At 36.0% G+C, this 121,896-nt stretch overlaps 1 long non-coding RNA gene across 4 annotated transcripts; it reads left to right on the plus strand.

Annotated features, from left to right (window-relative positions):
* Positions 1 to 25,965: 25,965 nt before the first annotated feature.
* On the plus strand, positions 25,966 to 121,130 carry LOC123524661 (uncharacterized). Of its 4 annotated transcripts, XR_008370237.1 has the most exons (12): positions 25,966 to 26,677; positions 39,218 to 39,296; positions 43,246 to 43,317; positions 44,521 to 44,719; positions 62,453 to 62,593; positions 66,351 to 66,930; positions 77,486 to 77,604; positions 87,614 to 87,785; positions 89,878 to 89,996; positions 115,153 to 115,297; positions 116,184 to 116,308; positions 120,875 to 121,130. It is a non-coding gene; the product is annotated as an uncharacterized LOC123524661 (long non-coding RNA). The 4 variants fall into 4 exon arrangements; XR_008370239.1 differs by lacking the exons at positions 116,184 to 116,308; positions 120,875 to 121,130 and adding an exon at positions 86,121 to 86,223 and having other exon boundaries at positions 115,153 to 116,160; XR_008370238.1 differs by lacking the exons at positions 44,521 to 44,719; positions 116,184 to 116,308; positions 120,875 to 121,130 and having other exon boundaries at positions 115,153 to 116,156.
* Positions 121,131 to 121,896: the final 766 nt, after the last annotated feature.

The following is a 121,896-nucleotide window of genomic DNA, read 5'->3' on the forward strand; positions in this document are numbered from 1 at the left end:
TGGTACTCTTTCAATTTCATATGTTAGAGATTGTTGCCATGAATGCCAAACAGTTGAGCAATATTCCAATTATGGATGAACATATGTTTTATATGGAGTTTCTTAATTTGTACATTTAATATTTTGTTTGATCATTTCTTTTCATGTATTTTAGGGTTTTGTTTGCCTTGTTTGTGATCTCACACTGCTGATTCGCCTAAATATTAAGCATTTTTATGCCCCCGAAGGGAGGCATATAGTTTTTGAACCGTCTGTCGGTCTGTCAGTCTGTCTGTCAGTCTGTCGGTCTGTCAGTCTGTCAGTCTGTCCGCAATTTTCGTGTCCGGTCCATATCTTTGTCATCGATGGATGGATTTTCAAATAACTTGGCATGAATATGTACCACAGTAAGACGACGTGTCGCGCGCAAGACCCAGGTCCGTAGCTCAAAGGTCAAGGTCACACTTAGACATTAAAGGATAGTGCATTGATGGGCGTGTCCGGTCCATATCTTTGTCATCGATGGATGGATTTTCAAATAACTTGGCATGAATGTGTACCACAGTAAGACGACGTGTCGCGCGCAAGACCCAGGTCCGTAGCTCAAAGGTCAAGGTCACACTTAGACATTAAAGGATAGTGCATTGATGGGCGTGTCCGTCCATATCTTTGTCATCCATGGATGGATTTTCAAATAACTTGGCATGAATGTGTACCACAGTAAGACGAAGTGTCGCGCGCAAGACCCAGGTCCGTAGCTCAAAGGTCAAGGTCACACTTAGACATTAAAGGATAGTGCATTGATGGGCGTGTCCGGTCCATATCTTTGTCATCGATGGATGGATTTTCAAATAACTTGGCATGAATGTGTACCACAGTAAGACGACGTGTCGCACACAAGACCCAGGTCCGTAGCTCAAAGGGTCAAGGTCACACTTAGACGTTAAAGGTCATTTTTCATGATAGTGCATTGATGGGCGTGTCCGGTCCATATCTTTGTCATTCATGCATGGATTTTAAAATAACTACGCATGAATGTGTGACACAGTAAGACGACGTGTCAAAGGTCCTAAACTCTAACATCGGCCATAACTATATATTCATTCAAAGTGCCATCGGGGGCATGTGTCATCCCATGGAGACAGCTCTTGTTATAGCTTAAATTCATGGATATGTAGCTTATAGCGAAAAGCAATGTTTTATTATTTCTTTTTGTCGAGCCCGCTTGCGGAAGCGAAGACATAGTTGTCCAAATGGCTGTTCGGTGTATGTGCGTGCATGTGTCAGTCCGTATTTGTTTGTCCGGACCATAACTTTGACATGCATGGAGCAATCTCATTTATATTTGGCATGAATGTGAACCTCAGTGAGACGGAGTGTCATGCGCAAACCGCAGGTTCCTATCTCAAAGGTCAAGGTCACACTTGGAGGTCAAAGGTTAAATTCAATAATGACTTTGTCCTGAATATTTCTTCTTCATGCATGGAGGGATTTTGATGTAACTTGGCACAAATGTTCACAACCATGTTACGGAGTGTCATGCGCAAGAACCAAGACCCTAGGTCTAAGGTCAAGGTCACGCTTAGAGGTCAAAGATCAGATACAAGAATGACTTTGTCTGGAGCATTTCTTTTTTATGCATGGAAGGATTTTGATGTAACTTGACACAATTGTTCACCATCATGAGACGGAGTGTCATGTGCAAGAAGCTAGAATTACTTCCCTTTGTTTTTACTATAAATAGCATTTTTTGTAACTTTTTTTATTACTGGTCGTAGGGAAAAAACAAGACCACTTTTCTGTAGTACAATATGCATGTTACATCCAATTTTGAGGTGTATTTTGACCTATCTCTACTGGTAAGGATTTTTGTGTGGACTTAGATTTTTTTAAAGATTTACTTCCCTTTGTTGTTACTATAAATAACTTATATAGTAACTTTTTGCAGTCATTTTTTATTTGGCATAAATGTTTGCCTCAGTGAGACAGGGTGTCATGTGCAACTCCTAGTCTTTTTGACAGCTGGCGGGCTCGACATCTTGCCCGTGGGCATCTAGTTTATATACCCTAATCACTTCACATTATCAGAATAAACTCCATTGACCGAGTCTTTTTCCAAAGCTCTAATTTATGGAGGTACTGCTAGAGACTCTCACAATCATGCATGATATTTATAGTGAAATAAACTACTTTATCATCAACAACGAGTCTTACGGTGCTTTTAAGTAAGTCTGGCAGGTGACTGATCTGTTAAGAAAAGGCAAGGCCTAAGGACATACCCTTGGGGTACCCCTGATACCACAGGTGGTATATCTGATTGAAGACCTTTTGTATTTAAAGGAAAGATTTAATCCACATGGATGTTTTTCTACCTAACTGAAATAGCTTGTAGACCAAACGATTGTGATCGACTTTGTCAAACGCTTTGCTAAAGTCCATAACTATTAGATCTGTCTATTTACTAGCTTCAAGGTAATCAAAAATTCTCCTAATATTGTCAATAATTGCTGTGAAACATCGCTCCCTCAAGCATCGATGACTCGAGCACCCAGGCTTGCTTGAGCAATTCATGTGGTCCCGGCCGATTTCCTTCTATTTTCTATCTGAAATTACCATGGCTGGGTCGAGCATCGATAACTCGATCACTCGAGGATGACACCTGGTCCCTGAATATTAATTTACTCTTTGTTGCTTTTGGCAAACTGGAGCAGAGGTCAAAATTTTTCACACCTTTGGCAGTCAGAATGTATCAGTTAATTTAAAATTTTCGCCCGCTTTTTATTGATGAAAAGTTGAAGAAAAGTGTTAATGATCAAACATTGATCAATTACTGTTTGTTTTAGATTAAAGCAAGGATGTAATTACTTATAACATCTTTTCTGTGGGATCAAGAAGATAATTATGAGATCTAAATATTTTAATTAGCAGCTGTTTGTATGCAAATTAAGGAAATAATGTAGCGTTTTCATTAAATTGAGACGATAATTATTATATGTTCTTTTTGATAAATAAAAAAGAAAGCTTTACATGTGCCATTTACAAATTACATGTTCGGAAACAATAGGTAACGTTTGTAATACGTTTTTTTAAATTATTATGACGCATCACCGTTTCCTCTGCAAATGGTTTTGATGACAATTGTTGTATTTTATTCGTATGTTGATCAATGTTTGGGTGACTCGAAACTATGGATAACTCGAGAATTTTGCTCATCCCCTTCCGACCTCACTGTAGTTTCAGTCATATCAACCGAAATATGAAAGAAAAGGTAAACATATTACATGATATTCAAACCATGCATGATGTGAACTTCTATAGATGACTGTTTGTGTGCAACTGAAAATTTAAGAAAAGTAAAGAAATCGGTTGAAAATATATCCATTGAATGACTTCAGAACAATGTAATACAAAACTGCCGTATGAATAGCCACCTGCGGTTTATTTCACTATTCATACGGGACCTAGCTAGACTGGTCTCAGTCCTTACATTTGCCAGTCATAGTCTCTTTTCATATTTTATGTTAAATTACTTCCCATCATAGTTATAACATGGTTACCTTTTCTTGCTGCCGAATGTAAAGTCTGATAATACAGCCAGATATTCAACAGGGAGCAATCTATAAACAGGGAGCTATCTATAAATAAAAGATACCTGACAAGGAAATACATTAGTATATAAAAAACTTATTATCAGACTAGTAGCTAGTCTATACGGGACCGTACGATTAGCCACATCCTTTAGCGTAGTTACGGACGTATCCGAATGATGGCGGTTGTGTCATTGAAACTGAAAGTAACATTTTTTATATCCGTCTCCATCGGTAGAATCTATCAATTTACAAGTAAATTTATCCAGCCATCTCTTCTAGAACCGACGTTTTATGCGTTGCTGTAGAAAAATGACCTTATTACATTCGCTACATAATCTTATCTGGCCAGTATTATAACTTTAAAAATTCTGAACTAAACTCTTTTCTTACATACTGTTCAGACAAGCGATGGTTTGTTTATGTTTTTAGCTCACAAGCTCAGGTGAGTTTTTGTGATTGCTTGATGTCCGGCATCTGTCGTCTGTCTGTCTGTCTATCGTCTGTCTGTCAACATTTAGCTTGTTTATGCGATGGAGGCTGTATTTTTCAACTGATCTTCATGAAATTTTGTCAGAATGATTGCCTTGATAAAATCTAGGCCAAGTTCGAAATGGGTCATCTGGGGTCAAAAACTAGGTCACTAGGTCAAACCAAAGAAAAACCTTGTGTATGCGATAGAGGCTGTAGTTTTCAATTGATCTTCTTGAATTTTGGTCAGAATGATTACTTTGATAAAATATAGGCCAAGTTCAAAAATGGGTCATCTGGGGTCAAAAAGTAGGTCAAATCAAAGAAAAACCTTTTGTATGCAATAGAGGCTGTATTTTTCAATTGATCTTCATGAAATTTGGTCGGAATGATTGCCTTGATGAAATCTAGGTCGAGTTTGAATATGGGTCATCTGAGGTCAAAAACTAGGTCACTAGGTCAAATTATAGAAAAATCTTGTGTATGAGATAGAGACTGTATTTTTCAATTGATTTTCATGAAATTTGGTCAGAATGATTGCCCTGATGAAATCTAGGTTGAGCTTGAAGTTAGGCCATCTAGGATCAAAAAGTAGGTCACTAGGTCAAATCAAAGAAAAACCTAGTGTATGCGATAGAGGTTGTATTTTTCAGTTGATCTTCATGAATTTTGGTCAGAATGATTGCCATGATGGAATGTAGGTCAAGTTTGAATATGGGTCATCTGGGATCATAAACAAGGTCACTAGGTCAAATCAAAGAAAAACCTTTTGTATGCGATAGAGGCTGCATTTTTCAATAGATCTTCAAAAAATTATGTCAGAATGATTGCCTTGATGAAATCTAGGTCGAATTTTAATATGGGTCATCTGAGGTCAAAAAGTAGGTCACTAGGTCAAATCAAAGAAAAACCTTGTGTATGCGATAGAGACTGTATTTTTATGCCCCCGGCATCTACTGATGCGGGAGGCATATAGTGATTGTCCTATCTGTCCGTCCATTCGTTCGTTCATCCGTCCTTTCAAGGTTAACCAAATGGGACCGTTTCGTCTAGCATCAGTACCTCTTACTAGAATGACTTGATACTAATGCAGATGTAACCTGTGACCATTCCTCATCTTCAGACATCACCTGACCTCAGTTTGACCTTGACTTTGAACTTGACCTCGTTTTGGACTTAGTTTGCTTTGTGTCGACAAGGATGCCACCGGGGGCATCAAGCGTTTATTGAACGCAGCTTCTTGTTCAAGTGGTCTTCATGAAATTTGGTCAGAATGATTGCCTTGATGAAATCTAGGTCAGGTTTGAATATTGGTCGTCTGGGGTCAAAAAGTTGGTCACTAGGTCAAATCAAAGAAAAACCTTGTGTATGCGATAGAGACTGTATATTTCAATTGATCTTCATGAAATTTGGTCAGAATGATTGACTTGATAAAATCTAGGTTGAGCTTGAATATGGGTCATCTGAGGTTAAAAACTAGGTCACTAGGACATATCTAAGAAAATACTTGTTTAAACTCAAGAGACCACATTTTTGGTCCAATCTTAATGAAAATTGGCTAGAATATTTGTTTCCAAGAAATCACTAGGTCAAGCATGTTTACACTGTTATGGTATGTTTCTCAGGTGAGCGGCCTAGAGCCATATCTTGGCCCTCTTGTTTATGTAGTCTGCATTATAAAGCATTCTGGATTTTATCTGCTTTTGTACACTGATAATTACTTCGGAACTTAAGTTTTGATATTTTCTTTAATTTTATGTTTGATACTCAAATTTTCTGTTTACTGTAGATTTCAAGTAAATTTTTGATGCATGCTTGCTCTATCTTCATTATTACAAATCAGAATTGATTCAAACTTAAAATAGTTGTTCTGCATCATCACCCACATTATATGACACAAGAAGTATAACTCTGGCAGAAATTCCATAAATTGTGTCCCTTTTATTCAAAGAAATTCTAGTAATATTTTGATGCTCTTTCACTCTTATATCTCTGTTATCATCATCCACATCAGGATATCAGTCACACCCGTGATAGCTCTAGTTTCCTCAGATTCAGTGTACTTCATTATGATCAAGAAAATGCTGTCTCCTCAAAGTTTGTAGGAATCTGTACTTTGTGTGCTTCCTAATGAGTGGGGTTTGCAGGAATATCTCCCGTGAGCCTGTTATTGTATATGCTACTATTAGCTGAATAATTTATAAACTTGATAGTGCTCTTGCTTTTAGTGAAAAAACCATAAACAATTAGACAAGGCTCAATAGTACAGTAAGAGTGTACAGCAATTTGATACATTGAAAGCAAGGAATATTTTATTTATGTTGATATATGACTAAAGTTGACACTTCAGTGCATTTTCTATTTAAATATTTTGAGAAAATATTGATTGGCTTTTCACCTTAAATGTGAATTTTTTGGTGGGAGAGTGCTTTTCTAGGAGTTTCCTTTGACCTCATGTCTGTCTGTCTGGATAGCCATTATCTGTGCGTCTGTCCATATTTGTGTTATATCTAAAAATCATTTGACCTAAAGTCATCAAGCATTATATGTTTGCTATTCAGCATGTGAAGCTAAGTACCTAGGGTTTTCGTTGGGACTTCTTTCTGCCAGACCAGACTTAGCGCCATTAACAAAGTAAAAAATATGCTTAAGGACCTAAAATTTTGAGTTACACAAAATATTATCTCAAAAAGTATTTGACCAAGGGTTATGAAACATAGGATTGTTTTTTCAGCATGTGAAGTTATGCACCTGGGGTTTTCATTGGGATTTCACTCAGTCAGACCTGAGTCATGGCCTTGGAATTTGTAAAAAAATGCACGAAGGACCTTAAAGTTTGTGTAACATATTTCTCAAATATATTTGACCTGGAGTAATTAAACCATATAGAAGTATTTTTAGCTTGTGAAGTTGTTCAACTGCTGTTTTTGGCGGGAATTTCAGTCAGCAGAACCAGAGTTATGGCCCTTGACTTAGTCAAAAATATGCCTAAAAGGTCTTTAGGTTTGTGTCAGGCCTATCTCAAAAAGTATTTGACCTAGCGTCATGGAATTTTATATGAATGTTGTTCTGCATAAGAAGTTGTGCTCCTAACATTTGGTATTTACATTCTCCCCCTTCCCAAACAACCAACAAATATTTCACTCTTTCAGTTTCTTTGATCTTGCATTTCTTGATGATATAGTATCTTGACCATCCAACCCCTGCTTCTCACACCAGTGACTTGCACTAACACCTTATTTAACTTGTCTTGCATTGTGAACAAATAACATAAGATCTAGACTAGCTCCTAGACTAAGATATATTTCTGAAAAAATGATATATCTTTTAAAATTGTGAATGTAGCCAGTCTGTATCCTATGTCCAAAATCATATGATAATATTACAGCCAGTTCTCTACGAAAATCTCTTAAATAGACAGGCATTTTGTCTCTATCGCATAAAATAAGAGAAAAATTACGAAAGTTGAAATTTTGTGACAAATTCTTTATTATCAGTCTAGTGGCTAGTCTACATAAGACCGTACAGTGAATGTAAGTGTCAGCACACACATCTAGTTTTTCTGTTCAATTTAATTGATTTTTTTTCAGAAACGCAGGTGGACGTTTCAAGGTTCATATAACTCTCTTGCTTCCAATTAAAACTTAGTCAATGTTTTCAAGCATCATAAACCCTTGCATTAAAACATAAAATCATTAAAGCAGAATTTCTTATCTTGAGATTATCACTTCAAAGCATTCTCATATTGTAGGGATTTAATTTGCTAATAGAAATCAATTGTCAAGGGAGTAGAGAGTGTTCAATTTACATAAATGTGACTAATATAAAGCTATCATGATGGACCATCCATTCTGATTATCGTGGACTCTCATTTCAAGAAGCAACCGACCGGAAATTAAAAAAATATTAATAGGGCCCAATTAATCATGAGATGCTTCTTTACCCCTCTTTAATGACACTGTCACATGTAAAGCTTACACTATGGCTGCCTTCGCTCAATAATCGTGTTTGTTTTGCAGATAAATTTAAGTGCCAATTTTAATGCCAACTGAGCCAAAATGGGATGATGTCATGCCACGGAAAAGTGGAAAAGTCCAGGAGAAAAAAAAAACGAAAGGCGAAAAAATGGGTTTTTATTGATCAATAATTTGGTCTGGCATTTGTTTTAGGTCTCGTGTGACATATAATGAAAGTTGATAAGAAATTTTCATTACAAATGAATTGCTTTGATAAAAAAATAATGAATATTAAAGAAATTTTATAATTAAGATAATGAAAGATTTTTCAGTGACAAGAGTACTTTCTCTGAAAGTAATTAAATTTGTAAGATTAAAAGAATACATCAACATTCATTAAAGTACATGTACATAGAAGTTAATATTTAAATTATTTACCTATAATTTTGTTTTTGGCTACATCTGTTTTTACTTACAATCCTGTTTTGTATAAGTACAGTAAAATCTGTGTTGTTTTATATGAACTTTGGTATGCACTTGTGCTGAAATATTCTTTAGTTTAATTGTTTCAATGAGGAGATTTTTTGTTGTTGATTCTTTGATTTATTTAAATATGGTTTCAACATTACATTTCTTGTATTGACAGAATGATAATATCACATTACTTAGCTATGCTGATTCTGAGAGAGAAAATCTCCTTAGAATTAATTAAGGTACTTTGAAATCAAATGTCAGCAGTTTTCACAGTGTAAATAAGAGTTCTGACTAGCAGAATTTTTCATTACTTTTTTGAAATGTATCATCCAGTAGTCCACATACTTTCAAGTACAGGACTTTACAGCACCATTGGCTTATAATATTAAACCTGTAAATAAAATATGAACTCTGTACTTAGTAAAGGTATAATTTTGACTAATCTGTGTTAGTCATTTTGCTGGTAAGATACAAGTTCTAAGCAATTTCCTGTTCATAACCCATTACCAAATAATTTTATTTTTGTAGACTCAGCAGACTCACTGACCTCCCCAGACTCACTTGCCTCACCTGACTCTCTGATGTCACCAGACTTGCTGCACTCACTGAAAACACTGGACTCGCCAGACTCACTAGCCTCACCTGACTTGCTGGTCTCACTGGACTCGCTTAAAACACTGGACTCGCCAGACTCACTAGCCTCACCTGACTCTGATGTCACCAGACTCACTGGACTCGCTTAAAACACCGGACTCGCCAGACTCACTAGCCTCACCTGACTGATGTCACCAGACTCACTGGACTCGCTAAAAACACCGGACTCCCCAGACTCGCTAGCCTCACCTGACTGATGTCACCAGACTCACTGGACTCGCTTAAAACACCGGACTCCCCAGACTCACTAGCCTCACCTGACTCTGATGTCACCAGACTCACTGGACTCGCTTAAAACACCGGACTCCCCAGACTCGCTAGCCTCACCTGACTGATGTCACCAGACTCACTGGACTCGCTTAAAACACCGGACTCCCCAGACTCACTAGCCTCACCTGACTGATGTCACCAGACTCACTGGACTTGCTTAAAACACCGGACTCCCCAGACTCGCTAGCCTCACCTGACTGATGTCACCAGACTCACTGGACTCGCTTAAAACACCGGACTCCCCAGACTCGCTAGCCTCACCTGACTGATGTCACCAGACTCACTGGACTCGCTTAAAACACCGGACTCCCCAGACTCGCTAGCCTCACCTGACTGATGTCACCAGACTCACTGGACTCCCTAAAAACACCGGACTCCCCAGACTCGCTAGCCTCACCTGACTGATGTCACCAGACTCACTGGACTTGCTTAAAACACCAGACACACTAGCCTCACCTGATTCGCTGGAGTCACCAGATACACTGGACTCGCCAGACTCACTAGCCTCACCTGACTCATTGAAGTCACTGGACTCATTAGCCTCACCTGACTCACTGGACTCGTCAGACTGGCCAGACTCACTAGGCTCACCGGAAACGCTGGACTTAACGGTCTTACCAAACTGGCAAAACTCACTAGAATCTCAAGTTCATTATGAGCAGTTTTCTCTTTTGATCAATGATTAGTAATCTGTAGTTGGCTTCAGGGACAATTGTCACATCAGATGTAATACATCTGTATAATGTTTTTTTTTTTTTTTAGGCAGTGTAATTCAATTAATGTAATTAGTTCTCATTTCATAAATGATCAAATGCTGGGGTATTAATGAGGATTTTGAAATTGATTATTGGAAATGCTATTGGGTTTCTGGAATTCTATACGCAGGTGATATAGTGCCATATTTGCCGACTGAATGACTTTGAGTGGTTTTAATCCATATTCAACTTTAGAGCATCACTCGAAGAGCTTTTCAGACATCGTCTTCCTAATATGGTATAATTGGAGTAAAAGGTCACAAATGCCAGCTCAGCATTAATTCTCTAAGCCCGCAGGCATGATCGGTCATTAAGGCCGCATATGAAGAGGGTGACTCACGATTTATCTCGAACAGCCCGCTGTGATGCGCCATCTTTATATGGGTAGCCCTGAAATCCAATCTTCGCAAACCCATTTTCTGAGGAAATTGAATGACATTGTCAACAATAGCTGCTATGGAAACCATATTATCAGATGAACAATTTCTCCAATTAAGAATGGCAGGATTCACTTAAATCACTGAAGAGTTTTCTTTCCAGGAACAATTTCTTCCTTTTTTGATGCAACTATCTGTTAATTAATGTTAACGGCATAATGCATGCAACGTCCCCAGAGTAGGGATTCCCCTCTGATAAATTAACAGAAATAAGGGCTGTAAGTGGGGTGGCTTATTGGCTTAAATTCAGAGCGAACATAGAACAGGCAGCTGAAGAATTCTCAGGGATATTAGGAATAATTATGAAAAATACGCACAAGAAATATTTCCTCTGGGATATTAAGACATGCTCTCTTCTCGACAAATATGTTATTTCTTTATTGTCATAGTGTTTGACTGAGACATGCTGCAAGTATTTAATCAAAAGTCTCAGTTGGGACAGAATATGCAAATGTTGTTGTTTTTTTAATTTCTACCCTCGAAAGTTCACATGTTTAATATTTTTCATTTTCCTTATTTAAATTGATAAGACAGGATCTTAGTAAGAATCTTGATAGATTGGACTTGGAAGAGGGGCAAAAATTGCTTACATAAGTTATTTCAAAGGGGCACACCCAGATTTATACCAGATGAAATACAGGGAAACACCATGCACTCCTGCATGGATAGTTCAAACACCCAGGCTCACTTGAGATATTTATGTAGTCCTGCCTATTTATTCCCTCGCATTTATGTTGGGGGCATGTAGTGTTGCTGCTGTTCGTATGTACTTCTGTATGTCCTGAAATCTTGTGAGTCGACCACCACCCACACTATTAGCTTGATTTGCTTCAAACTTTCATAGATGAACAAGCTTGATGTACAGATGACCATACAGGAAGGGATTTTTTCTGTGACAATTTTTACTGCAGTTATGGCCCTTTGATAGTTATAGAGAAAAATCTTGTGTGTCCAACTCCTCCCACACTGATAGCCTGATTTGCTTTAAACATTCACAGATGAACAAGCTTGATGTACAGATGACCATAAAAGAAGACATTTTTTCTTTGACTATTTCTACTGTAGTTATGGCCCTTCGATAGTTTTGCTATATAGAATATAGAGAAATATCTTGTGTGTCCAATTCCTCCAATAATATTAGCCTGATTTGCTTCAAACTTCCACAGATGAACAAGCCTGGTGTGCAGATGACCATAAAGGAAGAAACCTTTCGTATGACTATTTATACCACAGTTCTGGCCCTTTGATAATTTTGCATATAGAATATAGAGAAAAACCTCAAACACAATAATTGAAAGGGTATGCTTGAAACTCGAGGACCTTCATGTGAAGATGATCATAAATAATGGACTTTTCTCTGCGGCCATTCTTACTAGGTAGTCCATAGTGAAGAAATTCAGTGTGTTCAACTCTTCAAACACTTTTTGAAGGGATTGCATTCAAAGTTGCTCAGATGCTCAACTGTAAATGAATACAATTTGCTTCAGATGTTTAGTCAAAGTTTCTTTCATGTGAAGATGGTTTGTACTAAAAACATTGCTATTTAGAGGATGGCACATTATGTGGAGGCATCCTAGCTTGTCCAGTGGACACGATTCAGTTTCCTTATATTTTCTATGTTTTTATCACGGAACTTCACTCATCCCTTTGTGACTATGAGCGAAGGATGTTTTACTGTAAAAATAAATTTCATTGGTTGCAAATAAAAACTAATTATTTAGGATAATATTTATGTCAGTTGAGCAAATCGATATAAACATTTTTAAAATTTTTTACGTTAAGCCTGCTGGCGGCAAGTGATTCTGCCTTTGCGACCAGTGCAGACCAAGTTCAGCCTACATGATGTCCCTTTGAATAATAAATGGTATTGCTCAAATTGAATGATGGACCAGTCCATTTTAGAAATTTAGCAGGCTGAAGGTTTATATGAATTAGCCAATTACTTGTCAAGAAAAAAAACAACATTTTATTTACTGACAAATTATTGTCAGCTCAACCGTAACAGTTATCAAATAATTTCGCTTGTTTCTATTGATCTGTGCAGCTGACATGTTTTTGGAAATGCTTATTATTTATTGAAAACTATGCACATTAAAAACATATTTTGCATTATTTTCCTTTTATGTATTTTATTGTATGAGTAAGTGTGTTTAAAGCCCTTAGATGTTATAATGAAAATAACAACAGTAGCAACACGAACAATACTGTAAGATCATTGTAGTTCATGGAAACAGTAATTGTTGGAGATGTTACATTGTGGATTTCACCTTTTGAAGATGTATTGAGTGTGAATCTTATTTGTTTGTTGGGATTTAGTTTCGTGGATTGATCCAACCATAAAATTCACAAAAATAAGTCCCATACAAATATTAATGATTTTGCCATTGTCTGTTTATATATTATCCCTTACCCTACTAAATTTCTATAATGGACTTGTCCATCTTTCAAATTGGACAGTACCATTGATTGTTGAAAGGGATGATACCAAAATGATAATAACTGAATTATTATTATTATTATTATTATATACCACATTTATATAGCACTCTTTTCATATAAAAATACGTTCAAAAGTGCTTTACATAAAAACATTTATATAATGTTCAATAAAAAAAATGGGAATTGAACTATTATAGAAGAAATTAAAATTACATTACGGTAATAAGATACCAAGCATTTTAAATTGGAAGGTAGGCCGATCAAAACATGAAACAAAAGTACAATATCATAAAACATTAACTGACCTATCAAAGACACAGGTCAGAGCAGAATAGAACAGAAGATATCTTACATTTTGAACAGACAGAATTAAACAGTATGATGTCTGCGAAATGCATCACAGCATGCAAAACCGACCCGGATGATTGGGTCAATCGCTACCTAAACGGCCCGGAAAACATCCATGATACATCCCACAGAAAAAAAAAAAAAAAAAAAAAACACCGCCAACATTATTCTGTCACACTGGAGTTCTTAATTAAAGTAATTAATTGGCCGGCAAAGTACCTACATTATAAATCAGGTAATCAGTGAGATGTTAGTTGCCAAAGAATTGTATGAAATAATGCGTCTTTAGCGCTTTTTTGAAACTTTGCACGGTCTTGCACTCTCTTATGCCAGATGGGAGGGCATTCCATAACCTCGCAGCAGCTGTCTGAAAGCTCCTGTCACCAAATCGTATTGTTCGACATTTGGGCACCACTAGTTTTAATGCATTATTCTGCGATCTCAGATTTCTGGATGGTGTATATATTTCTAGCATGTTCGCTACATAAGCTGGTGATTGATCTTTGAGTGCCTTATATGTATGTGTTATAATTTTGTATTCTACCCTACATTGCACAGGAAGCCAATGGAGTTCACGCAGAACAGGCGTTATATGGTCGTATCTGGATGTTCTGGTTACGATTCTAGCTGCCGTGTTTTGGACATATTGCAGTTTGTTCATTGACCGTTTCGGAATTCCATATAGAAGAGAGTTGCAATAATCCAAACGTGATGTAACAAGAGAGTTGATTAGAGATTTGGTTGCGTTTGCGGTTATATATTGTCTGATGTGACTAATTTGCCGCAACTGTGCATAGGAATTCCTACACACACTATTCACATGTTGCTCCATCCTCATGTTCGAATCCAGGAAAGCACCGAGGTTCCTGACACTGCCTGATTGTTTGATTTCAGAGCCGTCCACTTTCACAGATATGTTTGAAACAGATTGTGTCTTGTGTTCAGATGAAAATATGATTAATTCTGTTTTTTCAGCATTGAGTTTCAACATGTTATTATTCATCCAACTTACTATATCCTTTAAACAACTTTCAACGCGATGAATGGTCTCCTCAATAGACATTTTATTTATTGGTTTGAATGATTGATATAACTGCGAATCGTCCGCATAGAAATGATTGTTCAGTCCGTGCTTTCTGCAGATAGCTCCGACTGGTTTTGTGTACATTGTGTAGTTCTTTGGCCCCAGGACAGACCCTTGGGGTACACTGTACTTCATTAGCACTGGTTGTGATAGCTCGCCATCTATGCATACGGTTTGGTAGCGGTCACTAAGGTATGACATCATCCATGCGAGTGGCTTGCCTGTAACACCAAAGTGACGTTCAAGGCGATGAATCAACGTCCCGTGGTCAATAGTGTCAAATGCTGCAGAGAGATCAAGCATCACAAGAATAGTCACATTGTTCTTATCCAACGATTGAAGAATGTCATTTTGAACTTTTAATAGGGCGGTTTCGGTTGAGTGGAATTTTTTATAAGCAGATTGATTAACTTCATGAAGTTCGTTGTTCCTCAGATGATTTTCAATTCGAACATCTACCACTTTTTCTAAGATTTTAGACAGAAACGGCAAGTTTGACACAGGTCTATAGTTTTTTAGGACATTAGAATCTAGGCTTGGCTTTTTTAGAAGAGGTCTTATTCGTGAATGTTTGAACGCTTTGGGCACATACGCAGCATCTAGAGATGCATTCATAATTGTTGTTATCACTGGTGTTAGTTCGTCAAGACATTCTTTTAATAACCATGTTGGGATAGGATCTAGTTCGCATGATTTGTTCGCTGACTTTTTGATAATTGATTTCACTTCGTCTTCTGAGGCTTGAGTAAACTCTACATAATTGACACCTGTGTATTCAGTTTCTATGAATGGCGAACAATGCAGATCATGATCAGATTGCACGGATGTGCAGGCTGATCATGAACATGTCCAGCATGGTAAGGGTTAAATAGCTTGTAGAAATAGTAAGGCAGTAATTGCAACACATCTTGCACAAATGAAATGAGATGGAATCTGTTTACAAAAATATCCAGAGCATTAAATTACAGTGATCTAACCAAGGTGAAATGTTAAGAAACTGATTTGACCATTAAGTAATGTAAATAATTGGCTACAGATAATTGGCTACATAATTTAATGCAGCGGTCAATCAATTATCCAGTCATTCTCTATTCTCTAGTTGAAGGGTCTGTGTCTGGTCAGCTGATTTAATTTTTGGTAAATTTCAAAAAGGGTCAGGGTGTCGAGCCAAATGCTTATGCAACTTTTGATCTACCAAAATTACAGCCTAGTATTTTGTCTGTATATAAAATACCTGATGAATGTAGAAATGACTTGTAACTGAACTCTGTGGTTTTATGGGTGTTTACTCGATAAATCAGCTTTAAAACTTCAAAAAGAGTATTCATTTACATTAATTATTCAGCTACTGAAATATGTAAAATATTGACTACAGTTTGTCAGGTCTGTCTTATAAACATCAATTGAGAGTCTTGTTTTTTGTTTTAAATTGTTTTAAAGCTACTCACCTAACAGATTCAGATTACTCAAGTATCAAATTCATGGTCAGATATAAAAGGAGAGAAATTATTAAAAGCTGGTATTTAAATTTATGATATAAAAAAAAAAACAGTGTCATTTTTTCATATCAAGAATATCTCCGAGTACAAAAGACAAAATAAAACAAATATGAAAAAAAAAAATTGAGAAAATCTTATTTTAGTCATTTGTTTAAAGGGATTATAGTTGAGAAAAAATGAAAATGGCCCAGACAATTAACTGTAGCTTATGAATGGAAGTAAATTATGAGTACTTGGAATTTCGATGAATTAAAAATGACAAAAATAATCCGAAACATTTCAAGATACTTGAGTATAAAGTAGAATTTATGTAATTTCCATCATCAAGAGCTTTTAAACCATGGCTATGAGTTATTTCCCTTTGACTGTAAGTACTTTGCCATTGCATTCAGATTCTTGATTTCGGCAGATTTTAACATGATATTGTAAGTCTAAAACATAATTACAATGGAGCATTTGAAACATTTTAATCAAGACAAGCATAGGAAAAGTGTACGAATGCAAAATAATGAATTAGAAAATTTCTTCTGCAGTGTTTTTTTATACAGTCTGGAGTCTTCCTCAATTTGAAACAGATGTCCTTAGTGCAAAAAAGAAGTTACGCAACACTGTTTTTCAGCCCATTATCATATACAGCAATGATAAGATCGAGCTTAAATTAAATGTCTGTACTTGATATTGTAAATGTAAATATTTTGCTATTTCAGCAGTCTATTTTTTTTCTTTCTGCACGATTCAAAAAATATAAACATTTTAGAATGCAGTGTCTGTCTTCTGTTATGTAATTCGCGTTCACGGAACAGAGCTTGCCGATTGTTGTGCATTATCTCACAGAGATTTCAATCAGCTAAATATCTGAGTGATTTCGACAATTATGCTGCAGTTATGCATTTTCGTCATCATTTTGTTTACTTGACAAGATCTAAACAGTTTATGATCCATGCTAAAATGAATGTAAATATTTCATTGAAAAGATTGTCTTGATTTTGAGCAGATTTTTTTTAGGTAAGAACAAAATATCACAGAATTTTTCATAAGACAAATTTATGAAGTATCTGACCCCACTGTAAATTGAACATGCAAGTATAAGTATAGGTTATAAGTTGAATACAGCAGTTTTAAGATATTAATTTTGAGCGAGCGTTACCGTCTTACAGTTAGCCCAGGCGGAGTCTATTAAATCGTAACATTTAACAAATAAATTGAATACATACAGTTGATGTGACAACTGTATGAGAACTAGAATGGCCAGATTTGAATGAAATGGAGCAATTCCGTTGGCAGAGCAGCTTGGGCAAACTGTAACAGTAAATATACATGTAGTTTTGTATAAATTAAAAGGAAGCTTCTCTATCAAGATTATATGAAAAATGATCAAGTTTCTTGATTCATGGATAAATACAGATCTTTTGTAAGTTTCTGTCTCTAAGCCTGTATCAAGTGTAGATCATGATCAGCCTGCACATCCATGCAGTCTGATCATGATCTGCACTGTTCGCTATTCAGTCATATCTTTTTGGTAAGCACCCCTTTTAACAGTTATATTGGTACTGTCTAAATTGAAAGATGGACAAGTTCATTATAGAAATGTAGCAGGGTAAGGGTTAACATGATGACTTGCCGTATATTGCTAGAGGCTTAAAACTTCTAGCCGCCATAGCAGTAATTTGTGGTGCTATGCCATTAGTGCTTATAAATAAAATTATAAGAGTTATTTAAGTTTATACAATTAAATGAATCAGTATATTACCAACTGTCTTTCTGTCTGCTTACAAAGAATGGTAGCTTGTTCTGTTATATCATTTAAATTGCCCATAATTTCCATGAAAATTAATTTTTAGATATTTAAAGAATTTATATTGGTCATTTGAAATTTATTCCAGTCATAAAAGTTGTCCAGGACAGACAATCAGTCTTGTGAAGAAAAAATTGTTAAAAGTTTCAACATGATTAGGATCAGTTATTATCAGATCATGTAATTCTTAATAAATTTAACTTAGATTATAGCCTTTCAAGAATGGTTTAATGTCAGATCTTAAGATATTTTAACAAACATATTTATTTCCAGACTTTGCCGTCACATTTGTTATGCTGCAATGATAGACATTAGGTTCTGTGAGTGACATTGTCTTGACCACAGTCACGTTCTTGCTTGTATCGCTGAAAGATATTTTGCATGTACCAGTGACAGACATTGTCCTGCACCAGTCAGCAGTCACATTCTTACTTGTACCAGTGACAGACACAGTCAGTGGACATGCAATGCCCTGGGTCAGTCAGCCTGCACCAGGGACAGACAATGCCCTGGGTCAGTCAAGCCTGTACCAGGGACAAGGAATGCCCTGGCTCAGTCAGCCTGTAACTGGGACAGACAATACCCTGCACCAGTCAGCCTGTACCAAGGACAGACAAAGCCCTGGGTTAGTCAGCCTGTACCAGGGACAGACAAAGCCCTGGGTCAGTCAGCCTGTACCAGGAGCAGACAAAGCCCTGGGCTAGTCAGCCTGTACCAAGGACAGACAAAGCCCTGGGTTAGTCAGCCTGTACCAGGGACAGACAAAGCCCTGGGTTAGTCAGCCTGTGCCAGGGACAGACAAAGCCCTGGGTTAGTCGCCAGTCAGCCTGTACCAAGGACAGACAAAGCCCTGGGTTAGTCAGCCTGTACCAAGGACAGACAAAGCCCTGGGTTAGTCAGCCTGTACCAATGACAGACAAAGTCAGCCTGTAGCAGGGACAGACAATGCCCTGGGTCAGTCAGTCTGTATGAGGGACAGACAAAGCCCTGGGTCAGTCAGCCTGTACCAGGGATAGACAATGCCTTGGGTCAGTCAGCCTGTACCAGGGACAGACAATGCCCTGGGTCAGTCAGTCTATATGAGGGACAGACAATGCCCAGGGTCAGTCAGCAGTCACATTCTTGCCTGGACTAGTCAGCAGACACTTTCTCATCCAAATTAGTGATGAACATTTTCCTGGACCTGTCAGCAGTCACATTCTTGCTTATATCAGTCACAGACATTGTCCTAGACCTGTCAGCAGTCATATTCTTGCCTGTACCCATCACATACATTGTTCTGGACATGTCAGTAGTCATGCTTTTCCCTGTACCTGTGACATGCATTGACATGGACATGTCAGCGGTCATATTCTTGCCTGTACCCATGACAAACATTGTCCTGGACCTTTCAGCAGTCACATTCTTGCTTGTACCAGTAACAGGTGTTGTCCTGGACCTGTCATCAGACACATTCTTGCCTGTACTAGTGCTGGCCATATAGTAGTCATATACTTACCTGTTTAAGCGATACACATTGACATGAACATTCTTGATTGTTTCAGTGCCAGACATTGTCTTTGATCTGACAGCAGTCATATTCTTGCCTGTACAAATGATGTACATTGTTCTGGACCTGTCAGAAGTCACATTCTTGCCTACACCAAGGACATGCATTGTCCTGGACCTATCAGCAGTCACATTCTTGCCTGTACCAATGACAGACATTGTCCCGGATCTGTCAGAAGTCATATTCTTGCCTATACCAATGACGTACATTGTCCTGGACCTGTCAGAAGTCACATTCTTGCCTATACCAATGACATGCATTGTCCTGGACCTATCAGCAGTCACATTCTTGCCTGTTCCAATGACGTGCATTGTCCTGGACCTGTCAGCAGTTACATTCTTGCCTGTACCAATGACAGACATTGTCCTGGATCTGTCAGAAGTCACATTCTTGCCTATACCAATGACATGCATTGTCCTGGACCTATCAGCAGTCACATTCTTGCCTGTACCAATGACAGACATTGTCATGGATCTGTCAGAAGTCATATATTTGCCTGTACAAATGACAGACATTGTCCTGGACCTGTCAGCAGTCATATTCTTGCCTATACCAATGACATGCATTGTCTTGGACCTATCAGCAGTTACATGCTTGCCTGTACCAATGACTTGCATTGTCCTGGACCTATCAGCAGTCATATTCTTGCCTGTTCCAATGACAGACATTGTTCTGGACCTGTCTGAAGTCATATTCTTGCCTGTTCCAATGACTTGCATTGTCCTGGGCCTGTCAGCAGTCTTATTCCTGCTTATACCAATGACATGCCCTGTCCAGGACCTATCAGCAGTCGTATTCTTGCCTGTACCAATGACAGACATTGCCCTGGACCTGTCAGCAGTCATATTCTTGCCTATACCTATGACATGCATTGTCCTGGACCTATCAGTAGTCATATTCTTGCCTATACCTATGACAGACATTGCCCTGGACCTGTCCGCAGTCATATTCTTGCCTATACCTATGACAGACATTGCCCTGGACCTGTCAGCAATCATATTCTTGCCTATACCTATGACAGACATTGCCCTGGACCTATCAGCAGTCATATTCTTGCCTGTTCCAATGACAGACATTGTTCTGGACCTGTCTGAAGTCATATTCTTGCCTGTTCCAATGACTTGCATTGTCCTGGACCTGTCAGCAGTCTTATTCCTGCTTATACCAATGACATGCCCTGTCCAGGACCTATCAGCAGTCATATTCTTACCTGTACCAATGACAGACATTGCCCTGGACCTGTCAGCAGTCATATTCTTGCCTATACCTATGACAGACATTGCCCTGGACCTGTCAGCAGTCATATTCTTGCCTATACCTATGACAGACATTGTCCTGGACCTGTCAGCAGTCATATTCTTGCCTATACCTATGACAGACATTGCCCTGGACCTGTCAGCAGTCATATTCTTGCCTATACCTATGACAGACATTGCCCTGGACCTGTCAGCAGTCATATTCTTGCCTATACCTATGACATGCATTGTCCTGGACCTGTCAGCAGTCATTTTCTTGCCTGTACCAATGACATACATTGTCCTGGACCAGTCAGCAATCATATTCTTGCCTATACCAATGACATACAGTGTCCTGGGCTTGTCAGAAGTCATATTCTTGCCTATACCAATGACATAATTATGTTGTCCTGGACCTGTCAGCAGTCATATTCTTGCCTATACCAATGACATATGTTATTCTGGACCTGTTAGAAGTCATATTCTTGCCTGTACAAATGACACCTGTCAGGAGTCATATTCTTGCCTGTACCAATGACACCTGTCAGCAGTCATATTCTTGCCTGTACAAATGGCACCTGTCAGGAGTCATATTCTTGCCTGTACCAATGACACCTGTCAGCAGTCATATTCTTGCCTGTACCAATGACACCTGTCAGCAGTCATATTCTTGCCTGTACAAATGACACCTGTCAGCAGTCATATTCTTGCCTGTACAAATGACACCTGTCAGGAGTCATATTCTTGCCTGTACCAATGACACCTGTCAGGAGTCATATTCTTGCCTGTACCAATGACACCTGTCAGGAGTCATATTCTTGCTTGTACCAGTGACATGTTATTCTGGACCTGTTAGAAGTCATATTCTTGCCTGTACCAATGACACCTGTCAGGAGTCATATTCTTGCCTGTACCAATGACATACATTGCCCTGGACCTGTCAGGAGTCATATTCTTGCCTGTACCAATGATACGTTGCCCTGGACCTGTCAGCAGTCATATTCTTGGCTGTACCAATGACATACGTTGTCCTGGACATGTCAGCAGTCATATTCTTGCCTGTACCAATGACATACCTTGTCCTGGACCTGTCAGCAGTCATATTCTTGCCTGTACCAATGACATACGTTGTCCTGGACATGTCAGGAGTCATATTCTTGCCTGTATCAATGACATAGTTACGTTGTCCTGGACATGTCAGGAGTCATATTCTTGCCTGTACCAATGACATACGTTTTCCTGGACCTGTCAGAAGTCATATTCTTGCCTATACCAATGACATACATTGTCCTGGGCCTGTCAAAAGTCTTTACTCCTGCCTGTAACAGTGGCTGACAATTTCCTTGGCCAGACAGCAGTGTTTATTTGACTGACATTATCCAAATTCATTTTGCAGTCCCATTGCCCGTAATCTGAAACTCCAAAACTGGAACCCCTGAAAGCTAGAAAATCTTCACAGCTGAATAAGTGTGGGGCCTCTTTTATTTCATTAGAAAAATACATCTGTAATCATTTAGGGGTTTTATTTTGCATCTGCCCTGATTATTCTGTATCAGTTGAATTTAGGTATCACTTACAAAACTCATTTCAGGATCACTTTTTCAGCTTGATATCTACAATATAATTGGAATTAACTTGATATGGAATTAGATGTCTCTTTACCAGTATAAATGTGAAAATTTGTATAAGGGGAGATAACAGTTTTTATATTACATCCTGATATAAACAAAAATTGATTTTTGAGATATTTGATTGATGATTTATTTTAAAAATCCAGAAAAAGACTTGAATAGTTAAGTAAAACTGATTAAATATCGTAACAGTTGGTGGTTTCAGTTGGAGATTTCATGTAACACATGTTATATACGACATGCTTGAAGCCCTTAAACTTTTTTATATTCTTCGTTCGCAATTTTAAACTCGTAAGTGTGTGTAGTTTTTATCAAACTTATTTAATTCTTGCTAGTAACATCAGGCGTAGGTCAAAGCTATTGAATAGTGAGGGGCACGCGACATTAAATATGTTGCGTACTGAGATATTGTTTCCAGTTTTGTTGAAAAGAATACATTTGAATAAGTAACAGATATTTTGACTGCATGGCTTCTAATCCGTCTTTTGATATGCTGATAATTTTCACGGGGCTTTTGTATGTAAAGACGCACTTGAAAATTTTATTTTCACTGACGACATTACATCTATAGAAGCCCCTGAACAAAGTGATTTGTTTGACGCATGTTCTAATGCTGCGGTCCTAATCTTTAAGAATATTGAATTAGAAATATCACTTAAACTCATTAAATATCCATCGTGCAAATGTATTTTGTATTCCTTAACCCCTGATTTCTATAAAGGTACAATTTGACATTGTAGTAGCGGTAAGAACAGTACTAAGGAGGTATTAAAGTACTTTTTTTGGGGAGACTGAAACTAAACTTAAAACCCTTTTCATTACAGTCTAATAAGAGTAAGTTTTAATTCAGTGTTTGATTACAGTAAAAACATTATAAAAAAAAACATGCTCGATAGTAGTCTCAAAAAGCTTTCGACTCCATCCTGTTTCTAATTTCAAATTTTTTTTAATCATGGATTTGCAAATACGGAGTGAATATTTAGTGGTTAAACTAAAAAAGTCTTTTGACACAGGTTCAGTATATTGCTAGAAATGAAAGTAGTGGTTGTTCTGGACAGGTGGCCTCTGTTTACAAATGGTATTAAGCACCTAATGTTTGACTGTACATTGTATAATGATTTATGTGGTGATGTTAGGGGACTTGTACAGGTTTTCGTAAATTAATGAGGAAGATTTATACAAGTGAGAACACATGTACCAAGGTTTATTTTCCACATCATCAACTTTTAACAGCAGGGGGCTAGGAGTTTTTCAGGAATTTTTAGCATTTTGTTACCAGAGCAATCCATTTTACATCTGCCTTATGAAATGGCACATAGTTTTGTGTAGATTTCACCATCATGTGTCAGCTGTTCTAGTCTTTCAGGGCAGGTAAATGGCCCATAACCTTGAAAGTAATTGTCCTCAGTGATAGAATCAGTTTTATTTTTTAAACCTGATGCATTGCCCAAAGCAAAACCAAATTGGATAATGGTGATATTAGCATTTGCCCCTCCAGTGGAAATATTAGGATAAAGTTTTGCGCTTTGCCCTTCCTTGCATCTTTTTTGCCCCTTTTTCACCATCATGCCCCACACAAATCCCAGCACACACATGCACACACACAACTTCCATCTTTAATAATTATTAAAGTACAGTCAAACTTCGTTAACTCTAACGCGGATAATTCGTACACCACCCTTCTCTTGAACTCGTTGTCGGGTCCCTGGAAAAATCCCTGTATAATGAATTTTGTTCGATAACACGAACAACCGAACACTCAAACAAATTTTGCTGGTCCCGTTGAGTTCGAGTTAACGAAGTTCGACTGTACATGTATTTGGACTGCTGTTATATAATAGGCAACAGGCAATTAAAATCTTTGAGACCTTAATTAGTGTTAACGATCTTATCTTCTTAACATTTAAGTTGGCAGGGTATCTGCATAGGTCTGTCAAACATTATTTCATTTACTGATTTATTCTGTATGAAATGTTCTTTTAGTGGAAAAGGGAGAAATGCCAGTTTAAACTGTTGTTGCAGCAAGATTTATTTTAATTTCTTGAAAATTATCTAGGTTTGTTCACATCATATTTTTTAGTGCTTTGTATAAACACAAATGAATGCCCCAGGGAGGCTGCCTGAGGCAAAATGGTGCATTTATTAAGGGGCCGAGTTTCAACAATTTTTAAAACATTTTTTTTTAATGATTAGAGCTGTACATAAAACTTCCGCTGATTGAATTTCTACATTAATATTAACATAAAATTCACTTACGACTTAAAAAATGGTGTGGATATGTTGGGGACTGTTTAATAGTGGGGGACGAGGGGGAAGCATTTATACTAGAAAAAAGAAAAGTTTACTTCTGTTAGGGACAGCAGAGATTTTAAATTTTCAAATATCATTAGTGCTCTTAAATAGAATAATTCACTACAAATGTATCTTAATATGAGCCGTGCCATGGGAAAACCAACATAGTGGCTTTGCGACCAGCATGGATCCAGACCAGCCTGCGCATCCGCGCAGTCTGGTCAGGATCCATGCTGTTCGCTAACAGTTTCCCCAATTCCAATAGGCTTTAAAAGCGAACAGCATGGAGCCTGACCAGACTGCGCGGATGCGCAGGCTGGTCTGGATCCATGCTGGTCGCAAACCCACTATGTTGGTTTTCCCATGGCACGGCTCATATCTTAATAGTTTATTCCAAAACTAACTCCTGTTTAAAGATACAGAAAAGCTGACATTTATAAAACTTGCTAAAGAGTTTCTAGCTGCCTAAATGATGGCATTTCTTGAAGAAAGCTCATTAATCAAAAAGTGTCATTTTCCCTGGAATTTAAATACCAAATTACACACTTCTCCAAATATTGGTCTTTGAATTCTGTCTTTGAATGAAGATGTTTATGTTATTAATTAGCAAGGTCTGTCTCCAGAACTGAAGTCTGGCATCATGTCATATTTGGTGTTTAATAACAGCAAATTCTGTAAGCTTCTTGGCTATCAATCATGATTATAAAGTACTATTTCATAGGGGAATAATTGACGACTTTAATTTTCGAAAATGGGGCTGGAATAGTAATGCTGTGCTAGTTTTAAGTTAAGTTATGATAAAATTACTTGGTGCTGTGGCAACTTTTGCTTAGATGTTGTGTGTATTGTCTTTAACTTTTTAAAAAATCTTGTGTGTTTTGTTGTTTATTTCAGAAACAGAAGGACTTCTTCTCAGATACAGAATATATGAATGGAGAGGCACACAGGGAAGTAGAGAACAGAAAGTCAATAGGAATAGACTGATGGTGTTAGCTGTATAGTAAATGTCAAGATAGATTTTCTGAAGAACATGTTTTTCCTTTACTCGATGACTTATGATTTGTATTTCTTTATCGCTTGAATAGATACCAGTCATATGTCAAGTCACCATTTTAGAAAATCTTGTCTTGGCATTTACTGTATGACTGACACCTACTAATACTATCACTCAGTTTTACTTCCTACACTGTGTGCACAATTTTTAGGCAAAAATCAAAAGCCTGAAGGTCCACATTCAGAAGCCTGAAATCTCTTTTTCCAGTTGAAGAGGGAAATTCTGGCAGTAAAATGCCTGAAATCAGTACCAGTCCTAAAATGGCTTGTGTTTTCATTTCTGAAATAACAACGAAACCTACAAGACCCAAAGTAATCAAAAGTAGAGGCCTTTACAGGAGAAAGTGTCATTAGTTATCTGATATCAGTTGCAGGTAGCGCATGTAAAATTAATAAATGCCATTTTTGCACCATTTCTAGACTTTTTATGCCCCCCCCCCCCCCCCCCCCTGGCATATTAGTTTTCAACTGTCCATCCATCGTTAGTTCATCACGTTAACTTTGCATGAAGGCATTTTACTCGCAAACCACTGCACCCAGGACCTTCAAACTTCACATGCTGATAGTACTTATTGAGTACACGACCCCTACTGACTTTGGGTTCACCAGGTCAAAAGTCAAGGTCACAGGGGACAATGTTAACTTTTTGTATGAAGGCACTTTACTCGCGAACCACTGCACCCAGGAACTTCCAACTTCACATGCTGATAGTACTTATTGAGTACACGACCCCTACTGACTTTGGGGTCACCAGGTCAGAGGTCAAGGCGCTACGGGGGGTGGGGGGGGGGGGGAGGCATTTGTCACCATTAGCGACAGCTCTTGTTAACTTTTAAATTATTATTATGTTCTTATGCAACTATGAACATGCCAATTGTATATACTTGTAAATGTTTGTGCAGACGGTATTGAATATTGGTCTTTGACCAAATATGTCTATCCACAATAAATAAAGTCATTATTATTATTATTATTAAAATACCCACAATCCCACACCACCATTCTGTTGCAGTGATTAGACTGAAAGACTGCAATAATAAAGAAATACCAATAAAACAGATTTCTGATAATTTACTGCATTGCTTTAATAGTTATTGCAAATTATTTATGATATGATTTCATTACTTTCAGTGCAAAAAGCAAGATTTTTCCTGCAATAAAAAACACAGGTAAGCAGCTACAGGGTAATAGGTTTAATTAGAGGTATATTACTGGGGCTGATTGCTTCCTGATAGAACTGTGATACCTGCTAATGGCTGCACATACCTGCTCTATTTAATTGTCTTCATTAAAGAAGGCATCATTTTTACATTTATGGGTAGAAGAAATTTTTTTTATTTCCGTAATACCAAATGGAATCATTTCAGCAAGTTAATGTTGTGGTATGCACATAAGCAGGGTTGCTAAGAATTTTTAAATTAGATGTTATTCTAAGAATGTTTTGTAGTGAATTACAATGTTGATCAGTGCATATTAAGTTTTGAAATTGAGTGGGAGTAGAGGAAGCAAATATTTTTTTAAGATTTGGTACATGTAAGGCATTCATTTTCCATGCCTGGCTTTTAGCTTGTCTCAACTTGAGGTCTGGTATACTGTCCATTGCATAGTTTTTATGGCCCTGCACTGACATTTCTACTTAAACATTTACACCAGACTTGGTCTGTAATGGCCCAGCATAGACCTCTGTAAAGTTTATAAAAATGGTTCCACTAGACAGAGCTAAAAATAGAAAGAAAACTTAATTTTATAGAACTTCTTCTTGTGAACCACTTAATTGATTAAGTTCACCAAACTCAATCTGTAAGGTCTTTGTATCTCATATTATTTAAACAACTTATGAACCACTTGATGGATCTTCACCAAATATGGTCCAAAGTATCCTTGCAAGGTCTTCTCTCAACTGATTCCAGATGGTGTTGCTTGACATCTTTTTAGCCAGAGCTAAAATAGAAAAACTTTTAAACAACTTCTCAAGAACTGCATAGTGTGACTGGCAAACTGGGTTTGTTCTAAAGATTTGACTTGGGGACCCATTTATGGGCCACCAGAGTTAAAAAATAGAAAAAATCTCTAAACAACTCGTGAACTGCTAGATGTATCTTCACCACACTTGGTCTGTAGCATCCTTGTATATATCTCTCACAAGTTTGTCCAGATGGTTCTGCCTGATCCCTATAAGGCATGCCAGAGCTGAAAACAGAACATTTGAGCTGTGCCATGAGAAAACCAACATAATGGCTTTGTGACCAGCATAGATCCAGACCGCGCAGTCTGGTCAGGATCCATGCTGTTCGCTTTCAAAGCCTTTTGCAATTAGAGAAACCGTTAGCGAACAGCATGGATCCTGACCAGACTGTGCGGATGCGCAGGCTGGTCTGGATCCATGCTGGTCACAAAGCCACTATGTTGGTTTTTTCATGGCACGGCTCATTTATAGAACTTCTTCTCATGAACTACCAGATGGAACTTCATGAAATTTGGTCTGTAGCATCCTTGTATGGACTTATCTTGTGTTTGTTCAAAAGATTCTCCTTGACCCCTTTATGGGCCACCATAGCTGAAAATAGAAAAAAAAGTTTAAATTCATGATTATCAACAACTTTATGGATCTTCACCAAATGTGGTCTGAAGCAGCCATGGATTGACCTCCTCCTATTTATTCACGTAGTGCATGCCACTTGAATTCACTTAGGTAGATTGGGGCTTGGTGGATATTCACCAGTCTTGGTCTGTATTCTTTCTCAAGATTGAGATTGCTGCATTTAGGAGCTGCAAGAGCTAAAGTAAGAGAAAAATTATAAATGACTTTACCTGGTGAACTGCTGGATAAATATTCACTGAACTTTGTCAGCAGTAAGGTCAAAAGGTTTAGTTTAGATGAGCTCCCTGGCCCTCTTGTCAGACAGAAGTTTGAACTAGTAGAAATTTAAAAAAATAGAATTAGGTTATAAGTAATTTCACTACATAGCATGAATATTGTTGAAAATGTTTTGGGTTTTTTTGCACAAAAAAAAATTTAAAAGATGAAATATTAATATCATGAATGCATGAATTGGTTTTATGCAGATTAGTGTGTAATAATCAAACTCTATTTTTACCCCCCTATGCTGATGACTGTAACAGTCTTAACAAATTAGTCAAAATTGTGTCAGCATTTGTAGTATATTTAATCAGCGTTATATCTAATCTAGTACTAAACCAATCAGTCATTTTCCAAGCATTGACTGTTATGAGAATGTACCAGTCGGATGATATCAACTTCGGTGACTACATCGCTGAGGTCAGCATGTGTCATTCAAGGAAAAACGCGACTAAATTAAGAAAACTGTCAATCATACTTAATTGAATTGTATTCTTTTCACCTAAAGCTATTGATGAATTCTTTAGTCATGTTGTTAGAGATAATTGGGATTTGAATCAATATTGACACTGTCCCCTCCCCATCGCATTCGCTGTACGATCGATCAAATATGTGCTTTTTTAGCCCTGTAAATTATTTTTACGAGCCTGCCAGATTCAAACCTAGTATGTTTTCATGTATTGTAAGTAATTATTTCCCATCTTTAATAATTGGCATCGATGAAAATGTACAAGTGTGTATTTTCAACGTGTTATTTTGGCAATATTGGACGGAACGTTCTTTTATGCCCACTATTAGTTGACAAAGTAATGATTTCTAACATTCACATAAATTTAATGGAGAAAACAGTTTAGTGATTTGGTAATATTATTTTCCATTGAATGAGTAAAAGTAATAATTATTTGGACTTTAAAATGATAATGCAAAATTTTATATTTAATTAAGTGCCAGATTTGTGTATCGTATTTCTTTTTTTCTTTTTTTGCAACAAAATTATCTTCACTTAATTTAATTGCTGTATTATTTATTTCCGAAAATAAATTTATTATGTCCCTTTTCAGCATAATGTTTTAGAAAACTTGCATGCTTGATAAAATAGGGCCGAGGATCAACAGCATTATTGAGCAAGTTCCAAAAAAGGAAATGGCAAAAAAGTAACTATAAATTTTGCATGACATTTATCAATAAATTAACTAAATGCTTACTACTTAATAGCTTTCAAAGTCTTTTTTTTTAGTATTACAAGTATTAACTTTCAACCCAAAAAACTTTCTCGAAGTTATACTTTCAAAATCAAAATGCAAAGTGCACACTTCAGGAGTATCTAGTTTCTTAGGATATTTTGTAAAAAGTTTGCCATTTGAAAAGCATTTGTCATTAATTTCTTCAAATAGTTAATTAGACATCATTTTACCGTTATGGCGAAATTTCCGATATTAAGTTTTTTCAGCTCTTGTAGCTGCAGCTTTGCGTAATAATGACTTCTATTATGTAGCGGTGAAGTGTCGTTGGTAATAAAAAAGCACAGATGTGTCATTAAAGTATTGCCTTTCAGGGGGACTTCCAGATTTTGAGCCCTCTACACGGTATCGTATTCAGCTGGCGATCAAATGACGGGTAATTTCGTTTCCTGATCCTCGTGATTTATTTCTGTAATCATTGCAATATGAATTGTATGGCATCAAAAGTGTGCAGTTCAATATAAAAATATTCATTACACAAAATGATATTCTACAAATTAATATCTGCCACATTTACTTCGTTTTCGCAGAGTATTATTTAACTGATCGATAGAAAACATGGTGTTTAAAGGCTGTTTAAATAAGTCACAGCACTAAGAGGGCATATGGCACTGCTAGACATGATAAATTCTTTATTGCAACTAAATGTCATAAAATTTTGGGCTAGATGTCATAAAAAAATCTGCTAAAGGTCACAACAGCTCGACCATTAGAAGTCCAAAAGAATTTCACTATACGTCTTGATAAAAATTCTGCTAAAGGTTATTATATTTTCAGGTAAACATCGTAAACTTAATTAACCCTAACCTGCATTTCTTTAATGAACTTGTCCATCTTTCAATTTGAACAGTACCATTAACTGTTAAAAGGGGTGCTAATACCAAAAACATACTGACAGAATGGCGAACAGTGCAGACCATGATCAGCCAGCACGGATGTGCAGGCTGATCTTTGTCTGCACTGGTTGCAAAGGCGAATCACTTGCTGCCAGCAAGGATAATAATCTTACTGGATAAAACTGTTCTTCAAAAAGAATCGAGTATAATAACTGCTTTTGCTCAATTTGCATATGCATTTGAAACAAAAATTAAGAACATAAACAATCGTGTTTATAAAAGAGGCTTAGCGGAAAATTTTATTACATTTATTAACTTATTATTTTAGAATGTAGAGCATAATCTTTTAAAATGTTTAGCAGACAGGTGTTCATGACATTTAGCAGAAATTTTTGTGACATTTAGTTGTTTGATAACATAGAGTGAGAAGTTTTACAGCCTTAAGGGGCGTTTGACGTATAGCAGAGTTTATAACATTTAGCGATGCTACAAGGGCATATGAATTTTGTCTTGGAATTAATTTTGCCTTTCTCAGGATCAGTTATGTTTTTCTTATATACATTTTCCCTTTGTTTTAGAGGCATTACTTTGTTAACATACCAGTGTTCATGAACCCACCTCTTCTTAATGATTGACCCTTGCCCAAAATCATTCATGCTGTCACAATTTATTAAGAAAAAGCATGTCTATACCTGCACTTTGAGCTTTTTTTTTTTACAAGTTGTTTGAAATGAGCATTGTCCATGCATTGTCAACTATGTCCATTAAGCAGTTTATGAGAAGGCTTGGACCTACATAGGTCAAATTTTATAGGGTGATTATATATATGTTGCTAGATGACCTCTGTTACTTTTTTAAATCAGTAGGTCAGGGTCACAGTGACCTTGAGACAAAAACTGGTTTTTGATCGACATCATATTTCAAAACCATATTACCTGGGGTCAGGAGGTCAAGGTCACTAAATTGTTACAGAATCTATTACTCAAGAACTCTTGGGCCTGTGGCTATCAAACCTCATAATTATCCTTATTGTCTATGGTCAGGAAGCCAATAAGACAAAGTTCAATGTCAAAGCATACATCAGACAAAAAATTATACTCCCACATGTCTCCTATAGGTAATTCTGTTCCTCTGGTTTTACAAACAGTTCTTGTTTAACATTGCAACAAAAAGCTGTAGGGTCAGAGAGGTGAGGTAAAAGCATGTTTAATGTTAAAGTCAAAAAAGAAACTGAGTGGAGGAAAATGCTGAATGCTGAACTTTTTTTTTTCTTTTCAAAAAAGAACAGCGGTAGTTTTATTAATCTTTTGAATATGAAATGCTGTGTAAGAGATAACACAGAAATGAATGTTATTAAAACTGTTTGACATTTACATTACAAATTTTCTCTCCAGGCGCGGTAAGAAACTACTTGGCAAAATGCTGTGAACTTTTAATTTGAAAACATAAGATGTAGTTAATATCAACATAAAGAATTATTTGTATGAGATGTCTACATACTTTGGCTCATAGTATGAAAGTGAAGAATTTGTCTAGATTTTTTGGCATCTTATACTTGTCAGTTCAAACATGTTCCCCTATTTTTCTTTGGTATGATAGTGTTTTGATCACTGGACCTGGAACACATAAATTTGATTGTCTGCCTCCTCAATTAGTCTCTATTTCAATTTTTTACATCCTTTTTAAGGATGCATGGTACCTTTTTCATGAAGTAAGAAATAGGAAGAAGGAATACTTGCTTATAAAGGAGTAAAAACTTAAGGCTTAAGCCCTCTACAGACGGTAGGTTTTTGTTGTACAACACTAATTATCTAAAAGATGTACAATTTTGAAATTGTACATTTTTCACATACAGACAGTATTCCATTCTCATAAAAATCACAGAGATTTACCTAGTAAACATAGTGCATCAGGTACTGAAAAAAATGTAACTATTAATAATAAAAATAATATTCACCTTTTTATGTTCCATAAATTTGATTACGTATGACACAAATGAGTCACGCCATGAGAAAACCAACATAGTGGCTTTGCGACCAGCATGGATGCAGACCAGCCTGTGCATCCGTGCAGTCTGGTCATGATCAATGATGTTTGCTTTCAAACTCTATTACAATTAGAGAAACCGTTAGGGAACAGCATGGACCAGACTCGGAAACGCACTATGTTGGTTTTCTCATGGCGCGGCTCAAATCATTTAACTTTTCAGTGTCATCCTTTTTCTATTATGCATCAGAAGCCATTTTATATTAAGATTTGTGTTTATTTTTTGGGCAATTGTTTCTGGAATTTCATTCACTTGCCTCTTATCAACTAATTATTTACCAATTTGTTGCTTGTCAACGTGGGTGGTACGTAAGGCAAAACTTACAAAATAGAACATGTCCTAATCTGTAAGTCAAGACTTAAGATTTACGAAATCAAGGAATAGCATCGTACACACGGTAATATTTGGCTGTACATCTTGAATTTAATTGGTGTTGTACAACAAAAACTTACCGTCTGTAGAGGGCTTTACATTACCTCTTTCCCCAGCTGCGGGCACAGGGCCTTCACCAGCGTTCTCTGTCAGGTAGATTGGCATCAGTCGTTAGTGTCCTTTAAAAAATAAATATCTCTGCCATTAAATCCTCTCAAATAGCACTTTCTGAATAAAATTACAATACCTCTTATTTCTGTTGAGATGAGCCTAGAGAGAAAAGGGTTTTCTTAGAAATGATCAAGTGTCATTATGAAGAAAAAAACAAAACTTTATTACAGATTACTTGATCTCAACAGACTTTGTAAGTCTATCTGTCAGGCTGATGTAGTTGCTTTGACATTGGGTTCTATGTTGCAAGAGGTCATTTGTGGAGACTTGCATGACTAAATACAGTAAAACCCCGACTCAAGGTCCCTAGGGGTTGAGCAAAATGCTGTAGTTATCAGGGTTTCGAGCCATCTAAAACATAGAAAATAATTATATGGAAAGCAGGGTCACATATATAATTCGCTTCAGTGAACTGAGCCCACCATTTTTGCTGGAGCAAGTGATGTTTTACTGAACTAAATATTAAAACTGTTGTTGAATAGCTAATTTTCAGATTTTATGACAAGTTTTTAATGTTTTCTGTCTTCCTGCTTTCATTTTTTCTACATAAATAGAATTATTAATATATAACAGTAATTTTCTTTCCTATGTGCAATTTTCAATCTTATAAAGAGGAGATAAGTATGACTTTGATTTAATTATATGACAGCGAATACCTATAATTTTGTAAAACATAAAAATATTTTTCTAGCTCATATTTTTTTAATAATACCTTACAGTTTGATAATTGCTAAATAAATGACATATTTACAGTCTTTTTGGTGTTAAATTTCATATTTTCTAAGACATTGATATATTTGCCTATTTTACCTAAGCCTTAATTGATAGAAATTAAAACATTTTTGCACATTCTTTATTCATTCCTGCAACTGCAGGTGTTGTTGAAGAATTCCAGCCCTAGAATTATCAGAAAATGTTTGTTTTTCAGACTTTGATTATTCAGTCATTATTTGATAGTGCTAGTTTTGATAGAGGAGATCCTATCTCAGTACTTTGCCAGTGGGCCAAGTTTCTCGTGCAGAAGAAGTCACATGTCAGACCAACACCTACAGGCAAGGCAGCTGTTGGGGATGCTGGGATTTTTTTTATATTTTGATTGCTGACATAATGTAGGAAGGAAAATCAATGTCTCTTCATTAATTTTTATGCCCATCAAAATTGAAGGTAGGGTAGGGTTGGGTGGCGGGAGTGCATTTGGATTTGCCCTTACCCATACGTCTGTGCATCCAAAGTATTTGACTTAGAGTCATCAAACATCACAGGATTGTAACTCAGTATATGAAGATGTGCATCTGGTGTTCACACAGGCAGACCAGAGTTATGGCCCTTGACTTAGTAAAAAATATTGGTACACTGACTTGAGTGAGGGCACCAGCGTGCTATGGACACACTTCTAGTTCAGTTCAAAATTATATGAAAGATTCATCTATTTTACATTAAACTTTATGTTGTAAAGGCTGTACCTTGGTAATGTAGTTAATTGATGTTGGTTACAACTCTGCCAGTTATAATATTGATTTCTGACAGCTATTGATCAGAATTTGCTTTTTATACAGATGTTTGAAAATAATGGTTTAAGAAACATTATTCATTGTGGAAAATGTGCTCATTTACAAAATATGGTGAATGTTATATGGTGAGGAACACATGGGAGTTAGAAAATGGTTTAGCTCACCTGAGCATATAAGTGCTTAGAGGGTGAGCTGTTGTGATCACTCACTGTTTGTTGTTGGCCATCAGTAGTTTTACTGTTAACATGTAAGAGACCTTATATTTGAGAAATCTTGTTAAAATTACACAGAATGTGTTTGGTCACAAGGTTTCAGACAAGTTCAGTAATGGGCAGGATTGCTCTGATATTATCAGAGTTACAGCCCTTGAATTAGTAAGATTTTTTGTCACATTTTATATCATTGGCATATTCCATGGCACATAATCATGAAATGTACAGAAAATGTATACAGCTACAAAATTTAGGACAAGTTTAATAATGGGCCATATTGCTTCAGTAACACGAGAGTTATGACCCTTGAATTAGTGAAAATTGCTTTTTTTCATTACTTAAATTTGCCAACACTCAAGAGGCCACATTTTCTACCAGGTCCTGATCTTCATGAAACCTAGTCAGAATGTCATGTAATAAAACACTTTTTGAAAGGCTTGATGGTCAATAGTCGAAACTGTTGCCTGTTGAGTGGCAGGCCGTTCAATAAATGTATGATATTACCTAGTAAAATAACTACTGCCTCGTGCAAACTTGTTGTATAGCAAACAAACTTCGTGGAAAGTGATTGGAATATGATTATTAATTTACAGAAGATAGACCAGTTCATTTAATAGCCGTCCAATAATTAGGTATGTCAGACACTGAACAAAAACTAGGTAATGTCCCAAATGTTTCTGGAAATACAGTATATCACAGGTGTGTTATATATCGTATTTGGTGCATGTCCCGTCTGGTGCCGCATGTTGCTGCAGGTTAACATCTTCTCTAACCTGCTATCATTGGCAATGTTCTGTAACGTTCAAAATTGCTTGTCTGGGGTGGCTGTTACATAATCAAAAATTGTTAAAGAATAAATGGGCCTGGTAAAACATTGCAGATTGTTATAGACCATATGGTGAACTGGAGTTCTTGTTTAATGTTCGCCTCTGTTTACAGGTATAAAAACATGGAAAATCATTCTCCCATGCATTTTACAGAAAAAAAACTGGCTTTCAAACTGTGCTAGTTTTCTCATGAAAGGCTATAACAAGTGTGGTTTTGGTGATTGCTGACAGGAAAAAATGTATTAATTTGCAGATAATTTTTGGATTTATGACTTTACTTGTTTGATAATTAATTGTCAGGAATAACCAGTGTCAAGTATTCTCCGGCTGTTTTTCAGTGGCCTGGTAGTCAAACAACAGTCAGATAGGTCATACTGGGCTTTTCTGAAGAAAAAAAAAAAGTATTTAATTTATAAAAAGTTAAAACAATGTCACTTGGTCATTTAAAATTAGAATCACTTGTTATAGCTACTGAAATATGCAGCGCACTTCTTACACCACGTCCATGTACTGCATTGCTCATGTTGGTGGGTAGGTTGGTACATCGGTGGACCAAATTGGTTTTCAGACAATCACTGATGAGCCATTGGGCTTACATAACTATGTCAGCCTTCTTAAGATGATTACCTGTGATCAGTAGATGGCCCTTTTTGTACTTTGCATCAGTACATCAAAGGTGAAGGTCTGCATTATTGAGTCTTTAAATGATTTCCAATCGATATTTGGAGATTACCTTGGCCTTGACCTTTTACCTACTGGAGGGCAGAGGTCAATGTCAAGCAACCAATTGAGGTAGCCTTTAATTTCTAAACATGCAATGTATATAAATAATCTGCTGTGATAAGACAGTAATTGATAGTTTTTTGAAATTGCTTGATTGAAGATAAGGCATGTTCGACTGTTAACTGTAACGTCTGTAGACAATTTATTAAAACAAATGGCACAAACTATCAAAGGCAGCATTTTGGCATGTTAGGACATATATTACAAAGTCAATTATTCTGCATACAACCATAGCAATTTGTGTCTTGCATAATTTCAAAATAAATATTTTTTTCTGATTTATTAGACTAGAGTTATCTCCCTTTATCAATTTTAAGCAGGTATTTGGTAGATGCACATGTTCTACTGTTTCATAAGTGAGATAAAATTGACAACATAAATAATAAAAACAGTAGGGAGTTAATAAATAGGTTGAAATAATCTGAAATCTGGATCAAATGTGTGGGAAAAAGTTGCTAGATGGTTCCTGAAGGTTTTTGGAGTTAATGCCCTTTGATCATTATGATGAAAGGAAATAAAATACACATAATTTTGACAGTTAAGAAGATGTTCCCTTCTCTCTTTTTGAAATGTATTTGTGCACTGTGTCATGAAAAATCAGAAATAGGTCTGAGATGGTTAGAAGAATACTATTGGCAGACATACTGATGTAACTTTCAACAGCAACCATTGCCTTCGTAAGGTAATCACAATTTTGTCTCACCATTTCGTGCGAGATATCTCTTTGAGTTTCTTGTTCCTTAGTATTCCATCACCTCTGCTGCACAGTACCCCTCAGCCCCCACACACTGCCACACTGGCATGCGTCATAAAATGTTAACACCATTCTTGTTATGAAAGAGTCGCTCTTCAGTCAGAAACGAAAGGCAAATACCAAATTTTCATTTGTTCATTTGAGGCTGTCATAACTTGATCATTGATTCAGTGACTTATGACAGTTTTCTCATCAGCCCTTGTATTGTCAGTTTGGTTTTAAATTAGGTCCCTTACTGCAAAATTGGGCACTAGTCACAGAAGCTTATAAACAGTTTCAAATAAAAATTGTATAACATCAAGAAATGATTCAACCTCTATTTTAATTAACTAAATTTAGCCACCAGAATTGCTGGTAATTGGGTCACTCCAGGATATTGATGAGGTTGTACCATAACCACCTTTTTAAATCCCTTGATCAAATCAGGCTAATTGGTGGAAAATATGTCATTGGGATATTTACAGATATTGCTAACAGCTTCTTCATATGTCATTGGGATAATCAAAGATATTGTTAACAGTTTCTTGTGACTGCTGTAGAAAATATTTACCTTTGAAAGCTAATTAACCACATTGGCTTATAGTAGAGATCTCAAGTTTGTGGGAAGGGCCAGCCAGCTAAACCTATATTTTCCCTTCCCCTTATTGACAATAGACATCACATGGAATCTTTATCAGTGCATCTTCATGCTCTCTCAGATTGGCAGTTTTTCCTTGATCTACTGTTATTTCTGCGGAATCAGTTTTTTGTGTCAAAAGTGGGGGTTCCAAAGCATAATGCTGACCGCCTCCCACACTCATAAAATTATGTGTGGCGGGGTGGAGGTCAACGCAACAGCATAGAATGAAGAATGTTTGGTATACTAGACAAAAAGACAATTCAGAGAGTTTCATTCAGAAGATTCTTTTCACATTTGGCACAGAGATAGTTAACACATGCTTACACATTTCATGATAGCATGTCAGGTATTACATGTTTATGAAACCACTAATTACTCAAACTTGACAGAAAGAAATTGTTTTATCTTGTGTCAAACAACCACGGCATGGTTCATTGTATCTTGAGTTCAGATGTACAGGTATGTATTATATAAATATATACTGTGGTGAAATTTTCACCATTTTTTTCTAGAAAGGTAGAAATCTATTCCAACTGAATTGTCTCTCTTTGTCAGAAAAATTATGATATTGCAATTGAATTTTTCTATCGTATGAAATGAATGTGACAGTTCTTCTCATGTCATTTAAGAAGTGAAATTTTTTTTTCGGTGTTCATGTGAAATGAACGAAGAATAGGATCGGTAAATCCATGAATCACCACGATTCATGTTTAATTTGCTGATCCTATTCTTTCGTTCATTTCTCATGAATACCGAAAAAGGTTTCATTTCTTATATTTACATTATATTTCCTTTCCATTTGCAAACAAGATTAGAGTATAAATTGCACACATTTTGTTGCATTTAACATTAAAATCAGCTTCCTGGCCATTCTGTTCACAAGACGGAACAACTGCGATGTCATCTAAGGAACGTTCTCCCTGACTATACGCGGACGTCATCAAGACAGCAGACTGTTATCTCCAAGCAGCGTTGACGTAACATTCGCGCCTTTCCTTTTGCTGTTCATATGAAATGAACATCACAATTTTCAAATTTGGAAAAGAATAGGGCGAATGTAAATATTTTGCATGTTGCAACAGAAATACAGTGAAACATGTATTAAGCAGCCATTCAAGGTAACCACAGTCTGGCTGCTTAAGACAAGTTGATGTTTGAACAAAAAGTCAATTTTGGAAGTATGCTGATTGGCAGCTTAAGGCAAGTAGTTGCTTAATGCAGATGGCCGCTAAAGCAGGTTCAACTGTAAAATAAATTAGTATAAACTAAACTAAATTAAAAGTGTTTTTTCATAGAATTTTTTACAAGAGATTTAAGCACAAACTCCAAAAGGACAGTTGTGTAACAGGGAAACTTGTTTAAAATGAAATCACTCAGAACCATTTATTTTTTGGAGAAAGCTAATATCACCATTCCAACAGTAGGAGAGCCAATCTTTCATGATAAAATCTGTTGATTTTTTCCTATCTTTTACAGATACACAAATGGGAGTCATGCTCACCTTTGCAGATAAAACAAGATAAGATATAACCTGGAAAATCTGTGAGAAAAAAAAGTGAGTGTATTATGATTCATAACAAATAAAAAGATATGATCTAATTCTTGAAAAAAGATGAGAGAAGTTTCCGGATATATTTACATTGCAGATTGCAGTGTTGTATTAGGAATCAACCGCAACAGAATTTTACCTGCTGGACCACCAAGAGTTGATGTTCAGATGGATTATTAGGCGATTAAAGTGAAATTAATTTTGTGCTGTAAAATCAACTAACTCTACACCCTGTTGTGTTAGAGAATTTCAGTTACATTCCATTCTGGTATTGTCCACTAAGCTTCTTGACGTTTAGCTTCTATGACTCAGGTGCATAGCGGTGTCAAAACAACTGACTTCCTTCTTATTTGTTTTATTTAAATGAGGAACTCCATACACTAGTCTCTTTTAAAATGTAAAAACATGCTAGGGTTGGGGGACTGTTTTTCAGCTCAGATTCATAACCATGTTCTCCTTGCTCTCAGTTTATTATAACTTTTCATTACAAATTGGGTCTGGCAGAAAAGCTCCGCATACTGTAACCAAATTTAATCCTAAGTCAGACTCTGTTTCCATGCGTAGCTCAACATGGAGAGCTGCTATGAGTCTCTCCAGAGATACAGTGGCTGATTACTGTCAACTTCGTCTGTTTGTTCTGTCGTCTTTTCGGAGCAGAAAGAAAACATTTTCATCGCATTATGTTTTTTGTTCTGTTGTCTTAAAGTAAAGTTTTTTGTTTAACGTGGGTAGTCAACGAAAGTCCCCACCTGGAAATGATGGAACAACTTATTTCCAGCCGAGCCTATGGCAGGTGTCATATTTACCTCCCCAGCATCCAGTCTAGGCTGATACTGCTGGAAACAGTACCAATTTAAGTAAATCGTCCAGCACTGAACACTAGTCGGGACATTAGCCATGACCGGGAATCGAACCTGGATCGCTGGCTTGTAGGCCAACCTGTTAACCACTGTGCCACTGACTCCCTGATCAGTTTTGCCTGTGAAAAGACAACAATTTAGCATGCTGTTATTGTCACTAGAAACGCAAAAGAACGAAATGATGATAGTTACTACATGCCGTTTAAGCTTATTAAATCTGTTATATTTCCCATGTTTCGTCCATTGTGGCCCTGAATTGTCATGTTATTGCGGGCAAAAAAGATGACAGAACGAAAAGACAACATTGGCAGAAATGAGCCACCATACAGACAAGAGGGTTGCAGTTTAATTCTTAGTTGTATCACATCCAACTGAACAGAAATTGGTGGGGATTTTCACTGAGCAATCATCAACCAGTTTCACCAGATGCAATTTTCAAATCAGTCATAATTAAGTTTGTTGTCATTAACCGTTTTTAAGTACATAAGCACTAAAATAATAAAGAGATCCAAAGAAACATTACAAAATGTCATTTACATCCTCCTCAGCAAAAGTACCTCATTTTAATTTTTTATTAGTAAACATGCAGTGCCTTTTCATTAAACAAGTCTCTGGTTCCTAGCTGCTATTTTTGCAGGAAATTAATAGCAGCTCTCTTGAACTATCATCTATCAGAATAAAGCTGATATAAAGTAGCTTTCGAGATATTTACAATACCTTCCAGGTGTATGCCTAATTGCTGACCTAGCTAATTTTGTAGAAGCTGATTTTCCGTGAAGAAATCAAGATAGTTTCATTAGCTGGAATTCCTCCTGAGACATGTTTTATTGTGTTTTATTGGTTGACTCCCATAATTTGTGTTAGGAAGGTATGCATGGACTTCGCAAAAGTACACCCATGGAATCCTGAATGGAAATACAAAAAATACTGACTTGTTCCAGTTTAATTACTTTCAGAATGAATGAATTTCAAGAAGTATATATTTCTTGTTCACATTTGGCATATTTACTCCCATTTGGCATAAATACTCTACAGAATGTAGGGATCACTTTTTATACGCCCGTTTGAAAAACGGGGCGTATTATGGGGACGCCCCTGGCGGGCGGGCGGGCGGGCGGGTGGGTGGGTGGGTGGGCGGCGTCCACAGACTTTGTCCGGAGCATATCTTCTACATGCATGAAGGGATTTTGATGAAACTTGGCACAGTTGTTCACCATCATGAGACGGAGTGTCATGCGCAAGAACCAGGTCCCTAGGTCTAAGGTCAAGGTCACACTTAGAGGTCAAAGGTCAAATTCAAGAATGTCTTTGTCCGGAGCATATCTTCTTCATGCATAGAGGGATTTTGATGAAAGTTGGCACAATTGTTCATCATCATGAGAAGGAGTGTCATGCGCAAGAACCAGGTCCCTAGGTCTAAGGTCAAGGTCACACTTAGAGGTCAAAGGATACAAGAATGAAAACCTTGTCCGGAGCATGTCTTCTTCATGCATTGAGGGATTTTGATATAACTTGGCACAAATGTTCACCACCACGAGACGTAGTGTCATGCGCAAGAACCAGGTCCCTAGGTCTAAGGTCAAGGTCACACTTGGAGGCCAAAGGTCAGATACAAGAATGATTTTGTCCGAAGCATTTCTTCATGCATGGAGGGATTTTGATGTAACTTGACACAATTATACACCATCATGAGACGAAGTGTCATGCGCAGTTCCCTTCTTTAGAATTACTTCCCTTTGTTGTTACTATAAATAGCTTATATTGTAACTTTTTCATTACTAGTCGTAGCGAAAAATCAAGACCACTTTTCTGTAGTACAACATGCATGCTACATCCAATTTTGAGGTGTATTTTGACCAGTCTCTACCTGGTAAAGATTTTTATGAGGATTTACAATTTTTTTTTTTTTTTTTTTTTTTTTTTTTTTTTTTTTTTTTTTAAGATTAACTCCCCTTAGTTGTTACTATAAATAACTTATATTGTAACTTTTTTATAATAGACCGTAGGGAAAAACCAAGACCACTTTTCTGTGGTACAACATAGATGTTACTTTCCAATTTTAGGTGTATTTTAAGGTATCTCTACCTGGTAAGGAGTTTTTTTGTGGACTTAGAAAAACAAAACACTTACAGTTATTACTATACAACCACAAAATCAAAATTCCATTTGCATATACAGGTGCTAGAGTAAAGAAATTTGCTGTGACGGGCGTATATTGTGACATTCTTGCACCATCTTACCATCAATGATTGTTTTATATCAGTCAAAGTATTGTCAAAATATCTCAAGGCATCTGAGAGAAACTGGAGAGTTAAATTTGAGTTTCTAATCTTAACATAAACCTTAAAACCAGTATCAAAGAGCACTGATATCCTGATATTTTCACCAGGAATAGGAAAAAATAGAAAGATTAAAGTACTGCTCTTCAGAACTGGTAAATACAAGTAAACAACTATTCAGAACTAGTAAATGCAAGTAAATAACTCTTCAGGACAGTGATAAGTGCAGGTAAACAACTGTTCAGAATTTGTAAATGCAGATAAACAACTTCAGGACTGGTATATGCAAGTAAAAAACTTCAAGATTGGTAAATGCAAGTAAACAACTTTTCAGAAGTGGCAAATGCAAGTTAACATTTCTTAAGGATTGGTAAATGCAAGTAAACAACTCTTCAGGACTGGTAAGTGCAAATAAACAACTCTTCAGGACTGGTAAATGCAAAACTCTTCAGGACTGGCTAATGCAAGTAAACAACCCTTCAGAACTGGTAAATGGATGCAAGTAAACAACTCTTCAGGACTGGTAAATGCAAGTAAATAACTCTTCAGGACTGGTAAGTGCAAGTAAACAACTCTTCAGAACTGGTAAATGCAAATAAACAACTCCAGGACTGGTAAAAGCAAGTAAACAACTGAATCCAGCCGCTCAACAGGTTTACAGATAAAATTTACTGATGATTACAGACTTATCTCAGAATAACATAAAAACAAAAAAATAGGTAATATAATGGAGGGGAACCACTATTTCCTATATATCCTGTCATTGCCATGTTTTATAACTTTCCTGTAAGTTTTATTTACTTTCTGTTCTTCCAGGTGCCTCTTTGATACATCTGCAAATCCAGGATATACAGGTGAAAGCTGTTTATGAGCAATTAAGCAATATAGGTAGGTGTTTTAATAGATTTTCAGCTTTTTTGCAATTTTTTATAGGCAAAATTATGATAGAAGAGGATTAAAAAAGGCATGTGTACATCCAACTGAATGGTTTAAAGCTGGTGAAAAAAGTGTTACCCTGGATATAGAAGCAACAAAACCTTGACATTTCCAACCTTAAGGTCAGAAAGGTTTTGTTTTATTGGGAAAAAAAAGAGTGATCATGCACATATTTTGTGCAGGGCAAGTTTGATTGCATTAGCACCGTTTCATACAGGCAGCAAGTACGTTAAGGATTGCATTAACAGTGCAACTATTTCATTCTGTCAGCAAGTACCTTTTAGATTGCATCAATGCCATTACATTACAGTCTGCAAGTATATTTCAGGGAAGTTTGATTTCCTTTCAGTGAATTAACTCAAAAAATTGGCCATAACATTATAAAAAGAAAGCAAGGAAAAGTTGGGGGAGTGGGGGGGGGGGGACATTTTCATGGGCTAAATTTTAGACTTTTGTCAAGGAAATTTCCTGCAGTATTATTGTCTCAAAAATTTGTGATTATTATGCTATATGTACCTTATGTTCTTCATTTAAGTGAACTCAAATTTTTTTAAAAATCTTTAGATATTTGCAATTAAAAACGAATAACAGTAATTACTTGGATTGGTATGACAGCTGAGGAGAAGAAGGATGCTGACAAAATAAGTTGTCAGTCCTGGTACAGGCTGGCAGCTCACCAGCAACTTAGTTAGGCTCGAACCTTTGACCTTCCATTCCTGAGGCAAAAAATCTGATGTATAAGGAAGCAACTTCAGTAAATTTGTACTTCGGTGACATTATGTGAAAGTAGAAGTTCCTTTTTCACATGTATGATGAACAGGTTGTTTAGTCTGGTTGTCCTCAAAAGTTGATATTTCATCAATGTGGTGGTAAATTAATTCAGTAAGGTTGGTGGTCTGAACAATCTTCCTTAATTAATTATTTCTTAGGTTGACATTGGGTGGTATTTTAGTTGTGAAAATGAATGTATTTATAACCTTGGAAATATTATATATTTCAAACAGATTGATGGCCATAAAATTGTTTTGCTTTGATAAATTTTAAATTGATGGTGATTTGTTTTCCTAAGCTTTAAGAAACATTTAAGCTCTCTCATTTTTTTCCAAAACAGAAAAAAAAAATCAGTTTTTAAGCTTATGGTTTCTTGTTTCATAGGATCAGAAGAAGACCATCTTGCAGAGGCTAGTTGAGGCCTTTTTCCATGCAGCATAAAATTTTGCAGAGGCTCCTGCCATAGTTGCTGAGATCACTCCGGCTTCAGATCACTTACACCTCACAGCTGCTGCGAGTTTTGTAGCCTGGGGATCAAATTCTGTCATGCCAGGAAGCCATCCAGCTCAGTGGTTCTAGTCAGGTACTGATATAATATTTAAATGGCACGTGAGGAAGCCATCCAGCTTGGTTGTTCTAACCAGGTACTGAAATAATATTTCATTGGCATGTGAGGGCGTCATACAGCTGTTTGGTTCGTAGCTATGTTTATATGGTAACTGCTGGAAAAGGATACCAAGTGTGCCATTAAAATCGATGGTTTCCTCAAAAGCCATTAAAATATTATTTTACTACCTAGTTAGAACCATCAGAAATGATTGCTTCCTCTAAAACCATTTAAGTATCTGATTAGAACCACCAAGCTGGGCGTCTTTCCCACATGCCATTAAAATATTATTTCAGTAACTGGTTAGAACAACCAAGCAGGATGGCTTCCTCACATGCCATTAAATTCTATTTTGGTGTCCTTTTCCAGCAGTTACCATATAAACATAGCTGTCAGTAAGACTTAAAATGATTCTTGCTCTACTTTTGAAACCTGTAAATCATTTTCTTGGAGATTTCAGGCTCAAAAAATGTTTTATTTTATTACCAAATCTAAATGGTATAATATTTAATACACATTTCACCATTATGTGAAATTGTGATGAAACAGGACATATTTTCTGTAATTTACAAGTTTTAAAAAATTCTGTTGCCATTTGAAATATTTTATGACCCAATAAAACGGTGTTTGCATGTGGCAGATATGCATTCATTTGATAGTTTAATGGCAGGTTATGCTGTGTTGTACATCTTTATTGCCCTTGGCAGAGGTCTTGCCAATTACGTAATTATATTGATAGATGCCAATTCCGCCATTTGATCACTGTAATGATGGGCTAAATTGTGCTAAAATTTATGATCAGTCATGGCATTCTGGCAGCTCTTGAAACACATTTGAGCCATGCCATGAGAAAACCAACATAGTGGCTTTGCGACCAGCATGGATCCAGACCAGCCTGCGCATCCGCGCAGTCTGGTCAGGATCCATGCTGTTCGCTTTCAAAGCCTATTGCAATTAGAGAAACCGTTAGCAAACAGCATGGATCCTGACCAGACTGCGCAGATGTGCAGGCTGGTCTGGATCCATGCTGGTCGCAAAGCCACTATGTTGGTTTTCTCATGGCGCGACTCATTTTATATTTGAATACCAACATGCAATGCTGTAATTGATATACCATTTGGCATTTTGTCTGTATATGACTTAAACTTCCCGGCTGATGTCTTGAACAAGAAGTATGTGAGAACATGTATATTTTTGAGTTTCTGATGATTTGACAACTGGTTTTCTTTTGCTAATGATGTGATATTAGAAGATCTCTCTTGCTTGTAATTTTGAGCAGATGTGGCACTTATTTGTAAATTAATGATGTAGAGCTATTCAAGTTCAGCTGAGCAGCATTTAGTCAGTCTACCTTATATATAAATTTCAGTTTTATGTTTTCTCTTGTATATGTGAATTGGAGCTGAGTGGTAGTATGTCATTTGCCTTGTATATACATAAGAGCTGATGTTGGACTTCGTCCACCTCTCTTGCTGAGCTGAAATATAAGAGCTGATGTGGCACTTGGTCCATCTACCTTTTATGTAAATTGTAAGTGAGTGGCACTCTGTCCAACTCTATGTAAATTGGAGATGTGTGGTACATTGTTATAGGTGGAATTAATATGTGTGGCGCCCCTAAAATGTAAACTAGCTGATGAGACTGATTAGATATTTTTCATGTATGTGAATTGTAGCTCATGACATTTAGTCCATCTCCCTCTTATGTAAATTTTAGCTGCTGTGACACTTGGTCCATCTCCCTCATATGTAAATTGTAGCTGATGTGACACTTGGTCCATTTCCCTCAAAGGTAAATTGTAGCTGATGTGACACTTGGACCATTTCCCTCATACATAAATTGTAGCTGATGTGACACTTAGTCCATCTTCCTCATATGTAAATTGTAGCTGATGTGACACTTGGTCCATCTCCCTCTTATGTAAATTTTAGCTGCTGTGACACTTGGTCCATCTCCCTCATATGTAAGTTGTAGCTAGTGTGACACTTGGTCAAACTCCCTCATATGTAAATTGTAGCTGATGTGACACTTAGTCCATCTCCCTCAAATGTAAATTGTAGCTGATGTGACACTTAGTCCATCTCCTTCAAATGTAAATTGTAGCTGATGTGACACTTGGTCCATCTCCCTCAAATGTAAATTGTAGCTGATGTGACACTTAGTCCATCTCCCTCAAATGTAAATTGTAGCTGATGTGACACTTAGTCCATCTTCCTCATATGTAAATTGTAGCTGATGTGACACTAGGTCCATTTGCCTCATATCTAAATTGTACCTGTTGTGACACTTTGTCCATCTCCCTCATATGTAAATTGTAGCTGATGTGACACTTGGTCAGCCTGCCTTATATGTAAATTGTAGCTGATGTGACACTTGATCCATCTCTCTCGTGTGTTAATTGTAGCTGATGTGACACTTGGTCCATCACCCTCATATGTAAATTGTAGCTAGTGTGACACTTGGTCCATCTCCCTCATATGTAAACTTCAGCTAATGTGGCACTCCGTCTGTTTCCCTCATATGTAAATTTTAGCTCATGTGACACTAGGTCCATCTCCCTCATATGTAAATTGTAGCTGATGTGACACTCGGTCCATCTCCCTCAAATGTAAATTGTAGCTCACGTAACACTAGGTCCATCTCGCTCATAGTAAATTGTAGCTGATGTGCCACTAGGTCCATTTGCCTCATATCTAAATTGTAGCTGTTGTGACACTTTGTCCATCTCCCTCATATGTAAATTGTAGCTCATGTAACACAAGGTCCATCTCCCACATATGTAAATTGTAGATCGTGTAACACTAGGTCCATCTCCCACATATGTAAATTGTAGATCATGTAACACTTGGTCATCTCCATCAAGTATGAAATGTAGATGATGAGGCAGATAGTCAATATTTCTCTTGTAATGTAAATTGTAGTTCATGGCACTTAGTCTATCTCCTTCATATGTAAATTGTAGCTGATTTTTCTCCTTCAAATGCAGATAGCCCCACCCCCCACCCCCACCCCCTTCCCTGGGGGAAACATATTGTTTTTGCCCTGGCCGTCTGTCAAACTTTATTTCCAGTCAATAACTGGAGAACCATATGACCTAGAACATTCAAACTATAGGGTGGCAGGGCTTATGGAGTAGACGACCCCTATTGTTTTTGGGATCACTTCATCAAAGGTCAAGGTCACAGGGGCCTGAACATGTTAAACCATTTCCTATCAATAACTTAAAAACCACTTGACCCAGAATGTTGAAACTTCAAAGGATGATTGGACATGCAGAGTAGATGACCCCTATAGATTTTGGGGTCACTCTGTTAAAGGTCAAGGTCACAGGGGCCTGAACATGGAAAACTATTTCCGATCAATATCTTGAGAACCACTTGACCCAGAATGTTGAAACATCATAGGATGATTGGACATGCACAGTAGATGACCCCTATTGATTTTTGGGGGTCACTCTATTAAAGACCAAGGTCACAGGGGCCTGAACATGGAAAACCATTTCCGATCAATAACTTGAGAACCACTTGACCCAGAATGTTGAAACTTCATAGGATGATTGGACATGCATAGTAGATTACCCCATTTGATATTGGGGTCACTCTTTTAAAGGTCAAGGTCACAGGGGCCTGAACATGGAAAACCATTTCCAATCAGTAACTCGAGAACTGTTTGACCCAGAATGTTGAAACTTCATAGGATGATTGGACATGCAGAGATTACCCCATTTGATTTTGGGGTAACTCTGTTAAAGGTCAAGGTTGCAGCGGTTAGAACATGGAAATCTATTTCGGGTCAATAACTTGAGAACCATTTGACCTAGAACCTTCAAACTTTATAGAGTGATAGGACTTACAGAGTAGATGACCCCTATTGTTTTTTGGGTCACTCCATCAAAAGTCAATGTTACAGGAGGCTGAATATAGAAAACTCTTTCCAATTAATAACTTGAGAACGACTAGACTCGGAGTGTTGAAACTTCATAGGATGATTAGACATGCAGAGTAGATGACCTCTACTAATTTTGGGGTCACTCAATTAAAGGTCAATGTCACAGTGGCCTGAACCTGGAAAACCATTTCCAATTCATAATTTGAGAACCACTAGGCCCAAAATAATGAAACTTAGTGGGATGATTGGACATGTAGATGATCCCTATTGCAGGCAACCATCAGTGTCTGTTTGACTTTTGCTCCTGTCCCCTATTGATTTCTTGCCTATATGACTTTGCATTGGGGGAGACATGTGCTTTTCTACAAAAGCGTTTTTTAGTTTCTCTTGTATGTAAATTGTTCCTGATGTGACACTTGGTCCATCTTCTCTGTATGGAAGTTCAAGCTGATGTGGCATTTATCTTGCTCACTTGTATTTAAACACCACCCCACTAGTATGTACATAGGAGCTGATGCACCTCTTTATCAATCCCTTTTGTATGTAAGTACCATTCCCCTTGCATGTGAATTCTACCTTATGTCTTTAATAGTCCATAATTTATTTCAGTATTATCTTTTGTGTTTTCTAGTAGTAATCTAGTAGTTTAATGTGACATGTAGTATCTTTTGTTCCCTCTGATATAACATATGACTATTATTTCTTGTATATGAATGCCCATCTTTTATTGTTCATTTGGTATAGCACTTAGCCAATATCATCAGGTTTTACTCTTAGCCTGCCCTATGTGATCCATGCATGTTGTGCACATTTTGACACATTTCTAATTAGGATAGGCAATAGGAGACACTGGTTTATTCTGATTCTGGGATGGCACACCCATATGTTTTCTAAAACTGAATTTGGTAGGAAATAGTACTGTGGTACATGACTTTTGAGACCTGCACTCTGATAGTATATTTGAACTTTCTCTAGCAATTCAATATTTTTAAAAAGCATGTATAACATAGCTTTAGTCATAATATTCAGTCAGTTCAGATGTTTGAAGGTTACTTGTGAAAAACATTGATGTGGCAATATCCTTTTCTTATTTGACTTTTACAAGATAAAATGAAGCCATATTTTTTGATTGTGCGGATAGATACAGGAGCCGCCTACAAAACACAATATTTAAAGCTGTTTGAAATGTGTCTGCACTTAGTGCTTTTGCGCGGAAACTCGATAAATACTCCGTTAGTGAGAAGGAAGGACATGTGCTTAGTATTTATTTCATATATGTGCATGAATCACATGAACATGTCGTGGATTTACTGCCTATCCCTCCGTCCTAATTATTTTATTATGAAAAAAACGTTACATATGCATGATTCTTAAACGGGAGGAAAAACATAATTATTTTCTCTTTTCTAGGGAAATTATTATTTTATGATAGATGTGGTACATAAATTGTTAGAGGATGGTAGTTTTTATGTCGATTTTTTTATTTGAAGTGTATGCAAATGTTATATTTAAATAATAAATTATATCTGTTTTAGCTTTACATCACAAAAACCTCAAAAAAATAGTCAAAAGGACTAGTACAAAGGGATAAGATGACTAATTAGGGCACCTGATCAAAAGGTTTTATGATTGCATATAGGTAATCCTTTGATTTCTTTGCCGTAGCGACATTAAAAAAGCATAGAATGCTATCACTCCAAAATCGTCATGGAAATTGAATTCTAACAAGTGTGAAATCACCCCGAAACCACATCAAAAACATGACTATGCTTTATTATCGGGAGCAAATTTGCAAGCAATTTTAATCTTTTGAAATGTAATTGTGTCAACTGAAGTAAATCAAATTTTTATCTAGTTTTAACCCGCTATGTCACTGCTGAGTTTAATAATTGTTTATTAACATTTTCATATAGTTTTCTTTTGCAAATTTTTGAAAGATGATACGGGCCTTCAATAAAGGCTTTGCCTATTAAAACCCATGTGATCAGTAGTCTATTAAGATAAGTTGATAATGCTGTAATAACATAAACTGTTTCTGAAGTGTATTTCATCAAAGAGTTTGTGTTTTATGACACCTTTTCTTGATCATGTTCTAAACTGAAATAAAGCTGATTTAATAGACTAAAACACAAGTATCAAAGACATTGTGAACTTTTATATATTCTCCAAAATATTTTAGAGTACAAATGTTAATAAATGTGAATGTAAACCTTCTTTTTGATGTTGTGTAGGTGTACGTTTTATAGGTGTGCTTAACAGTATTTAGACCATTACCAGACAAAATTAGGGTTTTGGAGTTCAATGAAATATTCAAATGAATAAATTACTATTAGTATTATGTCATTGTCACTTCTTTGTCAGTTTTTGGACCTGAAAGTAACTTCTGTTCAACACCCCTCTGAAGAGCAAACACTCTTTTTTAAGGTAGTTGACCTGCAATAATAATCAGCAGTTTCAGTGCAAAGACAAATTCGCCTACTTCATTGCAGCATTCTTGGATTGTTACTGTAACCTTAAGGTGGTTGTCATTATGTGTGCACTACCTTAAGGTGATTGTCATTATGGGTGTACTACCTGAAGGTAATTACTATTATGGGTGTACTACCTTAAGGTGATTGCTCTTATGAGTGTACTACCTTAAGGTGATGGTCATTATATGTGTACTACCTTAAAGAGAATTCTACAGTTTTTTTCCTTTCATAGAATTTTTTTAAATTCACATATATGATAGGAAAATTTGTGCTGAAAACAATGAACAAATAAAAACAATAGGTCACCAGGCTTGTTTTTGTGGAAAATTGTTTTGAACACACCCACTATTGCAGAAACTGCCAGCGAGTTTTCAACATTTTCATAATTTTCTGCTTTTTAATTAATAAATACCAACCAAAATATACATCAAGACAGCACAATACTGTTTTTTCTTTTTACAGATTTTATTATATACTTATTTAATATCATAGTCATATTTGTAATACTCTATCCTTACAATAATGGGTACAAATGAAAAAAAAATATTGTTTCATATTTAATTTTGTGAGCTTTTTTTCAATGAAAAATACCCATAGTTAAGAATATTTTTTTAAATTTTGAAAAAAGTCTTTCATAGAAATTTTTCCTGTTTTTCTTGTGTATAGATAATTGTATTGTGAGCATAAAAATGGCTAAAAAAGTATGTGTCACCAGGCTAAATTTTATGTTAAGACCGCTAGAATACAACACCTGTTCGGACGGAAATGGCGCGAACCTGGCCAAATTGATTACATGTATGTCTGCTAAAAGTTAAAAAAAGCTTTGAAAATTCGTAATTTTTTCTATAATTGAATACTAAATAATCTGAAAGGTGATATTGTCTTACCAGTACTAAGTAAATTATCTTACATTATATGAACAACACTGTCTTTATACTAAAATGTGATGTGAAAACACAACCACAAAAATAACAAGATACCTGTCAGGCATGATACTTGTCAATACAACATAAACTGGTATCAACATTTGATTACTGATAAAACTTATCAAAAATGTTATTTCATTCAAGATTCCTCATATTTAAGATTGTCTGTAACATGATTTCAAAAAATGTTGACTTCAGTTCAGTTTCCATAGAAAGTGTCAGCTGCGCAGAAAGATGCGCATAAAAAATATAGGAATTCCCTTTAAGGTGATGGTCATTTTGTGTGTAATACAGTAAGGTGATGGTCATTATGGGTGTATGACAATAAGGTGATGGTCATTATCGGTGTACTACCTTGAGGTGATTGTCAATATGAGTGTACTACCTTAAGGTGATTGCTATTATGGATGTACTACCTTAAGATGATTGTCATTATGGGTGTATTTCCTTCAGGTGATTGTCATTATGAGTGTACTGCATTAAGGTGATTTTCATTATTGGTGTAGTACCTTAAGGTGATTGTTATTATGGGTGTACTACCTTAAGGTGATGGTCATTTTGTGTGTATGACAATAAGGTGATTGTCATTGTCAGTGTACTAACTTGAGGTGATTGTCATTATGAGTGTACTTTCTGAAGGTGATTGTCATTATGAGTGTACTACCTTCAGGTGATTGTCATTATAGGTGTACTACCTTAAGATGATTGTCATTGTGGGTATACTACCTTAAGATGATTGTCATTATATTTGTATTACCTTAAGGTGATTGTCATTATGGGTGAACTACCTTAAGGTGCTTGTCATTATGGGTGTACAACCTTAAGGTGATGGTCATTATGGGTGTATTATCTTAAGGTGCTTGTCATTATGGGTGTACAACCTTAAGGTGATGGTCATTATGGAAGTACTACCTTAAGGTGATGGTCGTTTTGTGTGTATTACAATAAGGTGATTGTCATTATCTGTTTACTACCTTCATGTGATTGTCATTATGAGTGTACTACCTTCAGGTGGTTGCTATTATGGATGTACTACCTTCAGGTGATTGTCATTATGGGTGTAATTCCGTAAGGTGATTGTTATTATGGGTGTACTACCTTAAGGTGATGGTCATTTTGTGTGTATGACAATAAGGTGATGGTCATTGTCGGTGTACTAACTTGAGGTGATTGTCATTATGAGTGTACTTCCTGAAGGTGATTGTCATTATGGGTGTAATTCCTGAAGGTGATTGTCATTATGAGTGTACTACCTTCAGGTGATTGTCATTATAGGTGTACTACCTTAAGATGATTGTCATTGTGGGTATACTACCTTAAGATGATTGTCATTATATTTGTATTACCTTAAGGTGATTGTCATTATGGGTGAACTACCTTAAGGTGCTTGTCATTATGGGTGTACAACCTTTAGGTGATGGTCATTATGGGTGTATTACCTCAAGGTGCTTGTCATTATGGGTGTACAACTTTAAGGTGATGGTCATTATGGAAGTACTACCTTAAGGTGATGGTCATTTTGTGTGTATTACAATAAGGTGATTGTCATTATCTGTTTACTACCTTCAGGTGATTGTCATTATGAGGTACTACCTTCAGGTGATTGCTATTATGGATGTACTACCTTAAGGTGATTGTCATTATGGGTGTAATTCCTTAAGGTGATTGTCATTATGAGTGTACTGAATTAAGGTGATTTTCATTATGGGTGTACCACCTTAAGGTGATTGCTATTATGGGTGTACTACATTAAGGTGATTGTCGTTATGGATGTACTACCTTAAGGTGATTGTCAGTATGATTGTACTACTTGTAGATGATTGTCATTATGGTTGTACTGTGTTAAGGTGATTGTCATTATAGGTGTACTACCTTAAGGTGATTGTCATTATATTTGTATTACCTTAAGGTGATTGTCATTATGGGTGTACTACCTTAAGGTGATGGTCATTATGGGTGTACAACCTTAAGGTGATGGTTATTATATGTGTACTACCTTAAGGTGATTGTCATTATGGAAGTACTACCTTAAGGTGATGGTCATTTTGTGTGTATTACAATAAGGTGATTGTCATTATGAGTGTACTACCTTGAGGTGATTGTCATTATGAGTGTACTACCTTAAGGTGATTGCTATTATGGATGAACTACCTTAAGCTGATTATTATTATGGGTGTAATTCCTTAGGGTGATTGTCATTATGAGCGTACTGAATTAAGGTGATTTTCATTATGGGTGTACTACCTTAAGGTGATTGCTATTATGGGTGCACTACTTTAAGGTGATTATCATTATGGATGTACTACATTAAGGTGATTGTCATTATATTTGTATTACCTTAAGGTGATTGTCATTATGGAAGTACTACCTTAAGGTGATGTTCATTTTGTGTGTATTACAATAAAGTGATTGTCATTATGAGTGTACTACCTTGAGGTGGTTGTCATTATGAGTGTACTACCTTAAGGTGATTGTCATTATGGGTGTAATTCCTTAAGGTGAATGTCATTATGAGTGTACTGAATTAAGGTGATTTTATTATGGATGTACTACATTAAGGTGATTGCTATTATGGGTGTACTACCTTAAGGTGATTGTCATTATGGATGTACTACCTTAAGGTGATTGTCAGTATGATTGTACTACCTTTATGTGATTGTCACTATGGTTGTACTCTGTTAAAGTGATTGTCATTATAGGTGTACTACCTTAAGGTGATTGTCACTATGGGTGTATTACCTTAAGGTGATTGTCATTATGGTTGTACTACCTTAAGGTGATTGTCATTATGGGTGCACTACCTTAAGGTTATTGTCAGTTTGAGTGTACTACCTTAAAGAGTTTGTCATTATGGGTGTGCTACGTTAAGGTGATTTTCATTATGGGTGTCGACCTTAAGGTGATTGTCATTAAGGGTGTACTTCCTTAAGGTGATTGTTATTATGGGTGCACTACCTTAAGGTTATTGTCAGTTTGAGTGTACTACCTTAAAGTGTTTGTCTTTATGGGTTTGCTACGTTTAGGTGATTTTAATTATGGGCGTTCTACCTTAAGGTGATTGTCATTAAGGGTGCACTTCCTTAAGGTGATTTTCTTTATGGGTGTTCTACCTTAAGGTGATTTTCATTATAGGTGTACTTCCTTGAGGTGATTATTGTTATGGGTGTATTACCTTAAAGTGATTGTCATTATAGGTGTATTACCTTCAGGTGATTGTCATTATAGGTGTACTTCCTCAAGGTGATTGTCATTATGGGTGTATTACCTTCAGGTGATTGTCATTATGGGTAATTACCTTAAAGTGATTGTCATTATGTGTGTACTACCTTTAAGTGATTGTCATAATGGGTGTACAACCTTAAGGTGATGGTCATTATATGGGTACTACCTTAAGGTGATTTTCATTATGGCTAACTACCTTAAAGTGATTGTCATTATGTGTGTACTACCTTAAGGTGATTGTCATTATGGGTGTACTACCTTAAGGTGATTGTCATTATTGGTGTACAACCTTAAGGTGATTGTCATTATGTGTGTACTACCTTAAGGTGATTGTCATTATGGGTGTACTACCTTAAGGTGATTGTCATTATGTGTGTACTACCTTAAGGTGATTGTCATTATGGGTGTACTACCTTAAGGTGATTGTCATGGGTGACTACCTTAAGGTGGTTGTCATTATGGGTGTACTACCTTAAAGTGATTGCCATTATGGGTGTACCTGAGTCAAACCTGTCTATAAAGACCACCCTTTGGCATGCCAAAATGTGGCCTTTAATGAGAGGTGGTCTTTATTCACAGGTTCAAAACACTGTAAATGTTAAAATGGGAAGCAAAACATGTGGTCTTTGGAGCCAGGTGGTTTCTGTTCAGAGGTGGTCTTTAACACAGGTATGTACACTGTACATTAAAGTGATTGTCATTATTGGTGTACTACCTTAAGGTGTTATCATTATATCTGTAGCACCTTAAGGTGATTGTTAGTATAGGTGTACAATCTTATTTTATTTACAATAGATATTTCTGTGCCATTTGTAAGTAAATGTTCTTCTAAAGAGCAATGACCTCTGAGCAAGAAACACATTTGAGCCGTGCCATGGAAAAACCAACATAGTGGCTTTGCGACCAGCATGGATCCAGACCAGCCTGCGCATCCGCGCAGTCTGGTCAGGATCCATGCTGTTCGCTAACAGTTTCTCCAATTCCAATAGGCTTTAAAAAAGAACAGCATGGAGCCTGACCAGACTGCGCGGATGCGCAGGCTGGTCTGGATCCATGCTGGTCGCACACCCACTATGTTGGTTTTGTCATGGCACGGCTCATTTTAAGTTACCTTCCAAATGGTGTATTCCCTAAACAGATTGCCCTTTTTAAGAGAATTTCTTATGGAATCATTGTTCAAAGTTGGTGTGAAGTTTTAATGTTTAGAATTTGTCAGAGCTCATAAAATATACATCTTATTCTGAAATTAAGAGAAGGTGATATAATGGGCACACACCCACTTTTCACCATAAATCTTAGATTTGTCAGCAAAATTTCAGAATTTTTAATGAATACCCCCTACCTCCTATTGCAATGTAAGGAACATTTTTTATGTTTGAAGTAGTGATACATGTTAATGTTTGGAATTAGAAACATATGTTGTTATAACTGTCCCAGCATTACATGAAGTACAGTAGAACGTTTTGAGCACAATTAATTTACTGTTAGAATGTTGTAAATGATTTCGGGAGAAAATATTTGAATGAAAGTATTCCTTGATGCATAATTAGGGAGAAAAGTGGGTTGGCACCAGATGCACTTGAATGGAGGATATTTGGGCCCAGTCATGGGGGGACCCCTTGATGATGAGGAAATACTATTACCACCCAGGAAGCAACTTGTAATTCAATAGAGATTGCTTAGTTTGAAATGATAAGACCAATCTTCGAACAGGAAATCTAGAAGACCAATTTCTATAGTTTTAGAATATGATATATTATTCAGGTTGACTTTTATATAAGTTACAGTAAACAGTATGACCTACAGTACAGGATATGATTGACAAGGTAACTGGTATATGGTGTGATGAAAATCTGATCAATTTATGATAAAAAAGCAAATGTAGGGTATGGAGGGACTGTGAATGATATTATATAGGATACAGTTGCCCAGTTTGCTTATGATGAGCCATCTAGACTCTTAACCTGAACATGATATTCCTGCCATTGAGTCATCTAGCTCGAATGTTAGGTATTTTGAGCCATACAATCATTATGTATAATATGATGAGCTATTGGCCTATATAAAACTATGTAACTTATAAAGTATGTGAAACTATGTGGCTCACATGTAGCTATATCAGCTATTAGGCCTAAAGATAAGATATTTCGAATGGTCTAGGGGCCTCTGTGGCTGAGTGGTTAAGATCACTGACTTCAAATCACCTGCCCCTCATTGATGTGGGTTCGGGCCTCACTCTGGGCATTGAATTCTTCAAGCGAAGAAGCCATCCAGCTGGCTTACGGAAGGTCCATTGTTTTACCCAGGTGCCTGCTTGTGATGAAATAACGCACGGAGGTGTACCTGGGGTCTTCCTCCACCATCATAGCTGGAAAGTCCCCAGATGACCTGTAATTGTGTTGGTGCAATGTTAAACCCATCAGAAACAAAACAAAATTTCTAGCCTTTGCAGGACATTATAAGCCACCTAGCAAATGTTAAGGATATGATGAAGTATCTAGTCTTTGTGTAAGTGCATCTAGCTGATGTTTAATGATGTGATATGCGATCTTGCCAGTTCGCAGGATATGATGTACCATCTAGACATTTTGCAGGATATGATGTACCATCGAGACAGTTTGCAACCATCGAGACAGTTTGCAGGATATGATGTAACATCTAGTAGACAGTTTGCAGAATATCATGTACCATCTAGTAGACAGTTTGCAGGATATGATGTACCATCGAGACAGTTTGCAGGATATGATGTACCATCGAGACAGTTTGCAACCATCGAGACAGTTTGCAGGATATGATGTAACATCTAGTAGACAGTTTGCAGAATATCATGTAACATCTAGTAGACAGTTTGCAGGATATGATGTACCATCTAGTAGACAGTTTGCAGGATATGATGTAACATCTAGACAGTTTGCAGGATATGATGTACCATCGAGACAGTTTGCAACCATCGAGACAGTTTGCAGGATATGATGTACCATCTAGACAGTTTGCAGGATATGATGTACCATCGAGACAGTTTGCAACCATCGAGACAGTTTGCAGGATATGATGTAACATCTAGTAGACAGTTTGCAGAATATCATGTACCATCTAGTAGACAGTTTGCAGGATATGATGTAACATCTAGTAGACAGTTTGCAGGATATGATGTACCATCTAGACAGTTTGCGGGATATAATGTACCATCGAGACAGTTTGCAGGATATGATGTAACATCTAGACAGTTTGCAGGATATGATGTAACACCTAGTAGACAGTTTGCAGGATATGATGTAACATCTAGACAGTTTGCAGGATATGATGTAACATCTAGACAGTTTGCAGGATATGATGTACCATCTAGACAGTTTGCGGGATATAATGTACCATCGAGACAGTTTGCAGGATATGATGTAACATCTAGACAGTTTGCAGGATATGATGTACCATCGAGACAGTTTGCAGGATATGATGTAACATCTAGTAGACAGTTTGCAGGATATGATGTAACATCTAGTAGACAGTTTGCAGGATATGATGTACCATCTAGTAGACAGTTTGCAGGATATGATGTACCATCTAGTAGACAGTTTGCAGGATATGATGTACCATCTAGACAGTTTGCAGGATATGATGTACCATCGAGACAGTTTGCAGGATATGATGTACCATCTAGTAGACAGTTTGCAGGATATGATGTAACATCTAGTAGACAGTTTGCAGAATATCATGTACCATCTAGTAGACAGTTTGCACGATATGATGTAACATCTAGACAGTTTGCAGAATATCATGTACCATCTAGTAGACAGTTTGCAGAATATCATGTACCATCTAGTAGACAGTTTGCAGGATATGATGTAACATCTAGTAGACAGTTTGCAGGATACTATGTATCATCTAGGCATTTTGCAGGATATGATGTACCACCTAGACTGCTTGCAGGATATGATGAAGTACCTAGACTGCTTGCAGGATATGATGTCACCTAGACTGCTTGCAGGATATGATGTCATCTAGACTGCTTGCAGGATATGATGAGCCACCTAGACTGCTTGTAGGATATGATGACTGATCTAGCCTGTTTGATAACCTATTATTAGTCATATTTTGCAGATTATGAGCAGTCTGGCATTTTGTGGTGTGAAGGCAGGTGTTTGTAAGTATGCTAAAAGCTTTCATATTATAAATATGAAGTACAACTCAACATTTTATGATAGATCATAGCTGTCTTAATATAAGTTTGTGACAGAAAAACCAGTCCTGCCTAATTTTAGATAAGTTCAATTTTGTCAAGCTTGCGGTGTTCATAAGTCTGTTTGTTACCTGGTTTTAGCTTATTATGTGACGAAAGGCAAAATGCTATTGCTATAATACATCCCTTGTCAGTACTGCCTGTAGACACCTTGTAAATTATTCTTAGCAAACTCGTATCTCAGTTATTACATGTCACTACTGGATGAATTTTCACAGAAGCCTTCTCCATGATAATACTAATTGAATGACATAGGTGACAATTTTTGTTATCGATTTGATGAAATTATGCCCCGTTTTGTCCTTAGCCATTTTTTCTTTCAACACGATTCTGTTTGCGATTGCCAAGAAGTTAGTTTCTCAGTAACTACACTTCACAACTAAATGAGGCTTCACATACTTCACAGACTGCCAACCAAAAGCAAATAAAAATTCATATTTTTTACTTCCAGTGTATAGTGTTTCTTGATGTTTTCTCTTGTTTTATGTTTCAAAATATACCTTCCAGCCACCTCCCCACATTACACCTCAACCATTTTATTTCTTTACTTTGGTGTAACTGTATTGTGTTTTTCAATATTGTTTCTTCCTCAACACAGTCCCCATCCACCATGCATTGCACCCACTTTCAGATGGTGCTCTGAAGTTTTTCAGCTTTGTTGTCAGCTGACACTTCTTGTCGTTAATTTCTGACTGCATATAGAATATTCAGGCAAAGTGTTTATAAAAATTTAATGTTTGATATTTGCATGAGGTCAGATAGTTGTATTATTTTTAATAACCTGCATATGAGCCGTGTCATGAGAAAACCAACATAGTGGCTTTGTGACCAGCATGGATCCAGTCCAGCGCTCCATGCTGTTCGCTTTTAAAGCCTATTGGAATTGGAGAAACTGTTAGTGAACAGCATGGATCCTGACCAGACTGCGCGGATGCGCAGGCTGGTCTGGATCCATGCTGGTCGCAAAGCCACTATGTTGGTTATCTCATGGCGCGGCTCATATATTCTTTCAGCTTTATTTACACCAGCTACACATATTAGAGATAACAAGTATATTAAATTGTAAATAAACTTATATAGCGCACATCAAACTAAAATATTGGCACCATTCTGGAAATTTAGGTGTCTAAGTGATTTTAATGGGCAATAAAAGTATCTATACTTAACATTAATTGCAGAGTTGCAGACTTAAAAAGTAGAAAACACTGACTGAACTTGGATGAAATCAAAGGTAGCACAAATGAATCTTGATTTTTTCAAAAAATGAAAAAAATGTGGATAAAAGTGGTAAAATTTATGAAGTCAAGTTCATTTAGAATAGGTGTGTTTGATTAGATACCTCAATTTCACCCAGTACATAGATTTGTCCTCGGTGTGCACTTGTTTCAGACAGGTTAGCTGTGTGTGCGTCATTTTGGTACAACTCTGGGACATGCCTATATTAGCCTGATGGAAACTTTAGGGCACATTTCGGAGTACAAATCACATGGTCAGGATATCTCGGTGTGGTATAAATCAGGCACACCTAATTTCTTCTAATAATTTTCATTTTGTTGTGAGAATTGGTCAGTGTTAGGGATCAGAACTCTAAAATTATCCAGTCATAGAAAAAAGAACAACATCAGGCAAAATATTTGGAAAGAGACTGACCCACAAGTAACAAAAAACATCCCTCGAAAAAGATTATTGGACATGTAACTCAGTGGAGGGAGCCTGTTTGCTGTCAACCAACGACCTAGTGACATTTGGAAGATGATAGATACAATCACCTTTGTTAGTTAACCCCTTCTAAATTTACCTCATTACCTCCTAATACAGCAGTATGTTCACCCTATTAATTTGATTGTTTTTGTTATGGACACGAACACCAGCAAGTGCATTTGCATTCAGCTGCTCTTCATTAAAATTCCTTGTGGTTATCTAGTTATTTTTATTACCATCATTTCAAATTTATTGATTAATATGTACCATAACAGAATCAATGTAACAGTTTGCCCTCTGTGATGTAGTGGAAAAAGATTAAAATTGGAATTTCAGAAATCAGAAGTTTGAAAAACATAATTATGCTGATACTTTCTACAAGAGAGAAAAAGTATTATAATATTATGTCCAGCCAAATAAATGATATCTAATACATTTTTGTCAGTGTAGGATTTTGAAATTTCATAATTAAATCTTCAAGTAGTTGTGAACTTGTTTTATTTGAATTGAAAGTGTGGGGGGATGGCTATGTTTGAATCATTTAATCCGTCTCATTTTTTTAACAATCAAGGCAGTTTAACTTTGACTCTAAGAAAGGAAATTTTATGTAATTTAATGTATCTTGAAATATGGTAACACCAGGAAATCAAGAAAAGAAGACCCATAACTCTTTTTCATGAATATTTATGAGTAGTTTCCCTTTCTGTTCTTAAATTTTCACACAGCAATAACTAACCCTTAATCATGCTGGACACGATTGGTTCTGCCTTTGCGACCAGCATAGATCCATGATCAGCCTGCACATCCATGCAGTCTGATCATGATCTGCACTGTTCGCCATTTAGTCAGTATCTTTTTGGTAATTTTCTAACAGTTAATGGTACTGTCCAAATTGAAATATGGACATTGAGTTAATTATAGAAATTTAGCAGGGTAAGGGCTATATAAGCATGCACAAGTTTCTTTAGATTCTTGACATCTTTTCCAAATATGATGGTAGGAATTAATATGTTTCGATGTTGTAAGGAAACACTTTCTCACACTTTGTTGCATAAACAAACCTAAACTTTAATGCTGATGAAAGAAGCAAGTGAAACACATTCCAAAAGTTTATTGAAGAAAATGCAAGGGATGCATGGCAGAATGCAGTTTTAGGGTCCATTAAGTTAATGTTATGATTACGGTGCTGATAACCTTTGGTAGTTATTTCAGACAAGTCTGAGACAATTTTGATGATCAAAACCGTGGTTATTGTACATTTCAGACTGTTTGTCCCATTTTGAGTAGAAGGCAAAGGCTGTGTCAAATACTTGATCATCTGAGGATGTCACACATTTGAAGAGACACGATCAACATGGCAGATTTAGTGCCACCATTTGGTGAAATGGCAAACTGTACCACTCTGGTAAGATGGTTTCTCTCTCAAGCTCCAACATCAGTATAATCAAGTTTCAGACAATGTCAGAATAGTGTCACACTTATGATTAGAGAAAAGGGCTTTGTTGCATTATAGAGAAGTTGACAGTATCACATTGAAATGATTTAATACATTTTTGAGAAAATGAGTTAGGAATGTTGACAGTCATGAAAAACCACATAGTGGTATGACCACATGGATCCAGACCAGATGGCAGATGCTGTTCCTAACATTCCATTCAATAGCTTTAAAAGCACAGCATGGAGCTGACAGACTGCGATGGCAGTGTCTGGATCATGTGCAAACCTATTTGTTTTCAGGGCAGCTCAATTATTTTGAGATGCATGGAGATGAGTGATAATGTAACATTTATATTGACAAAATTTGACTGAGGTTACATCTTAAAGCTAAAGTGGGAAGGCTGATGTCACATATGAGGTGAGAAAGACGGGTAATGTCACATATAAGATTAAACTGAGGTATGATATAAGATATAAAATAAGGAAAAAGGGTGACATTATCCCCTTATGATGTAATTTCTCATCCGGAGATACCAAAGGAGATCAATTAACCCTTACCTTGCTCTATTTCTATAATGAACTTGTCCACCTTTCAATTTGGACAGTACAATTAGCTGTTTAAAGGGGTTCTTACCTAAAAGATACTGACTGAATAGCAAACATTGCAGATCATGATCAGACTGCACGCATGTGCAGACAGGTCATTATCTACACTGGTCGCAAAGGCAGAATCAGTCATGTCCAGCATGATAAGGGTTAAAACTTCTTGTCACAATTGAAGAAACAGAATTTCAAAGTTATGTCACTTCAAGATCGTGAAGTCATACACAAGTAGAAAATATCTAACAGGAGTTGGCATCCTGTTACTACTTGAAATCATTTTTGAAATGTTTTAAATACAAGGGGTCAGAGTGGTGTTGCATATATCAGTGTTAATGTCATACCTCATTTGAGTTAGTGACTGATATTAAACAGATGGTTATCTGATAATTTGACAAGCTCATTGAAATATGAACCCCTACCTGCCTAATCAGCCGCACTAGACCTTATCTTCTCATCTGGGACATGGAAAATGCATTATCACGCATTACATGCTTCCTTCCTGCCTCAGATGTATATTTGATTACTGTTTCATTTAAGGTGCAGGGTGAATATTAATTTTATCAAAAGTTAGATTAATACAATTCTTTTTAGACATGTTTACTGGAAAAAAAGAAAGATTTAGCACCGCAGACGTCTAGGTTAGGAGCCTTTTTCCCAGCTAAAAAACATAAAGGGTTAATTTCTTTTGAGAGAGAAGTTGTTTTTTTATTCCTGCAAATGAATTATAAGGCGTGAAATGAGGTCTGTAATAGGGCTATCTGGAGCAGGCATTGGGACAAGCAAATTTGCTCAAGTTGTGTGAGGTCCCCAGAGAAAAGTGCAATGTTGTTTGATGTTGTTTATTTCTTTAAACTAAATTTGGGTAGCTTGTGTTCTCCTGTTAAAATGTATTTGATTGATAGCTTGCATATTGGAACAATTGAGAAATTAGTATCTCATTGCAGTATTATGTAAAGAGTTTATTTTGCTAGCAGGTGAAGGGGGAGGGGTGGGGAATAGTGCTTGGAAAATGGCTTGAAAAAATGTTTTGCTAGCAGATGATGGGGGTTGGGTGAATAGTGCTTGGCAAAATATTTTGTTAGCGGATGAAAGGGGTTGGGTGAATAGTGCTTGGCAAAATATTTTGTTAGCGGATGAAAGGGGTTGGGTGAATAGTGCTTGGCAAAATATTTTGTTAGCGGATGAAAGGGGTTAGGTGAATAGTGCTTGGCAAAATATTTTGTTAGCAGATGAAAGGGGTTGGGTGAATAGTGCTTGGTAAATGGCACAGAAAATATTTTGCTATTGAATGAAAGGCAAGGAATGAACATTGCTTGGAAAATGGCAAGGAGAAATATTTTGCTAGCGGACGAGGAGGGGAGGGGGAAAATTGTGCATGGAAAGTGGCAGGGAAAAATATGATTTTTGAATTACCCATTGTGTCTTAATTATTAGTGTTTCCATGTAATTTGCTGGAAAAGATTGTGAATGTCACTGTCTTGTGATTGGAACGGTTCAGAATCAGTGTAATTACTGCTAAATGGAATTGTGGGTTTCAATAAATTTGTAAGAGAAGGGAAAATTGCAGTGTCATTATAGCAGATTTTCCTTCAGATCCTCAATTGTTACATCTGCTACCTCAGAGAGAAATTTGTATGCTGTATAAATGTAATTAAAGTGGTTTTCACCTGAGCCACTTAGATGCAACTTTCTGAGAACCTTATGAAAAGCTATTCTGTTACTAATCATTTAGGATGAAATGGCAGTTGAGCAGTTTTGTATAAACATGGTTTCAAAGTTGTAGATACGAGAGTGTAAACGAGCTACAGACAGACAAACAAACAAACAAACATCCATCAAAATACCCTACCTTTACAAGGCTTCAGTATCGTATCATTTCAAGTCTAGCTACGCACCTGACATAGATGCTGACCATGCTGATTCTACAAAAATTTCAACGTAGCAAATTAAATCAAAATATATATGAAAATGTTAAGGTATGAAATTATACAGTCATAATTTGCCTGAAATGTACAAGTCTGAAATATTCCTTCAGTTCTAGAACTAATGCAGAGCTGCAGTATTCTTTCTTATAAGCAGTTCGCATAATGATTGCAGTATTATGTTGCAGTCCTGAAATGGACAGCAATAACTGCTTGGCTTTGAACTGCGTTGTAAGCTTTTTTCTTGAATTTTCGGACCCTGTTTTTCATAGGAGATAACGCCAGAAGTTATTCAAATTTTGCTTAATTATGTCCCTTTTCTTCTGGACAGATATATTGCTAAGAAAGTTAAAGTGAAAAAAAACAAACCAAAAAACAAGTAAGGGACAATATTTTAAACATCAGACTAACTTGAACATGTCCATTTTATATCTGCAAGCACATAAATAAGAAAATCATCTGAGTCCATATTTTCATGATCTCCCAGCTCTGAAGGATCACTAGTCTGTTTTATCAGTGTTTTATCATTCATTTGATTATTTTGTTTACAGTGTGATCAGAGATATTGACAGTTTCTGAGATTTGATGCTTCTAGTGTTTCTCTCAATACAAATGGTTGTAATTAACTGATTAACTTCCAATCACCTACAGATATCCATTAGTACTTCAAAGTCCCTGGTGAACTCTCACCAAAGTTCCCTATTTTGTGATCAAAGGGCCACACAGCCTAAGAAGTGCTGTTAAGCATGTTTAATAATCTGATAAGGGAACATTTTCAGTGAATAAGGATCGTATTCTGCTAATAAGAAGGGATTACAAAATTAAATGGGAATGCATTTTAAAGGATTTTGTGGAGCCCTACTTCTCAATAAGAAAGCTGTACTCTCCATAAGCTAATTTCTCCAATTACCTGTTCATTGATTAAGTAGTTTTTTTCATGCATGATGGAACTCATGAACTCTATTAAATATTATTCAGCTATGTTAATTATGATGCCTTGTTTTTGAGAAATAATTGTACTGTTTCTGTAAAAATCTCAAAATTTTCCGCCACTCGGCTTCCCTATTTGTTTTCATTGCTGATAATGTTGGTGGTAATTTATCTATTCAGCATGTAATATTCAAAGAGAAAATGCATGATGTTGTAAATTTTAGAGATACAGTATTGATTTGTATCATTTTGTAACTTTGTTCTCTTTAGAAATCATTTCAGAGAAGATGGATATTCACTTTATTTGTTGAGGAAGAAAGAAGTTAAGAAGAAAAATAGAAGCCTTTTAACTTTGGAAAAAGTAGGCAAGTAGAGAGCTATTCTAAAGTTCTGAATTATGACTGTCCCTCAATGTATCCACATGCTAAAAGCTAGCCTGTCCGCTTAGCTTGATAGGGAGAATGCAGATCTGTGGATCACAAGGTCATGAGTTCGATTCCCTGGCAAGGTGTAAGTTCTCCATGAGGATTTGATAAAAGACATTTTGTCTGAAGTCATTTCGTCATTCACCTCTGATTCATGTGGAGAAGTTGACAATTACTTGCTGAGAACAGGTTTGTACTGATACAGAATCCTACAACACTAATTAGGTTTACTAAAATATTGTTGAAAAATGGCGCTAAACTCAAAAACAAAGCAAATATGCTAAAAGTTACATTTGCGCTCAAAAGTTTTTTTTTACCTTTTTCAGAAAATGCGAGTCGGTAAGACATACTCAGACTGTTCACGCTTTGCATTTTCCAGGTGACATTTTATCTACGGATTGCCATTGCATCAGAGATTCTGTAAGGTATGGTTTCAAACTGCATCTAGGTGTATCCACCTGCTGTTAAAAGGACTTTATTTCACTTGACCGTATATTAATTAACAAGAATTAATTGTAGTTCAAGACTTTATAATATTTCGAAATTTAAAATAATATGACTGTCTTTTTGTGAGTCAGAAAGGTCACTTGTACAATAAGCAGACTTCTGAATGTTAAGAAAGTTACAGGTTTTTAACCTTTGATCTTTGATAAGGATTTTCTTTAATAATTTCATAATATTTATGAAGAAACAACTGTCCAACAGTGCCCACTTGTATTTCAACTGGTTTCCCACCTGAGCGGCTGTAGATTTATGATACTTGTCTAGAGTATACACTGACATTTCTCACTTCTGAGATACCTGGATAATCTTGTTACCCCTCATGTAATTACTATAATTGTTCCGGATTATCATGGCTTATCAGTTATCCACACAAAATGATGGGCTATGAAATTGAAGGGATGAAAGTCAGCTTGCTGCAGTTTATCACTGGCACACGCAAATATTGAAAATGTGTCAGTTCACTCTCTTTTTGATTACGTTGATGTACCTTGATTAAATGCAGTGATAAAAGATTAAGTGTTATAAGAGTTGGGTTTAAACTTCTGAAATATGATAAGTCCTTATCAAATTTAGATGTCTTGGATACATGAAGAAAACCAGTTGTACACTGCAACTGAATTAAAATATTGCAAGTAGCAGTGTCTTCCAAAATCGACCTCAAGGAATTCTAATTTAGATGTCTTTGATACATGAAGAAAACCAGTTGTACATTGCAACTGAATTGTAATACTGCAAGTAGCAGTATCTTCCAAACCCTGCCTGAAGAATTTGCTCTAATTTCACATTCCAGGAAAAGGAAGTTATCATTTACTTGTCACAAACTAAGACCTTGAAAAAAGCAGTAAACTGAATATTTAGCTCACTTGCTCAAGGTGAGCTTTTGGGAGGACACTTTGTCTGTCCTCAATCTTTATCACATTTGTTTTCTTAATCAGAACATTGTTGAGAAGTAAGAGAATATTTTATACACCAAGCAGGTTGTATAATACAATAGGGCTGGTCATCCATCTGTCCTTTTGCAGTTTAGTTTCTGCTCAGTAACTTTAGAATGTATTGACCAATGATCCTGACAAACCTTATAGGCACATTGCTCTTTGGCAGCCAATGACCCATTTTGGTTTTGTGGTCAGTGGGTCAAAGTTTCAAGGTCACTTTTCCGCCTCTGCCTCCCCCCATCCCACAACACTCAACCTCTGTATGCCCCAACCCCTCCTTCTTACCACCTGTAAGTATTTTTTGATCTGTCTCCATTAAACATACATTGCCATTTTACAGGTATTACCTACCCCTTTTCTAAAATCTGCTTCATCATTGATAAAAATTGAGATAATTTTTCTTTAATACCAAGTTATATCTATATCAGATCATATTCATAAATAATTACTTCACATGCTGTCATTATCCCAGGTTGGTATAATTATAACTTATTGCATATAACCTGTCAAAACCTTTCTGATCAGTGATAAACCAGCTAACCAGAAAGAATTCACCTCGCCTTCTTTAAGACTGACATACCACAACATATAATATTATTTCATTTCTCACACATAAAATATAACTATTAAAGGATTAATGATAAAAAAATGAATCCTAGTCATTCCCACGGTTATACAAGAAAATCTAGCTTAGTCTACTTTTTCTTGAAAACTTAAAGGTTATATCTGTCCCCTCAGATCTAGATATGACTAGAGAAATGATTATATCTCCGCGATAAAGGTGAGCGCTAAACTGCTCTTGAAAGCGTACTAAAAGAAATCAAAATTACCGTGGAAATGAAAAAAACTCATAAGCCTATTGGGCTGTTAGCAATAATCATTAGACAGGTTGCTGAGCGTTTATCAATCAATTCAATTACATATTCCATGGGAAAATGTTTAAAATGTGTATTTTCTTCCGCAAAATGAGCCACACCATGAGAAAACCAACATAGTGCATTTGTGCCCAGCATGGATCCTGACCAGCCTGAGGGGCCTCCGTGGCCGAGTGGTTAGAGTCGTTGACTTCAAACCATTTGCCCCTCATCGATGTGGGTTTGAAACCTCATTTGGGGCGTAGAATTCTTCACGTGAGGAAGCCATCCAGCTGGCTTACGGAAGGTCGGTAGTTCTACCCAGGTGCCCACTCGTGATGAAAGTATGCACGGAGGGGCACCTGGGGTCTTCCTCCACCATTAAAGCTGGAAAGTCGCCATATGACCTAAAATTGTGTCGGTACGACGTTAAACCCAACAAAATAAATAAATAAATGACCAGCCTGCGCATGCGCACAGTCTGGTCAGGATCCATGCTGTTTGCTTTCAAAGCCTATTGCAATTAGAGAAACTGTTAGGGGATAGCATGGATCCTGACCAGACTGTGCAGATGTGCAGGCTGGTCTGGATCCATGCTGGTTGCAAATGCACTATGTTGGTTTTCTCATGGTGCACCTCAAATATTGCACTTCGTTATTCAGCAGGGTATGAAAGTGTATGACACTTATCCTAAATAGCTAGCAGACAGACAAATGGATATTAATAATAGTGCATTAAGGTTATCCAAAAAAAATAAATGGAAAAAAGTTCTTAAGAAAGTATTGTTTCTAGAGCAGAATTTGCAGTATTTATAGACATTTGGCAGTTTTTCATAAAATGTTATAGATTGTCTCAAGTGTGGGGTGGTGCTCTTCTTGAAATTTAAAGCAAAAAAAAAGCAGATAGGTTACAGTTTTCTGAGAAGATCAATGTTAATTTGTAGCACTCTGCAACATCAGTTAACTCTTCCTATGCAAAAAGGAAAGAAATATAAGCCTATCAAAAGAAAGCAGAGATTCAGACAAACTGCAAATAATAAACAGTTGAAAATGCTTTGGTTATAAATTTGGTACTTGGAATGTCTGTTTACTTGCTAGCACAAATGCAAATTATAGTTATAATGAGTTATGTGCCCTTTATTTATAAAAAAATGCCATATTTCACAATTTTTGTCAAGGTCGCTTGCTGTTAGCTCGAATTGGTCGCCACTTTTGGCGGTTCGGTGTATGTGCATCTGTCCGTCCAATTTTTTCTGGACCATAACTTTGACATGCATGGACCAATCTTGTTTATATTTGGCAGGAATGTTTACCTGAATGAGAAGGCATGTCATGCGCAAACCCCATGTTCCTATCTCAAAGGTCAAGGTCACAGTTGGAGGTCAAAGGTCAAATTGAAGTTTGTCTAGAGCATTTTCTTCTTCATGCATGGTGGGATTTTGATGTAACTTGGCATGAATGTGCACCATTATGAGACAGAGTGTCATGCACAAGAACCAGGTCCCTAGATCTAAGGTCAGGGTCACTCTTGACAGCTGGCTGCTTGACATTCTGCCCGTGGGCATACTTGTTTGCCTTAGCGTATTGTATACTTTACCAATCCTTTAATATTTATGTAAAGAAAGAACATTTATTAAAATGATACTTCTGTCAAATTTGACTAAAGTCCCAGTTGGGCCAGAGTTTAATGACCTTGATTTATAAAACTTAGTGTATTTCAACATTTAAGTGCTCTAGCACAGCATAAATTCACACGCATACCTTTAGTGCTCTAGCACCATAACATGCATTCCTATAATAAAACTTGGAGCACATTGGATTGTGACACATTGGATTATGGGCCAAATAAGACTGCTTATTTCAGAGTAATGTGCCCTTGAAATGGCAAATATTGCACTACATTATTACCTATCCCCTGTTTGACCCTGTTTCTTTTCTGAGATTGTAAGCAGAGTGGCCAGAAATTATTGTTGTGTGTTTATCAGAAAAGTTAAATGGAAATTGATCTATCAAAAAACTAAAACATGGCTGCCATGTGACAGGGTCATTTTTCCATATTTTTATGATGGTATCCCCAGAGATATTGTATATGGTATCAGTCAAATATTCTGCAAAACACTCAGGTGAGCAGATACAAGACCATCATGACCAGTCTTATTTTAAAGGAAACTCTAAGTAAACATTTAATGAAACACAAGCACCTTGAAAATAATAAGCTTGTTTAATAACATATTCTAGAAAGAGTTTCTGAGGGAGAAAAAAAATTGCCATGTTTACAGACACCAGGTGCCTCAAAATTTTACCTAAGTCTGTGAGAAAAAACATGAAGAAAAAACACCTCATGAACATGATTCATGATGTATATATTATCATGATGGATAAAAGATATACAGAAAATACTCCTGCAGGTAGAGTTTCCCTTTCCCAGAGTTGCTGGCTTCTGTAAATCTACCGATGTTAATAAACACGGACAGGTGTCACTCGGAGGGTGGGGGTCTGCTCTATGTTGTTTCATGCCATCTTTACAACTATAAATACCTCTACTAATTAAATACATGTTATTGCTAGCATATTTATATTAAGGCCATTATTTTTATTTACCTTCGTGATTAACTGTTTTCTTTTGAAAAGCTTTTATTTCATGGATTTGGGAGCGTCGTATTATTATTTTTATGACAATAAAATGTGTTTTTCTTAGATGCTTTTTTGCCAGGAGTTTAGATCTGTTGTCAGTTTGTAAGCTTGCATGATGTGGTATAAATACAGATCAACTTCAGTTACAGTCGACTCCCATCCTAGGAAATGATGTTTTATTTATTTTATGTTTTTCGGTGGTTTATCGAAATATAACGGTGAATTATATCCTGATAAACTCACTGGCCACTCAGTGAAAATTATCAAATCTGATACCCAGATTAATGTCAAAAAGTTTACCGAGCGTACTGAAAGCCGGAAACAATATGACGATGACGTCTTTAAAATGACGTCATCTTTGCGATGCTTCCTGATAAAATTTCCCGCAAATTTCGACATTTTATTGAAATAAACACAACAAAAGTAGAGTTTTAGACATAAAATAAACAGAAAAATTGTTGGTATCGATGTAATATCACGGTAATTTCACTCATGAACACCAAAATTTGTTATTTTCACTCGTGGCTGCGCCACTCGTGAAAATATCACTTCTGGTGCCCACTCGGTGAAATTATAACGTGACCAACAATTATCCTCTATATAATTTCTGATGGGGATTAATTTAAACTACATAAGTTGACATTTTTACACAATGATACAGAGGACATTGAGAAGAAAAGTGATAATGCAGGAACCATAACTTTTCCTTCTGTCTATATAGATTAATCCCCCTTCATTATTTGGTCAGCTCCTTTCTAGTACATTACACAATTTCTTCAACTGCAATAGGTTGTTAGAGAATAAATATGCATTGAAAATGTTTTGATGTGGTGGTGTAGTTCTGCTTTTATTCGACCCTTTGATAAATAATTTAAACAAATATAACTGATTGTTGTTGCTGTTGTTGGCTCACTGGAGTATGATGTGCTCATAGTGAGTTTTTAGGATCGTTGGGCTTGTGCCATCCATTCCGTCATCTTCCACAGTTGGTTTGTTTGTTCTCTAGCATCCTCATTTCTGAAGTACTCGTATTCAAACTGTATATATTTCCATAACTCTTGGTCAAATTTGACTATGAGCTACTACCATTAGGTCAAGAGTTATTGCCCTTGATTTGTGATAATAATTCTATAGTACCTGATATTCACCAATACATATCACAGTTTCACTGCATGATCATCTGCAAGACTGATTCATCAGAGTAGTAGGTTATGTGCCCATGTTTTATCCCCCCCCCCCCCCCCCCAAAAAAAAAGTTTACTCTCCAGCATTTTTATTTCTTCGCCGATCATATTCTTTCACATTTGTATAGACAGAATGTGAATTCCTATAAAAAAAACTTGTTAGGTTGTATTATAAACTAGATGTGTCAGATTTATCAAGAGTTATGTGCCCTTGATTAAGTAAATATTGTTCAGTCTTGTGATCTTTGTCAAGTTAAGACTATTGGTATAGTATTTAAGATTAGAAATAATTGCCTATTGGGCTACTGTAACATATATACACACCAGACTTGGTATGTGAATTGATATCTGAATGCTTGAATATGGTATATTGATGGTTGATATCTCTGTGACCTTGACCTCATCATGAAAAGCTACAGTACTTTAGATGAGAGATATAGGGCAATGACATGGTTATTTTGAATGTTGGGGGCCTCTCTGAATTTCTTGTGAAATCAGTCAGTTTTCAGTGTCATAGTTTATATTCTTTATTATCGATAAATCTTCAATGTATGTCATGATCCTCTTATGTTATAGCATTTATTTTGTTTGACCACTTTTATCAGCAAATAAAACTATTAAAACACAAGATGAAGATTTTAATCAAAAGTGGCTTCTTAGTGTTGCCTGTATTGACAGCTGGTCTTTAAAGTAGACATTAATGAATTATACCTCTAATTCACTGATAAGATTTCAATAGTTTTCTTATCAATTCAAACACATATGGATTCCAAAGTGGTTCTAGAGATTGTTGATAAATCTAAAGGCCTTGCTGAAATAAACAACATAAAACAATTACAAATTAGTTATGTTGAAGAGCCCATATTGGAATCTAACAAGTACAGAAAGGCAGGGGTTAAGGATGTTATTGGTTAATGTATTATTCGCAGCCTTTTTTTCGTGCTCCAATGTCTGGTTTTTCAAGAGCGCTGATTTGAAATAAAAACAAGGTCCTTCATGATGCAATCAAAGACATATTGTCTGAAGTGTTATTATTAGAAGTGTATAGCAGATACTTAATGCTTGTTATTGAACTGTTCGACTACTTATCAAGTGGTAGTTGGATGATCCGAGACTATGGCTTAAGTGTGCTAGAGAGGGTAAGCGAAGTAGCAAGGGTCGAATTACGTCTATATAGTGTCAGATTAGAGGCTGAATTATGTCTTTATATTCTCACATTTTATAGAAACATGTCTAGTTGGTACATATTATATGGCTTGCAGACATAACCAAACATGGTGGTGAAGGTTATATAGTAATCAGTTTGTATAAAGTGGAGATCTTTTTCTGTATTATGGGGTAAGTGGGGTGAATAAATTGAAAGCTTGTAAAAGTCAGACTTTAAATTTTATTTTGTAACCCTGCACATTTGTTGCATCTTTAGCAAATTATCTCTGTCTGGTCCTAATGAAAAAACATTCTATTTAATTTATTTCACTTCTAGAGACTGCATTTAAGCAGTTTTTTGGCTTATGATGTAATAAAATACTGGTGTTTATCATAATTATGATAACACTGTTCTTGTTATAATTTTCCAATTTACATAACTAAATGTTTTTTCCTGCAATATAATGTGTCTATAAGCATATTTTTCAATTACCAATGTCTGAGAGAATCTGTTTCCTAGACATCCAAGTATGTTTTCAGAACCTGACTTTGTTCCATAAACTTTCAAATTGCAGAACTGTCGTCTGCAGCAAGTTTTTTTTTCTGGAAGTCGGTTTACTGGTACAGATTGTTTGATGCAACATTTAAACAAATTTTGTTGTGTTTGCAAAAATCACGAAGGTAACAAAACTGAAATTTATAAAAAGCAGAGAATATTGAAGTATAATTGAATTTTGGGTCGGCTTTGTCAAAAGCTCTGCATGCTTGGTAGTAACAGTTTTTGATGTCATTTTTATCAAACTTTGTTAGAATGTAATACTTCTCAAAGCAAAATATTAAGTTTAGTGAAATTTAGATGGTCTAAGGGGTATGAGTAATGGGTTTCTGAAAAAATCAGTTTACTTTTTCACAACATCAAATTCAGGGCCTCTGTGGCCAAGCGATTAAGGTTGCCTTCAAATCGTGAGCCTCGCTTGAGGTGAAGAATACTTAATGTGAGGGAGCCATCCAGCTGGCTTACAGAAGGCCAGTAGTTCTACACAAGACAATGTCAGTCTGTAATGAAATAATGCCATCAAAAGCTGGAAAGTGTCCTTATGACCTATAATTGTGTCAGCGGGCGTAACGTTAAACCCAACAAACAAAACAATCCCATAGTAGCTCAGCTGCTTAGAGAGTGCATATCTATGGTTCACAGGGTTGAGAGTTCCGATCCCGAGCAAGGTGTACGTTCTGTATGGCTATTTGATAAAAGACATACTGTCTGGAATCTTTCATCCTGTGCTGCTGATTCATCTGGAGAAATTGGCTGCGTTACTTGCAGAGAACAGTTTAGTATTGTACTTGTGTACTGGTATACTATAGAATCCAGTAATACCCATCTGAGGTTACTAACTAGCTCATCTTTGCAAAACTGAAATAGTGTTGAAAAACAGTGCTAAACCCCTAAAATAGCAAATAATCCCATAATTATGTCCTTGGATAAAAATAGAATAACCTGTCCTTAAAATTAGTATCATACTCAGCTAGGAAAGATTTTGTCTGGTTTGTGATCACCCTTCGTCCGTCGTCAGTCCATGCGTCCGTCAACAATTTCTTGTCTGCACGATAGTGGTTTCATTTATTTATGATTTTATTTTAACCAAACTTGCACACAACTTGTATCACCATAAGATCTCGGTTCCTTTCTTGAACTGGCCAGATCCCATTATAGGTTCCAGAGTTATGGCCCCTGAAAGGGCCAAAATCAGCTATTTTGACCTTGTCTGCACAATAGCAGCTTTATTTATGATTTGATTTTTACCAAACTGGCACACAACTTGTATCACCATAAGGTCTTGGTTCCTTTCTTGAACTGGCCAGATTCCATTATGGGTTCCAGAGTTATGGCCCCTGAATGGGCCAGAATTAGCTGTTTGACCTTGTCTGTACAATAGCAGCTTCATTTATGATTTTATTTTAACCAAACTTGCACACAACTTGTATCGCTATAAGATCTTGGTTCCTTTCTTGAACTGGCTAGATTCCTTTATGGGTTCCAGAGTTATGGCCCCTGAATGGGCCAGAATTAGCTATTTTGACCTTTTCTGCACAATAGCAGCTTCATTTATGATTTAAATTTAATCAAACTTGCACAAAACTTGTGTTACCATAAGATCTCAGTTCCTTTTTTGAACCGGCCAGATCCCCTATTGGGTTCCAGAGTTATGGCCCCTGAAAGGACCAAAATTAGCTATTTTGACCTTGTCTGCACAATAGCAACTTCATTTATGATTTGATTTTAACCAAACTTGCACACAACTTGTATCACCACAAGATCTTGGTTCCTTTCTTGAACTGGCCAGATTCCATCATGGGTTCCAGAGTTATGGCCCCTTAAAGGTCCAAAATTGGCTATTTTGGCTTTTACAGCCATATAGAGACTTCATTTATGGTTTTATTTGATACAAACTTCCAAAATATCTTCAACAACAATAAATCCTGGATTCCATGACAAATCAGATCCAGTCGTAGTTTCCAGAGTTATTTTATATCTGATTACCTCCCCTGATTGTAGTCAAAATGGATTTATATCAGTAAGTACTTATAGGACTTATTTGAAATTTCATTATTGTCATTAGTTGGACCGAGCCAATAAGGGTAGATAACTATGGACTGATTTTATGTCAAATTACCTCCCTTTATTTCAAATTAAAATGGGTATATTTCCGTAACTAATGAAGATACTGATCTGAAATTTCATTTATGTCAACAGATTTATTTGGCAGATCCTTCTTTTGTTCACTTACAATAATTTTCTTTTGATTACTTCCCTTTTACGTTACTATAAATAGCTTATTTTTAGTAACATTTTTATTATTGGCCGTAGGGAAAACCCGAGACCACTTTTCTATGGTACAACATGGATGGTACCTCCAATTTTTAGGTGTATTTTGACATATCTGTACCATGTAAGAATTTTGTTTTTCTGTTTGGTTAAATTTCTTACTTTGTTGTTCCTGTCCTTTGGACTTAGATATTTTTTCTGAGGACCTTCTTGCCCTCAAGTGCAATGATAACAGGTGAGCGATATAGGGCCATCATGGCCCTCTTGTTTTTCTGTTGCATTCAGGTCATCAAGGACTTATTGTTTGAATCCTATTATTACGTCCTTTAAAACAGAATAACATGTTCAGAATCAGCAAGAAAATGCTTAAATTTGTCTTTTTTCTGTTGCATTTAAGCTACCAAGAACACTATATCCTAACATTTCAGTAAATGTAAATAAAGTAAAGCAGTGTGTTCCAGATTTCTGCTACAGTGTTCCTCAGATAACCTTTGGATTGAAATCCAATCTACTAAGATGTAGCTTGGTAAACAGTCTCAACAAGGAAATAAGCATGTAATACCATGTTCAGACTACGTTTTTAATCCTACATTAACTTAGGTTTATTTTTTAAACTCGTTTGCGTCCACACTATATGTGGTGTAAAACGTGAATTTTGTAAAGGTCAAGTGGTTTCTGTAATGATAATTATCCTCATGGTTCTTCAACAAGACACTTTGTGGTGACCCTGCTTTTAACTTATTTCGAGGAAATAAAATTTTAATATAACATGAATCGGAATAAGCTTGGTGATAATTTTTTTTCACCTCTGCAGATAATATGGATAAGTACATTGTAATAAAGAAGCTGTTGTCCAATTTTTATACTGAGATGACTAACAACTTTTCCATCTTTCAGTATTAAAAGGGGTGCGTACTTAAAAGATACTGACTGAATGGCTAACAGTGCACAGATGTGCAGGCTGATCATGATCTACACTGGTCGCAAAGGCAGAGTTTAAAGTCGTGTCCAGCATGGTAAGGGCTGAAGTTTGTACCATTCTTTTGCAATGAACAGGAATATTAAAGGCCAATGATGAATAATTAGTATTGTACATAACAGAATGATAATTTCATCTTAACCTTTACCATGCTAAATTTCTAGAATGGACTGGTCCAGCATTCAATTCGGGCAGTACTATTTATTATTTGAAGGGGTGTTCTCTGAAAATTTACTGACTGAATAGCAAACAGTGCAGACCATGATCAGCCTGCATGGAAGTGGAGGCTGATCATGGTCTACACTGATCGCAGAGGCAGAAATACTTGCGGCCAGAAGGCTGTAGGTTAAATGTATAAAATTTTACTTTGTTTAGTTCATACCTACAGCTTTTGCTGTATACATGTTGTGCCTTTCCAGCATTGTGGAAAACTCGAGGATGTATTTACTATGAATTGCTAAAATTTCTTTTTGCATGATAAATGTAAATCATGTACAGATTTAACAGAAACTTGCCATGAATATGGCATATTCTACAACAAAAGCTGTGCGAAGTTTCAGCAATATAAATTTATAATGAAGAATGTTACAGCAATATAAATTTTTACAGGTTTAAAGTCTTAAGTTTAAATTGCAGGCCGTAAATGTTGATGAATTCGGGCCCAGGATAATAGGATAAGGGTTTGGGTGTCTTAAACTGCAACTTAAACGTTTTGACAGATTCTAATGAAATTTTACACAAAGATTAAATATAATGAGAAGGTGAATCATGCCCAAGTCAGGCCATACCTCCAAGGTCAAGGGCACGCAGTTTAGGGTTAGAAGAAACATAATATGTTTGGCAATATAAATACCATGTTATTATATATATTATATTACAATACCTATGTTGATTTAACATGCAAAAACAATAATTAAAAACTGCACTTTATGTCTTATTAATTCTGTGTTAGGTTTGCCAGTCTTGGAATATGAGGGGAGGGATAGGGGAGCAGGGGATGGGGCATAACTGTGCTTCACAAACACATTTCTTGTTGTTTGTTAAGAAAATGCCAAGGCATTGAAGTGCCTCAGCAGCTACTTAGCCAATATCTTTAGTATTGATATTTTTGTGGCAATTCAGCATATTTTGTTACCCTGAAAGTAGCCATAATAACCACCATGCCACATTCTGTTGAAATTCCATATTTCGTTTGTTTGAGATCAATTTTGTAATTCTAACTAAGTAAAGTTTACAACATTATAATTAGTGACTCTTTAATCACTAGTGTATGCATTCATTCTAGCATAAAACTGCTGTTCTTGTCACTTTTCATGGGCGTTTTAACAAGAGAGAAAATGTGTGTTAACGGACGCTCACGTACACCTTTTTATACATGTGCGTTCCGTGACAAAGCATAAACTTATTACGGCCAGAAAATGGATAATTCAAATGAAAATGACGTCAGTGTGAAAAAACAACTCAGATATTCCCCCGCATTTAATGACATTGATGGATAATGTATTCATCAGAGCTCCGGAAATTTGCCGGTTTGTCGGTTTTGGACCGATTTTTGACTTTTCAGACCGATTCATGAAGTGAAAAAATGAAAAAATCGGTCCCGTAAAAATGGAGAAAAGTATAAATTTCGGTCAGAAATCTCAATACACAATCACCAGCCAAGCAGGAAATTGTTGGTAGCACCCTTAGATAATCAATAAACATGTCAAACGGTCTGATTGTCACCTTGAAAATCGGTCCGTAATTAGCATGTGACGCAGTCAGTGTTCGCACGGCACATCCGTTAATGTTTGCAGACAGCCGACTGCAATGTATTAAACATTTTTGACTGGTTTCCAAATGTTTTTGACTGGATCTAAATGCTTTAGACGGGGATCCACTTCTTTCATTTAGAATTTGACGGCTGGTTTATTTCGAAAGGCTATGATTAATCACGGGTAAAAAAAACAAAAAAAAAAAAAACAAACGGTCACTGCATTTAATGAGACATCACACGGGAAACCGATATAAATAGCTTTTATAATTACTTGATTTTTAAAAATTACATGATTCATTTGTTGGGCCTTCAGTTGAAACAAGAACAGAAAATCGTCTTTGCAACCCGACTGTACAAAAAAAGAAAAAAATGGATTGGCAAACACGAATGATAAAGAAAACTGGAGTGGCACTGTTTACCAAATCGGTCTTTTAAAAAACGTTTCAAAATGAAATTTTGTTCAAATCAGAAGAGAACATATAACTTTATTACTGAAGTACAATGCCAGTGAAATGAAATATCCGTGGCCAAATCGTGTGACCTTTCGGTACTATACATGCAGGAAATTCGATCTCAGCATTCACATAATGTACACATTCGGTCCGTGACAGAGTATTCTTAAAATACTGAGGATGTTTGGCAGAGAATATGTCACTTTGAAGCATTGTATTTTATAAAATTCCGTCAAAGAATGAGGAAACATCACAAAGTATCTGCCATCAATACGGTACCGAAGTCACGTGCATTGGCTTTTAGACTAGTTAGGTACACAATGTCAATGCCTTGGCAATTTTATCCCAGCAAGTATTTTCTCGGCAAAAAATCGAAATTTAAACAGTAACGATCACATATAACACTGAATAACTGTCTTCATTGTATGATAACTCGCAGTGACTGGTAAATCATTCTTAATGCATGACATGCTTATTTCTTTACTCTATCACGTTTTACAAATATAGTATATTGGTAATGGGATGGGTGGGGTAGCGCCGATGTCATGATTTTTGTTTCGGACCTATTGAGTTCTCAAAATTTCCGGAGCCCTGGTATTCATTTTTTTTTTTTCACGTTTTATGCTAGAATAGTGTTAGCCATTTCGTGTTATGACATCTTCAGAATCCACGGTGGGGAAACCACGTGACTAAATCGGATAACGTGCACTCAGAAGTGCTAAAAATAGGCCCGCTTCAGGTATGTTTTTTCACTATAACTTTTTTGATCCGCAATTGTTTTAAACGAGATGACGTGCATAAACCCCGCAATAAAAAGCTCTTTCAGCGGATATATGTAACTTGATGAAACTCCCTCCCGTTTTTACGTAATCCTTGCCCAACCGATTCGAAAGATACAGATGTGGATGACCAAGAATGTACAATGTGGATGATCAAGAATGTTCAATGTGGATGACCAAGAATGTTCAATGAGGATGACCAAGAATGTACAATGAGGATGACCAAGAATGTTCAATGAGGATGACCAAGAATGTTCAATGTGGATGATCAAGAATGTTCAATGGGATGATCAAGAATGTACAATGTGGATGACCAAGAATACTTTGTCTTACGATATCTTCAATATTCCTGAATAGTCGTGTTAAATATTTGGTACAGGACTTTGGACAATGACAAGCTTTATTTTAAACCTAAATTCCAGCGAAAATTCTCTGCAGAATCTGTGCTAGGTGCGTAACTTGTGTAACAGACGTGTTCGTTACCAAAATATTTTGCATCTTTCGAATCGGTTGGGCAAGGATTACGTAAAAACGGGAGGGAGTTTCATCAAGTTACATATATCCACTGAAAGAGCTTTTTATTGCGGGGTTTATGCACGTTATCTCGTTTAAAACAATTGTGGATCAAAAAAGTTATAGTGAAAAAACATACCTGAAGCGGACCTATTTTTAGCACTTTTGCGTGTACGTTATCCGATTTAGTCACGTGGTTTCCCCACCGTGAGAATCTCTTTGGATACGTTGGTACCCTCGCCCTACGGGCTCAGGCACCAACCAATCCCTCGGGATTCTGCAGACATTATAACATGAAAAAACATGCGTTATCCCTACAATATTAACTTTAAAAAGTAGTTCAGACTGAAATAAGAGTCCCACCTAAAGCAGGTGTTTAAATTGTATAGCGTGCAGTATCTCGGTGTAAAATCTGCTGATTAAAGTTTAAAATGCATATTCCAGTTATTAAGCAGTAAAATCGCTGAATGTGAACTTTTGATTGATTTATTAAGAGTTTCTTTTCAATTATATATTTTAATACCTGGTGCATGTTTCTCCAATCAATGTGTATCCGGTTAGATAACTCAAGGTTAATATATGACATTCTTGATCATCTACATTGAACATTCCTTTTCATCTACTCACATCGAAATTTCTTAATCATCTACATACAATGATCATTCTTGATCATCTACATTGAACATCTTGATCATCTACATAGAACTTTCTTGATCATCCACTTTTGTTGGACATTCTTGATCATCTGCATAGAACTTTCTTGATCATCAACTTACATTGAACATTCTTGATCATCTACATTAAACATTCCTGTCCATGCACTCACACTGAACATTCCTTAGATCACAGACACTGAACATTCTTCGTCATCCTCATTTGATTTTTGTTTCATCCACATTGAACATTCTAAATCATACACATTGAACATTTTAATCAACCACACTGAACATTTTTATTCATCTGCATTGTACATTCTTGATCATTCACATTGTACATTCTTGGTCATCCACATAGAACATTCTTATTCATCTGCATTGTAAGTTCTTGACCATCCACATTGAACATTCTTGATCATTCTTATTGTACTTTCTTGATCATCCACATTGAACATTGTTGGTCATCCACATTGTACATTCTTGGTCATCCTCATTGAACATTCTTGGTCATCCTCATTGAACATTCTTGATCATCCACATTGTACATTCTTGGTCATCCTCATTGAACATTCTTGGTCATCCACATTGTACATTCTTGATCATCCACATTGTGCATTCTTGATCATCCTCATTGAACATTCTTGGTCATCCACATTGTACATTCTTGGTCATCCTCATTGAACATTCTTGGTCATCCACATTGTACATTCTTGATCATCCACATTGACATTCTTGGTCATCCTCATTGAACATTCTTGATCATCCATCCACATTGTACATTCTTGGTCATCCTCATTGAACATTCTTGGTCATCCACATTGTACATTCTTGGTCATCCACATTGAACATTCTTGCTCATCCACATTGTACATTCTTGATCATCCACATTGAACTTTCTTGCTCATCCACATTGTACATTCTTGATCATCCACATTGAACATTCTTGGTCATCCACATTGTACATTCTTGGTCATCCTCATTGAACATTCTTGGTCATCCACATTGTACATTCTTGATCATCCACATTGAACATTCTTGATCATCCACGTTGAACATTCTTTGTCATCCACATTGTACATTCTTGGTCATCCACGTTGAACATTCTTGGTCATCCTCATTGAACATTCTTGGTCATCCACATTGTACATTCTTGATCATCCTCATTGAACATTCTTGGTCATCCACATTGAACATTCTTGGTCATCCACATTGAACATTCTTGGTCATCCTCATTGAACATTCTTGGTCATCCACATTGAACATTCTTGGTCATCCACATTGTACATTCTTGGTCATCCACATTGAACATTCTTGGTCATCCACATTATACATTCTTGATCATCCACATTGAACATTCTTGGTCATCCTCATTGAACATTCTTGGTCATCCACATTGTACATTCTTGATCATCCACATTGAACATTCTTGGTCATCCTCATTGAACATTCTTGGTCATCCTCATTGAACATTCTTGGTCATCCACATTGAACATTCTTGATCATGCACATTGTAGATTCTTGGTCATCCTCATTGAACATTCTTGGTCATCCACATTGTACATTCTTGGTCATTCACATTGAACATTCTCAGTCATCCTCATTGAACATTCTTGGTCATCCACATTGTACATTCTTGATCATTCACATTGAACATTCTTGGTCATCCTCATTGAACATTCTTGGTCATCCTCATTGAACATTCTTGATCATCCACATTGTACATTCTTGGTCATCACATTGAACATTCTTGGTCATCCACATTGTACATTCTTGGTCATCCTCATTGAACATTCTTGGTCATCCACATTGTACATTCTTGGTCATCCTCATTGAACATTCTTGGTCATCCACATTGTACATTCTTGATCATCCACATTGAACATTTTTGGTCATCCACATTGTACATTCTTGGTCATCCACATTGAACATTTTTGGTCATCAACATTGTACATTCTTGATCATCCACATCGAACATTCTTGGTCATCAACATTGTACATTCTTGGTCATCCACATTGAACATTCTTGGTCATCCACATTGTACATTCTTGATCATCCACATTGAACATTCTTGGTCATCCACATCGAACATTCTTGGTCATCCACATTGTACATTCTTGATCATCCACATTGTACATTCTTGGTCATCCTCATTGAACATTCTTGGTCATCCTCATTGAACATTCTTGATCATCCACATTGTACATTCTTGGTCATCCTCATTGAACATTCTTAGTCATCCACATTGTACATTCTTGGTCATCCACATTGTACATTCTTGATCATCCACATTGAACATTCTTGGTCATCCTCATTGAACATTCTTGGTCATCCACATTGTACATTCTTGATCATCCACATTGAACATTCTTGGTCATCCTCATTGAACATTCTTGGTCATCCACATTGTACATTCTTGGTCATCCTCATTGAACTTTCTTGGTCATCCTCATTGAACATTCTTGGTCATCCACATTGTACATTCTTGATCATCTCATTGAACATTCTTGGTCATCCACATTGTACATTCTTGATCATCCACATTGAACATTCTTGGTCATCCTCATTGAACATTCTTGATCATCCACATTGTACATTCTTGGTCATCCTCATTGAACTTTCTTGGTCATCCTCATTGAACATTCTTGGTTATCCTCATTGAACATTCTTGCTCATCCACATTCTACATTCTTGGTCATCCTCATTGAATATTCTTGGTCATCCACATTGTACATTCTTGATCATCCACATTGAACATTCTTGGTCATCCTCATTGAACATTCTTGATCATCCACATTGTACATTCTTGATCATCCATATTGTACATTCTTGGTTTTCTGATCATCCACATTGTACATTCTTGATCATCCACATTGAACATTCTTGATCATCCTCATTGAACATTCTTGGTCATCCACATTGTACATTCTTGGTCATCCACATTGTACATTCTTGGTCGTCCACATTGAACATTCTTGATCATCCACATTGTACATTCTTGGTCATCCGCATTGTACATTCTTGGTCATCCTCATTGTACATTCTTGATCATCCTCATTGAACATTCTTGGTCATCCTTATTGAACATTGTTATTCATTGGCATTGAGCATTCATACACTATGAGCATTCTTGATCATCCACATTGAAGATATAATATTATTCATACTCATCAAACTCAGTACCATCATAGCTGTCATTAGGTCGGAGGCCAAGGTCATGGTTTCAGGTCAATGATTAAAGCATAATCCGAAACTTGATTTCAAAGATCAGTAGATGACCCTACTTTGGGGTCAGTCAGTCAAAGGTCAAGGTTACAATGACAATGTTAAATTGTATATGATGATTTCCTTTAGTCAGTATGTGACCTGTTTTTTCCAGTATAAAGATTTTATTTTGGTCAATAAGTGGAGAATGTTTGGGCATATGAAGGTCAGACTTCAAAGAAGGTTGCCTAGGTCACTAGATGACCTCTGGTATTTTAGGGTCAGTTGGTTTAAGTTCAGGTTTACAGAGACCTTAACCCTTATCATGCTGGACATGATTGATTCTTCCTTTGCAGCCAGTGCAGATCATGATCAGCCTGCACACCCAAGATTAAGTCTGAAGTAAATTTTTATAAAATGGTTGCCAGTGATCATTAGATTTAGATGATGTTATTGTTTTGAATACCAGCAGAACATAGTTGAAGGTCACTGTAACCTTGAGGATGAAAAAGTTTTCTTATCAGTAATTGGAAAATGCTATTGTGACCAATAACTTGAGAGTGCTTGGACTTATAGTTGCCAAACACAGCATGATTATCTTTTGCTGATAGATGGTGCATAATGGCTAAGGTGGTCAGAGGTCATGGTCATCATGACCTTTAGGGTTCAACATTTTCTCATCACTAACAGAAGAACTTGTGAGCCTATGTCCATTAAAGGAAAAATAGATTATCCCTATTGACTGTTGGGTCAGTAGGTCATAGGTCAAGGTAACAGGTCACTGTGCCTTGAGACTCAAAGATAATCAGTAAAAAGAAAAAACAGTCTGATTTTTTAGCTTATTTGTGTGTGGTCAATGTTTGGCATACCTATTTAATTCTGACATCTGAAGGCAATATTTTACAGTTTGTCTTAAGGTAGTACTCTTAACAATGGCACACAGCAATTTTCATGTGATTACGTATTGATCTCCTAAGGCATTTGACACAAATATAATCCAATGTGCACATGGCTTTCCATAAAATACTTAGAATGCTGTAAAATCACAAACAAAAAATAAATGAATTCCCGATTGTCATTACAGGTCCACTACCTTAACTGAACAAAATCTTTCATGAACAGTAAATGGTTTTGTACCTAGAACATCATTATTTCAGATTTCTTCATGGAATTACTAATTTGATTGTTATTTCAGAAGTTGTTGGCAGTAGTGTCATTCAGATCTTGGCATAATGGAATTCAGGTTTCCAAGCTGATTAAATTGGGATTGTCCAAGATGAGTTACACGGCCATGCAAGGTGTTACAGCACCTGTTGATATTATAAGCAATATGTTGTATTTCTTTTTAAAAAATGAAAATTTTGTACTGAATTTTAAAGGTCATGTTTTTTTCAATATACCGTAAGAAGATTATAAATGTCATACAGTGTAGAAATTATATTATATTTAATATGGTTTAGTTAGAATACTTCTGACGGAAATGTAGCAGTGTTAAAACCTACTTATTACCATAAAACCTATGTAATCAGTACGTATGACATATGTTACTTCTACTTCGTTGATTTTGTTTGTAACTTTTCCAGATGTTGCGCTGCGTCTAAAAAGTTGTTTTTCAATTTAAAGTTTGTTTGGCAACATCTTGCTAGCATAAATACAGAAATTTACTAGAAAATAAATAAAAGTTGTAAAGGTTGTAAATATTAATTTGTTTAATGTTACTGTTAAAGCCTATATAAATCAGAAAGTGTTTTGTTTACTGATCAAACTTGTTGCTTTTACCCCTGAATGATTTTTAACTCATTTGATTTTTGAAAAATCGTCACTTGATTTTTTGGCATCGGTATTGGTTGAGTCGACTTCTACTTCTCAAAAAGTATCAGAGCTATAGCTATGAATCTTTGCACACTTGTTTATCATTTTTAGTGGAGCTAATAGGCCAAAAACTGTAACTTTCACTTGCATTTTGTCAGAATTATGGGCCCTTTTGGTACTTAGGAAGTTATAATTTCTTTGCTTGAATACTTTGAAAGCAATAGTTTGAAACCATTTAATAATTATTAAGTGAGTATGTTAACCATGAACCATACCCTTGCTTTATGTTTTTCTTAGAATAATGACCTTGTAGGTACTTAGAAAATTGGAATTCTTGGGTCAAAATTTTAATTTAAGTCATCTTTTTGTTATTACTATAAGTACTTCTGCTTTGAAACTTAAATTGTACATTTGATTACGAAGTAGGTTGAGAACCATAACTCTTTCTGACATTTTGTGAGAATTATAGTCCTTTTTAACTTAGAGAATTGGTATTTCTTGGGAACATATTAATATTTTTTATTTAGATTCACTCCTTGAATGCTATAGCTTTGAAACTTTATATACCTGTATATTTTTTGTCATCAATAGGTGAACAAGAAATCCAAGAACTTTTCTTGCATATTTACAAATGTTGGCACTTGTAGGCATTGCTCTTGTTTTTGAAAGCTGCCTATCTACAGCCTGCTGTGTATGAGACTTCTATTCTTGGACTGTTTAATCAGTCAAACTCTTGTTAAATTAAATAATTTGTTTCTGCTTTGAAGACATATTTTATGTAATCTGCAAGCTTTTTGAAGTATATAATAGATCTTTTCGTCAACCAATTATAAGTTTTATTTCAATTATAAAAAAATGGTGTTTGTTTGTTTTCAGATTTTTCATAGAGCAAACTGACATCAGCATAAAAGCAACAACATTACAACAGTAGAATTTGAAAATGTGCACAGTTGCAGCAGAATTTAGCTAATTTATTCTGCTCTACCAGGCTGAGACATTTTGTGTTATTCTCAGTTTTAGCAAGGATATAGCCAAGGAATTTGATCAGGTACTTTCTTTAAGATGCAAGAAACATCTAAGCTATATGATATGCCTTGTTATTGTATGTGACGCTGGGCCTACATTTTGTATTTATTTGGTGAGGACGTGCCATAGCAAGTTGTACATTCCACCCAAGACAACATATAATGTTTTCTGTTCTAATAATTTTGCTTATATTGCTTGATATTGGTTTAAAGGCGTATGCTAGAGTCTCTGTATATGAGATTGGTAAAATTTTTCCCAATAATAAAATTTCTTCAAACTTAAGATATTGAAGGATAATCATCTAAGAAACAAAAATATGCAATAAAAGTCATAGATTACCAGTATTGAAAAAGAGTTATCTGCCCTTGAAAACGGCATTTCCCCCCCCCCCCATGATGATTTTCTTTCAATATCTAGTTTGAAGAAATTTTATTATGGGAAAAATTTCGCTCATCGCATATACAAAGACTAGCATATGCCTTTAACACAATTTCTCTGGCACCAGTTATATAATAGAAGTTTTACGTTTAGTTATCCTTGATTCCATACAAACACTATCAAGTAACTGACAACTTCTCTACATGAAACTGAGGTGAATAACTCGAGGTGTATTATTCGAATACATGGAATGTCTCAACTGAGTCCTGAATCAAACTTGCAAGATTTGCCGTCTCTGAAGTTGCATAGCAATAAAAATGGTTAGGACTTTTTGCTAGGCCCTTGATGACTTTTTGATAGACAAAGGTCAGCCTGAAACATTTCAAATATAATCAAGAAAATTTAAGTAAACTACTGAACAATTTAATGTATTTTATGTAGCAGACAAGATCCTTGTATTTCAATTTGAATATGTTTCTTGCTGATGAATAGGTGGTAATTAATTAACAAGAGATGATGGAGCACTGGTTTGTTTATTTATAATGATGTAACATCACAATAATTTATAGATTATGCCCCTACAGTGTATAGGTATGTTTATAATATTCTCCAGGTATATACCAGAAATAGATGTTGTATTTTCTGACCTAGTTAGGCACACTGCCAGCTTGTCAGCTGATTATAAATAGGTCAATACCGTTAATACCTAGGCCTGATAACCTATCTGATACCAGTTTTTTTTTTTCATTATAACTTGGTTGATGAAATAATATTGTGTACGATTCAGCAATACATTTTGATGAATACTCACTCCAGAAATATATTTGACGTCCAACTAGGAGAATGAGCTTGAATATAATGATACAGTTTTGTACAGAAAAATATTATATATAATCAGTTCTTCTGTTGCTTTTTTTATGCCCCCAAAGGGAGGCATATTAGTTTTCAACTGTCCGTCGGTTCGTTAGTCACAACGTTAACTTTTTGCATGAATCTTGTCAACAACGTTAACTTTTTGCATGAAACTTGTCAACAACGTTTACTTTTTGCATGAAGGCACTTTACTTGCGAACCACTGCACCCAGGACCTTCAAACTTCACATGCTGATAGTACTTATTGAGTACATGACCCCTACTGACTTTGGGGTCACCAGGTCAAAGGTCAAGACGCTGCAGGGGCATTTGTCACCATTAGTGACAGCTCTTGTTTCTGTATAAAAGGAGAAAAAATACAAACGGGCACGATCCCGTCTACATTTAAGGGTGATCAAAACATCTGATGACGAAAACATATACAGAGAAAATGGTGCTTCCAACATTTATTGATGTTGAATTCTATCAGATACTTTTATTGCTCAAGAAAGGCTTTTATCATTTTGTAAAATGTGAACTTGTTCCAAAGTTGCATCATTAACCCTTAGCCTGCTGCAGGCGAATTTAACAGCCTTTGCAAACAGCTTGGAACCAGATCAGACGCCGATTAAATCGGCGTCTGATCAGGTTCCAAGCTGTTTGCTACTCTGACAATATTTCTTCCAATTTTGGAGCAAATTGAATGAACTTTACAATTTTAGCAGACGACATTTCCAGCAGACGACAATTTATCTAGCATGCTAAAGGTTAAAGATGTGATGCATTGAGTATGATGTTTTCTCATGCAAAGTATCAGATATATAATTATTGTGACTGTTCGTTTTGTTGATTGACTGATTTTAAAGTTTGCTTGTTTCATATAGGGAGATGAAAGAACAACCAAGCAAGTGCAGTCCCCATGTTAGACTGATAGTCTTCTAGATGTTCCTAAAAAAGACAGTACAGCCGTACTTTAGACGTTTTTACTTGCTAGCAAAGAAAAGTGAGTAGTGTGCACTGGGAGCATGTAATACAAAAATTTTAATGCAAACATTTGGTAAAACCAACAGAAGAGATGAGATTATAGACCATGTTAGAGAGTTCAGGTTAATTAAACTATTTAAAAAGTTAACATTTTGTGCTAAACAAGACTTGATGTTCTCTGGTCTTGAATATTTAATCGGTTTTCTGCCAACATAATCCCTGTAATACTTCCTGTTTTGATGTCTTGTGGGTGGTTACATACACTGACATAGATCTACAATGTAAACATTGAATATATCAATACATTCTACCTGGCGAACACAAATTACATCCTATAGGTAGTTTCCCTCAATGCAGTATGGGCAGAACAAAACTTTTTATTTTTCCTTCATTATTTTTTTTCTGTAATCAGCTGACAGATGCGATTTAGTCAGAAAATGAAGATATTTGAAGATTAATACACTTGGGTATTGTAGTTAATTTCATAAAAAATGTTTCAAAACCAGGTGTTTATAAACAATGATCAGATTTCTTTATTTCAATAAAAATTGCTGGCAATAATATCATCCAGATCTCCGGTGTGTGTCATCGTAATCATAAGTTTTGTGTAAAAAGAAAAAAAAGAAAATTTTCCCATAGTAATATTCCAGCTGCAAAACAGGCTACTTAATTTTTATTCTATACTTAAGAAATAATGTATAGAAAAACCATGTTTTAACGTTATTAATACATGGAAAGAGGTTATACGCCCGTGGAATAATTTCACGGGGGCGTAGCCTGAGTGAATTATTCTGGCGACTAAAACCAATTTTGTGTGTATTGATTAAGGTTAAAAATGATTTTGCTATACATTATTTCGATTCTAATATGCCCTTAATTTTAAAACGATAGATAAAATTTAGTAGTGCTCTTTCTTGGTCACAACAAACACTTTGACATCATTGCACGTTAATGTTACATCATTTTAGCGTAAGCGTGTTTTAACAGAAACAAGCTTTAATATTAGAATTTTCAGTGAAATACCGGAATAATAATCAGTGAAATATATTATCAATTTTATTTTTCACTGGTAGGGAACTACACTCTGATGCGAAAGAATATGAATTATAGATAATCCCAAATTCTTTGCAAACTGTACTTCAACAAGATGTAGATGTATATAAATACCTATACGAATTGTAATATTGTAATAAACATAATACTATACTGTAGTAAAATATAAAAGAAATCTTGAAACTTATAAAACTAAATAGAACTAATTGTTCCTTCTTCAAAATAAATATTTTGACATCACAACTTTGTGATATCATGACACAATTAATGCACGTGATGTTGTGTGGGTAAAATGGGTATAATTCAGATAAAAACCATAGAAAATCATAAAACAAAAAAAAACATATTGTTTTTGCCCTGACCATCCGTTGGGCAGGCAGACAGTCCGTCACACTTCATTTCCAATCAATAACTGGAGAACCATTTTACCTAGAACCTTCAAACTTCATAGGTTGGAAGGGCTTATGAAGAAGAGGACCCCTATTGTTTTTAGGGTCGCTCCATCAAAGGTCAAGTTCACAAGGGCCTGAACATGGAAAACCATTTCCGATCAATAACTCGAGAACCACTTGACCCAGAATGTTGAAACTTCATAGGATGATTGGACATGCAGAGCAGATAACCCCTATTGATTTTGGGGTCACTCTGTTAAAGGTCAAGGTCACAGGGGCCTGAACATGATCAATAACTTGAGAACCACTTGACCCAGAATGTTGAAACTTTATAGGATGATTGGATATGCAGAGTTTATGACCCCTAAATATTTTGGGGCCACTCAATTAAAGGTCAAGGTCACAGGGGCCAGAGCATGGAAATCCATTTCTGATCAATAACTTGAGAACCATTTGACCCAGAACCTTCAAACTTAGAAGGGTGATAGGACTTACACAGTAGTGACCCCTATTGTTTTTGGGGTCATTCCATCACCATTTGACCTAGAACCTTCAAACTTCATTCGATGATAGGGCTTACAAAGCAGATGATCCCTATTATTTAGGGGTTATCAGATCAAAGGTCAAGGTCACAGGGGCCTGAACATGGAAGACCGTTTCTGATCAATAACTTGAGAACCATTTGACCCAGGATGTTGAAACTTCATAGGATAATTGAAAATTTAGAGTAGATGACCCATAATGATATTTGGGTCTCTTGATCAGAGTTCAAGGCCACAAGGGCCAGAAATTGGAAAACTGTTTCCGATCAGTATCTTGAGAACCATTTTACCCAGAACCTTCAAACTTCATAGGGTGATAGGACTTACAAAGTAGATAAACCCTATTGATGTTATTTCACTTGATTAAGCCATATCTTGAGAACCACTAGGCCCAGAATGTTGAAACTTCTTGTGATGATTGGACATGCGGAGTAGATGATCCCTATTGCAGCCAACCATTGGTGTCTCTTGGACTTTTGGTCCTGTCACCTATTGACTTCTTGCCTATTACTACTATGCATTAGGGGTGACATGTGCTTTTCTACAAAAGCATCTTCTAGTTTCCTTATTCTTTGACTCAGGTTTTTATAATACAAAAAGTGCTTTCTTCAACACAGAAGGTCTGAGTCCAGTTCTGAATAGTAATTTAACAAAATTATGAAGAAAAAACTGTCCCAGTTAATAGATGGTTAAATAAGGAACAACAGAATTTTCACGCCTGAAAATCACAATTATGAAGAAAAAAACCGTCCCAGTTAATAAACAGTTAAAGACTGAACAACAGAATTTTCACATCTGACTTTTACTATTTAATCAATTCATTCAATATTCCGTGATACTTGGGAACCAAATATTGTATCTGCTGACCTGATATTGCTTACCTTATCAATTATTGTTATATGATAACTTACATTATCAATTCAAATTTCTTTCTCATTAATAGTTTTCCTGAAGAAAATGTATTACTGTAATTAATTAGATATCGTGATAACCTGTTTTTCTTAATGGCAAGGTGTGCTCTTTTCTCTTATATTATTTGTAGGTTATTTTCCAGTCTATTTACTTTTATCTACCTTTGATGAATTTTCAATTTTTATGTGTAAGTTTATTTGCATTTTGACCGCTTTTTTATTACAAGTAACAATTCTGTCAGAATTATGGGTAATTTTAATAGATGGATCATTCCCCTGATGATTCATGTACCAAGTTTCAATCGTTTACTATTTTTTTCTGTTTACCAACCCTCATCATGTTTCTCCGATCAAGCTTTGCCCTTGAGGGAAAAAACGGTGACTCAACTTCTGTGGTTTTTGGCTGGCTCTTATCAAAGTATATATAAGTGTAAGTGGTATATATAACAAGAAGTTACTACTGTCCTAGATTGTTAGCATTCATTCTGTCATATGTGATAAGTTTCACATTGTCGGGGAGTGCTTCTAAACAAGATTCTTGAAAGAAAAAAAAATGTTTTGAATGTTTTTCTAGGGCAAAATGTTTTAAACTAGGCCATCTTGAGGAGAGGTTAACAACCAACCATGTGTAGCCATCAGCACCCAGGACTAACAAATAGTATTTTCTGCAGCATGTTATTAATTAAGTGTCCAGGTTCAAGTGTGGAGTGTTGCCACACCTACACTTCAGTAACAGTCTGACATTGGAAAAAAAATTCCAAACTCGTCAAAAATTAAATTTGGCTTCAGTGCTTATTAGTTTTAGTACTCAAAATAGTCTGGTTCAGTCTTCACTTTACTAACATGCCACAGGGCTCAGTCTCAAGGGAGTCCAGTTTAGCAAGGTTTTGGAGTTCAATTACCAAACTTTGTGTCTGCGGTGATTTGTGTTTGGAGACAACATATCTTTCTGTTAAAGAAAACACAACTGCATACTGTTTTATTTTATGTTCCTAATAACACTGACATAATTTGAGTTCTAATGTTGCTTGCCAGCTTTACTACAGGGGTCGTATTTATAAGGCATTAGAAGTCAAATCTTGGGATATTTCTTAAAACTGAAAATCTTCTTAATGTTTGATTTTAAATATTGAATCTTTATCAATAAAAATTAGTTTGGCTAAATAAGTGTTAAGAAGTTTAATTATAAAAAAGGTTTTAGGTGAAAAAAGTTAAGACATAACATATGATCAGTACTGGCCCATATCATATATTATATTATATTATACCAGATTTATATATATGTAGGTTTTTTTTTTTTTTTAATAGCTTGTCTGATTTTTTAATGGTTAAAATTTTTGTTTACGTCCACCTTCTCTCAAACACTGTAAGAGCTACAACTTTGAAACTTTGCACACTTGTTTATCATCATTAGGGGACTATGTAGGCCAAGAACCAATAAGTCTGATATGCAGTTTGATAAAATTATGGCCCTTTTTGTAATTAGAAAATTTGAGTTTCTTGGTTAAATTTTTAGCTCACCTGTCACATAGTGACAAGGTGAGCTTTTGTGATCGTGCAGCGTCCGTCCGTGCGTCCGTAAATTACAGTGGTCACATTTTTTGTGGGATCTTTATGAAAGTTGGTCAGAATGTTCATCTTAATGATATCTAGGTCAGGTTTGAAACTGGGTCACGTGCCATCAAAAACTAGGTCAGTAGGTCTAAAAATAGAAAAACCTTGTGACTTCTCCAGAGACCATATATTTCACAAGATCTTCATGAAAATTGGTCAGAATGTTCACCTTAATGATATCTAGGTCATGTTCGAAACTGGGTCACGTGTCATCAAAAACTAGGTCAGTAGGTCTAAAAATAGAAAAACCTTGTGACCTCTCTAGAGGCCATATATTTCACAAGATCTTCATGAAAATTGGTCAGAATGTTCACCTTGATGATATCTAGGTCAAGTTCGAAAGTGGGTCTCGTGCCTTCAAAAACTAGGTCAGTAGGTCAAATAATAGAAAAACCTTGTGACCTCTCTAAAGGCCATATTTTTCATGGGATCTGTATGAAAGTTGGTCTGAATGTTCATCTTGATGATATCTAGATCAAGTTCGAAACTGGGTCATGTGCGGTCAAAAACTGTCAGTAGGTCTAAAAATAGAAAAACCATGTGACCTCTCTAGAGGCCATACTTGTGAATGGATCTTCATAAAAATTGGTCAGAATGTTCATCTTGATGATATCTAGGTCAAGTTCGAAAGTGGGTCACGTGTCGGCAAAAACAAGGTCAGTAGGTCAAATAATGAAAAACCCTTGTGACCTCTCTAGAGGTCATATTTTTCATGGGATCTGTATGAAAGTTGGTCTGAATGTTTATCTTGATGATATATAGGTCAGGTTTGAAACTGGGTCAAGTGCAATCAAAAACTAGGTCAGTAGGTGTTAAAATAGAAAAACCTTGTGACCTCTCTAGAGGCCATACCCTTAATGGATCTTCATGAAAATTGATCAGAATGTTCACCTTGATGATATCTAGGTTAAGTTTGAAACTGGGTCACATGAGCTCAAAAACTAGGTCAGTAGGTCAAATAATAAAAAAAACCTTATGACCTCTCTAGAGGCCAAACTTTTCATGGGATCTGTATGAAAGTTGGTCTGAATGTTCATCTTGATGATATCTAGTTCAAGTTTGAAACTGGGTCAACTGCGTTCAAAAACTAGGTCAGTAGGTCTAAAATTAGAAAAATCTTTTGACCTCTCTAGAGGCCATGTTTTCAATGGATCTTCATGAAAATTGGTCAGAATTATTATCTTGATGATATCTAGGTCAAGTTCAAAACTGGGTCACATGAGCTCAAAAACTAGGTCACTATGTCAAATAATAGAAAAAACGATGTCATACTCAAAACTGGGTCATGTGGGAACAGGTGAGCGATTCAGGACCATGATAGTCCTCTTGTTTAACTAGGTCACCTTTTCTCAAAACCTATGAGAGCTACAGCTTTGAAACTTGCACACTTGTTTATCATCATTAGGGGACTATGTATTTCAACAGACATAACTCTAATATGCATTTTGTCAGAATTATGGCCCTTTTTGTACTTAGAAAATCTGAACTATCTCTTTTCTTACATATTGTCCAGCACTTGCAGACGAGCGATGGCACCCGTAGGCGGTGCTTTTGTTACATCAGGTACTGGCCTTGGGGGAAACTACCAAGCATCTTGTTATGAACCTACAGCAGTATTTAAGCGAATGGCAAGAAATTCAACACCAGATATACAAAATGTGATGTAAAGTATGGAGCATAAAAAATAATATTATAATGATGTTATCAAACTTAAAAGTGTCTTTTTGGTGAGATACCCATCTCGCATTTATTGAAATACTGCATGCTCTGCAAAATGGTTGGATTTTTTTAAGGTGACGGCACACTTTAGTGTCGAAAAGATAGAAATCTAGAAACATGACGAAGATTAATTTTAAATAGTGCTGAAGAATGCTTACAATACCTATCATTATGACTAAGTGTATATCTATTTTAATGGCATAAACTGTGGTAGATATAAAACTGAATATGTGTTTACATTCTTTCATTTTTGTACGCCCGTTTTGGAAAAATGGACTATTATGTGATGGTGCGTGTCTGTCATTCTGCCTGTCTGTCCGTCTGTCATATTGCGTGTCCAGAGCATAACTTAATAACCATTCATGGTATTGAATTTAGACTTGGCATATTATGTAACGTAGGTAGTGATGAGGTGGTACGCAATGCTCGTGAATCAGGTCCGTAGGTCAAAGGTCAAGGTCACAAATGGAGCTCAAAGGTAAAATTTGTTCTTCATATTTCTTGTCCAGAGCATAACTTACAATACCCATCATTATGACTCAGTTGATATCTATTTTTATGGCTTCATTCTATACCCATTTGAATGGTACAAATGACAATAGATATAAAAATGAAGCCTCTTCGACACTAAATGTGTATTTGCATTCTTTCGTTTTGTCATTTATTTCTTCCGCAAGTTGAGCATAACTGGAATGATAGACAGCTGATAAAAGGACATTATAATTCAAAGTTGTACTTAATAAAATATTTCTTTTACAAACTGCATGGCAGAATGATATGTACCTTGCTATTTGAAATTGTTAATATGTTCTATTTATCATAACAATTATCTGATATAACTTACGGCTCAGATCAGTTCACATTGCTCAACTTTTGAAGTTTCTTTTCCTGGTTAAGTTAAAACAAGTGAATCTTATGAGGGAATAAAATGCAGCATTCTTTCTTGTTGCTTTTCCTGGGCCTAAAATTGATTAATAATGGCTATGCAACACAGTATAAGCAAATAAGAATAAATAAAACAAAATCTTGTTGCTTTCGGAACCATACAGGAGTGCTTGCACTGCCTTAGTCCTGATGATGAAAATTACTGATCAGACTGAAATCACATTCATTTCGACAATCTTTCATGAAAACCATCATTTTGAGAGAAAAACAAAATACGCAAGCATGTGTTTTCAAATAAATTATTTTATAGTTGATAAAATTTTAATATATTAATGTTAAAAAAGAGGTTGCAGTGATATCCAGCTGACATTTATCATTATGTATGACTTGATGCAACTCTTCACACTAGTCCGTCAAATGTTGCAACTGGTTCAAGCTTCATAATGTGCATGTTGCAAGAGGAAAATGTTGTTTTTCAATAAAACTGCCACCACAAGAGAGTAAATATATTTAAACTTTAAGCCTCGGAATGAAACCAATCCATTGGTCAATTTGAAAATTTGAATCCAGAATCAGCCAATCAGATGCCAGATTTCTCAGACTGGTTTCCAGACTAAAACCAGTAATATAGGTATTTTATTTCTTCTTTATGATTGATGATGTTATAAAATTCCAGACACCATCCATATGCAGTTTGTTGCTGAGGGAAAAAAACAACATTAAACCAGAAGTTGTTTACAGTAGTACTTTCCCTTCCAGTTCACACTGCTCATAAACTGCCATCTGAGACTGTTCTATCTTCAGTATGTTTTTGTTTTCTGCACTATTTATATTTCTGCTTCCTTATCATACTGTAGATATGGAAAAAATATTGTCAAAAACTGTACCGGAAAATTGGAGATCAGGGTTTTTGTGACCCATATAGCAGTTAGATTGTGTCAGCAAGATTAAAGCTGACTTTTCTCTGATAAGCTCATAAGAAGATGTTTATCAATATATACTTAAAACTCCAGCTGTATTACTTTAGTAAAAGATATGATTTCATCAGTGATAAAATCTTCATATATCCCCCTCTACAAATCTAGTTCCTGTCTGACACTTAAAAATCTAAAGTGCCAGAGCACATGGCTTTCTATTTCAACAGATGTTTTGTGGGGTCACATTTAATTTTTTTTATTTTATATAGGCTCGGTTTGAAAAAACGGAGGTATTACGTGATCGTCCGTACGTCCGTCATAATTCGTGTCTGGAACGTAACTTTATAACCATTAAAGGTATTGACTTTAAACTTGGCATATAAGCAGATTGGGATGAGATGATGTGCAGAGCACTTGAACCAGCTCTGTAGGTCAAAGGTGGAGGTCACATATTCAGCTAAAATGTCAAAACTGTCTGTCATATTTTTCATGTCCGGAGCATAGCTAAATAACCATGCAATGACTTCAAACGTGGTATGAAGCTAGGTGGCAATGAGATGATGTGCAGAGCAAATGAAGGGGATCTGTAGGTTGAAGGTCAAGGTCACAAATTGAGCTCAAATGTCAAATCTGTCTGTCATATTTCGTGTCCGGCGCATAACTTCTTAACTATTCAAGGTATTGACTTCAAACTTGGCATGTAGTAAGGTGGTGATCAGACGATATGCATAGTGCATGAAACAGGGTGGCAGGTCAAAGGTCAAGGTCAAATCTGCCCATAATATTTCGTGTCCAGAGTATAACTTAAAAAGTATTATGTATTGTCTTGAAACTTGGAATATAGGCAGGTTGTGATGAGATGATGTGCAGACTGCAACAGTCTACATTTCCCCCCACCCCCATCCGCTTCCCCACCAAAAAAAAAAATCTTAAGTTTTATTTTTGCTTTTTCTTTTAATTTTGCTTCCGTCCTCCTCGGATATAACCCTTTGGACGTATATTGCCCCGCTTGGGGGAGCTCTTGTTGAAGATTTAGTTTAATATATCCAGTTTAAAATGGCTTTTACACATAGATATTGTAAGTCATAGGGACAAAATAACTATTGAAATGACGTTGTCCATCCGTCACGTCCGTGTGTCTGTCCGTCCGCAGACATTTCTCAGTAACTGGCAGGTAGAATTTCATGAAACTTGAAATAAACATGAACCAACATACTGCCATGATGCCTGTCAAGTTTTTTTTTTTTGATTGGTCACTTTTCCTTAGAGTTATTATGTCTCCCACCACACAGTGGTGTGGGAGACATACTGATTTACTCCAGTCTGTGTGTGTGTCTGTCACAAAGCTTGTCCACACTCTAAGTCGAACATTTCTCATCCAATTTTCACCAAACTTGGACAAAATGTGTTTGACCATGAGACCTCGGCCAAGTTCGATAACTAGCCAAATTGGTCCAGGCATTTTGGAGTTACAGCCCTTGAATTATCGAAAAATTGGCAGTTTTACTCTTGTCCGCACTCTTAAATCAAACATTTCTCATCTGATCTTCACCAAACTTGAACAAAATGTGTTTGACCATGAGACCTCGGCCAAGTTCGATAACTAGCCAAATTAGTCCAGGCATTTTGGAGTTACGGCCCTTGAATTATCGAAAAATTGGCAGTTTTACACTTGTCCGCACTCTAAGTCGAACATTTCTCATCCAATCTTCACCAAACTTGAACAAAATGTGTTTGACCATGAGACCTCGGCCAGGTTTGATAACTAGCCAAATCAGTCTAGGCATTTTTGAGTTACGGCCCTTGAATTCCGAAAAATCCACCTTTTTACTCTTGTCCGCTCTCTAAATCCAACATTTCTCATCCGATCTTCACTAAACTTGAACAAAATGCATTTGGCCATAAGACCTTAGCCAAGTTCGATAACTAGCCAAATCCACCCAACCACTTTTGATTTATGGCCCTTGAATTACTGATTGGATCCACTCATCCAGACCATATAATTGGATCCAATCGTCTAAACCATCTAAAGAAACTAGACATTTTACATAGCGTCAGTTGTGGGTGACATGCGCTTTTCTCAAAAGCATCTCTAGTTGCCCTTGATTTAATGAAAAATGCCCAAAAATGTCCATCTGCATCCATTTCTCAGTAACTATCATGTAGAATTTCATAAAACTTGAAATACCCAGTAAACATGCACCAACATACTGCGATGATGCCCGTCAAGTTTTTTTTTTGATTGGTCAATTTCCCTTAGAGTTACTGCCCTTGATTTAATGAAAAATCCACATCTGCAGCAATTTCTCAGTAACAAGCTGGTAGCATGAAACTTGAAATAAATATGAACCAACATACTTCGATGATGCCTGTCATTTTTAGCTCACCTGTCACATAGTGACAAGGTGAGCTTTTGTGATCACCCTTCGTCCGGCGTCAGTCCGTCCGTGCGTCAAGAATTTCGTGTCTGCACGATAGTGGTTTCATTTATGATTTTATTTTAACAAAACTTGCACACAACTTGTATCACCATGAGATCTTGATTCCTTTCTTGAACTGGCCAGATCCCATTATGGGTTCCAGAGTTATGGCCCCTGAAAGGGCCAAAATTAGCTATTTTGACCTTGTCTGCACAATAGCAGCTTCATTTATGATTTGAATTTAATCAAACTTACACAAAACTTGTGTCACCATAAGATCTTGGTTCCTTTCTTGAACCAGCCAGATCACATTATGGGTTCCAGAGTTATGGCCCCTGAAAGGGCCAAAATTAGCTATTTTGACCTTGTCTGCACAATAGCAGCTTCATTTATGATTTGATTTTAACCAAACTTGCACACAATTTGTATCACCATAAGATCTTGATTCCTTTCTTGAACTGGCAAGATTCCATTATGGGTTCCAGAGTTATGGCTCCTGAAAGGGCCAGAATTAGCTATTTTGACCTTGTCTGCACAATAGCAGCTTCATTTATAATTTGAATTTAATCAAACTTGCACAAAACTTGTGTCACCATAAGATCTCGGTTCCTTTCTTGAACCGGCCAGATCACATAATGTGTTCCAGAGTTATGGCCCCTGAAAGGGCCAAAATTAGCTATTTTGACCTTGTCTGCACAATAGCAGCTTCATTTATGATTTGATTTTAACCAAACTTGCACACAACTTGTATCACCACAAGATCTTGCTTACTTTCTTGAACTGGCCAGATTCCATCATGGGTTTCGGAGTTATGGCCCCTTAAAGGTCCAAAATTGGCTGTTTTGGCTTTTGCAGCCATATAGAGACTTCATTTATAGTTTTATTTGATACAAGCGTCCAAAATGTCTTCAACAACAATAAATCTTGGATTCCATGACAAATCAGATCCAATCGTAGGTTCTAGAGTTATTTTATATCTGATTACCTCCCCTGATTGTAATCAAAATGGATTTATATCAGTAAGTACTTATAGGATGTATTTGAAATTTCATTATTGTTATTAGTTGGAGTGAGACAATCAGAGTAGATAACTATGGACTGATTTTATGTCAAATTACCTCCCTTTATTTCAAATTAAAATGGGTATATCTCCGTAACTAATGAAGCTACTGATCTGAAATTTCATTTATGTCAACAGATTTATTTGGCAGATCTTTCTGTTGTTCACTTACAATATATATTTTTTTTAATTACTTCCCTTTTTCGTTACTATAAATAGCTTATTTTTAGTAACTTTTTTATTATTGGCCGTAGGGAAAAACCGAGACCACTTTTCAGTAGTACAACATGGACGGTACCTCCAATTTTTAGGTGTATTTTGACACATCTATACCTTGTAAGAATTTTTTTTTCTTTTTGTTTAAATTCTTCCCTTTGTTGTTCCTGTCCTTTGGATTTAGATATTTTTTCTGAGGACCTTCTTGTCCTCAAGTGCAATGATAACAGGTGAGCGATATAGGGCCATCATGGCCCTTTTGTTTTTTTTAATTGGTCAATTTTCCTTAGAGTTATTGCCCTTTAATTGTTTAAAAATCTTCAGATCTGTACATAACAAACCAACAGATTGGTAGAATTTCATTAAACGTCTTTCATTCTTTTCCATGAACATTTATTATAAATATGTGAAGTTGTGTACCCTCACCTGGTTACCACCTTGCCTTGGTCACCCCCCCCCCCCCCCCCCCCAAAAAAAAAGATAATTTTTCATTCCTTTTTATTTTTTTTCAAACCTTCCATGAATATTTATCAACATGCAAAGTTGTACCATTCCCCCACCTCACTCCTCCACCCAGTCATGCCCACCACCCAAAGCATGCATCACCCCGCCCCCTCCCCCTTCCCCCCATTCTTTTTTTTTTTTCATTTTTAATATTCCATCAATATTTATAATCAACATATGATGTTTTGTGCCCTCACCCAATCACCCTCGCTGCCCCCCTCCCCCCCTCCCCCCACCAAAAAATAGCATTCATTTTCTGTTAAATTGATTTTGACTAATGAAATTATTTGCCTCTTAGTAACATCCTTAACTTTTGCCGGATATACTGTTTTTCCGTTCCTCATCACAAACCCTTTCGGCGGGGGATACCAATTCATCGAATTTGCTTGTTATAATCCGGATGGCAGAATTTGCAAAAAATTATATTTTTATATGCCTGAAGGGACGTATTATGTTATGACGCTGGTGTCCATCCGTTAGCAGTTTTGTGTCTGCTCTTGAACCCCTTGAAGGATTTTGAAGAAACTTGACACAAATGTTCACCACATCCAGACGATGTGCAAAGCACATTTTTTGGATGACTCACTTCAAGGTCAAGGTCATACTTGGGGTCAAAGGTCATATGACTTTGTTTCATGTTCGCTCTGTAACTCTTGAACTGCTTGAAGGATTTTAAAGAAACTTGGCACAACTGTTCACCACATTGAGTTGACATGCAGAGTGCATGTTTCGGATGGCTTGCTTCAAGGTCAAGGTCACTTAGGGGACAAAGGACACACCTTCGGGCATATATTGCTCCGCATTGCGGTGCTCATGTTATTGATATTTTTATTAAGGTCAAATGTTAAGGTCAGATGGAAGCCATTGCCATGTGGATTCTATCCCAACTAGTGCCCAGATAAATTGAAATTTATGTTTAGTATGGTATGGTATGGTACATGTCTCCTTGTTAGGATTTTCCTCTGGGTTAGAAATGAGGAAATTACAACTTGGCAAAAATATATTTAAGCCTATTTAGGCAATGTGCTTTGCTTACCTTGATCAGTGTCAAAGTCACACAGTGGTGTTATGGTAGCAGATTTATTGAAAAAAAAAGCACAAAAGTTTCTCCTTGACCATGGATATAATAAAGCTTGAGTCAGTTGCAGCATTTGATGGTCTCATTTTTAGCTCAACTATTCAAAGAATAGGTAGAGCTATTGGACTCGCCTGTGTGTCCGCTTCAATGTCCTGAGTTGCTAAAGTTTTTGTGTGTAAGCTGGTATTTCAGTTACCACTTGTGTTAATGGATTAAAACTTCACACACTTATTCACAGTGATAAACTGACTTACACTGCACAGGTTCCTTAATTCTATTTTGCTTTTTTACAAAATTATGACATCAAGGTCAAGGTTTACAGGTGAAGGTCAAAATACAAGTAAAGGATTTGTGTCCATTCTGCAATTTTGTAATGCAACTAGGAATTTTAAAATAATGGGGCATAAATGTTTACTATATTGAGGTGATGTGCAAAGCGTATGCTTCGTTTCGCATGAAGTTCACTCAAGGTCGAAGGCAATTTGACTATATGCTGCATTGGGCCATTTTGCCACTTTCTTACTTACTATTGTGTGATATCCTGAATTTATTTATGGAAAACACAAATTGATTTTAGTGATTATTGTCAGTATAGAAGATAATGTCCAGAGGATTTGGAAAGTTAAAATATATGTCATTGTATCACTGTTAGTGTTTGAGGGAGAGGAGAAAGATTTTCAGTTTGAAAAAGTTTTTTTTTCTCTCCAGACTTCAGTGAAAAATACTTAGAAAAGACTGAAATTTTAATGAATTAATAATTGAACCAGATTCTCTTTAATTTAGATATTTTAGCCAACTATGTTTGAGGCTACAATAACATGATGAATAAACACTGATGCTTTGAGTGAAGGCCACCTACTGCCGTGCAGAATATCACGCTTTTCTCACTGTTTCCAGACAAACAAACCTTCCCATAAGGTGGTTCTGCATCTTAAGACAAAATGTTTTCTACAATTAAACAACAGTTTTTCAAAACATAAAGGTATATGAAAAACATTTGGTCAGTAAAAAAATAGGGTCTTAATTGTATTTGATTTTTTGCTAGACTGATTTGAAAAACATGTACTTCAATCTAAATTTCGTAATGGGAAAGTCAGTTTTGATGACATTTCTGCATACAGAAAAAATCTACTATGTAGATTTTAAAGAAATATTTCACAGTTGTAAATTGACATTATAGTCTATATTTTGGTTGAATAAAATGTATATCCATTTCACTTATTTTTTTTAGATATTTGCCCATGATTAAAGAGACCTAAATTCATGCTGATTTTATGACCTTAGTTTTTGTCAGAGAATACAAACATTGTCATCCTTGTTTGTTTGATTTACTTTTCCATTTTCTGGATCTAGGCTTTATTCTATGTTTTACAGATAAATAAGAACACCATCATTTCTGGTATTTCAGATGTGCAGAACTACCTTAAATCCATAATGCCAATACGCAGTTGTTTTGTTGATTCAGTTATAACTTTGTCACATTTTCTTGCACATTATATCTTATACAAGGTAATACAAGCCGCTAATTTTCATCAATTTTATATTTTAATATACCAATCTTGGGTTTATTTCTTTGCGATCTGCGCAGTTTAGATACTGAAAATATGATACTTTTATGCTAGTAATTGCATTGTAATTATGACAGAGATAATGATAGTAGCAACATTCAGAATTTCAGCCAATGTTTAATTCCTCCATTATAACGGGAATTCAGGAAAATTGACGATATCTGTACAAGGTAAGGCCACGATTCACATCAACAGAATTCCTTTATTGAAGTTTTTGATGGTAATAGATGGTAGCTATGTTTGTATAGCAGTTGTTAAGGTATTTTCTTTTTGAGAAAAAAAAAACCAATACAAAATTATTTTAAAAGAGTTGTGCAAAAATTATGGGGTGATCAGTCAATGAAAAAGTGTTTTTGGAAAGGTTGATCAATAGACCATGTAACATATAGTCGTTTGATTCATGGGTAATTCTCAGTTAATATTGAATCATCAGTGTAATCCTGTTACAGTACAACTTGCATTTGGAGACCATCTAAGGAAAGCGGAAAAAGTGGTCACTAAAAGCAACAGCATAATTTGTTCTTTAACAACACAAAAGGAAACTTAAAAATGTTGGTCTTAATGCTAATGGCCTTATAATGGAGGTCTTGTTTCGATCAAGTTTTACTGTATTTCAGGTATCATTTATATTTTTAGCAATTTAAGGGGAACTAACGTAAGTAAAAAATGCTGTAACTGTGTGAACAAAAACAGTAAAATAAACTCCGAATCTATTTTCATAATGTTTATAGCATTTCATTTGTAAAGTTCTAGTATTTAGGGAAAGTCCTTTATGTTTGATGAATGTGTATTTCAAATGTAAGGTGGTTGATGGTCAGATGCCTGTTGTGAAAATGATGTTTCATCATAAATGGCAATTTAACATGTGCTTTTCACAATGGCCTCTTCCATAATTTCTTCATGTTCATCTTTATGCCAAGTTTCATTAGAATATTAAACCATAGAATACAAAATCATCAGCTGAAATAAGAATTAAAAGAGTTTTATCGAATCAAGACAGGAATTTCAGGAAGAATTCTTGCATTATCTCTGATTTGTATTAATTGATAACTGTTGATTCAGTAATAGACTCTCTTATTTGTAGTATCTCTTCCCCCAATTATCTTATCATAGGTCACTGACTTTCTTGCAAGTTACACTAATTGTTCCAGAGAATTGTTCCATCTTGATAAAATAGTGAAAATGGAAGCAAGTCTTATCATAATTTCATCTATGAAAGATGTAATTGTATTTCCCAAAGAAGTAAGTTCGTTGTCCAGTAATGCAATAATTTAGATATAACAAAATATTTCCCTTAGAATTCAAGATAGGAGGATATTGACTTGTTTGTATTGATTGACAGGATTGGCGTAGTTGTTTGATTGTCAGGAACAGTTTGGTATACTGACCTTATCAATCCAGCTTGAACAGTTTTATCTTCATTTTGAAGAGCCTATGAGCTGAGGTCACTGGTTTAAAATCATTTGTCCCTTACCATTGTGGACCCATCCCCCTGCTCAGTATGTAAAGTCTTTAAATGACTTAGGTATCCAGCTAGGTGTTTCAGGTGTTCTAGCTAAAGGCAAGCATGCCTAAAAAATCTCCAGGTAGGCACCTATGGTTTTTCTGGACCATTAAAGGTTGACAGTTGTTGTGTGACTTAAATTATATCATTTTTACTTATAAACCAACAAAAACATACTATTATAATGGACAGAATGACGGCATACCTTTTTCATTGAATAATCTCTGGTGATATGTAGAGTTTTTTTACAGTCATAGTAGAAAGTTTTGCAACAGTTTAACAGTAACGATCACATTAGTTAAAAGCTGCAAAAGTCAAACCTAAGGTAGATTTCCAGGAAGCACAGAGCAAGCAAATACAGCCAGAGCCATATGTCGCAAAGTAGCTAGGCCTGCCACAATTTGAAACTGTAGTGGAAAGATAATATTATAGCAAATGGGTGGTTTCAAAAATCCAACAACAAGTACATTTTAACTATATGATAGATATAGAAATAGGGATGTGGTAGAGAAAGTGGTGGGTTTGGGATGTTGGGGGAAGGGAAAAAAGTAAAAAGTGTAATAAATGGTGAGGTTGATCTAATAGCCTTCCTACAGTACCCTGTAGTGCTGACCCAGAGTCTTTGATGGAATATTGATGGATAGTTCAAGGTTAAACAAGAAATCAGTAACCTATTTCTCAATGAGTGAATTTGAAATTGATTCACAGGCTGGGTGTGTGTCTAGATCTAATATCCCAATTGGGAATCATTCTGAACTTTGGTAACCATCTGAAAGTAAACAAAAAGTAATCGGACAGTGAGGTAGATAATGACCTTTAGATTAGTGAGGTAATTTTGAGAGATCTGATCAAAACACTATTTTGTATGATTCCTAGGAGAGCAGCAAGAATTTAATTTGACCTGGAACTTCCAACTTTTTCTGAAACTGCTGGGAAAGCCCCTCTTTCACCTTTGAGCTATCCACAAAATTAGGAACTGATACGGAGACAAGACTCAATTTTGGCAGTCTTATTTAATCTGGCAAGATTCAGTCTGGTTTTTTTCTGAGACTCAGGACTTCAAATTTGGAGCCATGTGTTTACCACAATACTCTGTTTACCACAATACTCTGTATTTACCAGAAGTTGCCCTGCCTGGAGTTTAGAGTTTCATTTTCTTTAATTTCTTGCAAGAATTGATTGTTTGTTAATGTGCACCGAAATTAGGTCATGATATATTTGATACTTCAAAGAAATTAGTGACCTATTGATTATTATAAATGACATAGTCTTTGACATAGGTGTAAACAATGTCATTTCAATTAGTTGACATTTTTTATGATATAATGTATGGTTTTATAGCACTGTATTTGACTGATGTATCTGTGATGAATTATTTATTTATTATTAGGGCATGATAATTGTCTCACTTAAGTAATAGGGGGCCATTGATCTGTTAAAGGTCTTTGCTCTGATGTAACATTAAATAAGGTGATTAATTCAATATAAGTACTGACAGGACATAAAGTGTATCAATTAAATCTGCAATTTTCTATCCACCCATATGCCTCCAGGCAGATATGTTGTGTTGGACTTTTTTTCTTTTGCATTCCAGTAAAGTGACAAGATCTTAGCGTAAGTTTGGTTCGCTTAACTGCAATGTCAGTTTCCAATGCCTTATATCCTTAGGACGATGTTTGGACTACACAGAAAATGATGTCAGACGACAGTCAGCTTTTTCCTGAAGTAAAGAAAATGAAAGTAAACAGGCTAAACTTGAAAACGAGTCGTATTTGCATTGGTCTGTAGTGAGGGTCACCCCGTCTAATGTATGCGCAAGGAATTGTTGGTTTTTTTGTTTGTTTGTTGTTGTTCTTTTCTAATGGGGAGTCAATTTTCAGCACTTTCTAACAATTTGGAAATACCTGGGCTTTAACACGACCCATCAGCTTTTCATCTACAAAATAATATTTGAACTTGGAATAAACACAAATTCCACAGGGGACCATAAAGGAGCAAGGGTATATGGAGATATTTGGAACTTCGTCAGATCGTTCAAAAGGTCCTTTTTGATGTTGTTTAAAAGTGTCAGTATATGCCTCGGATGTTAGATATTTCCATATTTGAGAGCTGCAGACCTAGACATTTCAGAAATAGTTTCAAAATGAATTTCTATGGAAGCATTAAAGGGCCATCAGACGCTAATACGTTTTATTATGTTACAGGCGTGGAAAGATCTGGGCTGATAGAATTTTAACATTTCTATGTGAAGCACAAAACAGTTACTATTAATTTCATAAAAAAATACTAAACATTATGCATTATTCCTTCACAAGTTAACTCTATTTTTGCAGTAATGGGGGAAATTCAAGTATTAAAAGTTTGATTTTGACATTTGGGAGTTCAGTTTATAGACCCGTCTGCTGATTAGGAAAATCAGCATGATTTACCTTGCCTTATTTAGGAAAGAATAACTTTTGTACTGAATAACACTACCTATTAGTAATAGACCGTTCCATTATTAAAAGTACAAAAACATTGCTGCCCTCGAAACCAAACTATACTAAGGTCTTGTGTAGATACGGGCTGTCTCAAAACACTGTCTTATGTAACACATTTTGTACTGTCTACATAGAAGGGGTGTTATGATACATGCATGACTGCGAAACCAGGGGTCGCAGTTACAACTTCCACCCTAAAGAACGAAAGATGGGGAATGAATTGGAGTATCTTTTTTAGCTCATCTGATTTTTTGAAAAGAAATGATGAGTTATTGTCATCACTTTATCGGCGTCTGCGTTGCCTGGTTAAGTTTTATGTTTAGGTCAGCTTTTCTCCTAAACTATCAAAGCTGTTGCTTTAAAACTTGCTCACTTGTTCACCATCAATAGCTGACTCTGTACAGCAAGACACATAACTCCATCCTGCTTTTTGCAAGAATTATGGCCCCTTTTGGACTAGGAGTTATCAGACTTCTTGGTTAAGTTTTTTGTTTAGGTCAGCTTTTCTCCTTGACGGTCAAAGCTGATGCTTTGAAACTTGTGCAGCACTTGTTCAACATCAAAAGCTGACTCTGTACAGCAAGAAACTTAACTCCATCCTGCTTTTTACAAGAATTATGGCCCCTCTTGGACTTGAGAATTAACAGATTTCTTGGTTAAGTTTTATGTTTAAGTCAACTTTTCTTCTATTAACTATCAAAGCTATTGCTTTGAAACTTGCAACACTTGTTCATCATCAAAAGCTGACTCTGTACAGCAAGAAACGTAACTCCATCCTGCTTTTTGCAAGAATTATGGCCCCTTTTGGACATAGAAAATATCAGATTTGATGGTTAAGTTTTATGTTTAGGTCAACTTTTCTCCTTGACGGTCAAAGCTATTGCTTTAAAACTTAGCGTAGTTATTCGCCATTAAAAGCTGACTCTGCACAGCAAGTACTGTAACTCTACATTGCTTCTTGCAAGAATTATGGCCCCTTTTGGACTTAGAAAATCATTGGTAGGACAGTATTTCTATTATACAGACAAAAAAATCAGATGAGCGTCTGCACCAGCAAGGCGGTGCGCTTGTTTTGTCTTGCACTGTCTTTCAGCAAACTTAAAATCGCCGATGTTCTTCCAAATGAGTCACACATCAGGGCAACCTTTGACGACTATGGATATTCATAGATTCGCAAACATTTTATCTGCATTAAATCCCATAACTTACTTAAAACTGCAGTAACTCTTTGTTATTTCATGGTCTTTTGTATTGGTAGTCAAAGGTTGTGGGCTTTTAAGTGACAGTTTATGTATTTTTATAATTCAGTATATTTTGTGCAGACACATTTATGGACAGCTAGAGTGCTTTTGCGCATTTATGTATTCAGTAAATATATTTTATTCCAAATTATGAAAAAAGTAGATGCAGTATATAAAGAAATATCATAAAGTCTATAAACATTTATTTCTGATTTAGTGTCTGAACAGTCTGGGCTCAGAAATAGTATAAGAAATTTACGTATTTAATTGTCTACATTATTACACTTTGTAGATAATTAACGTTTTTTTTACAGATGAAAATGTAGTTATAAAAGAGTTTATTGAATACATACATTTCAAAAAGCCATTAAACTGCACATAGCTTATTCTACCTATTATAAATAAATAATGTTAAATTGTAACTTTATGTAAATCATATTCGGTGAAGCAAATGTGTTTTTATTGCAAATCACTCAGTTAATAAATAATTTTATTTTATGCCAATTATTTTAACATCCATAAATAACTTTAATATTGCACCAGAATTTCTTTGATAATGTATCAAGATAATTTGTATATCTTACAAAGGTAAAAATGGGTATAATGCTGTTATTATATTGCTTTTATAATACTTTTTTCTCCATTTTATAGCCTATATGTATAGTATTTGATATTTTGACAATATAATAAAGTTGTTTTTATGAGAAGGAAGTGTCTATAGGTTTTGAATATTTTAAAAAATAAGACAAATCATTTTGAATTGAATGCTTTGAGGATGTATTATCATTTAAGAATAAGTAGTTTTGATGAAAAAAGTCACATCTATCTGATGGTGAGAAAAAAAGTGAAAATATATTTTTCATCTTAACCTGTATCATGCTGGATACGTTTGATTCTGCCTTTGCGACCAGTGTAGATCTTGATCAGCCTGCACATCCATGCAGTCTGATCAAGATCTGCACTGTTCGCCATTCAGTCAGTATGTTCTTGGTAAGCACCCCTTTTAACAGTTAATGGTACTGTCCAAATTGAAAGATGGAGAAGTTGGCAAACAGTGCAGATCTTGATCAGACTGCACATATGTGCAGGCTTATCGAGATCTACACTGGTCACAAAGGCAGAATTAATCGTGTCCAGCATGATAAGGGTTAATCATTTCACAGTATTTAGTTCAGCAGCAACTATTCAAGTGGTTATTCTAGTTCACATTTTTTTAACAAATGTTCTCTTGTTTTATTAAATGATTATAAATGTCTGTCTGTCAGCCCATCAGACAGTACAGCATTTCCAGATATTTGGTTGCAGTGTTGCAATAAATGTGGTTGCTACCAAAGTATGGCAAAACTGGTATAAAAAATCATAGGCGAAAATATTTGCACAGCGCAAGCTTTTTTTTAAAAAAAAAAAATCTTTATGGACATTGGTTTAGAGGCTAACATCTTAATATTGCTGTTGTCAATGTAACTGCTAAGTCTATATTCAGTTTAAACAGAGTGCTTTGGAGATCTTTCATCAATAATAACTACTTTTGAAGTATCTGCAATAATTTGTTTGAATTCTTATCAATTTTCAAGTCTGTAGAATAGATCTTGATCAAAGGAGCTCCACAGGTGTAAAAGGACACAATCGTGGTGTATTTATCCCTAAATCTGATTGTTATACCTTCAAAGCAAACTTGAAATTAAGCAAATTATAATCATGTTCAGTAGTAAAAGTGATAAGTCAGCTTACGGTTGATACTTCCTTAATTCAATAACCTGGTTCTTTTTGAGACATGGGGCGAAAATGTGATTGATGACTTATATGAAATATAACTGGCAATTAACTGTATTTTATAGCAAAAAATAACTGTAAATAAATGTTGGATCGGTGATTTATGTCAGAATCTTTATATCTATTAAAGTTGCCTTAATATCTGATGCATGAAATAAACCAGTGATCTTGAAATTGTACAACAATTTATCTATCAAAATTATATACCAGGGTTGGAGAGGTGGGAATATGAAATGGCACAAATTGCTAACCTTGGTGTCTAAGAATAAAGGGAAAAACTTAAAAAAGACTTATTTCAACTTCTTCAGCCTGATTTTGCTCCTACTCTGCTCTCGACATCAGAGACGAAAACAGCAATGATGATGATGATGAAGATGATTTCAACAGAAGAGAGAACTGCTTAGCATACCGCCAACACAATTGCTTGCATCACTGGCATCGCCAGAGTTAATTCTTATGCTGAGAATCGCATCAAGAAAAAGGATCATAAGGAAATTCTCCTGGCAAAAATAATTCTATATATTATTAAGAAGATAAATTTTAATGGCTTTTTGGATAGCTATCTACCAGATATGTCTATTTGTCCAATTTTTTTACTACGCATATAAATTATAATACTGTATGCTTTGAAGGCGACACAGTCGTGAGTATCAAGATGTTATGTATCAGAATCTCTGAAATGCGATGCTGCTTTACTTGGAGGATACAGTGGATGGCACCATGTTTAATATGATCTGCATTTAGTTTGAGCTCATACCCCAGTCTGCACAGTTGTAAACAAATTTACTTGTAATTAAAATAAATTTGACACTTCCAATAAACTGCATTCTTTCATTTTCAAAAACTTCTTTAAAATGCAGGGATTTGGACTGTTAAATCCATAGATTATACTAGACAACCCCCAAGGTGTGCTGGGTATTTTCTTGGCAGTTTGACTGAAAAGTCCATATAATCTTCTATGTCTGTTCGTTCTGTGGAGCTGGAACTGTTAAGAATTTTTAACTGGAAGAATGTACGAGACCAGTGAAAATTTTGACACTAGAAAACAGATTTGTTTACAAATGAAGGTAGTGACCTGTAATGATTCAACAATTTTTCCTGTGATTACTACTCTTGTAAGGCAATTCAACATTCCTCGGACATAAATATAGTTCAAGTTGTGTGATTTTAAAATCTTAAATCGAGAATAAATGATTTGTCGATTTTTATACGCCCATCTGAAAGAAGGGACGTATTATGGGAACGCCCGTAGCGGGCGGACAGCATCCACGAATTTTGTCCAGAGCATTTCTTCTTCATGCATTGAGAGATTTTGATGTAACTTGGCACAAATGTTCACCATCATGAGACGGAGTGTCATGCGCAATAACCAGGACCCTAGGTCTAAGGGTCAAGGTCACACTTTGAGGTCAAATTCAAGAATGACTTTGTCTGGAGCATTTCTTCTTCATGCATGAAGGGATTTTGTTGTAACTTTGCACAAATGCTCACCACCATGAGACAGAGTGTAATGCGCAAGAACCAGGTCCTTAGGTCTTAGGTCAAGGTCACACTTAGAGGCTAAAGGTCAGATACCAGAATGACTGTCTGGAGCAATTCTTTTTCATGCATGGAGGGATTTTGATTTAACTTGGCACAGTTGTTAACCATCATGAGACAGAGTATCGTGCTTACGAACCAGGTCTGTAGGTCTATGGTCACACTTAAAGGTCAAAGGTCAGATACAAGAATGACAACTTTTTCCCTGGGGCATTTCTTCTTCATGCATGGATGGATTTTGATGTAACTTGTTCACCATCATGAGACGGAGTGTGAAATGCAAGAACCAGGTCCCTAGGTCTAAGGTCTAGATCAGACTTAGAGGTCACAGGTCAGAAACAAGAGTTACAACTTAACAAGCTCTTGACAGGCGTATTTTGTGACTATGGCACCCTTGTTGTTACTGGTCCACTACTTTAAGACTTTTGAGTTTCTCTAACCAGACTGGATTTTTTTCATTTATGCATTGGTTGAAAACTACTCTTTAAATAGCAGTTCTGCTCCATTAGTAGTTAGTAACCAGCTTGGGTAACGTTTGCAATACACAAGACTAGTTAATAAGTACAGTAAAACTTTGTTCGCTGGGAACTCAAATAATTCGAACACTAACCTTCGTTTCAACTCGTAATCAAAACCCAACAAAATTCCTGTATACTGTTTATTGTATACTGATAACTCGAACTAATTTTGCTGGTCCCTTCAAGTGTGAGCGAACAAAGTTTGAGTGTAACAGGCTTTAAGAGGACTAACCTAGAGGTGTATAGTGTTAGGGAAATAGTCTCCATAGAGGGGAATAGTCTACCTAGAGGGGAATGTTCAACAATTTTGAAGTAACTGAGGGGAATGTTCTACAATTTTGAAGTAACTGTGAAACCCACTGCTGTAAGATAGAATTTCATCTATTCTCTACCGACCAAACTTTCAAATTACTAAAGGGTAATAATTATATTTCACTTTTCAAAAGGTTAACAATATAGGAGTGGCTTACATTAAGCTGTTTGATGACTCCTTAATTAGCGAACCATTTAACAGGTAAAAATCGCTTTTCAAAGAGTGGTCTTATGTAGTATTAATGTTTTATCAATTTATCACAAGTTTTGTCATATTTACTCTATTTATGAATAGATTAAGGTATATGGTATATGACAGGCACGTGCCCAAAAGGCAGGTGAGAAACAGTCTGTGCTAAAACCGCAGCAGATGTTTTCGTACATTTTATCTTCATCTTCAAAATTGATTTATTGTAATATTAAACATACAGGGAAATAAAGCATTCTTGCGTCTCAAAGATCTACTCATTTACTTCACTGGATTTATAATATTTGCCCAAAGTTTATATGATAAGCTTAGTTATCTTGTACTCAGATATGAAGCAATGACAATACAATTATGGTTGGAGTTTATGACACCATACCGTTTAGTGTGTTTATTAAACATTTAGCCTTATTTGGAATTCATGCATAATACAGCAGCTGATTTAACATTTGTCCAGCTAGATAAGAAATTTATTACTGATAAACCCCTGCCTAAGGAATGCAAAATTTTAACTCTCATATCACAATCTTTTATCTCAAAAATTGCACTGTACCACCCTCGATGAATGTTGTTGTTGTTGTGTGTTTAAAGTCACACCAACCAACTTTGGTCATACAGCAACCTCTCCAGCTTTTGATGGTGGAGGAAGACTCCAGGTGCCCCTCCAGGCATTATAACTACAGGCATGGGTGGGCACCTGAAAAGAAACTCTCAACCATTGCAGACTGGCTGGATGGCTTCCTCATAGAAAATTCTACAGCCCAATCAAGGTTTCGATCCCACATGTGGAAGTGGCAGGTGATTTGAAATCAGCAACCCTAATGACTCGCCTAGACAAATAAAACTGAAGACTGCATGATTCAGTACCAGTAAGTTATGGTTCTTCTAGCATTTGAAGATGTATAGATTTCACAAGCTAAATTTGTAACCTCAACCAGAAAGATTGAAAAAAGCATTTTGCACTGTTCACTTGTTTGTGAAAAGGGTAAAACACTTAAAAAAAAAAAAAAAAAAAAAGGTAATAGGAAAAAAAAGTATTACTGTAGCAAAGATAAGATCATACTGATCAGCAATAATATTATTGGCAATTTTCTTGTGTTAATTGAGCCGTGCCATGAGAAAACCAACATAGTGGGTGTGCGACCAGCATGGATCCAGACCAGCCTGCGCATCCGCGCAGTCTGGTCAGGATCCATGCTGTTCGCTAACAGTTTCTCCAATTCCAATAGGCTTCAAAAGCAAACAGCATGGAGCCTGACCAGACTGCGTGGATGTGCAGTCTGGTCTGGATCCATGCTGGTCGCAAAGCCACTATGCTGGTTTTCCCATGGCACGGCTCAATTTATTATACAGACTATAAATGTTATCTTACAGCATTTTATTACAAATATTTCAACTTTTTTGCCTGTTCTTATGCATTTGAAGTTAAATATTCATGTCGCTTTCAATTTTGATGTAGATATTTTATGTTGATTTAATTTTACTTATCTTTTTGTATATGCCTGCTTAATTTGAATTTTTATACAAAAAATTCTTGTCTGATTTATGAAGAATGCTGAAATATCATTTTGTTACATAGTTATTATGTTTAGTATAAGAAGTACAAAATTTATAAAAAAAAAAAAATTGTACCTTTTACACAGTCTTTTTGTTATTGTCCGGCCAGTTATGTTTAGTATAAGAAGTAAAGTGTTTATAAATGTTGTAATTTTTACACAGTCATTATGTTATTGTCTTGTCTTCTATTTAAACCAGAAGTGATGGCGTAACGTCATTTATCCGGAAAACATAGAATAAAGCCTGGATTCGGCGGACGGAAATGAAATTAATCATTTCATGAATAAATGGCAACCTGCAACTAAATTTATTACAATGGCACTGTTAGTATCTTTCTAAAGTTAAATATGATATTAAAACATTTGACAGGCGTTAAATAATTCAGAATAATGCCTGAAAATTAGCTTGAAATGTGCGGTTCACTTTAATTATGGTCAGATATCTCAAACATAAGCACACAGACCTATCCATTTTATTTCACCAAATTATAGACCATATATTTATTTAAGACTGAGAAAATTAATTAAATCTACATTGTAGAAAAATTTCTATTTGCGAAAATGTTATGAAAGTTGCGATTTTCCCATAGACTTCCATTTATATGAAAAATTGCATGAGGTCCAAATTTTTCAGATCAGTCTAGCTAAAATTCAAGCACACAACCCTATCTTTTTTATTTGCTGAATTTTCTAAGTATATTCTGAACTTTTGAAAAATCAGTTTAATCAAATTCTACATTGTAGAGAAAATTTGGATAAAAAATTTCGATAAAAACGTGCAGAACTACCTTAATATTGATATAGTTTATTGTTGAAAATTTGAAGGGTTTAACAATTTAAATTATTTGTACAAAAACCAGATCCATGGAAAAGTTAGTACTAGAGCATACTCAACCCCTAAAAACTATTTTGTACGATTAAATGATACTTTGGACCAAAATAGACTGAATTGGATACTTAAAATATTCTATAAGAGTTGTCCCCCTTTTAAAAAGGAATGCCATTTGTAAAGGTATGAAAGTAAACAATTGTCAAAAACGATGTTTAACCAGGTTATGTAAAGTTTAAGCACTGGGTCATTGTTGCAAACGCAGCTTATTAAAAATGGTGAGTTTTTAAAGGCGTTGAACTGTCCAGAAGCCCCTTCATGCAGGCCCTTTCCGGAATTCAATACATATATGAGTAAATTGACAATGGTTTTGTTTGTTTGTTTGTTTGTTTTGGGTTTAACGCCGTTTTTCAACAGTATTTCAGTCATGTAACGGCGGGCAGTTAACCTAACCGGTGTTCCTGGATTCTGTACCAGTACAAACCTGTTCTCCGCAAGTAACTGCCAACTTTCCCACATGAATCAGAGGTGAAGGACTAATGATTTCAGACACAGTGTCGTTTATCAAATAGTCACGGAGAACATACGCCCCGCCCAAGGATCGAACTCGCGATTCGTAGACCAACGCTTTTACCTACTGAGCTAAGCGGGCGGGCTCAATGGTTTTGTAGAATAATATTTAATTTTTTATATGCTGTATAATATTCATGTAAAACAATTCTTTCTTTCTGTGATTGGTGATTTGAAGTTTTTTCTCTGAAACATGGACCTAACTCTTCATTTTATCATTTCTTTTTATAACTGATACGTATTCAGTGGAGACTTGGCATTTTTAGACCATGTTATTATTTGTTATTATAAAATCATCATTGAAATTGAATAAAAATACTCTTTAAAAAAATGGAATAAAAAAAATAATGTATAAAGCCCCCGTTTCATGACATGTAGTAATTTAAAACTGAGAAAGCTAAACACACCCATAACTTTTTGTTGTAAATAATATTGATAGTGGGGAAGACCCGAGTACCTGCTAATTGGTTATTTGATACTTCAAACATATGCCGTTATATCAGATGATGTTTTAATAGCCTACCCTCTCCAATCAATAATACTGTCATTTTCATACAGTTACTATTATTTGCATTTGTATAACTAAAGTTCTTAAGAGTGTCCACTGGCTTATAGGTACCATATTGTAAAGCTGTTATTGAAATAGACTGGAATGATTAATGATTTATCTCGGCAAGTCAGTTATAAACCAATGTCATTGGCTACATCTTCCACACTAAAGGAAAATAACTATCTTCATGTTGTCTTTTCCATCAGTACATTAATTATTAATTTAGTGGGTTTAAGAACTGCAGATTTCATTATCAGAATTATTTCCCTTTAAATCTTGCTTTTAAAGAGGTATGCGGTATCTGCCCGTTTAGCGCAATTTAGCAAGCGTACAGATAGATACACAGCTCGCAGAATTATGAGTTTGATCCCTGGGTGACGTGCGTGTTCTCCGTGACGATTTGATAAAAAGGCATAGTGTCCAAAATAATTTGACCCCCACCTCTGATTTATATGAAGTTCGCAGTTATCAGTAGTTGACCCGTTAGGACAAGTACAGAGTTGGAATAACTGCCTGTTCCTTGTTTTTAAATTACATAACTTGATTAAGTTTCTGCAATACCTTATTCCTCTAATACCCTCGCTAAAACCTGGCGACTCTGACAAAAACAATTCTTCGGCGGGGATACCAATTCAACGAAATTGCTTGCTCCTATAATGTTTTCATGATACCATCTATGTAACTTGACCAGGAGCCACAGCATGTGCCCTTGACATTGGTCATTTGAAACCAGGAGGATTTCAGTCATATTTTCAACGAAAAAAAAATTGAGAGTAGGTTGCTACTAGACATTGTGAGAGGTCCAAATCAGCTGGCTGCTCGATCTCAGCATTACTATTTAGACAGTCTCTTGAAACAATGTGATGCATGAAAAAAGAACAGAAATGCATGACAGTCGGTTCCTATAAATACGATTATTAGTTTCAGCGAATAACAAAAAGAGTAGAAGGCAACAAAACATTTATTTTATTTTAAAGAGGTGCTTTTAGAGAAATCGTGTCCAGTATGTCATTCTTTGTCTGTTCTCAAACATGCGCAGTATCTTGAAAGTAAGGCGACTGATGCAATTCTAGAAAATATGTCTATATTTTGTATTGCGACTTGCACTTTATAAGGTATCAGATTGAAAACACGATAGCATTTTTAGCTCATCTGATTTTTTGAAAAAAAAATGATGAGTTATTGTCATCACTTGAGCGGTTGTCGGCGTCGGCGTCGGCGTCGGCGTCGGCGTTGCCTGGTTAAGTTTTATGTTTAGGTCAGCTTTTCTCCTAAACTATCAAAGCTATTGCTTTGAAACTTGGAATACTTGTTCACCATCATAAGCTGACCCTGTATAGCAAGAAACATAACTCCATCTTGCTTTTTGCAAGATTTATGGCCCCTTTTGTACTTAGAAAATATCAGATTTCTTGGTTAAGTTTTATGTTTAGGTCAACTTTTCTCCTAAACTATCAAAGCTATTGCTTTGAAACTTGGAATACTTGTTCACCATCATAAGCAGACCCTGTACGTCAAGAATCATAACTCCATCTTGCTTTTTGCAAGATTTATTGCCCCTTTTGGACTTAGAAAATCAGTTTTCTTGGTTAAGTTTTATGTTTAGGTCAGCTTTTATCCTAAACTATCAAAGCTATTGCTTTAAAACTTGCAACACTTGTTTACCATCATAAGTTGACCTGTATAGCAAGAAACATAACTCCGTCCTGCTTTTTGCAAGATTTATGGCCCCTTTTTGACTTAGAAAATATCAGATTTCTTGGTTAAGTTTTATGTTTAGGTCAACTTTTTCTCTTAAACTATCAAAGCTATTGCTTTGAAACTTGCAACACTTGTTCACCATCATAAGCTGACCCTGTACAGCAAGCAACATAACTCAATCCTGCTTTTTGCAATAATTATTGCCCCTTTTTGACTTAGAAAATCATTTTCTTGGTTGAGTATTATGTTTAAGTCAACTTTTCTCATAAACTATTAAAGCTATTGCTTTAAAACTTGCAACAGTTTTTCACCATCATAAGTGGACACTGTACATCAAGAAACATAACTCTATCCTGCTTTTTGCAAGAATGATGGCCCTTTTTAGACTTAGAAAATCATGGGTAGGACAATATTTCTATTACACAAAAAAAATCAGATGAGCGTCAGCATCCGCAAGGCGGTGCTCTTGTTAAATGTTACCATAAAGAGAATTTAATTTTACATTGGATTTTTTTTTTGTATAGACTGCATTGCCCTGTGATTTGGAAAGTAAGATCTTATAAAATTTTTAGAAGAAACGCAGACGCAGACCACTTTGCTCGTGTTACCGTTTTGCATGTCTAGTCTCTTAAAGATTCGTCTGCTGCTGTATTACCGTTATCCTATTCTTGCTTGTATACGTAATTAATCGGTCATAAAACGTTTCTAAATCTAGGCAAATAGATCCGTCTGCTTTAAAAAACAGACTGGTTCAGTGTACCATTTTACAGGTAAAACACGATGTTTTATCAAGTGTTGATGAACCGTAGAGTAGGCCCAGTCTCACCAGGTGTAATTGTTATGTAACAGTTTATCCAGCTGCGGTGTCTGTTTGAAATAAATTCATCACTTTTTTACTTTTGATTATTTGAACGGAACACATTTAAATTAAAAAGCCTTTGATAATGTTAGTTTTGTAATCGTTCAAAACTTTATAGTATTGAATGAATATTTAAGTGTTCGAACTGAATTCAAACCACCTAGGATGATTTAGACAGCATAATTGGTATTAGCATGGTGTTAGAGTATTATTTATTTAATATGAATGTTCTTTTTGTACTTCAATTTTTTTTTTAATTAATAATGGCTTGAAACAGCCATAGCTTATAAAACCAGATGAGATATCTAGAACAGTCACATCTCGACTTTGAAAGGGAATGATGATAACATACTGTATACTGACTCATATCTATCTCAACAGAGTCGCAACTGAAAAGAATAGAACTTCCAGAAAGTGCTATCAAAGAGGATATTAATCTGGAGTACCTGTCCAGTACTATAAGTTCAGACCGGGAACCAGGCTACGAGGATATGCCGTAATACAAATTGGCTAGGTGCTATGGAGATCGTATCCAGCGGCCAAGGTCGTATACCAAAGACCTTTAGTGTCTTGTAAGCATGTGATGTTTGAGTTTTTATCGTTTACTGATGAAAGAAAATAAAATTTGGCGATTCCAGTGTGTTTTAGTCTAGTTTTGTTCCATCTTCGACAGTGGTCTTGGCGTTGACCGGTTGGTTAGCAGACAAGACAGTTCTTAAATATAGTTTCTGCGTTACTGTTGCATCGCTTACTTAATGAAAAAGGTATCGGGTTGTAGAAAAAAATCGCGGACAAGAATTAAATTGCCACGTGTGAATTTAAACACACACATCTCGTAACCGGTCCAAACATCTTTTTAACTGAAATGGTTGATATGAGGTCGCTATTGTATAAAACTAAAAAAAACGTTTAGAAGAAAACGCTGGCAGAACAAACGGTAGAATATCTATGTTGTGTCTGTGGCGATACTGTAATTGTTAAACAGATGTAACGTTACAGTAATCAAAGATGTAAGATAACCTTATTTTACAGAACTACAGGTGCGAATGTTATGTAACAGTTTTGTATGTCTGCCATTTGAACCTAAATGACTTAGTTTCTGATTTTTGCTTCAAACTTTGGCATCGTATTTCTATGGGAAAAGGCTTGGCAAAAAATGTCGTGAGCACAGCTTCTTCAAACAAAATGTGTGTCAATACAGTGTATCATTGAACAAATACGTATAAAATATTTCATATTTAAAAGAACCCAGATAGCAGACATGCGTTGGCCCAACGTTGGGCCAACGGCAGACTCTTCGTTGGCCCAACGAAGATTTCCAACGTTGGCCCAACGCCATTTTGCTAATTGGCGCAACGTTGGCCCAACGGTTGGTACACCGTTGTCCCAACGACTGGAATCCT

Source organism: Mercenaria mercenaria, chromosome 3 (assembly GCF_021730395.1).
Source record: "Mercenaria mercenaria strain notata chromosome 3, MADL_Memer_1, whole genome shotgun sequence".
Classification (NCBI taxonomy): domain Eukaryota; kingdom Metazoa; phylum Mollusca; class Bivalvia; order Venerida; family Veneridae; genus Mercenaria; species Mercenaria mercenaria.